The following is a 118551-nucleotide window of genomic DNA, read 5'->3' as shown; positions in this document are numbered from 1 at the left end:
AATTTATTTTTTTTAATGCAAAAAATAATTTTTTTAATTGAAATTTCGGAAGAAAATACCTTTGTTATTGTGATCAATTTATGTTAATTTCAATGCCATTTTGAAAGCTATGAAGGCGACCCGCGCTCTAAGCCATATAATGATAAATTACATAAAGGCCCTTGGCCCTGGGGGTTATCTGATGCGGCCTGCCCTCTTCAAACCTAATTTTGTAAAAATGAACTAAGCGGCACATTTACAGATCGATTAAGTGTCCCGTGGTGCAATTCCAGATCATTTAAACGGCCCGTGACACATTTTCAGATCACTTGGATCCGCGAAACATTTAGAGATCACCAAAGTGGCTCTGTAGGGCAATTATCAATAGGGGGGGGGGGATATTACTTCAAGTGCCCACAAACTATCGAAAGGTTTTTTTCTCGTTTTTGGCGCACCGAGTAAGATGCCATTAAAAATATTTCATATTTTCATCAAGGGTGGTTGATGACGTAAGCATTATCCAAACACCCCCCCCCCCCATCGATGATGACGTAATACTTGAACGGCCCCTTTTAGTGAAATGCTATAATATGCCGTAAACTTTCATGTAAATTCACATTTTCTGCCACTGTTGATTTTTTTTTCCTTCAAAGCTATTTGCTAGAGAGTTCCCTGCCCCACCCCATAGTTTTGTTGTTTTTTTCTGCCATGTATACTGAAGAATAAAGGTATGTACATTCACAAAGTTATTTTGTTTTAGTTGTTTCTAAATTAATATCGCTAGCACACCATTCAGTATATAATTTTTATGTTAAATATATTTTATTTAGAATTTTTTCTTGAATCATAATTTGAGAAACGGAAAAAAACACTCTAAACTCTCACGTGTATTCATCGAGAACACCATAGAACCAACGGAAGCAGTTTAGTGAGGTTTGACTACTTCTGATTTTTTATATTGTATCTTTTATATATATATATATATATATATCTCTGTTAGTGGCGTAGGCTTATACAACTCTTATAAACGGGCGTTTTTTAAAGACAATAAATATTCTCAACGAATTTCGTTTAGTGGACCAGTAGGTCTCGACATTCACTGGTCTATGGACCAGTGACATTAATTTTTGAAATCTAGCGTTGTACACTGCTCAAAACAATTAGGGGAGCACATGGTTTTAACAAAATTACAAGATGTATACCGATAAGTAACATAAAATGAATCATCCATAATTTAAAGCCTAGCAGGAAACGGAAGAGGAAAACTTCATATGCAAATCAAAGTTCATGACGTCAAAAACCAGAAAAAGGAGATAAGGGCAGAAATCGGGATGTTGCAGAAACGTCTATTTTACTGCCGTAACTGTGAAATTCGATTGCGCAGTATTTTTTTTTTGAGACAAGGTGACTTGAGGATGTCTCAACAACGTGATTTACCGGAATCCATGGCATGGCGTGTTATAGGCAGACTGGAATCCGGGCAAACATAACGTAGTGTCGCGGACGCTGTTGGAGTCGCCAGAAGTGTTGCAAGGCTGTGGAATCGATTCCAAGAAACAGGAAATGTTAGACGTCGACCAGGGCAAGGTCGGCCACGCGCCACTACAGCAACTGATGACCGGTATATACGGTTAACAGCCCGTCGAAACAGAACAGGGAATGCTATGCAGCTGCAAAGACGGTTGCTCTTGGCAACAGGGCGAAGGGTGTCCAGCCAAACAGTACGTAATCGGCTTCATGAGGGAGGGCTCTATGCACGTAGGCCAATGGTCTGCATTCTGTTGACCCCACGCCACCGTGCGGCCCGAAGAAGATGGGCTGCTGAACATCGAGATTGGGAGCAACATGATTGGAGCCAAATGCTGTTTACAGACGAGTCCCGATTCAGTCTGGAGTGCGACACCCGAAGTGTTCTGGTATGGAGGGACAGGGGCTCTCGAAATAACCCCGCATTCGTTCGTGAAAGGTCACAACACAGACGAGCTGGTTGGATGGTAGGGGGTGGAATCAGCATAGGCGGACGTACGGACCTGCATGTCATTCGGAATGGCACTTTGACGGCCCGAAGGTATGCGGACGAGATACTGCGACCTCATGTCATCCCTTACGCTGGAGCCATTGGAGATTCCTTTGTTTTCCAGGATGATAATGCCCGACCGCATAGAGCTCGTCTGGTGGAGAACATGCTTGAAGCTGAAACAACACAGCGTATGGAATGGCCAGCGTGCTCTCCTGACCTGAATCCAGGTCAGGACGACGCATTGCTGCGCGACCAAGGCCGCCTGTTACTGTCCGAGACTTGCAGATTGCACTTCTTGAGGAGTGGAACAGTATTCCCCAAAGTCTGATCGATAACCTCATCGCATCCATGGCAAACAGGTGTGCAGCAGTCTTAGCTGTTCGAGGAGACCACACGCCCTATTAAAACTCACGCATCATGTCTAAACAGTACTTTTTTTTTATCGTTTACATGTAACCAAATTGTTGCCCTAAATCATCTTTTCATGTTTTTTCCATATTTTCAAAGAATTAAAGCTTAATTCCAAATTTTTTTACGTCTTTTTTCTGTATTGCGCATTGATACGCGTGTACTATCCATTGTATGCCAATACGTGGCTGTCTCGCACGGTTTTCTTCACTTTTTTGCTTGCTCCCCTAATTGTTTTGAGCAGTGTAGATGTCACATATTTCTAAAATACAGAAACCCAATAAACAATGCAATTACAAAAACTAGAAACAATATATATACACGATAAAAATATTCATGGTTGCAGGGGTGGGAACTCTGTGCCAATTGCGCCAAAACTAATATCTTGCGCCATCCTGCTCCAATAGCGTATTTTCGCATTTTTCTGCGCCAAATAGCGAATTTTGCTTCAGTATGCCCGGAATTTCGGAAAGGACGCCAAAAAATTTTTATTCCTGCTAGCCACGAAACGTTTCTTTACGAGAAGAGCGTGTTTCATTCCACTATACTTAAACTATCGGGCGTTCCATCGCGAAACCCCAATATTGTCCGTGATCGTGGAACTGAAGATGGTTTGCAATGCCTTTCAGCTTGCAAATTCGAGTGTTTCCGTTTAAAAAGAAGGTCGTCACTGGAAGCAGCAGAAATTACTGTAGTCGATTGTCATTGTGTTAAATCCCGATGTTTCGTGAAAAAAATTTTCATTCCGGGAGTAAAAAGCGCATGTTCGCAGAATTACGAATGTTAGTTTAGAAACTTGGCCGAATAACGAGCGTTAAATCGTCAATCTCGCCAAATAGCGAGTATCAGATCGCCAACCTCGCCAGATAATGAATGCTGAATCGCCAAACATCGAGTTGATTCTTCCGAAATTCTCTCCCATTTTGCAACAATTTCTTTCCAAGTATAAAAAAATTAAAAACTTATAAAATTTTTTTAGCTCATTTGAAATGCTGCTGTTCAAGGCAGCAAATAGTGCCCTCAGTAAGCAAAAATCATCTTAAATAGACGGCTGCAAAAAATTTTACGACAGCCGCTCATTCAAACAAGGTGTCAAAAGCCTAAAACACCAAAAACAAAAATCAAGCTGACGAAAAGATGTTTGATAACAAAAGACAGTGCAGTTTTATTTTGAAAAGGGTTGAGGGTTAACGAAAATATTCTTGTTAATTTCACTGCTCCAATTTATAAATATCTGCTCCGAATCCCATATTTTGCTGCTCCAAATCCCGAATTTGCTGCTCCAAAATTGCTCCAAATCCTGAATTTTGCTGCTCTGAAATGGACTTCACTTCCCACCCCTGTGGTTGTCTTATCTAAGTATGGATAGCTTCTTGAGTCACCCCAATATGTTTATACTACAGGGTGGGCAGAAAGTCCGTAGAAACTTTAAAAATGAATAAAAACCAGAAAAATAACCGAAATAAACTGTTTGGAGGGTAAGCATCGCTAGGTCACGGGAATTTGTAAAAAAAAAATAGCCGATAGGTGGTGCTGGTACAAGCGACTTCGGTGGAATTAAGCAAATGAGACGGTTATAAGAACTTGCGCTCTTTTAATCCACAATCAGTTCACAGTTGCAAACCGTGTATGTGGACCTGCTGCACTCTGCCGTTGCTGGATTTGCGACTCGCCTGCAGTGTTATTCCCTGTGGTCGTAGTCATGTGGAACACATACTGCTGTAATAAACGATTTGGTGGCATTCTGTTCGTTATTCGCGTATCTTTTCTTTGACTTGTGTACGTCAGCACCACCCATCGGCTGTTTTTTGACGGGGGTTTTTTTCCCGTTTTTATTTTTTTATTGTTATTTTTCCGGTTTTTATGAATTTTTAGTTTCTACGAACTTTTTGCCCACCCTGTATTTCTTTTTAAACGTGTCAATTGTGTTAGAATTTGCTATCCCCGGGGGTAAGCTATTGCATTTATTAACAACCCTAAAATTCCCTGCGACACCACAACCTAGAATTGTCCCATACCAATCAATGGATACTGGTGTCCCCTTGTAAGAGCAATCGATTGACGGCGCATTAATTATTCATGGTCCATCCCGTTGCAAATTTTGAACACTTCCATCATACCTTTCGCCCACCCGACACCTGCGTTCGTCCAATGTAAACATATTCAAAAAATGAAGTCTGTCTTCATAACTCTGCCTGTGATGTCTTCTCACAATGAAAAACCTGGAGGAACAGCTCAAATATGCCGGATTCCAACATCTAGTTCGGCGTACTTCTCAATGCCCGAATGGTCTTTTTATAGATTGCTCCTCCTTGTATGGACAAGCAGCGATCAGGAGAGAGATCAATAACAATTTTAAACTCAAACTTCACCTACGCGTCATCTAATCCTCAGGCTTATCGTTGGATCAAAAGACTTTTCTTCTTTTCGTGGTTCTAAATTCTTGTGTAACATCCCTTAAGAGAACACCTTATTTGTCATTATATAGGATTATGTCTTCTCCTGATCATCAACGTTCAGTGTCTGTTCCAACATCTTCCACAAATGGCATCAAAATATTACAATTTAATGCCAACAAATGCAGAAATGCGACTGCGCTTCTTCCGTTGCAAGCCACCAAAAACTCTTGGGGTATATTGATGTTACAAGAACCTCTGATTGGTAAAGGTAAACTACTCGAACTTCCAGCGTCTTGGCCGAAATGGACCTCTCTAAATAAAAAAGCAGCGATAGTCCTTGCTAGTCAACATCTCTCCGGTGCCACTTTTTCCATCATGACAAATTGTGTGGCAATTAAAATTTGCACCATTTCTGGAGAAATAATTATAGTCTCGGCATATTCATCCCCATACCAGAAAATTGAAAATACCATTCAAGAACTGAACCTTATTTGTGGGAAAGCTGGTAACTCTCCAATTTTAATATCTGCAGATATGAACGCCCACCACCAAAGCTGGGGATATAAGGATAATAACAACAGAGGATGGTCGCTGCTGGATTTCGCTAATGCCAATCATCTGATATTTCACAATGATGGCTCGAACACATACGAATACTTCGGGGCCACAGGCGCTCCAGACGTTACATTGTCAAATTTTGTTCCACCGCTTGATAATGTAACTTGGAAGGTCAGGCATCTCGATGTTACACATAGCCCGCATTCACATATAGAAATTTCTATTTCTGTTCAACCATCAATCATTAAGACGGTCAAATTCTCCAACTCGAGACGCCGAATTGAGAAGTTCACGAGATCAATGGTTGATCAATTACCTCTCCATGTACAAAATATCAACTTAGCTACATCCACTGAACAATTGGAAGAATGCACGAATGATCTCTTCAATCTCTTGAAAACGCAGGGTAACAAGTATCTCCTAATATCAAAGCAAAAGACTCGATATTTCGACGGGTGGTGGACCAAAGATTTAGAGGTCGCTAGACGGAAATGCAGGACTAGTAAGAGAAGGTATCTAGCGGCAAACCTAGATAATAAGGAGGTATTGAGAATCATTTACCACCGTAACAGGGCCTTATATTCAAAATTAATCAGGAAGACAAAAAGAAGCTCCTGGAGGGAATTGTGTAACTCAGCTACAAATCCGTACGGTATATTTTACAAAGCAACGGTGAAACAATCTTCTCTGTCCCCACAACTTTTTTTCCAAACTGATACAGACGAGAATTTGACTGTCCTAGAACAAGCCCAAAAGCAACTTCAAGAATTTTTCCCTGAGGCTAACTATCCAACCAATCATCAAATAAACTTTTCAACGGCTAGCTTGGTGTCTCACGAGCCGGATAATAAGAAAATCTCACGCCAAGAACTGTGGTACATTGCAAGTCATTTAAATAAGAAAAAAGCTCCTGGCGAAGACGCAATTAATAATGTAACCCTTCAAGCTCTACTGCAAAGCTTTCCCGAGGTGTTCTCCGCATTATTTAATAAATGCTTTCAACTTGAACATTTTCCACGACATTTCAAGATTAGCAATGTCCCCTTCTTCCTCAAAAAAGACAAAGATCCAACATCAACTAAATCATATAGACCCATACATTTGTTATCAACACTGGGTAAATTGTTCGAAAAAGTCATTTGCCAGAGAGTTATCTTCTTCTTGGAAAAATCTAATGTCATCAGCCCCCTTCAATATGGATTTCGCCATGGGAGTTCGGCAGAACAAGCTCTCATGGACATTGTCACAGAGATCAAAAATCAAAGAATTAAAAAACATAACGTCATAATAATTACCCTGGACATCCAGGGGGCTTTCGATCACATCAATCATAATATTATCAGGGAAAAGTTGCTTAATCTGCCTATACCATCTAATCTAGCCAATATTCTGATAAGCATGCTCCAACACAGGGTGGTACAGATGCGGACACCATTAGGAACAGTTCGACATAGAATGGCAAGGGGATGTCCTCAAGGATCGTGTTCCGGGCCACTACTTTGGAACTTATTCCTTAATGATCTCCTCCTTAAGAGGTGGCCGAAGAATGTCAGGGTTCAGGCCTACGCAGATGACATTACGGTAATAGCCTCGGGCCCTACAGGCACAGGTAGGTACAGCACAGGTACTCAGGCACAGGTAGACTAGCCACATATGTGCTAAATGAAATCCATCATTGGTTAGACCAACACGGACTCAGCATCGCAATGGATAAAACCAACTTTTTATGGCTCTCTTCCAAAAGACCACCATCGGTAAAAATTGGCGACAATTTCATTAAGAAACGATCTAATATTAAGATTCTCGGGGTGACATTTGATGACCAACTGAATTGGTACAGCCATATCGCTACAATTTCGACCAAAATTAATGCCCTCATGCCAAGATTATGGTGCTCTACTGGAAAGGAATGGGGCATTACCACGTCAATGCGAAGAATCCTATATATGACAGTGGCTGAGAGGATCATCGCATATGGTGCCCCAGCCTGGGGTATCACATTAACGGAGGAACAGGGTAGACGTCTTGATTCTATCCAACGTGGTTGCTTATTGTACATCCTCAAAGCTTACTCGACATCACCAACAAACGCCCTGCAAATCTTGGCTGGTCTGCCTCCACTAAGATATATCGTGGAGTACGAAGCTAAAATGGGGGCACTTCGGAACAAACGCAATATCCAACTACAAGATGCAACTCACATCAGTCACACTCAAATCCAAAGAAAAATCACCGGATGGACGAGACACCCGGCAGAATATCCTGATGATAGACAAATGTCTGCAGATCCGACTGACACTGAACTGTTTAAAAAACCCTATTTCGACATCTATACCGATGGTTCAAAGACGGAAAATGGAGTTGCAGCAGCTTTTACTATCCTTCAGAAAGATGACATCTTCTACAGATGGTCTTGTAAATTGAATACCAATAACACAGTATTCCAAGCCGAACTTTTTGCTTTACTTATGGCTATTAAGAAAGCGGAAGAACTCCAGAAGAGAACATCTATCTTCACAGATTCACTTTCATCACTCCACTCAATCAGGGATCCCCTGTCTCAACACATCATCGCTAGGCAAATCAGAAAGGTTCTGTGTGCCAATCCTCAAATCAGTCTCAATTGGGTGAAAGCTCATGCAGGAACATATGGGAATGAACAGGCAGACCAACTTGCAAAAGCTGCGACTGCAAGAGTGACGTCTGACTTTTCGCTGCTCTTCCCTAATTCATGGGCAAAGAACATCTTATCTGAGGAAATGATGCAGAAGTGGCAAAATCGATGGCAGACAGAACGCAAAGTTGGCAGGAAAATATATGCTCTCCTCCCCACAGCAAGATACAGATATAGGAAATGGACCAGGGAAATGGTTATATTCTTTTCCGAACATGGTCCTTTCCCAGCATATCTGGCGAGATTTCATCGACAGACTGAGAAATGCAAATGTGGCGGGGAGGGCACGGTCATCCACTACTCTACAGCCTGCCCGTTCACCAAAGACTTCCACTTACAAATCCCTGTTGCTGATACACAGTCTTGGAAGTTGAAGGTCTTCCAAAATCCTGGCAGTTATAATAAGATTAAAAATCTTATCAACTTTATGGAAAATAATCAAGAGTTATACATCTTCCCGAGACCTATGGCATATCAAGACAGAGAAGATCCCTTGGACTCTGATTCGGACTCAGACTATGTACCATAATTGCGACGTCTTTCCTAACCCCATGTGCTATAAAATATGTATAGTGATATTTTAATGAAATTTATCATTGTCAGTGATGCCAATATGTATTCTTTCCATGTTCATATATATTTTTTGTATCCAAAGTATCTACTTCAGATTCAATGTTTAATAATATCCTGTTTGAATTTTTCTGCTCTGCTTTGATGGGCTGAGCGCAATTGTTGATTGAATTATTGATTGAATTTTTTTTGATTGAATTATTGATTGAATTTTTTTTTTTTGATTGAATTATTGATTGAATTTTATTTTTGATTGAATTATTGATTGTGATTGAATTTTATTATTACTTGCATTGTCGATTGAATTTTAATTTTTTTTTTTTTGATTGAATTGTTCACAAAATTTTTATTATTGAATCATGCGTAGTTTGCAGATGTTGTCCTGTAAGCATAATTAAATTTTATCTCATTTCATGTATATTTACTATGCATGTTATATACTATTTAATGCTTACATAATATCATCATGTACGCTATATATCTTACGTTTCGTGGCATCGCTGTTTGTCTAGATCATTCCCACAGCCCATCTGTTATAAAAACTCTGACGTTGTACCCGGACACCTGCTTATAAGCACATTTTATATACTTTCTCAACTGCTATGAAACGCCATAATTTTTGTTATTCATCAATATATTCATGTGTTCCAATGTATACCACCGGTGAATCCACTAGTGCGCAGCTGAACTTTGTATGTTCAAGTGAACTTTGTAATTTCTTCGGACTTGATCTCATCATTAGGACTATAATAACCAAATCTAAACATGTCTCTAACTGGCAATGAAAAGTCCCCCCCTGGCTCCTTCAGTCTTGTGATATTATTAACACCAGCAATTGATCAATATCGATAATTCCCACTTACATATTTATAGTTCATTGGACCTGAATTTGTACATGTATCCTGTTTTTCATGTTCTATTTGCAGATTCGGACCTATGAAAAAACCCTTCCAACAAAAGACAAGATGAGTGAAGTTGGTGTTGCAGATTGGCTGATGGTTGGGGACGGAGTACAGTGATGATGGCGGATGGCTCGAGATGTTTTTGTTGGCCTCTTGCGGGCGATTCGCCCGGGCTCCTTGGCGGGGGTTTCCGGGGACTTTGGGGGTGTAATTGCCAGGAGTCGGGGGCGATGGGGGGCCTCGGCGGGATTGGGTCCTGTGGCTTACGGGCCGGGGATGCCTGCCGGGCCCGAACATCAAGATAGTTTTTCCAGCATGTCCCAGCCGCTGGGTAATCTGCCTCAGAGCTGGGCCATGTTTGGTGTTGGTGTCTGTATTCCTTTCTTCATAACTCAAGCCGCGTGTGCCAACAAGTACACGTGTGGCTCTTCTCTGCGCCTCTTCAACCAAGTCTATGTCCCTCTGTCGATATAATCTCCAAACGTTACAGCATACTCCAAGTCCAGGACGAACTAAGCCTCGGAAAAGCGGAAGAATGGCTTTAGGCGAACACGCAGACACCTTGTTAAGAATGAAACCGTGTATACTTTTCGATATTTCGGCCACCGCTGAAGTGTTCCAAAAACCTAAGCCACTCATAAATGAGAATACCCCGGTCGGTGATCCTATTTGCACCCGGAATAATACCATCATTCAACTCATTCATTGCGCGCATGATTTCGCAAATCTGCTTTAACAAACCATCATAAAATTTTTCACACCTAACAATCCAACGTATAACTATAGAATTAAACTCAGTCTTCAAGATTGAATTAAAATTTAAGAAATTTCTTGAAGGAGCATTAAACAGGAAGAGAATGAAGACATTGAAAAATGTCTAAGAATTCAGTACTTGAAGTTTGTAATTTAAAAAATATATATACAATGAAGAGCCAAAAAAACTGGTCACCTGCCTAATATCGTGTAGGGCGCGAGCCCGCAGAAGTGACGTGGCATGGACTCGACTAATGTCTGAAGTAGTGCTGGAGGTAACTGACGTTACCCGGCGCCTCCACCAATGTTAATTAAACTTTATCCCTGGAGGGACAGAGCCTGGGCCGTGACTGGTCTGTCGGAGGTAACTGACACCATGAATCCTGCAGGGCTGTCCATAAATCCGTGGGTGTAAGAGGGGGTGGAGATCTCTTCTGAACAGCACGTTGCTAGGCATCCAAGATATGTTCAATAATGTTCATGTCTGGGGATTTAGGTGGCCAGCGGAAGTGTCTAAAGTTAGAAGAGTGTTCCTGGAGTCACTTTGTAGCAATTCTGGACGTGTGGGGTGTCGCATTGTCCTGCTGAAATTGTCCAAGTCCGTCGAATGCACAATGGACATGAATCAGTGCAGGTGATCAGACAGGATGCTTACGTACCTGTCACCTGTCAGAGCCGTATCTAGACGTATCAGGGGTCCCATATCAAGCCAACTGCACCATCACAGAGCCTCCACCAGCTTGAACAGTCATCTGTTGACATGTAGGGCCCATGGATTCATGAGGTCGTCTCCGTACACGTCCATCAGCTCGAAGCAATTGGAACCGAGACTCGTCAGACCAGGCAACGTGTTTCCAGTCCTCAACAGTCCAATGTCGGTGTTGTCGGGCCCAGGCGAGGCGTAAAGCTTTGTGTCGTGCAGTCATCAAGGATACACGAATGGGCCTTCGGCTCCGAAAGCCCATATCGATAATGTTTTGTTGAATGGTTCGCACGCTGACACTTGTTGATGACGCAGCATTGAAATCTGCAGCAATTTGCGGAAGGGTTGCACGTCTGTCACGTTTAATGATTCTCGTCAGTCGTCGTTGGTCCCGTTCTTGCATGGTCTTTTTCTGGCCGCAGCGATGTCGTAGATTTAATTTTTTACCGGATTCCCGATATTCACGGTACACTCGTGAAATGGTCGTACGTGAAAATCCAAATTTCATTGCTACCTCGGAGAAGCTATGTCCCATCTCTCGTGCGCCGACTATAACACCACGTTCAAACTCACTTAAATCTCGATAACCTGCCATTGTAGCAGCATTAACCGATCTAACAACTATGCCAGACACTTGTTGTGTTATATAGGCGTTGCCGACCGCAACGCCGTACTCTGATTGGTTCCATATCTCTTTATTTGCATACGCATGCCTGTACCGGTTTTTTTGGCTCTTTAGTTTATGTACAGGATGAACGTGGCCTGTTCTGCCAAACGAGGGGTGGGGGGGATGTGATAGACGAACCGAGGTGAAGCATGAAATACCCTAATAACCCGGTCCTATCTCGAACCGTTTTCGAGTTATGGTGGATTATGGAAAAAATGTGTTAAGTCTGAAAAACCAAAATTTGTGATAATTCTGCAAGACCTACATGTAAACCAAGAACGGATCTAGAGCTCGCTGTTGCAAGGGGTAATTTTACAAATCGCTAAAAAACTAGTCTTCTCCTTTGCAACTTTTTTGAAAATTGTCACGATTCTACCCGATTTTTAGTCAAAAGTTTTTGTGAATTTGTTGTTCCAATATTACATGAAATTTCGAAAATTTCATGAATTATCGCATTTTGCTCGATACCCCCCCCCCCCATAGATTTGCCACGGTGTAAACTAAGCACATATTTGGGAAGTGAATAAAAAATCGTATAAGGTGACATCATTTTCATCGAAATACCAAGATTTATTGGCGAGCTACAAGCACCGAAAGATTGGAGAAGTTCAAAATTAAATTGTCGCCAAAATTTTTAATCGCCAATACCACAAACACCCTTCTAGCTACAATCGGGCAAATTTACCTAACCAGCTTTCGAAAAGTGCCTACAACAAACCATATCGGTCTTCTGGTTCAGGGGAAATGTTGCCTTTTGTTTGCAATACATCACTGCAATCAGCGTTCGTCGAAGTAATTTCAGGTTTTGGCGACAATTCAATTTCCCACTTCGCTGATCTTTCAGCGCTTGCTGCTCGCCTTCATATACAAGTATCTCAGATAAAGGTGGTATTAACTGAAAGGTTTTTCATGCAAAATCAAATTGTCACCAAAATCTGTAACTACCAATTCAGAACGTTCTTCGAATTTCTGCTCAGACGAACGTTGATTTCAGGGATGCATCGCAGACAAAGTCTGAATTTCTCCTGAACCAGAACACCGACAAGGTTTGTTGTAGGCTCTTTCAAAAGCTGGGAATGGAAAGATTTTTTTGGTGAATTTGGCCGGATTGTATCTAAGAAGGGTGATTGCGGAATCGGTGATTAAAAATTTTGCTATTGCACATAGTTTATTTTTGAAGCGTTGTGCTGTGGGGAATGGAATATTTTGTTTTCTGCATACAACCTTTGAATTAAGTGCACCTTAAAGAAATATCTTCGCTGTGGTATTTTCTTATAAAAAAACGCGCATCGCTATTTGTTTCAATATTATTCATTCCTAATGTGAAGGAAATATCTTGAGTACAGCCAATCAAAGGGTAAAACACCAACACCATTAAAAGCTGAAAATATTAATTAAAAATGGTGATTATGACTTCGAAATATATACAATTGCGAGCAAATAGAAAGTGTGTTAATCGTATTAAAGTGATTTTAAAATACGGAATATTTATATCATTTGTAATATCGATAATACAGGGTGCATAGCTGACAGCACACACACACCGCAAATTGCTAGCAAACCGTTCATCCCAGAAGCAAGGGCGTAGCGAGGGTGGGGGGGGGGGGGAGGTGTGAGAAAATGACCGAAAAAAGGGGAAAAGCTGGCCAAATCCATTGTTCTGTCACTTTGGTACCCCCCCCCCCTTCCGCCCGAACGAAATTTCTGGCTACGCCCCTCCCCAGAAGCGTACTTTGAATTAGAAAAAGTTTCAAAATAACGTGGAACCCCTTCCCCTCCACGAGATAACTAACTCACTCATTCATATTACAAGGGGTTGTATAATTATTGAAATAGAAAAATAAATTTTTATATGGATAACTTGTGCCCAAAAGCACAATGAGAATGTTGTTACACTGTCTCTTTTGAGGCCAAAAAAAAAAAAAATTCCACGTTTTTAAATGCAATATTTGCTGAAGTATTTGAATTCAAAAATCGGAGATAAGTTGGGAAAGAATAGCATAAACTAACAAACAACGCTTCTTTCCCCAACTTTTCTCGGTTTTTTACATTTAAATACCTCAGCGAATATTGCTCTTAGTACCGTGGAAATTTTTTTTTGGCGCCTCCTGAGAGACAGTTAAACAACTTTCTAATTGGGTTTTTGAGCACAGGCTGGTCGCGTATAAAAAAGTTAATTTTTATATTTTCACAGCAGCGAAACTTCAATGACGTATCTGAAATCTGCACGTTATTTGGGTAGTTTTTCTAACTGGGAGTATGCCTCTAACGGTTAGGCAGTAATTTGCGGTGCGTGTTGCTACCTATGCACCCTGTATATTTCTTAGCGTGGGCCACAACTGACTCCCTGTTGCCAAATGGCGAACTATAAGAGTCTGAGTCCAGTTCTGGCCCACGAGCCGGATGAGGTGGTTTGGAGCACCCAAAGCTACTTATCTGAGGCTCTCGTCAAGCCTCGCGAGCGTGGGCTGATTCCAGTCCAGGCCCACAAGAGAGATGTAGTGGTTTTATTTACAAGAAATAGAGGACACCCAAGGCCCCACCTCACAGCTACAGACGCTACTGTTTTTAATCTCCGACCATCCTATTCCAATATTTTCCAGGGATATTTTGGAAATTCCGTTGAATTTATGTTCCAAAAATTTCCAGGAATAGTTTCTGCCAATTTATAGGGACGATGACCTTCACGGACTGCGAATGCGTTCCATTCCAAATGTTGCTTTCGCCGGGAGTTTTTATGTGGATCAAAAAAAAAAGGGGGGGGGGGGTTTGAAAAAAACTAATTTCCCTGCTAAATTCGCTCACGGAACTATTTCTGAGCACGTCCACACTTGTTCGTTATTGCAAATATTTCCCCCTTTCGAAGCGAAACATCAGTTTTTTGAGCGCATTATCCCTGAAACAGTTCCGTAGAGATTGAACTGTTGCGAAACATGCACGAACACGGTCTGGACGGGACTACTACTAAACAACTCATGCGTCTCGTCCATGTTCCTCTGCTGAACTTCAAACGAATTGGTACAGGTTGGAATACGCGCGTAACGTAATGTTTGTTATGCTGCCATCTATTTTTCAAACTGTCAGTGTAACGATTGAGTAATTGTATCGTTGTAGGCCTGTTGCTTTCTGTGGCGAGACTTTTTAACGTGGAGATCGGCTAGCAGCTGGGAACCACAGAAAACCAACTTCAGCCGACCATCACTGTGGTCTGGACGGGGCTAAATGTTGGTCGAATATTGTAATATATGCACTAACCAATACGCCAGAGACATACTTTTCAATTCCTTATAAAACACGCATTAATAGCGTGAAGCACTGAGTGGGCACATTGCAGCCTTCTTTAAATATAAAAACGGATATGTTACGGGAAATTACTCAGAAAAATTACTCTGAACAACTCGGTTTCTGTTCCCAATTTATTTTTCAGTTGGCTAACATGATAACGGACAATTCTTTTGTGAATATAGTCGAATCGCGTTTTAACGAATACCGTTATAGCAAAAATTTCGTTTTAACGAACACTTTTTTAATCTCCCAAGTAAGTTTACGTAGGAACAATGCTAGGTAACCTGGAATTTCTTTACAACGAAATTTCGTTTTAACGAAGTGGTTCCTCCGGTCTCTTAGCGTTCGTTATAAAGGGATTCGACTATATAATAGAGAAATATATATAGGCCTATATGTTTGTGCTTCTACAAAGTTTCGTTCCTATTCGCCCCGTTTTACGGTATGAAAGAAAAACCTCTACATAAAAAGAAGACTGAAATGATATGAAAACCTACAAAATGACGAGCACAATTTTTATTCACATAAGATGATCTGATGAAGGAATTGATACCGTAATGTTGAAGTAAACGTTAGGAGATGAAATTTGCGCCTTTTCTTGTCCGGGGCACCAGACCCGCCTGCTCCCCCCCCCCCCAGTTGTGGCACTGCTCGATACAATCCGGGTGCCAAAGTGCAGTGATATCTGGAATCACAATGCAATCAATGTCTCGCAATTTGAATAGTTTCGAATATAGTCCCCCCCCCCCAATGCCAAAAGCACGACTGTGCTAATTTTCACTTTTTCTTCATCAGCTGGTTGGATATCCTATTTTGCTATTTTGCCTGAAACTCGAATGTGTCCCTACTGAAACACGTGGCAATACATTTCAGGAAAATAACTTCCATAGAAAAGAAAGAGAATATAAACATTAAACCGTCATTTTTCCCACATTCTATTTTCCCCCAGGACATTGTACATTCGTGCTTCTAGCATCGGGGAGACGGTATGTGGTACAACAATGAGAAAACTTTCTCCGAAATAGTCATAATGAAGTGCAAGTTCTTTCAAAAGAAAAGTAATGAAAACGTTTTCTTATGCTAAACCTTTTGGCTACCGCTATCAATTTCATTTGAACTCCCTTCAGAATGAATCAATTTGTGCTTTTTCAAATAGGAACTCGAAGAAAATTTCCGGTAGCAAAAATTGCATTCGTATGATGGCTTCTCTGCTTCGTGAATTCTTTTGTGTATATTCAGAGAGCTTGTTCTGGAAAACGTTTTATCGCAGCCATCACACTCGTATGGCTTCTCTCCCGAGTGGATGCTCTTGTGTTGGTTCAAATTGCCTATTCGAGAGAATTTTTTACCACAGACGTCACACTCGTGTTGACTCTCTTTAGCGTGTACTGTTTTGTGCATGTTCAGAACACTGATTCTAGCAAACGTTCTACCACAGATATCACACTCGTAGGGTTTCTCTCCCGAGTGGATTCTTTTGTGCATGTTCAAAGTGCCGGCTTGAGAATACGATTTACCACAGATGTCACATTCATGTGGCTTTTCTCCCGTGTGGATTCTTTTGTGAATGTTCAAGGCGCTGCTTCTAGCAAACATTCTACCACAGATATCACACTGATATGGCTTCTCTCCTGTGTGAATTCTTTTGTGCACGTTCAAAGTGCCGGTTGTAGCAAACGTTCTACCACAGATATCACACTCGCGTGGTTTCTCTCCCGAGTGGATTCTTTTGTGCATGTCCAAAGTGCCGGCTTGAGAATACGATTTACCACAGATGTCACATTCATGTGGCTTCTCTCCCGTGTGGATTCTTTTGTGAAGGTTCAAAGCGCTGCTTCTAGCAAACATTCTACAACAGATATCGCACGCATATGGTTTCTCTCCCGTGTGAATTCTTTTATGCATGTTCAAAGTGCCAGTTGTAGTAAACGTTCTACCACAGATATCACACTCGCGTGGTTTCTTTCCCGCGTGGATTCTTTTATGCAGATTCAAACTGCTCATAAGTGAAAACGATTCGTCACAGATATCACACTCATATGGTTTCTCTCCCGTGTGGATTCTCCTGTGTATTTTTGAACTGATGTTTTGAGAACATGTTTCTCCACAGATATCATACTCGTCTGGTTTGTTTTCAGTGTGGACTCTAGTGTGTGCGTTTAATCCATCGATATAAGAAAACGTTTTGCCGCAAATGTCACACTCATAAGTCTTTTTCTCAGTGTGAAGCTTCACTGATTCGTCGCACTTCAACGTTGTCGATATCGGGACACAACTTGCATTTTCTCCATCCACATCATCCTCGCTATGCGATCTCGCAGATGATTCGTCCATAATATCAAAAATTTGTTAGCAGGGAGCCAAACTTGCTGTATTTCCGACGTCCTTACCGAATTCGATGCTGTTTTAAAAATTTTCTCCGCATAACCATAGCCTAGATAATTCCACCCTTAAGACTGACGAGAATCTTCAATTGCCTGCAAAAAAGAGGAATAAATTATAAAATCTGAATTTTTTTTTTTTTTTTTTTAAATTTTGTGTCACAAAGTTTGTATACATCTAATTTTAAATGTATATACTTAGTAATCAATATTCTAATATCCTGATAATTAAATTTTAATGCCAAACTAGTATTAGTGAGATTGAGCTTCTTTTAAAATGTTAAGTCTTAATTTCTTCAAAACCTTTCTTATCAGTAGTTTGCATGTATTATGATAACATTCTCTTCTCCCATGCAAAAAAAATCCTTGTATTTCAGCCAGTAATTTATTTACTAATTTCTTTAAAAAAATTGTTCTGTTAAAAAGACTGTGTGGGAGACTGGTTTGCAGACTAATAAATGATTTTAGCACAAAAACCCAGTGAGTTTCTGTAGGTGGGCCTGTACTTTATACGATGAATACCACTTATAACGTTTTTCGAAAAACCATTGTAATCAGGAAAATGCTATAAACTGGAAATGTTAATGAGAATAAGTTGGAGTCGTGGGAGTGTGGGACCATGAAAATACGTTGTATTAAGTGTATTCAGGTAGTTTATAAAATGAAGTGAAACTCCTGTATAATTATAGTAAAGGGGGCCGGTGGAGCTTACTGTTGCAGACGGAATATATTAACACTATGGAAAATGCACCATAGCCAGCCAGAGTAATATTCTTGTGTAGGTGATTATCGTTGTACAGGGTATCGTTACATCAGTTGTTATATCACATAGGCTTTTTATGTAACATGATATGTTCCTTCGTAAGCGAAAGGCTTGAGGGAAATACAAACCGTATCGAAGGTACCAGACATGGAAACTTCCTCAGACGCTCATTTCATTAATTTGAGGGGGGATCTGATGTACGAAATGTAGAATTGAACATTCCTGTATTTCTATGGTGTTTGGTCAAAACATGATATCTCCAAAAAATGGATTTTTGATCTAAAAGTAAGTCTTGCTAATTATAACTAATTAGAAGCGAGATAAATGCATAAATAAGTGCGTACGGCTAAACAACATGCTGGTGTATGATATTTTCATTTGTAGTTGTGTGTATGCTTTATTTTTGAATTTTAAATGGCAATGAGAGAGAAAGAAAGTGCTTGTATCTCAAAAATGTGATTTTGGAGTTATCATGTTCTGACCAAACGCCATTGTGTCACAATGGATATTGCGAAAGCTTTTTTAAATTCAAGGGTAGGATTGACCTCTATCTCCTACCCATCTCTGTTTTTGAGTCAAAAAATGCTTCAATTAAAGATGAAAAATTTCTTCAATGTAGTCTATAGGCTATTAGTCATGAATTTTTCTAAAATCTTAAACAATATTTGAATCGATAGTTAAATATTAAAAAATAATAAATCTTAATTTTTTTTTCATTTTCATACTTAGTAAAAGATGAAGTTGAGATCAATGTTATTGCATGGCTATCAAAACTCATAAGTAGGTCCAGCATATAATTTTATTTTCTCAGCTTATCTCCAAGTAAATTCAAGAATTTGAAACAAAGAATTCAGTTTTTAAAATTACTTGACCTCTATCTCCTACTGAATCGAAAATTCAGAAAATGAAATTCAGAGTAAATGCAAGAATTTCAACTGTATTGCAGCACCATAAATAATTCCAAAAATGAAGAAAAAGGAAGAATTTCAGCATTATTTCTTTCTACATAAATGAAAATGCAGAATTTCGGAATTCATGAAGGGAATTATTATCACTTCGAGTTCGGGGCCTCCCAAAACGCTACCGCAGAATATCGCACATAAGAGCGGCTGCGATAAGTAGAAAAGGTATTGCTCCTGTGTTATTATTGTTGCGGGGGGCGGGGTATGAGAATAAAATATAGTGCAAAGAGGGGCCATGGGCTCAAAAAGATGAATAAACATTGCTCGAATCACGATGGAATGTTTTATTTTGGGCAAAGAAAGGACAAAGCGTCAGTTTGGCTTTTCGATAGTTGAATGGACGAGATGAGTTGCGTAATTGCTGCCAAACGTCCCGTTAAATCTTTACCTTTTTTTTGTGGGGGGGGGGGGTGGCCTGATGGCGATGTCTTGTCCCAGGTCAGTGAGCAGAGGCGGCTTAAGCAAGGGTGCAAGGGATGATGTTGCTGAGACTTCAGCCATGTTCTGGTTTTGGTGTGGTGAGACTTGAGCGTCACCTAATTTAGAAAAATTTTCAATGGTAAAAATTCACATGAATTCACGCTTTTTGAGCCTTACTTTGACGTGGAAGATGTTGAAAAATTTGAGAGGTGGGGGGGGGGGGGCTTGTTCAGAAAACTGACCGGGTCTAGGGATGTAATTCCTGAAACAAGAATGTGCTCTATCACAAGGGGGAAAATGTAAATTTCGGTGCCCCCCCCCCCACCCGAATTGATTCAGAAATTAAAATTTCCGATATAAAACTAAAGACGAGCACCCACAGTTTAGAAACACTTCCGACGTCCTTGTATATGTTACCGCTAAAGCTCGAAAGCCGCTAATGTGCACATTACCTAGCTAATCTGCAGATTAGGGGCCGTTCAAGTATTTGCGTAAGCAAATTTTTAGCCATTTTTGAACCCCTCGCCCCCCCCCCTTGTCAGCAAAATTTCGTCATCAGCTCTGCCCCTCTGAATCCTAACTCATGTTTTCATAAAGGGTGGTTGATGACGCAAGCATTATCCAAAACCCCCTTCCCCCCCTTGTCATCAAAAGTCAGCGAATCGGAACCCCTCCCCCCCCATCGATGATGACGTAATACTTGAACGGCCCCTTAACTGATTTGATACCTAGATAATCTGTTAAGCTAATACCGCCATACCTACTAACGAAGATGGATGAGTTGCACTGGAAGGTAGGCGTGGCTACCGAATTGCAGAGGACACCCCCTCCCCACTTCCCAGCTGATACCTCTTATTGATAGATAACTTCAACCCTTGCGTTATTCTTCCGTCACATTTCATCTATGCTTAGGACAGGCAGTGTATAGTCACAGGCATATAGTCACTGACATGAAAATTTAGATTCTTGTAATTAATTATCCAATATTTAATTGCTATAAGAATTTAAAACTTAAAATATTCACCGTCTAAATTGAAAAAATAATGTAGCGACAAAAAATGCACGCGAGGTCAGGACCGCAATTAGATGTGGGTAGGGGGGTCTCGTGCCCCGGGTGCTGGACCAGAGGGAGCGCAAATTTTATTCTCAAACCTCTCCTTTAACATTACGGGGGGGGGGGCGTCAAAATGCGCACTTGCCCCGGGTGACCAAACATCTAGTTGCGGCCCTGCACGAGGTATCAATCAATGCAATAAAATTAAAATTACTGTCACGTCGACTTTTAAAGATTAACTCTTGATGTTTCGTTTTCTTAATAAATTGATATTCTTACTCTGAAAAGGCCAACCATCGTCTACATTCAAGCGATTTGTGGTTACTGTGTTTTCACAAGCAAAAGTGATGAAAACCACCATTTCGCCAAATGAGTAGCGACTAGTGGACGTGTTTTCAAATCTGTCTTGATTCCAACTGAGCACAAGGAAACAGTTCTAAAATAAATAAGAGCTTTGGGAATTCCATGTAAATTCCGCGCAATCTAAATACGTGCGCTGGTGTCGCATTTCAATAAAATATTTTTCATTAAATTACCATCATTTATTATAAGTTTAAAAAGAAATGTACTTGAATGCACTAAGTTTGGGATTACACTATAAAAGTTTGGTAAAAGTCTTTTTTTATAAAACTTGAAAAACGCAGCCAATAAGGTCACCGGTTGCATTTTCTAAAATGTAGCCTTATTGGTTAGATTATTCAAGTTTTATAAAATGCTTATAGTGTAATACCGGCCTAACAGAAAAAGAAACTTTGGAAAAAAACCCCATCTGAAACTGCCTGTAAACAGAGGCGTATTTAACGGCGGGTGCACTGGGCACACTAACGTCAGGACCCCGACTTTTGGAGGCGCCCCGTAAAATCTTAATCACTTTCTAATTTAGGGGTCCGATACAGCAGTGTTTCTCAACCACCACGCCGGCGGACTTAAGTATTTTGCGGCCCCTCTAAAACGAATTTTCGCAATTACCCCAGTAACAGGCCCGTCATTTAGGGGGGGGGGGGGCGTTGCCTCCCCCTGGCTTTTGAAAATACACTAAAAATGGTATACATATAAATATATATATACATACATTGAGTACATGTGCTTTGCCCCCCCCCCCCTCCCCGGAAAAAGTTGAAATGACGGTCCTGCCCAGTAACCATGACCTGGTGCACGCCAGGTTTACATTGGCATTCGATAACGAATATTAAATATTATTTCATGGTTCGACAATATCCAATTGTCGATAATATTAAATATCAATTCGACAATAAGTTTGGGTGCCCATAGGCATTTAAAGGTTGGGGGAGGGGGGCCTGTGGGGCTAGAGAGCCGATTATTTACCCAGGGCCACAAATGGATAGTCTTTCAGCCGGGCAAGCATAAATTATGCCTCCCGCGTATTATTTTGAATAATTTTAAATGAAGAATTTAGCGTCCCTATCTGGTACAACGGCCGGGGCACTAGATTCACCTGCATCCTTCTCTTGGCTTGGGGTGGGACTGTAAAACCTCTAGGACAGAGGGATAGGATCCTATGTTATACCCGTAGGCCCGTAGCTTCTACCGCCCCCGGAACTTTCTATCGGATGCCCACGTCGGGAATCACTGCTCTAGTGCAGTGGTTCTCAACCTGGGGCCATATGGCCCCCCTTGCGGTACTGGAATATCCTGGGGGGAGCCACGGGAGAAAATCAGAAGAAAGGTGATCCACGACAGGTGGTGAAGGGAGTCATACAGAGCTTTGAAGAGAAAAGCTTTAAAAGTGAAACATGGTTGAAAAATATTACTATTTTCAGAATCCATCAGATCCGTCCGTAAAACCAGGGACATTTTAACCCTTGGGTCTATGTGGGCATGACCCGGGTCTTCATGTATATAATGGAGGGAGGGGGACTGCACTATATGGGATCTGGTACTATTATTTTCGTTTGTAAGCTGAGTATGGAGGGCCGCCAGAGCAACGGTTGATGTGTTGGAGGGGTCGATTTATCGTGTAGGTTCGTTGGATCGTCCCGGGCCGTTTTTAACATATAATTTGACTCCTGAGAGATACTAATCCACCATTTGAATCCGTGCCTGGCCAGGATTCCAGAGATTGATTTGATTTATTACAATTTCATTTTCGTAATAAAAAATAAAGAGTATCTCAACTCTTGGATAGGACAGGGGGCCACGAGAAAAAAAATGTGATCCATAGGGGGCCATGAGCTGAAAAAGCTTAAGAAACACTGCTCCAGTGCATAGTTTCCCAATTTTTTTTGTCCCATCGCCCCCTTCTTCACAAATTTTTTTCTCCCCAACGCAATCAAACCCATAGAATCCTATGTTATACCCGTTGCTTCTACCGCTCCCCCAGAACATTCCATCGCCCCCCCCAGGGGAGCGTTAACGTCCACGTTGGGAATCATTGCCAAATCAAATAGTGCAACTAACCCATCTGATAAGAGGGGAGTCTAGCGCAATTCACTCTCGGATTTGACTGACAGGTTTTACGAGCAGTGCAACTGACCCCTCGTCCCTAATAACACTAAAAATTATATTATAGGGGGCTTTAAACTGAAAGCCTCCTTTCACAATCAACAATAGTTCAATGGGAAAGAAAATTAAATTTCAATCAAGAATTTCAAAAACATCTGCTGGGAAAGGAATATCGGCCCCTGAAATTTTGCGGCCCGGTGCGACCGCATCCCCCCCCCTTCCCCCTCCCCCAGCACGTTCGACCCTTCATATGGCTCCAAGTTGAGAAACACTGATTTAGAGCAATGATGACATTGCCACCCGCTCGTAGAGCAGGCAGAAATAATTTTTCCTAATTTCTTTTCAGCGGCGTCGGATCCCGGGGGGGGGGGGGGTGCTCAATTTGTAGAACGGGTCCGAGCACCCTAGAATTGACTGATTCAGAATTCAATATTTCCTACATGAAACTCAAGACCAGCACTCGCAGGTTTGAAACACTTCCGACATCCCTGTTTCTTTCGGTCTGTAATAAATAATAATCATTTTACCTTTCACCTATTATTCGCCCCCTTCCCCTTCTACAGCGGCCGCCCCCCGGGCTGATATTTCATATGGTAAAAATACGGGCTAACATCGCGCCAAGAAACATGCCAACATCAACGCCAGCTTCGATCGCTGTTTTCAAAATGAAGCCAAACTTCTTTTTTTATAAAGGATTCTCTGAAAGAAATGGCTTACCCGTAGTATACGTTGCTGGATGATCTTTCGACAATAATTACGGGAACGGATTACAATGATCAGGAATTCAATTAGAACCACGGACAGCCAATGAGATAAACCACATAATAACCACCAACTTATTCAAATGTGCCCTCGGCCACAGACGCCGGTTAATAATAATAAACATAATACACATCTGAAAAAGATAAACATTCCCTTTCTTTTTAATTTTTTTATTTTCTGTTTGCGAGCGCCATCTTTCGGCAAAACTGGCCTCTTCAACGTAGTTATCAGTAGCATGGGTGACCATACGTCCCGTATATTCCGCGACGGTCCTGCCTTTTCTTCTTTTTTTTCCCGGACCTGCCCGACTTCTTTTACAGAAATTGTAGGATTTTTCCCGTTTTTTAGTTGGAGTTTTCCTTAATTTGCTGTTTGAATCAGAAACATCGACGCAGGTAATTTTCTAACACTGAGTAACTATGAATTGACTAGTTTACATTGTTTGTTACCTCGGCTAACGGACACTTTCGTTGAGTGCACGTTCTGATATTAAACAGCCGCACCGTGAGCCGAATTTTCGCGAAAATCATCAGAATTGCGTTCACCCGAGCCTGTGTTTGTCGAGTGGTCATTGTGACGAATTCGCATCGCGAGGACCCGGGTTCGAACGCCACAGTGGTGGTCGGCTGAAGTTGGTTTTCTGTGGCTCCCGACTTCGAGGCGCGAATCTCGTAAACATCACTGAAGAAGTTATTTCACCTGTAGCCATTGGATATAGCAGACCGACGTATGCGATATCCTCCCCCCCCCCACTTTTTGCAGTATATCCAATGACCAGGGCCGCAACTGGAGGGGGGGGGGCAGTAGCACAACGATATAGTACAATATCTGGACCATATCGTTATATATCGAAATGTCAGAGGAATATCAGATGTCATAATTATGATATAGAACGATCTCGTCTTATATGGTGCAAATTATTTATGATGTTAATCGATCAAGTCTTTAATTTTTCAGTCGAATATGTATTTGATTCCATGTGAATAATCTCTACTTTTGAAGGACAACAACTTGGGACAATAAATTATTTTAATATAGTTTGAAAAACATAGATCTATATCGTGCACCTGACAAAGATCTATATCAGATTCTCGATATAGACCTGATATAGATCTATCAAAGAAGACATAGCTCTATATCCTGAACATGACATACATCTATATCGTGAACCTGACAAAGGTATATATCAGATACACAATATCCTGATATATCACCATATTGTGTGCCTTTAAATAGAAATATAGCCTTCAAATGAAAATTTGGAGAAAATTTAAAGTCGAGCGTACAATTTTTTTGTTTGAATGGAAATTAAAAACGTTTGAATGAATAATTTTTCATATGAAATTTTGATTTTAATAGGATTAATTATGTTGATATATCGAAATCATTTCGTCAGTTATAATTGAATCCTTACTGTGTATGTTTTACATCGTAGATGTTGGTATTTTAGGAGGAGCGAGAACTTATCCACCGTAACTTTAATTGCCACTTCATAATTGCACATATTTTTTTAATTTAGAAAAATTGCTCTTGTTTTTGTTGTATGTGTGTTTTTCTTAAAATTATTTATTTTTTCCCTTTGATGTTTTCATTTTCTACAATATTTTGAGAATTTTAACTCTTTAGTGTTGCATATTTTTTATTCTGTATTTTTTGTTTTATTAGCATATAAATTAATAATTTTAAATAAATAATATACTACACAATACATTAATTTGTTTCTTGTGTTATATATAATTTCCTTAATTTTAATATAATTTTTCAATTATCTGCCTCAAAATGATAAATATGTCTCACAATTTCTATTTTGTAATTTTTGTGCATACATGAAAATGAATAAATTTGATTGAAAATACAAGTAGAAAAAAGATTACTTGTAAATTAATGTTATAATAACAACCAATAACCAGTGTTGTAATGGTGGGTTGGTAAGATGCGGAGTTAGAGATGGGACGAGTTCAGGGTACATGGGTTCAAACTCACCCACCTCGAGATAGTTACACTTTTTTATTTTTATTTCTTCCGAAAGGGCGCTATCTATCGTCCAAAATTTGAAGTATTTGAATATATCACATTCACGATATAGATCTATTTATCTCCGACTATGCCATTTTTAGCCAGAACGATATCGTGGATCCGATATAGATCTATATTGGAAACTGAAATTTTACGATATAGATCTATATCTTTGTGCTACTTGGGGGGGGGGGGAGGGGGGAGAGCAGGTGGACCTGTCCTCCGGGCGCTGGATGGGATGAGAATGGGTGATGAAATCACGCTTTAACTGCTTCGTCTACATGCAAAGGGCGCCAAAATTCCGGCTTGACTCAGGTAACAAAGTATCTAGTTGCGGCCCAGCCAATGACTATAGGTGAAATAACTTCTTTCTGTCGAACCGATCACAACTCAGGTCTATCGTCATCTATGGGAAATACTATCTAGTGCAGGGTTTTCTAACATGAAAGCTCGTGCGGAACCCTTAAAAAAATTTAAAAGTTTCTTCAATATACAGGGTTTCCTAAAAGTCTGCATTCACTCTGCGGAACAAGAATCCTCACTTGTAGTAGATAAAAGTGTCAAAAAATATATTTGTGTGCTACACATAGTGTGACCATATGACCCATATTTTACGGAACAATAATTTTTTCATAATATTCGGCTGTTTCGTTTTAATAAAAATGTTTTTGTCAAGCTCGTTAAACAAAACCCACTTTGAAATTTTTAAATTGTGGATTCGTTATTTTAACATCAATGAAAATATCCGTTTTTTTTCCAGTTTTTTTTTCATTTGGTCATCCTGGTTATAGCTTCAGGATAACTAAAAACACGCTCATTTAATTATTTTTTCCCCCTCCACTAGCTTTATTTTCTGCACAACAGGACTAATTAGACCGTTACTTTTGCAGTTCACAGCTGATTCCGAACGGCTTTTTCTTGTATGTTTCTCACCGAGAGGTTCGTTTGGTGTGCAGACTTTCTTCATTAGCAATAGTGCTGATTGATCATCATGCGCTGTTTTTGCAATTGTTCCTTGTATCAGAAAAGGAACTGGCAAGAACAAAACAGGGTATTGAACATACGACGTCTCTGAGCATCTTGTGGCAGAGAATTCGCGAGTATCTTATCGGCCTGGGCTACCACATTCCACTGCTATGTAAGTACACTGAAGAGCCAAAAAAACTGGTATACCTGCCTAACATCGTGTAGGGCCCCTGCGAGCCCGCAGAAGTACCGCAACACGACGTGGCATGGACTCGACTAATGTCTGAAGTAGTGCTGGAGGTAATTGACACCATGAATCCTGCAGGGCTGTCCATAAATCCGCAAACTGGTACGCATGCCTGTACCAGTTTTTTTGGCTCTTCAGTTTAGTATTCCACAAATACTCCCACGGTTTTTTAATCATGACGACTGATACCCAAGTATCGCTGATTTTTCACTTAAGTACTCACATTGAAATTCACGAAATGCAAGAAGCTGTCCAAAGAACAAGAAAATATGACAATAATTTTAAAAAAATGATTGATGAAATCTGGGCCGGAACTAAAGGGTTGGGTGCGAAGGAGCAACTGCCCCAATTTTAGGGAGGTGGCAAATATCACGAAAGAACAAAAATACCGTTATAAAATCATCGGAATTTGGCGTATAGGGGGGGGGGGGAGGCAAAATTATGTTTGTCCCTCCTCACAAAAATCTTAGTTACGACCCTGGATGAAATGGTCTTTAACGGTATATAAATAATATTAATGACAAAATACAGAACAAGGGAAAAAATTACTACTCACTGGGGTACTTGGTCAGCCGCGTTGAGTGTGAATTTTGGCATACACCAAAATTACCCATGCGAAATGCAGAACGAGTGATCAAAAGGAAGAGAAAGAGTGAATTCTTCCCCCCCCCCCGGTCCAGTCTACCGGACCAGCTACAGTGAATATGAAGAAAAACTATTTATTCTTACGCTTCTGCAGAGTAAAACAAGACGAGGTGAGACACTTCATGCAAATAAGAACACAGCAAAAACTACACCAAAATCTCTAAATCATTTCTCCTCTGATGAAAGAAATCACAAATTCTGATATCGTGGTCTCAGGGGAGCGAAAAATTCCAACTTCAGCAAAAACATAAGTAAAAGGACGGTCAGTTTTGAGCGATTCGCTATGTAGGTTTTTTTTATTCCAGTATGATAAATGTTTGTTCGTCACGTGATGTTATATGACCAGCACTGATTGGACATTGAGAGCGATTATGTGTTAGGGGCCGTTCAAGTATTACGTAAGCAAATTTTTAGCCATTTTTGACCCCCCTTTGTCAGCAAAACTCTGACCTCCTCCCCCCCCCCCCCCCTTGTCAGCAAAATTTCGTCATCAGCTTAGCCCCTCTGAATCCTAACGCAAATTGGTGGGATCAGAGACGTACACAGGGTAGGGGCATAGGAAGGCTTGTGCTCCCCCCCCACCAACGGTCAAAATTTTTTTTTAATGCGAAAACTATTTTTTTAATTAAAATTTCGGAAGAAAATACCTTTATATGTGTTATTATAATCAATTTCTGTTAATTTCAATGTTATTTGGAGGCTATGAACTCAAAATTTATCTTGCGTGAGATGCATCCCCCTACGTCTCTTCTTCTTTTTCTGTTCCTCCGGGGCCCCCCAAAAAGAATTCACTCCCCCGCAGTCTTTTTTCTCGATCAGTTCTTTCCTGTAAGACCCCTAGGCCTGACACCTCCCCTCCAGATTACAATTACTGGACAATTGTCCATAATTCGTAAACTCATTCACCAAAATAACCAAGGTTCATTCATTATGTTACTCTGAGCCATGATCGGAATTTAAAAAAAACAAAAATGCACTATATGCAGATAATACATAATACGCAGATAGCATATAAATGCTTCAAATGCCAACATAAATACATGAAATGCAAATGACTCAGAAATACATGAAATGCAAATGACTCAGAAATACACGAAATGCAAATGACTCAGAAATACATGAAATGCAAATGACTCAGAAATACACGAAATGCCAATGACACAGAAATACATGAAATGCAAATGACACAGAAATACATGAAATGCAAATGATACAGAAATACACGAAATGCAAATGACACAGAAATACACGAAATGCAAATGATACAGAAATACACGAAATGCAAATGACACAGAAATACACGAAATGCAAATGACACAGAAATACACGAAATGCAAATGACACAGAAATACACGAAATGCAAATGATACAGAAATACACGAAATGCAAATGATACAGAAATACACGAAATGCAAATGATACAGAAATACACGAAATGCAAATGACACAGAAATACACGAAATGCAAATGACACAGAAATACACGAAATGCAAATGACACAGAAATACACGAAATGCAAATGACACAGAAATACACGAAATGCAAATGACACAGAAATACACGAAATGCAAATGACACAGAAATACACGAAATGCAAATGACACAGAAATACACGAAATGCAAATGACACAGAAATACACGAAATGCAAATGATACAGAAATACACGAAATGCAAATGACACAGAAATACACGAAATGCAAATGACACAGAAATACACGAAATGCAAATGACACAGAAATACACGAAATGCAAATGACACAGAAATACACGAAATGCAAATGACACAGAAATACACGAAATGCAAATGACACAGAAATACACGAAATGCAAATGACACAGAAATACATGAAATGCAAATGACACAGAAATACAGGAAATGCAAATGATACAGAAATACAGGAAATGCAAATGACACAGAAATACACGAAATGCAAATGACACAGAAATACACGAAATGCAAATGACACAGAAATACAGGAAATGCAAATGACACAGAAATACATGAAATGCAAATGACACAGAAATACACGAAATGCAAATGACACAGAAATACACGAAATGCAAATGACACAGAAATACACGAAATGCAAATGACACAGAAATACACGAAATGCAAATGACACAGAAATACATGAAATGCAAATGACACAGAAATACACGAAATGCAAATGACACAGAAATACACGAAATGCAAATGACACAGAAATACATGAAATGCAAATGACACAGAAATACACGAAATGCAAATGACACAGAAATACATGAAATGCAAATGACACAGAAATACATGAAATGCAAATGATACAGAAATACACGAAATGCAAATGACACAGAAATACACGAAATGCAAATGACACAGAAATACATGAAATGCAAATGATACAGAAATACACGAAATGCAAATGATACAGAAATACACGAAATGCAAATGACACAGAAATACACGAAATGCAAATGACACAGAAATACATGAAATGCAAATGACACAGAAATACATGAAATGCAAATGATACAGAAATACACGAAATGCAAATGACACAGAAATACATGAAATGCAAATGACACAGAAATACACGAAATGCAAATGACACAGAAATACATGAAATGCAAATGACACAGAAATACACGAAATGCAAATGACACAGAAATACATGAAATGCAAATGACACAGAAATACATGAAATGCAAATGATACAGAAATACACGAAATGCAAATGACACAGAAATACACGAAATGCAAATGACACAGAAATACATGAAATGCAAATGATACAGAAATACACGAAATGCAAATGACACAGAAATACACGAAATGCAAATGACACAGAAATACATGAAATGCAAATGACACAGAAATACATGAAATGCAAATGATACAGAAATACACGAAATGCAAATGACACAGAAATACACGAAATGCAAATGACACAGAAATACATGAAATGCAAATGATACAGAAATACACGAAATGCAAATGACACAGAAATACACGAAATGCAAATGACACAGAAATACATGAAATGCAAATGATACAGAAATACATGAAATGCAAATGATACAGAAATACACGAAATGCAAATGACACAGAAATACACGAAATGCAAATGACACAGAAATACACGAAATGCAAATGACACAGAAATACATGAAATGCAAATGACACAGAAATACACGAAATGCAAATGACACAGAAATACATGAAATGCAAATGACACAGAAATACATGAAATGCAAATGATACAGAAATACACGAAATGCAAATGACACAGAAATACACGAAATGCAAATGACACAGAAATACATGAAATGCAAATGATACAGAAATACACGAAATGCAAATGATACAGAAATACACGAAATGCAAATGACACAGAAATACACGAAATGCAAATGACACAGAAATACATGAAATGCAAATGACACAGAAATACATGAAATGCAAATGATACAGAAATACACGAAATGCAAATGACACAGAAATACATGAAATGCAAATGACACAGAAATACACGAAATGCAAATGACACAGAAATACATGAAATGCAAATGACACAGAAATACACGAAATGCAAATGACACAGAAATACATGAAATGCAAATGACACAGAAATACATGAAATGCAAATGATACAGAAATACACGAAATGCAAATGACACAGAAATACACGAAATGCAAATGACACAGAAATACATGAAATGCAAATGATACAGAAATACACGAAATGCAAATGACACAGAAATACACGAAATGCAAATGACACAGAAATACATGAAATGCAAATGACACAGAAATACATGAAATGCAAATGATACAGAAATACACGAAATGCAAATGACACAGAAATACACGAAATGCAAATGACACAGAAATACATGAAATGCAACTAACACACAGCACAACGTACATCTTTTTTTTTTCTTCGCTTGATATACAATTCAAATCTTTTTTTTTTTTCCACATCCACACTTATTCAATCACATATAAGGTGGATCATACTGGTAAATATTATTTGCTATGACATATTTCTCCTTTTCGTACAACATCATTAGTAGAGCCTGGATAGAGCATCCGCATCTGTATTTTGGCTTCCGGCTTTGTCACTTATAGATAGTTGAAACTTTGAAAGAGCCATAGCCCATCTCTGCAGCTTTGCATTTCTGGGCACCCCTTCGCATAGAAATTTGAGCGGATTGTGCTCCGTGTACAGGTGGGTCATCCTACCTAAAATCCAGTGCTCAAATTTTCCTAAAAGCCCAAACGACCGCATAAGCCTCTCGTTTTATTGTACTCCATTTGCTCTGAGTGGGAGTCAGTTTCTGGCTCACGAAGGTGATCGGTCTGACTTTGCCATCGACACCTCGCTGCGCTAAACAAGCACCAACTCCTGATGTGATTCTGATGCGTCGGTATGGATTTCGAATGGTTTCTCTAAGTCGGGCGTGAATAAAGAAACCACACTGCACAATGCTCCTTTTAGTTTCTGAAAAGCGGTGTCTGCCTCTTCCGTCCACGGAACATCATTCGGTATTGACTTCTTCGTTAGATCGGTCAATAGTTTAGCCACGATCGAGTAATATTTCATATATTCCCGGTAATAGTTAAACAGTCCTAACACTGACCTCAGCATCTTTTTCGTCTTGGGAACCTTCAGCATTTTTATAGTTTCCAACTTCGCCGGATCAGGACCATGTTTTCCTGAACCAATGACGTGTCCCAGGTACTTCACTTCCGATTTTCCAAATGTACATTTCTCCAGATTGGCCGAGAAGTTCAAAGATTTTAATGTGCTCAGCACTGCTTCCAAGTGAGTCATATGCTCTTCCCAACTACCTGAATAAATAACAATATCATCTATGAAACTCTCTGCTTACCCACTATGTATTCTCAAAGCCTGGTTCATCGTCCTTTGGAACGTTGCCACAGCCCTCGATAAACCAAATGGCATCACCTTCCACTGATACTGGCCTCTTGGTGATACGAAACTTGTCAACTCTCCACAACACTTATCAAAAGGAATTTCCCAATATCCTTTTAAAATATCTAGTGTAGTCAAATAACGTGCCGCTCCTGCTTTGTACCTCAATTCTTCGGAACTCTGCATTGGAAATGGGACCACCTTACTAGCTGCGTTAAGTGCCCGATAGTCACAACAAAGTCTTACCGTACCATCTTTCTTGGCCACACACACACACAATAGGGTACACGATCTCAGCTCTAGATGGTTCAATTAGACCCCTATCCAACAACTCTCCAATTTGGTGCTGTACTTGAGGTTTCAGTGCTTCCGGAACTCTGTAGATGTGGGGCTGTTTCCTTGTTATTCCCGGTTTCAGCTGGATTAAGTGAGGCCCGACTCTGGCACGTTTTATTTCCCCTTCAAACACTGTTTGAAACTTCCCGATAATTTGTTTCAGATCCCTGACCTGTTTTTCATCCAAATGGCTTAATTTTTCTTTTCCGTTAGATTTTTCTAACAAACCGTCTAATTTCCGATGCTCCACGGGGACATGCCGAATTTCGCCAAAGTCATCGTCTTCCTCATAGATTAATCCCACCGCCCGTATCGGCTGTATGTATTTGCGTAATTTGTTCTGGTGTAAATTCCGTACGTTTTCGTCGGGCAACCTAACAAAATATGAATGGGGACCCCTGATGTCTACGATCTCTCCTGGGTCACTTCATTTCGAACAAAGCTTGTTTGTTGAATCTGGGATAAGGACTACCACCTCATCACCCACTTCGAATCTTTCATCCTTAGATCGCAAATTATAATTATGTACATACTTTTCTTGTTGTTTATTAACTGTTGCAGACACAAATTTTTCTGCTTCTGCTATATTTTCCCGAAGAGATCGCAAATAATGTAACACTGAACCTCCAATACCCTGTGGTAAAACCTCATCATCTTCCCAACTAGACCTTAGTATGGCATATGACCATGCACAAGCAGAAATGGAGGTACTCCGGTCGTTGAATTGGGAACTTCTCGGTAAGCCCACAGTGAAAACGGTAATTGTTTATCCCATGCTCTACCATGACTATGAATTGCGTGATGTAGCATGTTTTTCATCGTTCCAACGAAACGCTCAACCAGCCCATTCGACTGTGGATATCCCGGAGTAGAGAACTTAGGGCAGCACCCCAGTCTACTAAAAAATTCCTGTGTGAGACTCGCCGAAAAATTTGTAGCATTATCCATCGCTATAATTCTCGGTATTCCAGTCCGCATGAAAACTTCGATAAAAGCGTCGCAAGTAGCCTTAGCAGTTAAAGCTTTAAGTGGTATAGCTTTCGGCCACCTACTGTGTTGGTCCATCATGCACAACACATAAGTATGCCCTCTTGATGACTTAGGCTCTATGGGCCCTAACACATCCGCGTTGACCACCTGAAATGGTAACTCTGGCCTTCCTACAGCTTCGATGGGTGTTCTATCTTTAATCCTCACTCTCCGACGCATCTGACAATCATGACATGACTCACACAATTTTTTAACATCAGCTAACAAGCCATCCCACCAAAACGACAAGGCAACCCTGTCTCTGGTCTTCCTATAACCCAGATGACCCCACCCCCCGAAATTTCATGAGCCAATTTGAGAATTTCCTTTCTCCGGGGTTTCGGAATCACCAACTGACTATATTTCTGGCCAGCTACGGACCCTGTATGATACAATATATCAATCTGCAAATAATATCCGTTTTTTCCCCCGCCTGGCTTCCTCAAACGCTCTCTTCAAGGATTCGTATTCTGGTTGTTCTTGCCTAAATTTCTGAGTCTGAGATAACGGGTTATTATTACCTCCTTCTCTCTCCCGGTGTACCTCAACACTTTCGCTTACCACTGGACACACAGGAACTACCAGCCCGTCATCAGCACCTTTCCTCGTAACCTCCGCTGATTCCGCCGTGACCTCACCTCCTTCCCGCTCCTCCAGTTCTCTAATTTCTTCAATTACCCCATGACCAATACTTGGTCTGAAGAAATCATTCTCTTCTCCAAGGTACTTTATTTTTTGATCCTTTAACAATCTATACACCTCTGGTGTTATCATTGCCATTTCATTCAGATTTTCAGCCACTGCTACGTGAACATTCACAAAGGGTCTTATTTCCCCCTCCTCCGTCCACAAACTTAAGGGCAATGTTACTAATTTAGATTCTACTTGTGGTCCAAAAGCAGGTCTCAACATAACCTTACCAGCTGATTCGAAATACTCCTTGGGAACCAAGCATTGTCGTAACACTGAGATTTCGGCACCACTATCCACAATGCCCTGAAACTTTACCGGACCGATTGCCAACTCAATCTTTGGTAAACCCTCATCCGTTCCTCTGTCTACTATCTCGTCCATCATTTCCATGGTGCTTTTCACTAGAGCGCATGCTTTGTCCCTCTCTTCATTGCTCTTGACTACAGATTTTGCGATTGTGTTTATTCTTGGGCAAAACTTCCGAATATTGCATTTGAAACATTTAACAACCCTACCCTGTAGCGTTTTAATGGATGAACCATGCAAATCAATCTTCCCAGACCTAGCGTCAGAACTTCCTAGTCTACCTTTCATATAATTCGAATATGAGGTTTTGCCTGCTAATACAAAATTGTCCAGTTCTTTAGCTAACTCATCGCTCGACAACCAAGTTTCGGTTTCTTTAAAATAGATATGAGACTTGACATCCCTTGGCAGATTATCCTTAACTCTATCTACTACCAACAGGTCCCTCAACATTTCTAAAGTATCCACTTGTCTAGATTCCAAATACAGTTCCCACGCATGTCCCAACCTATTCACATACTGGGTATACGACTCATTAACCCTTTTTTCACATTTTTCCAGGTTCTGTTTATGTTGTAGGGAGGTGATTTGGTGTTCCTTGAGCACACAGTCTTTAATTTTAGTATAGTTATCCAACTCATCACCAGTCAACATAGTGCTCAATCCCCTTTATCCTTCCCTTTAGAGTGTACAACATAATCTTACCCTGATAAGATTCCGGGACTTCATACAATTTGAACATGGTCTCTACTTGGTGAAAGAAAAATGGCCATTCCTCAGATCGCTCTGGTGGCTCCGGTAGGACTCCCTTGATAACCTTAAACAAATCCATAAAGTTATTGCCAGCCCTATTCACACCGTTACCAGACGCTGAAACCAAATTTTCTTCCCCTCTTTGAGCACCATTCTGATTTTCCAGTTGTCTTAATCTCATCGCATTTTCTTGCCTTTTCAACTCAAACTCTCGTTCTTCTCTTTTCAATTTTTCCTCACTTTCCCGCTTTTGCAACTCATACTCCCGTTTTTCTTTTCCTAGCCTTTCATCGACTATCGCCTTCGCTAACTCTCTCACCGCCTCTTCGTCAAATTTGTCAGACCTCAATATCATTTCTTTAATATCATACACCCATGGCTCCCACATCCTGTAGCGGGGCCCCTTGGTCAGGCTTTTAACGGGCCCCTTCTGTAGCTAATTTATAGCGTGAAAAAGCAAAAAAAAAATGATAATCGTTCCGGGCCCCAGGGCTAGAGCCCTGTCAGCCCCCCTATGTGGGGGCCATGCATACACCTTTGTATTTGGTGGTACCTCCACTCCTATCTCTTCCGCCAAAACAAGTAAATCTTCCTTCCTTGCCTTACCGAAACAAGCCATGATTTATTTTTTTCCCTTTTTATCTTCTTATAATTATGCAATAATAATAACTATGCATACATAATTCATACAAAAAAAAATTCACCTATATATAATATATACGCATACGTAAAACTTCTATTACTAATGAATACACTACAAATGGCTCAGAGAACACAAGTATAGGGATTCACTCACCCTGTGTATGAATGACCTTCGCTAGATATTGATCACAAGACCTTGTTCTTTTCCTCGAGATTCGACGTAGAGAGTTATATTGCCTCGTTGGCGGACGTTTAATCACTAATCACATCACCGACGATTGCTGATCCTCCACCATCCCGTTGATACAAGCACACTGGTCGGATATCACAATCGACAATCGCTGACTATCCATAGTTATTTCGCGATGTTGAATCACTGATCGCATCACCACAGACGATCGCTGACCATCCCGTTGACGAAACCGCACTCGTCGCGCATCAAACAACCATCAAGCCTAGCGCGTCTTTCTCCCTGGAAATGGAAGCCATGACACCGGAAATTCGCTACGAAAATACAGCGTTCTCACGGAAAGTTTATGCTAAATTGGTTCGAATCCATTGCGACTGCGACACTACGAGAACTCCTTTCTCCATCAACTATATCACTCAAGTTATCCGTGGCACATTCTCAGATTATTTAAGTGATCCACGGCATATAATTACGGATCACTTGAGTGAAGCGTGGCACAGTTCCAGAGCACTTAAGCGGCCCGGACACGTTTCCAGATCAATTGGATTCACGAAACATTTAGAGATCACAAAAGTGGCTCTGTAGGGCACTATCAATAGCGGGGGAATGTTACTTCAAGTGCCCGCAAACTATCGAAAGGTTTTTCTCGTTTTTGGCGCACCGAGTAAGATGCCATTAAGAATATTTCATATTTTTATAAAGGGTGGTTGATGACGGAAGCATCATCCAAACCCCTCTCCCCCTTGTCATCAAATCGGAAACCCCCTCCCATCGATGCTGATGTAATACTTGAATGTACTGAGGTGCAGAATCTTGAAATTCTCGGTGAACTCACCCACATACAATGACGGTTACTCGTGGGAAATTTCCCTTGCGCTTTTCGTTCAACATTAAACAAAGGAATGATTGGAAGAAAAAAATGTGGTTCAATGTCATGCCTTTTCCCGAGTTCTTCCAATGGGTGGCGGTTTTTCTCATGTGGTTCAAATGACCGGAGTCCCCTTACGAGGTCGGGAGCAAAAAAGGAGACAACAGTACTTACGTAAGTCTCAAAAACATCAATTACTCTACGTTTTCACTTCAACTCAAACTCCAAATACAAATTATCATTACTACACATTGAATCGATGTAATTGTAGATTACAAAAATGTGTGGCTATAATACTTATTCATTGCATATTGTCACCTCAAAAGCCCTAAACTTCAATGGTCAACTGATTGACTGATTGTTGACAGAGATACGATATCGGGGCAGCAACTAGAGGGTTTTAGTCAGCCGTGTCAAGCACGCATCTTGCCGCCCCCTTTTAATGTTAAAGGAGAGGTTAAAGTGTGAAATTTGCGCCCCTTCCCGCTCCCGGGGTCCAGGTCACCAGACCCCCCCCCCCTTCCTAGTTGGAACCCTCAGGTTTCTCCTTAGTTATGGCCCTGCCCAGAATAGTTTAAAAAAACACCTCTTCAGATCACCAAACAGGCAATCAGGCAATGTCGACAGCTTGCCGTGAACCCCCCCCCCCTCCTCCTTTGTCGCATCTCTCAGGGGGTACCACAAAGTACCCCCTGAGAGCTGCGACACGTGGTTTGGGAATAACTGATGTCCAGTATTTAGGTTCTTTTCTTTTAGACAACTTTTAAAGAGCTGGGCCCGATGCATTATCTGCTTTGCTTAGATATGGAAAACAAAAAAGGAAAACTTTTTTTTAAAAAGTTAAAAGTTACGTTTATTTCTTTCAAATCTTTAGGAGAACAATAAAAGGAGACTCAAAATTTAAGCAACGGTGATGTGAATTACGGTTATTTAAGTATAATTTGTAATATGAATTTTAAAAATTTAATGTTGTTTGTAATTTTCCTCAAAAAGGGTTATTATACACAACAAACGAAATGCAATTAAAGCCATTGCATTTTTGTGATATTATCTTTGAGGTCTATGGAGGAGAAGGCATTTTCAGAGAAGTTTCAGTTCTACGATTTCCGCCCATCATAAAATCCGCATGTAGATCTTGAGTTTCGGGAATACCGATTCCCATGAAGACTTCTCGACTCTGTTGTTGTCTGAGGAGCTTGTGCGTGAGAATAGGAAGAGAGAAAGAAAGGAGCCAACACGAATATTGTTTGTCTCCTACAGGTAAAATTATCCCAGATTTTTTTACAGTACACGTTCTGGACGAAAATCAATATCAAAAATTGAGTCAGGTGAAATAGTAACAAGGAAATTTTTGAAGCTATCGGGGTTCCGGGATTTTTGGGGTTCCGTCACTTTTGATTCCGCGGAACCCCAAAAATGCTCTAGGGTTCCGTGGAACACCAGTTGGACAGGTCAATGCTGTCTAGGTTTGAAAGTGTTTTGAAAATTCGCATACCTTCATGCACTCTAGGTCAATGTTTTGGTCATTCATGTGTCTACGCTCATTCTAGGTCAATGTTTTGGTCATTCACGTGTCTGCGCTCATTCTAGGTCAATGTTTTGGTCATTCGTATGCCTGCACGCACTCTAGGTCAATGTTTTTGCCATTCATGTGCCTGCGCGCATTCTAGGTCAATGTTTTGGTCATTCACGTGTCTGCGCTCATTCTAGGTCAATGTTTTGGTCATTCATGTGCCTGCGTGCATTCTAGGTCAATGTTTTGGTCATTCGTATGCCTGCACGCACTCTAGGTCAATGTTTTTGTCATTCATGTGCCTGCGTGCATTCTAGGTCAATGTTTTGGTCATTCACGTGTCTGCGCTCATTCTAGGTCAATGTTTTGGTCATTCACGTGTCTGCGCTCATTCTAGGTCAATGTTTTGGTCATTCGTATGCCTGCACGCACTCTAGGTCAATGTTTTTGCCATTCATGTGCCTGCGCGCATTCTAGGTCAATGTTTTGGTCATTCACGTGTCTGCGCTCATTCTAGGTCAATGTTTTGGTCATTCACGTGTCTGCGCTCATTCTAGGTCAATGTTTTGGTCATTCGTATGCCTGCACGCACTCTAGGTCAATGTTTTTGCCATTCATGTGCCTGCGCGCATTCTAGGTCAATGTTTTGGTCATTCACGTGTCTGCGCTCATTCTAGGTCAATGTTTTGGTCATTCATGTGCCTGCGTGCATTCTAGGTCAATGTTTTGGTCATTCGTATGCCTGCACGCACTCTAGGTCAATGTTTTTGTCATTCATGTGCCTGCGTGCATTCTAGGTCAATGTTTTGGTCATTCGCATGCCTGCACGCATTCTAGGTCAATGACGTGCTTTCAAACTCTCTAGGTCACTCATTTGCTTACTCACATACTTGCAAACTCTCTGCTGGGTCACTTTTTTTAGTCACTCACTGACCCAGCTGTCTTGGCAGAGGCGGATTTATTGAGAGTTATGCAAATTTTACCGCCCTTCTCTCATTCAACTAATTTTCTTGGCCACTTATTCCTCAAATTTTCTGTACCTCTGCTTGCCGCCCTAGGCTATAGCTCGTTAAGTCCCCCTCCCCCCCCCCCAAATACTCCATTGATGCTCACTCTAGGAGGAGCATCAAATCCGCTCATAAAATCTTTCTGTTCCTTCATCAATAGCACCAAAAATAGGTCCCGCACGGGCAGAGCCGTCTTAAGAGCATCATGGGCTCCCGGGCCAAATGGTTTTTCTGAGGCCCTACCTTGTAAATTCTAAAAGAATTAAACCGGATTTCATTTTTGTGAGGCCCCTCTTCTCTTGAGGCCCCCGGGCCGTGCCCGGGTGGGCCCATGCGTTGAGACGGCGCTGCGCACGGGTGGAGATTTTGTCTCGAGCCGCCCCGAGTATAACGTGTATGTGTGTGTGGACTGAAAAATTCTAAAATGCCTCACATACACAACTGAACACGTTTCCCGAGTTTCATGAACCTACGTTCTTGATGCCCAGAATGAAGCAGGTGCTTAAGGTCAAAGCCTCATAGATACTGCCTAGGAGACTCATAGTCTCTATCTAGGAGGCTTTGGTTAGGTGCGGCCAGGGCCGCAACTAGATGTTTGGTCACCCGGGGCAAGTGAGCATTTTGGCGCCGCCCCCTTATAATGTTGAAGGAGAGGTTTGAGAATAGAATTTGCGCGCCCTCTGGTCCAGCGCCCGGGGCACGAGACCTGCCTGCTCCCCCCCCCCCCTTGTTGCGGCTACACCAGCCCCCTACAAAGGAAATTAATTTTTACCTCCTTTTTTTTCGTTTCAAGAAACTAACTTCTTTTTCCCTTTAAAGTCAACTTGGAAGAAGGGCCGGATCAGACGTGGAACAGGAGGAGGGCGATGGGGACGACCACCCTCGGGCCCCCCCCCCCCGAGAGCCCGATAATATAGGAGAATCAATTTGTCCCGTTTTTTAAGATACACTAGTGACTAGAAATAAACAATAAATATCTCCCTTTCAACACATCACCCTGGATCCACGTCTTGGGGAGGTGCCGACTGCTGGTTTTGTATAGGGTGCCACGTGGTCTAAGACCGGTCCTGCGGCCCGGTGGTTGGCTGAAGTTTGTTTTCTGTGGTTCCCAACTTCGAGGCGGGAATGCGAGCCGATCTTCCCGTTAAAAAATCTCGCCACAGAGAGCAACAGGCCTATAACAATACAATTATTCAATCATTACACTTCACTCATAGTTAGAAAACCTGGTGGCAGATAGCAGCACTACACATAACAAGCATTACACAGAAACAAACTTCACGTCAGGTTTCACTACATGTACATGCTCATTCCAACATGTACCAATTCGTTAGAGGTTCCACAGAGGGATATGGACGAGGTGCATGTCTGGTTCCGCAGCGGCCCGGGGGGCCTAACAGAAATGAGATTTCGTTGAAATTTTCGCGACTAAGCACTTATATTGCCTAAGTACGGGCTAAGAAAAATCGCTGGCCCGGGGGCCCATGATGCTTTTAAGACGGCACTGCGGCCTTGTGCGGCTAGACCCTTTTCACCTGATTAAGTACGGCCCAGGGTATAGGCAGTGCTCGCGACTGCACTTGAGAAAGGTTGAAGACCCCAGTCGTTCTCAACCTTTAGCTCATGTAGCTCCTTGTGGCAATGGGATATTCTGGGAGGAGGGGGCACGGTCGAAGATCAGTTGAAAGGGGAGCCATGAGAGGTAGTTACTGGGCCACTTTCCATCTTCCTAAGTCCGGCACTGGGGCCACGAGAAGAAATTACGATGCAAAGTAGGGGAAGAGGCATAGGCTAAGAAAGGTCAAGAAACACTGATGTGGACCTCAAAGGAGGCCAACGCAGGTAAATGCACAAGAAATCCGTTAAATCTTGATTGAAGCATTTAATTCCGTCGACAGATGGCGTTCCATCCGGTTTAGAGGCAAAAAAAAAAACGTGAAAAATAAAAATAATAGAAAAAGAGGACTTTTATTATTTTTTAAAGAATCTGGTTGGTGGGGAAGAGGAGAAGAGCGATGACGTCACGAGTCACGTGACCAACCGAGGAGAGAGAAAGAAGCAGAAGACAAAAAAGAAAAGAAAGGAATAAAAAAACCTGCCGAGAGGCTTTCTTTGCTTTGTTGTTTACATTGTGAGATATCGGCGTCGTTGAATTCGGCCATTTCTGATTGAATTCATCACCTCCAATTCCGTTGCGAAAACTCCAGCGTATCGCGTAGGATCCAGGGGATCCGATTGAATTCATCATCGCCGCCGATTGATCGTCGTGTGCTTTGTTAGCCGCACGCAGGAACAAGATCCAACACTCACCACGGTACGGGTAAGCAAGCCATTTTTGTTAAGGGTCGTTATAAAACTACCGTCTTGTTTGGCTTCATCATCGTCATCGCAGGCCGGCTGTGTGCTGTATAAGCATCCGTGAACGCTGGCGTCGGTTTTTGGCGGTTTTTTTTTGTTGGCGTCTTATTGACGATCGATAAAAATATTTGTTGTTTATAAAACTGCTATTTCATAATTGTTATTGTCTTCGGCACCGTAAACACACACACACACATTAAGTTTGTTTCATAACGGCACCGTGCTTTGGACCGCATTTGTGGCAATTAACGCTTCTCTTCCCTTTTGTTGATTCCGGGATTCCTAATGATCCGATCCCAGGATTCTTTTTTTTTTTTTTCTAATAAACAATATAATAAACTTGTAATTATACAGCTGATTTTGCTAATCAGAGACATATTACTGTTTTCAATATAATTTCGCTGCATGGTGTCTCTCATGGCACCTTCGAACTATATCTCGCGGCACACCCCAAAGCCATTTTTCCTCAATGGGCAACATAAACATTTTAAAACAGAATAGCCTTTGAGACAACAAAGAGACACCTAGGGGGCCCCCTCACCACATCCTAGAGCTGTGGAGGAAAGGGGGAGGGGGCTTATTAAGTAATTTTTATGGTCCAAAGAGCACAATAAGAGGGACTCCTCCTGGGTTTCAATAGTGCTATTGATTCCCCCTTTATGGGAAGGTGGTGTGGGGTGGGGGCAGTTACTGATCCTGTTGGTTGTGTTGTGGGTGCATATTTTCATTGTAGCATATTTTGTGTCACCAGGACTATTTAAGGGCATCATGAGTCCCCAGCAGGCCTGTAGTGGGCCTTCTCCGGGGGGGGGGGGGGGGCTCTTGAAATAGTAATTATAATGCAATACATGTAAACTTTTGTGGGGGGGGGCCCCCGGGCTTAAGCTAGATAAAAAAATTTCTCCTTTAGCAAAAATGGGAGAAAAAAGCTTTAGCAAAATGCTAATGATTGATGGTTGGATGTCTACTCGTTTCGTACCTCCTGTACGCATTTCTGCGAAAGTGGCTAATATTGTTTTCGCGTTCTAAGATTTTCTTTCACATTTTGTGTAATAATGCTATACCATAGCTTCAACCCTGAGGTTGCCCCAGCCTAGTTATGCACTGGGCCAATTAATTTTTCTTAGGCTCTGCCTGGAAAACTCAAAAGTTTCATGGCTCTCATTTTTGTGAGGTCCTCGGGGACCTGGGTGGGGGCCCATGTGTTAAGACGGCACAGTGTATCGTACCATTTCATTCATTCGATGAGTACATTGAATTATAAAATTCCCACATGTGAATTTTATCACTTGGTTTATTAAATTTAGGCTATACTTGAAATAAATGAAAATACAGTCAATGTCGCTTATTAGAATGTTATCGCTAGAGCCTGTATTTTATGCACTAAAAAATCTGTGTGAGAATTTTGCATGATAGAAGCGAAACTTCTGGGTTCCACGTGACTAGATTTACAAATTTTCAAAATTTTTTAATTATTATAATTCCAGTATAACCCCCAAAGCAGAATGTGCCGAAATCTGCAACGTATGTCACAGAACAATTAGTGCTACTGCAGAACAATCTGGAAGAATTTTAAAAAAGTGCAGAAAATGCTGTTATGGGGGATTTTTACTGCTTCTGCTGAACCAGACATGCACTTCGTCCATATTCCTCTGCGGAACTTCTAACGAATTGGTACATGTTGGAATGTGTGTTGCGAACCTGACATGAAGTTTGTTTCTTTGTAGTGCTGTCATATCTGCTACCAATTTTTTTTTAACTATGAGTGAAGTGTAGTGATTGAATAATTGCATTGTGTGTACTGATACTCTCTACAACAATACAATCACTACACTTCACCCATAGTTAGAAAAAATTGGTGGCAGATGGCAGCACTACACATAACAAGCATTACACAGAAACAAACTTCACGTCAGGTTCACTACACATGGGGATTTTTACTGCAAAACATCTCCATTCAGCAGAGGACTCGTTGCAGAACAATGCAAAACATTCTGCTTTGGCAGTATTATATAAGTTACATCAAATAAAGTCTAAAAATGCGCTAAAACAGCTCACACGCATCATAAAATAAGCCGACCTCCAGGGCCGGATTAAAACGCTTGAAGGCCCTAAGCACTTGAACAATTTTGGTGCCCCCTTTCACACTTGTAAGTATATTTTACCAAATCTTGAATTTATCAGTTGAAAAAAAGCGTTCAATGAAATTTTATTCTTCAGAAGAGTAAATAATATCTATAAGGCAGAATATGATATGAATATTGCTAAGCGCACACTTCATTTATTTGAAAGGTTCTCCCAGACCCCGCTTTTCCTGGTTATACAAAGCCTTTGATGATATTTTCAAAACCAAATGTTATGTAATACACCTGCTTCTACTTTTAGTAGTGAAGAAGCATCGAGCCACCTCTCTGTCGTTCAACAAATTTTTTGTTTCAGTCACTGACATAATTCCAAAATTGCGTTTCTGTAGCTTTTCGATTAAAATTTTGCTTGATTCAATATTTTTCTTAATGAAGAATTCTACTAAATTTTACATCGTATTTGTTAGAATTGAGAAAGCCAAAGAAATGAAAGTCAATGTTATTATCACTGTTCTTGAATTTGTCAAATACGTGTATAATTACAAATACAACGCCACAACAGGCAAAATGCCGAACGAGGTGGCTGAGAAAAAAATGCCCATAAAAATATGGATGTCATATATTTAAAAAATATAGCAACCCAATTAACAAAAATTATAAACAATAATATGGAAATAATCGAATGGATAGAGCTTCTCGATTTATCCCAACATGTTTATCGTATTTCTTTTTAAACGTGTCAATTGTGTTACCAATTTACTACCTCTGGGGGTAAGCTGTTCCATTTATTGACAACCCTATTAGAGAAAAATTCCCTGCTACACCATAACCATGCATTGTCCCTCACCAATCGATACTGGTGTCCCCTTGTAAAAGCAGTCGATTGGCGGTGTACTAAAAGTTCATGGTCCATCCTATCCATCCCATTGAAAATTTTGAACACTTCGATCATATCTCCTCGACACCTGCGTTCATCCAATGTAAACATATTCAAAAAATGAAGTCTCTCTTCATAACTCACTCCCATGTGCCAATAAGGACACGCGTAGCTCTTCTCTGCACCCCTTCAACCAAGTCTATGTCCCTCTGTAGGTATGGTCTCCAAAACCTTACAACATACTCCAGTCCAGGACGAACTAATCCTCGAAAAAGCGGAAGAATGACTTTAGGAGAACGCGAAGAGACCTTTTTGAAAATGAGACTGAGCATTCTATTCGCCACCGCTGAACAATGTTCAGAAAACCTAAGCCGCTCGTCAATGAGAATTCCCAAATCGGTGACCCTAGTTGCATCATATTGCTATACCCTAGTTGTTGCATATTCCAAGATATTTTATTTTATGGTAAATATACAATACATAATTGTGTACTAAAAAATTAAGTAAACACAAGGTCCATCCAAGTTTCTGCAGACTTTTTGCTCACCCTGTATATATCCTTTTTAGTATAATTCTCAAACCACAGTTTCTGTGTTTCAAACAATGTTTTCATACTAATTTTTTTCTGAAATGATATTAGATATAAATAAATGTGGGAAATTATATTCATATTATAAATTTTTTATGCTTGGCAAAAAAATCGCAGACTCAAAAATTTATTAATTCTTATACTAAAGTTTGTGTTCAAAACTATCTTATTTGCATTTAGAAGCATCAAATGCAAAATAATGCCTCACGTTCATAAATGGGAGAAAAATAAATTTCTGCCACTTGGCACAAACTGTCAAAAATCTATTTTTCCCAGGACGATTTTTACTGCCTATGGCAAAAACTCTGCCTCAAAGTGATGCTGATGATGACGTCTATTCAAAAAGCCTCATTAGTGTATTAATCCCTTTCCAGTGTCACCCGAATCCAGTTCGGGCAACCCACTCACACTAAAATTGGAATACCCGAACTGAGTTAGTTTTCCTTTATCAAATGCTTAATGCAATGTAATTCACTGTTTTTTCAATAGATGGCGATACCTGTTCCACATTTTTTTTTTCTTTTGTAAGTTAGGTGGGATTAGCTATTAAGGCGCTAAAAATGCACAAAATTAAAGAATAAAAAAAATTCGAATTGACACATTTCCCTGAAATATATTTCACTGGTAAGGGGTTAATAGATGCCGCTTGAGAATTTTTCTATGGAATAAAATTTTGTGCAGATCAGAAAATTTAAAATATCAAAATAGATATTTTATACTCAGCAGTTCTATAATTCAGAATATAAAGCAGATTTTTAATTGGCAGATTAAACTTACTTTTATGCAGGCATAATTTTGAAGTCTGAAGTTTGTTTTGAGGTATTAAGTTGTAAAATTCTGGGTACTGTCGCGATTAAGAAATTTTGTAGTGATTATAAACGAGATGGGGTTGGGAGAAAAATTTCGGGGTTTCAGTAAGACAGATGAATGTACACATATTAGGATGGAGGTATATTTTAAAAGCCACTGGAGGGGGCCAATCTGTTATCTTACACAACATTTGCCTGCTAATGATTTTGTCTTCCCTGAACGTCTTATCAAGAATGCCTTGACCGGAGTAGCAGTGTGACTATAGTTGCTCTATCTTCCATGGCACGACCTTCTTGCGCAGAAGCGTTAAATAACGCTGTGCATTCACCATAGCTGTTTTCCATCCATTTACTGGGCACTGCGTTTCAAAGAAGAAGGATCCTATGATGAACAAACCTGTGAATCCACACCACACTGTCACTTTTGGGGAATGCAATGGTTTCTGCGTGTACTCACGTGGATTAGATGTCACCCAGATGTGACAGTTATGGGTATTAACGTTGCCATAAAGTGAAAAATAAGCTTCATCTGTCCACAAGATGTTAAAGACCCAGGTGAGATTCTGTTCGATTTTGTAGAAAGCCCGCAAATGCTTTCCTCTGTACGTTATCCGACTGCAATCTGTATGGGTACAGATCAAGGATTCCATGAAGAATATTGCTTACCGAGGATGGTGGTAAGCCCAAACATCTGGCAGCTTTATGAGCACTGCTGGTCCCTGCAGCTGATTCAGACGCTAACACTTTCATTGCAACACATGATGTGCCTTCCTTAAACATGATCGTCTGGCTGTTACATGATCCCATAGCATTCCAGTTTCCTCAAACCGCTAAACAAGCTTTATGAGGTCTGTCGCTGTTTAAAACCTTTTCCAGTCCTCACATTCTTCTTAACTCGGAATTTACACAAGGCAATGGTTACTGATTCCTGTGGTTCACTTAAAACAACTTCACTAACAAAGCTTTTTATCTTTGGCACTCAGTATCCTTGTTCACATACATGGTTTACAACGGTGAACTGGTTGTGGATTAGGAGCGCAAATTCTTATTACAGTCTCATTTGCATATTTCCACTGAAATCGCTGATACCAGTGCCATCTATTGGCTGGGTTTTTTTTTTTTGTCTTAAAAAAATTCCCATGACCTAGCAATGCTAACCCTGCAAACCGTTTTTTTGTTTCGGTTATTTTTCCGGTTTTTATTTATTTTGAAATTTTCTATGTGGATTTTTTGCCCATCCTGTATAAGTTTAGTTAGTTTTTTGTTATTTAACATATCTGGTTAAATAAAAAAGAAACAATTTGACAACATCGACAATAAGTTTTGACTATTTTAATACAGAGTTAGCTGCTGAGGTAAAAAATATCTCGCCCTGATCTCCTATCACACATATTTTGAATGAACAGGCTTGGTTTCGCTAAGTGAATTGAACACAGGTAATCGGTAGTTCAGAAAAAATGAATCATAAAATTCCATATTATATGTTCTTAACTCTTTTTGTGTCAGAAAAATTCAAAATTACAAATTATAATTGATATTCTGTTTTAATTGTAATGAATATATATATATATATACGCGCACACACACGCACACACACACAGTATGTTTTTCATCATATTAACTAGGGAGATAAGTCTATTTGCGAATGATTTTCGCCCAATCAGCTTGCATCCGGGATTGTCCAAGATTTTTGAATGAGTCTTTAAAGTGAGATAATCTTTGTGTACTCGAGGATAACAGCTTTATCTGAGATGAACAACATGCCTTTCGTAGCGGACATTCTTGTGTAACACAACTGGTCCATGTTGTGGAATACATACAAGTTGATTTCATCCACGAGGATGATGTAGCATGTTTTGATTCAGACATACAGACATACGATAAGCTTAAGCACTCAACACTGATTGCCATTATGATACTTAGAAGATTTCCCTCCCACTTTATGCATATGGTTCACAGCTACCTCAGGGATAGGGCATTTCAGGTCCGTATCAAAAACGCCCTCTCTACTCAACGCTCACTTAAGGCATCTATTTGTCAAAGGGTCAGTTATTGGCCCAATACTCTTCAATATTTTTATTAACGATTTTTCTGCTCCACAAAGAGGAATCTTAGCTATGCTGACGACTCAAATCCTTATGGCATCCAGGGACCTCAGCAAGCTCTGAGGAACTAGCAAGAAATGGTCCGAAGGGTCAAGATCTGGTGTCAGCTACATGCAGTGGTCTTAAACGAGAGCAAATGCAACTTTATATGGTTTGCAAGAAGGCAACTCCCTCCGGACACCACTATCACAGCGGGGCAGACCATATTACATCTCAAGTCTCAGACAAAATATCTTGGTGCCATTTTGGATAAAAAGCTCAGTTTTTTTCAAAGCTCACATTCATGAGGTGAAAGCTCGAGCTGCTAAGGCTGCAGGACTTCTAAACAAAGTCTGTTACACACACACACACTTAGCCTCCAAAACAAAACCATTATGTACAAGTCAGTCATTAGACCCATTATGTGCTATGCAGCACCATGCTTTTCCACAGCGAAACCTTCTGTCATCAAACAATTGCAAGTGCAGCAAAATAAAATACTTCAGCGATATACCGGGGTATATCAGAAATCTTGACATAATGAAGGATTTGAACATCGTAACCATACATGGCTATTTAGTCAAACTATGTAGAGAATATTTAACTAAGAGCTGAAACATCAGAATATCAGCACATAAGAGACATCTCGCTTTATCCTGCAGGAGAGGTGTTGACGTTTCTTCGACCTGAGAACATACTGGCCTGATATGGGCCAATGAATTGGTTTAGTTTTGTAAAAAGTGTTAAATAGTTCTAATTCTTTCTTCAATGATTGGAGGCATGGTGTTGCATATATACTGAACGCCTACCCATATTTATCGCATTCAATCTTGTATCAAAATGTAATCATATATATTGTATTTAATCACGCAATTTATTAGAATGAACATATATATATACTCTGTTGTAACCAGTGGGTGCAGAATTCTACACTTTTTGTCAGTTGTTTGCTGAGATAATTGACAGTGTGATTTTGTAATTGCTAATGAAATGCTTTCTTGAATTTTGATACTTCACCTCGTTCGGACATAGCTCTACAAATTCTAAATTTCTGATGTGTAAACCACAACTTATCGAATTCATTTTTTTCTTTTATGATCTCAATTAATTTGACATATACTGACTCTCTGAGTGCAGCATAGGCTGTAAATTTTATTATCTTTTATTGACACGCCTCTTAGACACGTACACTCACACACTCAACTATCACATACAAACAGTTTCTTAACTTCTTCAGCCAGCTCGTACGGAGCAGCATCAAACAGGGAAGCTTATGTGAGTCAAAGACTCTGTATGCCCTGAGAAAATGTATCTACCTCAATCAGTCAGTCATCATGTTATATACCTATTGTGTTCAAAACATCATCCAAAAGCATTCATTTAGGTTTTTGACAATTTTAACCAGTTTTTGACACTCGCATCGCCGTAACTAGAGATGTGAGGTGAGAATATTCTCCGGGATGTAAAAATTGGAGAATATTCGAGAATATTCATTTTTCTTTTAAAAAATTTTAATTTTTTTACAAATTTTGTTTATATTGTGAAATATAAATCAGTTTTCTTTGCTCGAAACATTTATAAGTACAACAAAACAATTTTTGGTATAATCACCCCCAATGACAACTTTTTAGTTCGAGAATATTCTCGAACTAAAAGTTGTGTAATATAATAAAGAATATTCTCAGAATAGTCTCCAGGTCATGATGAGAGGTTTTAAAAGTTTGGTTATAAAGATTTTAGAAACCGTTAGATATTAAAACCTTAAAAAATTATTTTAAAATTGGATGAATTTTCAGAAATAAGTTCACAACAAAAGAAATTCAATCAAAGTTGATTGATAAAGGAAGCTATTATTATACAATCACCTTCATTCTAAGACACAGAACTGTTGTTTTGTTCAATGTGTATACACTTAAATTCTGTATCTCATATTTCTTAAAAGTCGTGCAATTCAGCCCTGTTGGTTTAATTTTCTTGCTTTCAAACTTTAATATTGTTGTGTCTACAAACTTCAATATTCCCATCTTGACGGGAAGAGAGACGGGGGACACAGAATATTCTCTCGAAGGACTACTATTATAAATTACTAGAGAATATTCTTATCAGAAATAATAATTATTCTCAAGTTATTTATCGAGATTATTTATTATAATATATCTTATTATACATATATTCTTGATAACTCTCTGGAAAGATTTCGGTAACTGATGAATATTCTCTGGAAGGACTATTATTAATAACTTCAGAATAATTCTTATTTTCTATAAGAATATTCCTCAGTAATTTATGAAAGTAGTCCTTCCAGAGAATATTTTCAAGGATATTATATGTAACTATATCATAAATAACAGGAGAATACTTTCATCAAAAACTTATAATAATATTCTCAAGTTATTTATAATAGTAGTCCTACCAGAGAATATTCTCGAATATTCTCAAGAATTTTACATCTCTAGCTGTAACTATATGATTTTTGCCACCCCCACAACTTTATAATTTGATAATTTTATAAGTGTTCTTTGTTCCCACCTAAAACTGCCCCCCTCCCCAGGGTTTAAGCTACAGTCGCATTTTTTGGAAAATGTGAAAGAAAATCGTAGAATGCGAAAAAAGTAGCAACCACTTTCGCAAAAATGCGTACAGGAGGTATGCAACAAGTAGACGTCCAACCATCAATCATTACATTAGCATTGCAGCATTTTGTTAAAGCTTTCCCCCCCCCCAATTTTCGCTTTTTTTTTAAAGGAATTTTTTATCCATCTTATACCCTGCGCCCTCCTCTAGTTTTTGCCCTGGGCCATTGCCATGTGAAAAAAAGTTTTGAACATCAATAACTCTACTCTGGCGGAGTTTTAAGAAAATCAAGCTAAAACTTGTAGCTATTTGCAGATAATAATTGTAGATTTTTTTATCATCATTTTTTCAATCCACTGCTGGATGAAAGTCTCCTACATTTTTCTCATTTTACTCTGTCTGATGCTTTTGCCACCCAGTTGACTCCAGTCACTTTTCGGATGTCCTCGATCCATCTTGTTTGGGGATGCCTTCTCAGACATTTAACACCACAGGGTATGATTTTCGTACATAAGGGAATAGGATGTAATCAGGAAATAAGCTCTAATTCATCTTTTGGAACAAAAATTAATATGAAACTGGATGGTGTATTAATTTTTGGGGAAGCATGGTAGTATTCCAAAACTTGTAACATGAAGTTAATCTGTATTTTATCCAAGAAAATAATTGTGGTTGGTGTGAGGGAGATGACTGTGGAATGAAACATTAGACCTTCCATTATTCCGTGTGGGAAAGTTTGCTTCAATATAAGTACCAGTGTCAGCGTTTGAAATCAGTGTTTTTTAGAAAAAAATTGTAGTGGTCAGCGGGACCAGTAGCTGAAAATCCCCCACCCCATGATACATTGATCGTGGGAGAATCGCCGATCTTTAGTCGTTTTATGTTCTCTCAGCCATATAAGTGTCGAATGATAATCATTTATGTGATGTAAAAATATTTACAAAACCGCATCTGCTGAAATTCATAAAATTTTTGATTGAAACTGGTTTTGATATGCTGCGTGTGTACATACGGTAAATGCACCATCTGGTGCCTCAATCCTTTAGCATCCATTTGATGAATCGATGTTTTTCCAGCATTTGCATGACATCCTAATCTCTTGTGCTCTCAAAAATTAAATTAATATGTTGACAGCACATTCCAGAGTTCTTTTTTTGTCTCTTGGCAGTTCTGACCCCTGAAAATGTCTTATATTTTGCCGAATATGCCAAAAAATTAAAATAAAGACTTGTGCATTTAATGAAGACATTTTGTTTTAACTATTTCTTAATTAATGTTGCCATTTGAATCTTATCAAACCATTTAATTTAGTATATGGGTAATTCCCAAAAAAAGTGTACATTCCACATTTTTTGAAATGAAGTTAAATTTTCAAAATAATTTATCTGAAATTATAGCCATGACTTGAAGTTTAATATTTCATAAATATTTTTTACATTGTAATAATATTTTATTTTTGGGTTTTATGACAAAGTCATGGATTTTATCCACTGTTATGAAAACAAACATCACTGTAAAAAAAAAAAAGATTTCTGCTGTTTTTATCTCTTAAAAGAATTAAATCAGCTTATTTCTTACTTCATATCTGAAAAACGAGGCAGTTTAAATCTTTTTTTTATACTTTTTTGGTTGTTTTTCATGATTTTTTTTCGAAACAGCACATGGAAAAGTTTATTTTTTTAACATATATTTAGTTACTTAAAATCGAAACTTTTTATTTCTGACAGACAATGGGTTAGTAATTTATAATTTAACATCTTAGTTTGAAGTGTTCTTGTTTGAATTTTTCTGCCTGTAAACTGCAAAAATGCTTCCCGTAACAGTGAACACCATTGTAGCAGAGAAATGCACAGAAATCTTTAACTGAGAGAAAGATATCTCGAAAAAAGTCTTAACGAAGAGTTAGAAATTGAAAGATTGCGAGCTTAGTCAATGACAGTGATCTTTATTTTAGAATGCAATAAAGGCTGAATTACATTGGGCGAGTTTATTAGCTATTTCCCGGCGAGTAGTAGCTGGTAAACGAACTGGTTTCAACTAGTGCAGCGAATTTCAATTTCACAGGACTAGTAAAATCTGCACTAGATGAACGAGCGACTCTTTTTCTTTCCCTTCCTTTTTGTGTATTGTCGTCTTTCTCTTTTGTTGTAAGCCAAAGCGAGAGGGAAAAAAGTATCCACTCCCATATTGCACCCGAGAGATAACAAAAACGCAGGGGAGTAGCGGGAAAAGTAGCCTACCCTTCAACTTTTCTCGCACTAGCAAAGCGAGCAGTGATTTTACTTGCAAACATTATTACACAGAGCAAGTTTAGTAACAGCGAGTAAAGGTGCAAGTGAGTAGCTAGTAAACTTGCCCAATGTAATTGAGCTTTAAGCTTGAATTTCACGGACATGTATCAAAACTAATGAAACGATCAACACTCTGTGATACAACTCCAAAATTTAATTCTTTCTACATGCCCTATATTAGAGGTTTACTGTAAGATATAAGCGGTTGTGGCATAGAGGCTGGGTTTTTGGATAATTATATGTTTTACCAAGAGGGAGAGGGGGGTACTTAAATTAATGCTAGATAGAAAAAACTGCTCTATATTCATTGCACTCCTATGTTATGGGTTCATGTTGATGGGTTTCATTAAGAAAAGATGTGTTCTTTATTAAGAACTTGTTTGCGAGAAACCGACTTGACAGAAATGGGTTTTATTCATATTTATCTGCAACCCTTTTGTCTGATTGCAAGGGAAACAGCTGATTCCAGATGTTAGAAAACAACAACTAGTTTCAAGTGTTTCACCTTTGTAAAAGTAAGTTAAGATTCTCTGAACATGTTTCATGAAAATGACAGTTCAAATTAAAAAGTTGTTTTTTTTCAATTTTTTGCTGTTGGCAAAAATATGGTTGGTAAAAACTCTTTTTGCCGGGACGGTTTTCCTCATGATTTTTTTCCACTGTGGCAAAAACTTGCCAACCCTGGTGTCAAGTATATTTAGTGTAAAACTGCTGGGGACACAAGTTTGGCCAATTTCGCGAGAATCACCCATGTATGTCTTTTTGGATGCTTACCTGGCCAGGGAACCCGTGTTGCTATTGTTTCCACCTTGCTTATCGATGGTTCACCCTCATCTGCATGTGTGTTTGTTAATGACACATAAATGTTATTTATTTATATGACATATATGTATCTGTAGGTGTCACGCGCCTTTGTGTAGTCAGAATGAAAATACGTAGGCCTAATAAATGCATTTCAGTTGAGTTTTATGACTCACTTGTGGCCACACCTGTCACAAGTGCTGCGCAGGTGATGCAATAATGATTAGAAATCCATATGTATTTCTTCCGAAGCAAATGTAGACTACCATGAGGTACGCCATAAATTTTCAGTGATGTCATGTATAAGTAGAAAAACAGTAATTGTGTCATTGAAAATATGTCAAACTTAGCGTTTCAAGTTGAAAAAGAATAATGAAATAATGATACAAGTTTTTAATGAAGGATAATGATTTCTGAAAGAATCATTCTTCCAGAAATTAATACTTATAATTTTGAATGAACAAAAAGGTGTTTTTATCACCTTACTCAATGGCTAACAAGTCATTGCTCTTCCTTCTAACCAGATCATGGCCTGTCTCAACGAAGATATAAGCAGGTGGTCGAAGAAGACCTGGGCCATGCTGGAAGCTGTATGTGTTGTGAAGTGAATGTAACATAAAATTTGTTCAGGTTTAATACTTGTTATGCGTAGTGCTGCCATCTGCTGTCAATTTTTCTAACTATGAGTGAAGTGTATTGATTGAATAATTATACCATTGTAGGCTTGTCCTTCTTTAGCCATTGCTGATTATTTTTCGTGTGCCCTTGAATGGCTCTCGCTTAGCCCCAGAGGTACGCATAGAACAAGTCTAAAAGCCTTACATCAGTAGGTCTTAACTTTTTTGACCCTCAGAACTTAGAATATGTTTCTATGGTGGAGTTCCTTGGGGGTTTATTTCAATTTACAGTTGATGCTCAATGAAACGACCCCATTCGTTCCTTGAAAATGTAGGTTATATTGGAAGGGGTTGTGTGTTATATCGAAAAAGAAACATGTCATTAGATGGAAAATTGTTAAACTTAATCTATACTGGTTGTTGTAATGGAATGGTTGCTATAACACTGGGTCGTTATACTCCATGTGAGCATCGACTGTATTTACCAATATTACTTGTTTTCCTGGAGAGGCAGCAGAGCTCTTAGAAATGAACACAGAGCCCAGGGGCTCAACGAAGCACTGGTTGCAAACAAGATAATAACCTGAGATTGCACGACGCTGTACTTTCACCTACTCTGACACTTTCTTCTGAGCTTTACTGACAAAGGAGGACAGTTTACTGCTGCAAACTGGGGGTTGTGGGGAAGTTATGATTATGAAGAGTCAAAGTTCTTGCCAAACCAAAGATTAGGACAGCTGGACTACTAGCTAGTTGGCTTATGCTAGGTGTTTGCCCAGATCTCGTTTTTTGTAGGGTCTTGTGTGTTTTTTTGCCAAAATTTTCCTTATTTTTGTTTGATAATTTTTGTTGCACCATTGTCATTTTCTGCACGCGAGGGCTAATCAGACTGGGACCTACAATTTATTGCTGATTCCGAAGGGCAGGCTTGTTTTTATATTCATTCTATGAGAATAAAAACAAGCCTGCCATTGAGGTTGGTGCGCTAACCTCTCGATGGGGGTCTCCCTGCTGTAGTAATGTTTTTCTGCATTCGTGTCATCGTTTCTGGTGTACCCATGTGTCAGGACAGTTTTCTGACAAGGATGAACCGGGTATCGAACTCGCGACACCTCTAAACATCCTTTGGTACTTTGGGCGAATGTCTTATCAACTTGGGCTACATCGCTCTCCTTATTTTTGTGAAAAATTAGTAATTTTGTGGAAAGCGAAACAATTTAGCTAATCTATTATAAAAGAAATGCCAAATTTATGGTTTTGTTAATTTTTATTTTGTGAAGGATCCATTTTTCAGATCAGGAATTTTGAGAACGGCCCAGAAAATGGACCCAAATTTCGGCTGAACCAGTGTTATCCAAAAATATAATTTTGTAGAGTAGTTCCACTCCTCTATTGAGAAACAACTATTCAAAAAAAAAAACCCTGAAATTTAAAGGAGTAATTTTCACTCCTCAACAAAATTTGGAGGAGTGAGCTGAATTTTGATGCGTGAATCACACATCTAGATGTGTATTGGCAAACACTGGGACTGGACAAAACCCCTGCTTATGTATTTATTATCATTTAATACTGTTACATCCTATTTATACGACTTTCAGGTTTATTCTGGAATTCTGTGGATTCTCATTTGTACAATACATTTATTAAAATATTACTTCTATAGGCCTATGTCGCACATCTTCATTTCAACTCAAATCTGAAATTTACTATAAGAAGGGCATAAATTGGTCACTGAAATCATCTTTCGTGAATATTGTCAGTGAAAATGCTAATAAATTATGGATTAACATCAGAAATACACTGATGATCACTATAATGTGGGTCAGTATTGCCATGGATGTGGCCTCAAGAAACTGTCATTTGGAACTGCATGGTATTAACAATTATTAGTTTATTCATCTGACTCCATGGATTGCCACTAATCTGAATCTTGATAAAAATCAAGATTCATTTATTAAAAACCCCAGAACAACTGGTTAACATGTTAAAAATTATATAACTTAAAATTGATAATGGGGATACATAATATAAAAAGTTGAATATGAGATAAAGGCAGAGTGAGTTTTTAACTGAATTTTTGTGCAAAATACACTGGTGAAATAAATTAAAGGAATTTGCATATTTTATCGAATTTCATGAAAAGAACTGAACTGAATGTAAAACCACTGCTTGTAGACAAAAATGCAAATCTTGTACGTCAAATACGTAAGCGTAAACGTGTGTGTAGGCGGAGCCAGTAGAGAAACAGGCTTTATAAGCTAAGACACATTTTGTTTGCTAGCACACCTCGGTGAATTTCTTGGTGTTATTTTGCAGCAATCGGTTAATTTCGAATTGTAACAGTAGAAATGAGTAACCACCAACGTTTAGATGATGGAATGAGGTGGCGAATTGTGGGGAGGCTAGAAGCAGGCCAATCTCAAGTCCAGATTTGTAGAGAGTTCAATTTAACGCCCAGCGTCTTGTGTAACTTATGGAAACAGTTCCAGGATACCGGATCCATCGCGAGAAACCTGGGCAAGGTCGTCCAAGAGCCACGACAGTCAGAGAAGATCGCTATTTGTCGATTATAGCGAGGCGTAACAGGAGTGCTGCAGCTTCTCAGCTCTCTCGTGACTTGTATGCAGCCACAGGAACCCATGTATCAAGGGTGACTGTTTCCAAAAGACTTCATGAGAGAGAGGGTTGTTTGCAAGAAGACCTGCTGTTTGTGTCCCGCTCACTTCTACGGACAGGAGAATCCGTTTATCATGGTGCAGAGAGCATAGAGATTGGAGTATGGATCAATGGGCGACCGTTCTCTTCACTGATGAGTTCCGGTTCAGCCTAAGCACCGATTCTCACCGTATGTTTATATGGAGAGAACCAGGGACCTGCTACCTACCCTCCAATGTCCGCGAAATCGACCATTATGGTTTAATGGTCTGGACAGGCATCATGTTGGATGGCTGCACACCGGCACTGTGACTGGTGTGAGGTATAGGGATGAGGTCTTGGAGCCCTATGTTCGCCTTTTCAGGGGTGCAGTTGGCCCTGAGTTCATTTTAATGGACGATAACGCGAGGCCACATAGAGCTATTCTGCTCGACGATTTTCTAGAGAGTGAGGATATTTGCCGGGTGGATTGGCCAGCCAGATCTCCAGACCTTAACCTTGTAGAGCATGTCTGAGATGCTCGGAGAGGGCAATTGCAACTCACAACCGCCCTCCGGGAACCATCCAGGGAATGAAAACAGCGTTGCTGAATGAGTGGGACCAATTGCCACAGGAAATGATAAACTGCCTTATTTCAAGTATGAAATCACGCTGCGAGACCTGTATATCTGTAAGAGGGGACCATACCCCCTATTAACCCATTTTTTTGTTTATTCTGCAACCGCTGTTTCATACCTTCCGACTCCAACGAGTGTTACACACGATCATGCATGTGTATTACAATTATTGAATGGTTATTTGTTTTGTATTGTATCAATGTATGTACATATCAAATTTCATTAAAATCGGTACAGTAGTTCTAGAGATAATTGACCAAGTCTGCAAATTCTCTTAATTTCTTACACCAGTGTACTAGCGGTGACATCACATCGACATAACATAAGGTGCGATGATGTTATAGCAACATAGAATATTCACAGCAACACCTACAGGTCTAAGGTTGGGATTGCACTACAAAAGTTTAATAAAAGTTCTTGTATAAAACTTGAAAAATGCAACCAATAAGCTGATAGGTTACATTTGAGGAAATGTAAATGATCAGTTTATTGGTTGTATTTTTCAAGTTTTATAAAAACACTTTTACAAAACTTTTATAGCGTAATCCCGGCTTAATGCAGAGCTGGACAGATTGCAAAAAAAACCTCGGCACGAAAATTGTTTTCCCTGAAGAAAAAGATCCGAAATAATGCTTCTTTTGACTTTTTCAGGGCATAGTGACCCTCTTTCACGTTGGCAGATATACTGCTATAAATTCCAAACAATTTAGGAACTACACCAAGAAAAATTTAGGTACCAATGCCAATTTTTAGTTGACCTGGCGCCTGCTATTTATCCAGCCCTGGTCTAACGTGATACTTTCATTATATCTCTCTGAAAATTCAGGACATAAGGTGAGCCCTGAACGGAAAAAAAAATTGGTATTTTCTTCAAAAACTGAGCATACGTTACATATTTTGAGGTTTTTTCTACATGCTGTGCTTTGCTTCCAGCTCTATTTCTGAAGAGCTAAAAATGTAATCAGGTGTTTTAGAGCAGTGTTTCTCAACCGCTGGGCTACAGCCCGGTACCAGGTCCTGGCAAGTCAAACCGCGCTGTGAATGGATCATCATTTCATATATATCCCTGTTCGTTTTCCATTAGTTGTGTTTATGACCAGGCTTTCCACTTAGAAAAAGAATCCTACTGGGCAGCGGTCTTCCATAGGTTGAAAACCACTGTTTTAGAGGATGCAAAGTCTGATAATTCTATTTTTCAATCTTGAATTTCTTTGAAAATTCCATTTCATGATGCTGTATATTAAGTTGATTGTTGAATTAAATCGAAAAAATGCAACAATTAGTGCATCAAATTTTGATAGTGTTGGGGGGGGGGGGCTTGGATTTATCCTTAATTTTAATAAAACTCAGTAGTTTCAGTTGCATGAATGTTTCAACATGGCTTCCCAAAAGTTGTATAAGCAGGCTCCACCATAGTTTAGTTCATGCATGTCTGTATCTGGTAAATTGTAATTTCTGGTGTTCATGAGCCAATCAGTCACTAGAAATATTGTATGTACATACAGAGTGTGGAAACAAAGTCCTCATTCACTCTTTAACTTTTGAAACTGTTGATCATAGAAACATACCCGTGATTAGAAAGTGTACTCAAATAACATTAGGTCTCACATACGCCGAACGAGGTGTTGATAAATCGAAAAACAATGCAGGTGACATTGAGATTCCTTGGGAAGCCAAGCATGGCTTTCCAAAAAAAGAAGAAAAAAGTTATAAATAAGTGGGGTTTTTTTTTACTTTTACTTTTACTTTACATACGAAGGTTTTTAACAGCTGGCTGATGTGAACATGAATTTAGGAATGAGAGAAAATTCAACTGTCTACCATGTCCTCTCACTTGCCGGGTAAGCACACTAGGCTACAAAGGCGACGAATATCTCAATCTATCCTTTGAGCTCTTGTGCGCTGAACGGGACCGTGCATGGATGGTTAGACCTAACTTAAGCCAAATCTCAAAGTTACTGCCACCAGATGGTGACTTATCGAAGGATGATTATGCTCATCCTCCAATAAGGCACCATCTGGTGGCAGTATCAGCAACTTAGACCTGATGACCTGAATTAGGTTTGACAGTCCATGTATGGTCCGATTCAGTGCACAATAGCTCTAAGGGAAGATTGAGATATTCATTGCCTTTGCAGACTAGGGCAGCAGGGTTTAAGCTACGGTAGCATTTTTCGCAAAATGCAAAAGAAAATCCTAGAATGCAAAAGAAGTATTAGCCACTTTCGCAAAAATGTGTACCGGAGGTATCAAATGAGTAGACATCCAATCATCAATCATTAGCATTTTGCTAAAGCTCCCCCCACTCCATTTTCACTTTTTTGCTTAAGTTGGCCGCCAGGCCAACCACGAGTGTCTGGCTGTTTCCTTCTTTACCTATTTATTTTCCTTTATTCATGTGTTTGACTGTGCCTTCCAATTATAAAAATAAATGTAAACAGGCCACAGGCTTCCAAAGGTTGAGAACCACTGGTCTAGGGCACTCGCCCAGAAAGCAAGAGAATGTGGGTTTGATTCCCCGCAAGGACACTTCAGTTTTCTCTTTCCTAAAATTCATCTTTACATCAGCCAGCTGTTAAAAACTTTGTATGGATAGCGGAGAGTGACATCATTCGATTTCTCATGTTAAAAGAAGCAGGGGTGTACTCAGTGTCTTGTTGGGGGCAGCATAAGGAGTTTCCTTCCCTAGAAATTTTGCGTTACCAACCTTCAGAAAAAGCATTTAGATTAACAGGAATCAATTAAAATAGCTAAAAAAGGGTATTTAATTTTTCATGAAAATATTTAAAACCATTTCTGGTGGGCATGGAGGGGACACGAGCTCTCTATGCCTCTCCCTCCGCCACGTTTCTGGAAAGAAGCATTGCCCTAGAATTTGAGAATCTGTTGTCTTTCTCAGACAGGGAATTGACCTTTGGAGGGGATATGATTGAGATTTGGGGGGGGGGACAAGGAATTTCTTTTGGAGGAGTTTCAAGTTCAACCTACAGAAAGCATTTTAAACTGGTAAAAATTCGTTAAAATAGCTAATAAAAGTGTTTTCTTTTGATATTTTAATTCATATTAATGATTAATTTAATTCTTATTCTTTTATAATTTATGCAAAAATTTTTTATTGTCTTTTGGGGGTGGCATGGGTTCCTGTGCTCCTCCTTGCATGCGCCTCAGCATTTACGATTAACTTCAATTAAGTAAGCAAAAGCAGTAAAATTTAGGTGGTAATAACTGGTTATCTAGTCGCCATTGGTGACCTTGCACCTGAACGGTTTGTCTTAAATTTGGGGAGATACAAAAAGTTCTCTTCTCCCCCCCCCCTCCCTGAGATATTTGCTGAGGTATTTAAATTTAAAATCTGCTATTTTCCACAAATTCAAGCTCCACTATTTCAATGAAATAATTCAAGTCAGGACGTGAAGCTTCTATGTGTATAAGTTACAGGTAAGGGGGTCCATATTTTATTAAATTTTGTATTATAATATGCAGAGTAAACATGACCTGTTCTGCCAAACGAAAGTGGGTGGAGGGTGATAGACCTAACTCAAACCATTTTCAAGTTATGGGGGATAATTGGTTATAAAAAATTAATGTGTCGAGTCTGAAAAAAAAAAATCTGAATTTGCAAAGTTTCTGAGAGACCTAAGCACAGATTGGAGAAATAGCAGCAAAAATTCCATAAGTTGACACTATTTCCATGAACATATCTGGATTTATTGGCGAGCTGAAAGATTGGCGAAGTTCAAAATCAAATTGTCGCCAAAATTTTTAATCCCCAATTCCTCAAACACCCTTTTTAGCTGCAAATTTACCAAAAACGTGTCCATTGTGCCAGCTTTTGAAAGAGCCTACAATAAATCATATCAGTGTTCTGGTTCAGGAGAAATTAAGCCTTTTGTTTGCAATACATCACTCAAATTGGTTTACGGAAACTTTGCCCCAACATTTTGCCTCTGACATCTCGCCCCAACATGTTTCATTCCCAGAAATTTCACCTACCCAGACTATATGCAACTAATTATTAGCGTGAGTGAGATTATCAGTTATCAAGTGAGTTGGAATGTACCCCATATAATTGAACATATGAATGTTGGGTGTGAGTGACTGTATGAATGATCAAGTAAGTTTGACATTTACCCCCCCCCCCCCGGCTTTTCATCTGTCCTGAATGAATGAGTGGCCGTATGTACAGGACCACACTTAGAGGGAGCGGGGGGGGGGGGCAACAATTTTAGGTGGGAGCAAAGAACATTATAAAATTATTGCATTTTAAAGTTGTGGGGTAACCAAAATCCTAATTACGGCCCTGCATATAAATGACTGTAAGAGTGAACTATTGAATGATGGTATGATCCTAAGGGTGATCAAGTGAGCTGACCATTTGCCTCCTGACATTTCAACTGCTCTGACCAAATGAGTGACTGCATGAGTGAACATATGAATGATGGTATGAGTGACGAAGTGAGTTGGACATTTACCCTGTGACATTTTGCCTGCCCTGACCATATGAGCAACCGTATGAGTGAACATATGAATGATGGTATGATGTTCACTCATGTGCACACTCACACATTCAATCACTTGGTCACTTGTATGGTCAATCACTTGTTCACTCGTATGGTCAATCACTTGTTCACTCGTATGGTCAATCACTTGTTCACTCGTATGGTCAATCACTTGTTCACTCACTTGGTTGCTCATATGGTCCCTCAGGTAAACATTCATAAAGTCACTCATACGGTCACTCGTATGGTCACTCACTCATAGTTAAGTGCACACTCACACATATGGTCACTCATACAGTCAATTTTACACTCACTTGGTTACTCATATGGCCACTCACATAATCACTTGGTCACTCACGCAGTTAATCACTCATGGTTTCAGGGCAAGCAAAATTTTCCAGTGCAAAATGTACCAGGGCGAAATTTCCAGATCCCTAACTGAAATTAATGTTTGCCGAAATATACATTTTAGTCTTTTTTTACTTCTCCAATCTCTCAGCGCTTGCGGATGCCAAAACCTGTGACCATCAATTCCGAATTTTTTGTTGAATATCTACTTCAACATGCTCCGATTCAATGATGCATTGCTAATGAAAAGCTAAATTTTTCCTGAACCAGAACACTGATATGATTTATTGTCAGCTCTCAAAAGCTGGTGGAATGGGTAAGTTTTTGGCCAATTTGATAGATTTGTAGCTGGAAGGGCATCTGCAAAATTGTCAATTACAGAATTTGGCAGTAATTTGATTTGGAATTCTGCCAATGTTTCAGCACTTGTAGCTCACCCAATGAATCCAGATATTTAGATGAAAATGGTGTCGCTTTTTATAAAACTTTGTTTTTGCTCCTTTGAAATATGTGTTTGGTTTGCAGATTTCGTGGTTATCCCATAAACTCCACGAATTCAGGTTTTTTTAAGACGTGACACATTTTTCTTCCACAATCCATTTTCTACCATAACTTGAAAACTATTCAAGATAAGACAGTGTTGGTAAGATGTTCATGTTTCACTTTGGTTTGTCCATCTCCTCCTTTTGTTTGGCAGAACAAGTCACGTTCACCCTGTATATAGTCCCTTATAAAATGAATGAGATGTCTCGCGAATCAGTACATATTTGAAGACTTTCCATAATTAAAAAGTTCCTATGATCAACGTTTCAAAAGCTAAAGGGTGTGTAAGGACTTGAATTTATATTCTGTATATTCGTACAAAATTTACCATGATGTTGACATCATTATTTTTTCCATTACCAGGTACAAAAGAAGAAATTTTTTTGGACAGCAAACTGGAAAAGTGAGTCTGCAAATTTTTATAGAAGTGAATAACAAAGATTATCCGAGAAATATTCCGTTGATTGAAAATTGAGTTAAAGCTATGGATTCTGTCCTATTCCTTCAGAACATGCTCACAGTTTTATATTGCAAAATATCGATAAGGTTGACATATCTTCAATGGCAACACAAAGACAAGATGCAGCATTCGTCAGTGATCTGCCTTTCATGACAACGTGGATATCGCCCGGAGAAGAAGAAAAAGCTGAAGAAGTAGTAGTACTTGCCACGGGTAACACAAGTCATTGGATCCATATCGAAGACTTCCGAGATGAAAAATATGATCCACGCCGCGGAAGGATGCCACAGCAACCCCATTTGAAAAAGAACACTGTAGAAAAAAACATGAATGTGATGATTCCATCCAAAGTTTTCCATCGTGCTCCACGGCAGTTACAAAAACGATGAATAACTCATGGCCAAAGCAGCATTATGAACTTTCCGTTTGCGGTTTCGGTATGAGTTTCAATGATCAGATCCACAACAGTGAAAAGACACACAAACGTCACTTTTTCAGTTAAAAAAAATTTTAAACACACACACACATGTCTAAAGTGAGGAAAAAAACTCATGAATGTGACACATTTGCAATGAAAAAAGTTTTTATTGACATTTGAATTGAAGTAGCACGAGATCATTTATCCCAGACAGACGTTGTTTAGTGTTTGGCAAGAAATTCTTATTCCGAATTGATTTAAAGAAAAAAGAAATCCCTCCAGAGAAGAACCATATGAATGTAATGCTTGCAGTAAAATGTATTCGCAATGGAGTAGTTCAGTGACACATAAAAAGGTACACACTGGAGAAAAACCATACGGTTGTGATGCTTGTGGTAGAAGGTTTTCGCAGAAGGGTAGCCTAGAGACACACAAAAGTCTCCACACAGGAGAAAAACCATATGCGTGTGATGCCTGTGGCAAAAGGTTTGCACAGAAGGGTAGTTTGGACACTCACAAACGGGTCCACACTGGAGAAAAACCCTACGAGTGTGATGTTTGTGGTAAAAGGTTTTCACAATTAGGTAGCTTAGGGACACACAAGAGAATCCACACTGGGGAAAGACCTTATGAGTGTGATGCTTGTGGTAAAAGGTTTTCACAAAAGGGTAGTTTACAGACGCACAAAAGAATCCACTCTGGAGAAAAGCCATTTGAGTGTGACTCGTGTAGTAGAAGGTTTTCACAAAGGGGGAGTTTAGAGACACATAGAAGGGTTCACACTGGGGAAAAACCATTTGAGTGTAATGCTTGCGGGGATAAATTTTCACAAAGGGTTGGTTTAGAGACCCACAAAAGAATCCACACCGGAGAAAAACCATACTTGTGTAATGCTCGCGTTGAAAGGTTCTCACGAAGGGGTGGTTTACATGCACACAAAGGCGTTCACAGTGGAGTAGTAAAACCATTTGAGTGTAATGCTCGAAGTGATGGTTTCTCACAAACGGTTGGTCCACAGGCACACAAAAGTGTCCCCACGAGAGAAAAACAGTTTGATTGTAATTCTCGCACTGATGGGTTTTCACAAAGCATTGCTTTAGATGTGCATAAAAGTGTCCACGGTGAACACAAACCATTTGATTGCAGCACTTGCAGTAATGTGTTTCCACAAGGCATTGGTTTGGAGGCATTGAAAAACCTCCAAAGTGAAGAAAAAACATTTGAGTGTAATGCTCGCAGTGATGGGTTCCCCAGAAGTGTTGGTTTGGAAGCGCATAAAAGTTCCCACAGTGCAGAAAAACCTTTTGAATGTAATTCTCGTAGTGATGCATTTCCCCAAGGCAGTAGTTTGGAGACACTGAAAAGCCTCCACAGTGAAGACAAAGCTTTTGAGTGTAATGCTCCCAGTGATGGCTTTCCACGAAGCGTTAGTTTGGAAGCCCACAAAAGCGTTCACAGTGGAGAAAAACCTTTTGAGTGCAACACTCGTAGTGATGCATTTCCACAAGGCAGTAGTTTAGAAACACACAAAAGCGTGCACACTGGAGAAAAACCATACGAGTATGATGCTTTTGGTAAAAGGTTCCCAGAAAGAAGTGGTATAGTGACGCATCAAGGAGTCCACACTGGGGAAAATCCATATTAGTGTTACACTTACGGTGAAATGTTTTCAGGGAAGAATATATTGAGAGATGCCTAATAAAACCCACAGTGGAGATAGAAATAAATGATTGGAGTTGATTTGTGACATTATGAGTTGGAGTGTTCTTTGCAACATGGTTTCGAAAAGCACAAAATCATTCCCTCTTGAAAAGAAACACTTCAAATATAGTGTTTGCAGCAAGAGATTTTCACATCATTTCGATTTGGTTGCTAGCATGATACACGACGGTGGAAAATCATCTGAGTACATGTTTTGATGGTAGAACATTTCGTAACATATCAGCGATGAAAGAGAAAGAACCTGCACCAGAGAAAATCCGCGTGAATGTGGCTAAACATTAATACAATGGCTTCTCCTGTTTCTCGATGATAGGGTGCATTGTGAAAATAAATCATCTAAGTGTGTGTGGTGTTAGAAGTTGAAAGTTGATGTGACTTTCTCTGTTCAGAGGTTACTGGGTGGCTTTTATTTTTGGAGAAAAATGAGTGGCATTCATGTGGCATCTGCTCTAAAACAAACGATTCGTTCCATTACATAACTTTTTGCTGTGGTAGAATCTTGTGAAAATACTGCTGGCAGTGGAGGATTTTCTATTTCATTCGAGTTCCAAAACAAATGATTTTTGCTGTAAAAGATTCATATAACACTGTGGCACCAGATTCTGTCAGTCGCTGAACTAAACTGTACTTTTGTTTCTAGATTTTCGAGTGGAAGTTGCATGAACTTTCATGTGTCAGATGCAAAAACATTTTAGCCTATTCTCTGTGAGGGCTCTTTCTGTATGCATTTTCTTTTGAAAGATACGTAAAATCATGACATGAAATTAACATGTTACATAAATGAAAAATGAACCAACTTATTTTGAAGCCTTATGGGACATTTCATAGAAAGACGTTTTTTACAGATCTGTTCAGACATGATACTGTGAACTAAATGTCATTCATGTTAGCTCCTCTCTCATGCACATTACCAAGATTCATGAAGTGCTGGTGAAAAAATGGAAATGTTGTATGATGATGCATCATGATTTGTTGCTTCATCTACAGATTAAGTGCAGCTTCTCTTTTCCCCGAAGATCTCAAAATGCTGACAGAAGTGAACCGACATGATTCCTATAACATGAACGTGAAAGCTTTTAATAGAAATTCGTGATGACCAACCAACAGAGGACTACATTAGTCCCAAGTGGAACTCAGTTATTTATGTTATCAACAGTATGAAAACATTAGAAATAGGTTGATAATAATCATACTACAAACTTATTGTACTATGTGTCTGTTAAAGTGCTTTGTAACATCATAACAGCCTGAAATGTTCTGTGCCTACATATGATATGAATAAATAATATTGTACGAACTCTATATTTATGATTAAAGACAATGTATTCATATTAGAGGAGAATGGCAGCATTCGTTGTTCCTTTTTTCCCACTGTGGTTTATGGCACACTTCGTTAACCTTTACTACATACTTGTTGAAAATCGCTCATCTTTACTGGTTGTAGAGCACCCTAAAAAAAAGCCCCTAGTGCAGCGGTTTTCAAATGGTTAGCAGGGTGTTTTCCAGACCAAATAAGTAATTGTGGAATAACCACAGTATCGCTTGAGGGAGCTTTGATCTCCCACTTTTCGGATGCTTTGGTAAGTGTTAATTAATGTTATGTCATTGAAATGAATTGGGAAGATAATTCTTTGGTTAAATGATAGAAATTTTTGTACAAATTCTGAAAGTTTGACTGGAATAGTGAGTTTCCATATGGAAAAAAATCGTAAACTTCAAGAAATGTTCCATTTAAAGAGATAAGTACAATATAGCCTATATATATAAAACAAGCGACGGGTCCCAAGATGATGCCTTCAAAATGTTTTGAAAAAATTATCGCTGATTCTAGTCATTTAAATATGCACAGAAGAAGAAAAAAAATGGGTTATGGGTCAGTCAAATGAATAAATGTCAATAGAGGCCAAGAATGATTTTAGAAAGCCCGCAACCCTAGAGTGACATTCAAACAACACATGCTCAGGTAGATACAACACAGAAGAAGAAAAAAAAAGCGATTTAGTGTACATGGGCGGAGACACGGGGGGGGGGGGGGTAGGGAGCATTGCCCCCCCCCCCAGAGTCAAACGTGGAGTCGACTGATCTAATGTATATACGTGTTGACATCATCGTGGCCCCCCCCCCCAGACTTCCAAATCAATCCCGCCTATTTTAGTGTGTAAAGTGAAAAGAATTTGTTTATAGATGTCGCCAAGAAGCGCAAAAGGCAGTGAGTAGCTAACTGTTGTCATTTTTAATAATTTTTTGCTTCTAAATAATTCCACTTTGTCACTTTTTTTTAAAATTTTATATGCTTTTGGGGGAGATGAATGTACTTCAACATTTTCATAAGTTTTTGAGGACGACACCTTACGACCCTCTCCTTGTAAGTTGGACACCTGTGGTTCCATTAAAATCTGTCCAAGTTAAAGAGGCTTCAACCATTGAGCTTACATTACTGGAGAGTGAATGACGTCAGCGGTCTCCGCATTGGCAGTGCTGAGAACGGTGTCCCCCAACATCATTCGTCCGAAGATCATGTGACTCGGTGAAAACACACACAATCCCAGTTATTTACTTATGGCATCCGGAATGATGAAAGTGGTAATTCCAAAATTAATGAAATAAAAATTATAGAATTAATTTGAGATAATCTCAGCATTAATGAAAGATGATTTGAGCATTGATGAAAGGGGTAATTTCAGCATTAATGAAAGTGATGGTTCCAAAATTAATGAAAAATAATTTCAGAGCATTAATGAAAGAAACAAATCCAGTATTGATGAAAGAAATAATTCGAGAATTAATGAAGGAAAATTCAAGAATTGATGAAAGAGAAGTTTTTCAGCATTAAGAAAAGAATTATTCTAGCGGTAATGAAAAACAATTTAATCTTTAGGTGAGTTCTCTATCCTTTTTTTTAATCTTTAAAACGCAATATTTAGAGACCGAGCTGAACGTTTCTATGGGCAAATCTCCAGCCCCGAACTGTGTTTTCACCGAGTCACGTGATTTCCTTGCATTTGATGTCGTGGCGGCTGGATGCTCCCTCCAGTAATATAAGCTCGATGGCTTCAACTGATAGAATATGAAAAGAAAACTAACTATATACTCACAAGCACCAACCTTTTTAGTTGGTTTTAGAAATAAATATGGATAGATATAGCTCTCTTTAGTTTCATCACGTTAAACAACTCCATCGGTAATGGTGAGATAGCTTGCCTCATTTAAAACTTTCTCAGTTTGGTAATGACAAGCCGAAAGTTTTTGCAAGGCGCGCCTGTCTATCAAACATGTTTTTCATTTCCCCCCTCCTCACCTAGTTAGGTCAACTGGAAGTGGGCGGAGCCATGCACAGTTCATATTTTGATATTGAGGGAAATGATCGTGTTTCAAATTTATCTTTTTTCTGCCTTTGTTTAGATTTTCAATCATTGACACAGCATAGGAAGCTAAGCTATACTGCACATGTTACCAGAGAACTTGGCGGACTAAAAGTAGTCTGCAGTGTTGAACACCTCTGGTCTAATTCAACATCTTGTTTTCTTTTGCAGAAGCTGACCACTGAGGAGAATGTTCTTTCTTTGACAAAGAACGAAATAGTTCTAAAACTATCGTTTATCTCATCATTTGCAGTTTCATGTATTCTTTGTCCTCACACACTGTAGTTTCTTCCCTCTGCTTTTGTGGTTGGTATTCTGTTATTGGAGTTATTGTGGTGTCCTTATAAGAAATGACTAAAAGAACTAAAGTGATAAGAACATACAACGCCACCTAGTGTTGTGTAAGGGGAACTAGAGAGTTCCACCTTGGACATCAAGTAGACAAGATGTCTAAATGTTCTGCTCTTTCCGCTTTATAAATTCTTCCTATATATATGTATGTAATCTATCTAAGTCTAACGTAATAATAAATGCTCATCAAAATAAATACCCATGTGTTATCAACTCGGCTAACAAAGTGTTAAAGAAAACACAACAGTTATTATGTTTGACACGGTTAATTTTCAAACTCCAAATTTTTCTTACACTTGATAATCAATAGCATTTTTTTTCTTTTCTATGGTTAACTTCAAGAAGTGTATTCATTCATAATGATAAAGTTGAAACTTGCATTCACAATTGCGGGAAGACTAACACCACGCTCCACACAAACCTTAAGCGAATTATCAACAAATAATGAGCTGCACCTGTCCAAGATAAGAACCCAGAGGTTGCACGAGATATATCAAAGCATGTCTGCATTACTCTGTAGGATTAGAGCCTTTTCCATTCAAAACTGTATAATATGGAGCAGTGGTTCTCAACCTTTGGAAATCCGCGGCCCGGTAAATCTCTATTGCGTAAGTGAAATACTCGATAACATAGACCCAACTAAAGAGAAAATTAATGGGAAAAACGAAACCACGAATCACTCACGGCCCGGTATGACTAGGGTTCTCTGGAAAACACTGTGCAGTGCTAATTCTCGTATCGGAACAAAATATAAATTGTACGTGTTAAATAAACGTTTTAAAGACCTCTCCTGGACTTTTTCTAGTGCTTTAGTCCTCTATGCACTATACACCTAACTCCAGTAACATTCAGCTGCTTGATCGGATGGTATGCGAACATATTTATGGCACTCTATACACATTACTTAATGATGAGTGTACAGGCAATCAAGATGCAAATGCAAGGAACGTCTACAAGTCATGGATGAATTTCACTGATACCATTGCTGAAGCTGGAAAGATGGGAACAGTTATCTCGTGTTGGAAGAACATTTGACTACAATGTGTGACTGAGGACAACCATTTCTACGGAGCTAGTCGAAGAAATTACGATAGATGTCACGTCAGTGAAGCGGCTGGATGGAGAAGGGTTCAATGATGTGGGCATAGAAGAAAACTGGTCAACAGCAATTCAAAAATCCATAGGGGAGGAATTAATCGAGCTGACTGCTCCTGAAACAGAAGCGAAACTACGTAATGATTAAGAAGTGGAAGACAAGTTCATTGTGAGCAACATAATCGAAAGTTTAAATCGGCAGTGGATTGTTTCCATGATATAGACCAGTGATTCCCAACATGGGCGTTAACGCCCCCTTGGGGGCGATGGAAAGTTCCAGGGGTGCGGTAGAAGCTACGGGTATAACATAGGATCCTATGGGTTAGGTTACGTTGGGGGAGGGGGCGCTGATACAGACCCATCTAAGGTACGTTCTTCATACGTAGAAAATTTGAAAGAGGAAGCCTTGTTAACCATACTCTTCCTTTCAAACCGGACACGGTCAGTCCGCTATTGACTTGAGTCAGTTCTAGCGATTGCCCCGTCGGAAGTTACATACTTCTTAACAAATTAGCTGAAAAAGAAGAAACGGCTAACACAGACATTATAATATTCTTTCAGGAAACATCGCCGAAAATCACTGGACGCTCCCTTCTGCGTCTGCCGCACGATGAACATTGTATAGCCATTAAAAATTACAGCAGTTGGCTGCTCATCGCCTCTCGCGCGTCTTGGCGATATAAATAAAATTTTCTTTTCACTGTCTAGTCCAGTGGTTCTCAACCTTTTTTTGCCCATGCCCCCCCCCCCTTGCGACCATGATTAATTTCTTACGCATTTAACGTTGTTTTTTGTCTTCAAATAAATGTTACTGTCAATAACGTGACACTGTATGCATTTATACATTCATCTCGAAACCTTATTGATAACACAAGCTTATGACAAGGGCTATGATTTTTATGACCTAAAGAAGAAACGTTATCAGCAACGACGTTTCATCTTTAGTTCATAAAAATCGGAGACCTACTTATGAAAAATTGAATGAGAACACACAAAAATGTCATTGTGCTTGTTTTCGTGAAACTCTTAAAATATTTGATACTTGTACTATAAATTTCATCTTTCAACTACTCAGATACTTATGCTCGGTGTTGAAAAATCAACCAAATCTTTATGTTAATGTTACTTAAATAGGGGAAAAAATTGCGAAAAAAAATATTCTATGCATTTTGTTTGAAATTAAATTTTTTAAGTCACTCTTTTGATAAATTTCTTCATGGCCCCATTATCAGCAGCCCAGACTCCCCTATTGCGATATTTTCCTCCATGGCCCTCTGGAATATCCTGAGGGCCCCGGTTGAGAACCACTGCTCTAGCCCTCCTTTTTGTTTTCTGTTGAATACTATGCGAGGAGAAGAAAAATAACGGGAGAGAAGGGGAGGAGATATATAACAATAAAAGAGAGTGGGAGACAAAATAGCATAAGGCCAGGATTACACTATAAAAGTTTTGTAAAAGCTCTTTGACAAAACTTGAAAAATTCAACCGGTTGCATCACTGGTTGCATTTGCTCGAATGTAATCGATGCGGTTATTGGTTGAATTTTTCAAGCTTTGTAAAAGATCTGTTATCAAACTTTTATAGGGTAATCCCGGCCAATAAGCAAGCTATTATTTAAAATTTAGTGCGCGCGTTTCTTTCTTCCCCTTCCAGCTTCTCCCTTTTTGAAACCAATTATTTCTTTCTTTCCCCCTCTTTGTATATACTGCACCTGATCATGTGGTGTTTGAATGTCGTCACTAACACTATAGAGTTATGGGATATTTTTTGTCATTCTTGGCCTCTATTGGCGTTCAAGATATTAATTTTTGCAATTCTTTTTTTTTTTGAATGACCCGTAATAATTTCGCCGGATATTTTTATATTTTTGTGCGTGAATAGAATTAGTGGTAATTTTTTCGAAACCTTTTTTACCCTTTTCTTGTTGGTGTAATGTGGAGCCTCTAAATCCGTATCAACAGTGTATCTCTGCATTAGTTCATTTCATAATACGCAAAATGGTACTAAACACTTGTCAAGAGTTCGAATACTGTTTGCGCATCTGTAGACCCACTAATAGTGATGAAATTGAGCTTTATTGACTTGTAAATGTATTTGAGAGCATGGGTGCCAATGCTTCCGATTTTTCAGCCTTATTGAAATCTTTCGGTCGGAAATTTAATTCTTCCGATTTTTTGTATCTTTATAGAAAAATCCCTAAAACTCCTCAAATTGAGCGCTGTTTGAATGGAAAATCCCTAAAGAACTCTCTTCCAGTCCTTGCAATTTTAGGCTGACCCCGTTTTCTCAAAAAAATATGGGGGAATCAAGATTTCAAGTAAAAAAAAAATCGGTAATTGTCACCAAATATGATAATTAATTCAAGCAAAGTGGGTAATTATTGCTAAAAACATCAGGACATGGAAAAATGGGATTTATATATGGTCACCCGTTGAAATTTCAAAAAAATCCCCGGTTTTTCCCTTTTATGTGTTTGACATGTTTTCTTAGATGTGGAATGTATCATCACGGGATAAACTAATGATTTTTCAAGTCTGTGAATGGGCGCCTATGTGAGAGGTTGTCCTTCATAATGAAACTAAAATTTACGAACAAATCGTGGCTGGTTCTCTTGCTGTAAGCGGTAACTTCATAGGCGTACGCAAGATCCTTAAACCCCCCCCGAGTCGAGATTATGGTGTATTTTTGCAGTAAGAAACGAACCCCCACCCGAGAAAATTCTGCATACGATAGCTTTAGTTAAGATACCCAGTGTTTTCCCAATTATGCTTACGTCGTTCAAATTGAAAGCCAGGGGATCGCGACTGGGACGAAAATCGCTTTCAAGTTACGAACGCGTTGCTTTTATTTATCCAAAATTTTGAAGGATAAATTTGACTAGAAAAGTTTTCAACGCAATGAACTGTTACACGAGAATCATGATACTTATCATTTCGAATACATTTGGAGCATGAGGTACGCACGATTTAGAAATTGTATTCGTTTTTAAACTTGCTGAGAAACAGCAATTTTATATGAATATTCGTCAAATTATCCAGCCAAGACATTCATTGTCTTGCATATTTGAAATATTAAATTTACATTCAGTTAATATAGAAGTATCTGAGGTGAATATTTTTTTGATTCTCTGTTTCTCATCGCCATAATTTACCAGGATATTGACGTCGTGATTTTCTTCATTGTCAGGTGATTGAAGATTCCTCCTCGGGCATTTTGTGCGAGACAACACCGATTGGAAAGGCGTCAATCATTCTCGATAAAAAAGTGGAGACAGTACACTGCTATCCTTTCTCGAACAATATTCAACAGTTTTCAGGAACTCAAAGAAAATCAGTGACTTATTTTTTCCTTTCTCCGCATTTGTCCCACATGATTTCATGATGCGAACATATTGATGTGAACGACGTGTATTTTTGATGACAACTTCAGATCCGGATAAAAAGTTTGCTAGTTATTCTAGTGATGATCTCTTGCGTGAGAAACTAGGCGGAGGATGGATAACTTACGACTAAAACAGGAAATGGGACGTGACGCTCTTAGCTCTGACATGGTTACCGATGGCCAGATTGCCAATGATGAAGTGACATACAAGTGTGAATTTTGTGATACAAAGTTCTCGAACAACTCCTCTCTCAAAAAACACACCCAAGTCCATGGTAAAAAGAGAGAAACGGTTAAATGTGGCATTTGCAACAAAACTCTGTCGAAGGCTTCTATAAAAAACCACAGGAGGATTCATTTTGGCGAGAAACGCTTCAAATGTGCAGTTTGCGGCAAATTATTCTTACGTGGTTTCGAATTAGCTCTCCATGAAAGTGTTCACTCTGAAGTGAAGCCATATGAGTGTGAAGTGTGTGGTAAAACGTTCTCGCAGACGGGACATTTAAGAAGTCACAGAACGGTTCACGCTGGAGAAAAACCATTTGAGTGTGATGTTTGCGGTAAGAAATTTCCACGAAAGAATAGTTTGCAGTCACACAGAAGAATTCACTTCGAAGGAAAACCATATGATTGTGACATATGCGGTAAGAAGTTCTCGCAGATTGCCGGTTTGAAAGTTCACGGGAGAGCCCATACGGGAGATAAACCATATGAATGCGATATTTGCGGGAAAAGTTTTTCTCAGCACGGTAGTTTAAAGACACACCGGAAAGTCCACACTGGAGAAAAACCATACGAGTGCGATGTTTGCGGTAAAACGTTTTCTCAACAAAAAAATTCAGAGAGGCACAAAACAGTCCACACTGGAGAAAAAGCATATGAATGCGAGACTTGCGGTAGAAAGTTTTCACTTAAGCACGATTTAAGGAGGCACGAAAGAGTCCACACTGGAGAAAAACCGTTCGAATGCGAGGATTGCGGTAAAAAGTTCCCGTGGCTTGACGCCTTAAATAAACATAAAAAAGTCCACGCTCGAGAAACAAACACGTGATTGCAACTTGTTTAGAAATTTCTACCTCTGATGATGTTCTCATAAGAGGGGTGGCGAAGACACTACAAGTGATTCGATTTATTCCGATCTGAACGAGAAGAACTCGTGGTATTTCCTTTAACCTGTAGATCCTTCTTTCAATGAAACGCATTTTTTCCCTCTCTCCCTAGCGAAAATTCACCAATAGTAGAAGATAAGAGATTGTTCTAGTTCGAATTTTTTTCAAATGTATTCCTTGGTTTCAGAATATTGGTTTTCGAGACGGTTTGCTAAATGAAAATCGGATGATATATATATGAGTGGATATTCCTCGTTACAGTAGCTCGCTCCTCCCCACCTTGAAATCTGACTTTGTATCATTTTTGCTTGTTTTTATTGTTATTACCTGTGCAGTTTGTATTTTTATTCTTCCTGTATTATAGCGGTATCAGTTTTAACAGAGTTTTAGCAAGAAATGAAATAGTTCATTAGGAGTGATGAACATGTAAATTTATAAATAAAGTGATTTATAAAAAAAAAAATTAATATATACACGACTGTATATTTAAATGCAGTAAAACTCCCCTAGGCGGCCATCCCCCTCCTTCGCAGTCAGTTATTCTCGGAACGGACAATAGGCACCATAGACATAATACAAAAATCACCCCCATTCCGCGACCGCGGGGTTGGTTTTTTTTATAAGAGTTAAAAAAACGCAAGTTTTTGTGCGTTTTTTTATAATCTTTATACATAAGCATAAAAACCTTTTCGCGTCAATTGGATTTTCTGTTTATGTATGACGCTATCAGGTTGGAAACATTTGTAAATAGGATGACAAAGAGGCTAATGCTATACGGTTGCTGCTAGCTGGTGAGACAGTCTAAAAATTTGCTCCCGGGGTGACAGGGTGAACCAGACAAATATAATCTATGATCTTTACTGAATAGGTAAAGGATGTGGAACTTTCGGCTTTGAGGATACTTTCTTTAGAGATTCAGTAGAACAATACCAGGCCCGTCATTTAGGGAAGAGGGGGGGGGGCATCCCGGCTTTCGAAAATACACTAAAAATGGTAATATATATACAAATGTATATGTACATGCATTGAGTACATGTGCTTTGCCCCCCCCCCCCCGGGAAAAGTTGAAATGACGGCCCTGAACAATACCCCAGCAGCACAACGATATAGTACAATATCTGGACCACATTGTTTTATATAGAAGTGTCAGAGGAATATCAGATGTCATAACTATGATATAGAACGATATTGTCCTATATGGTACAAATTATTTATGATATTAATCATAGACGGAGATAGACTTGGAAGTCTGGGGGGGGGGGGCACGGTGATGATGATGATGATGTCAATTCATATATACATTAGATCAGTCGACTCCACCTTTGACGCTGGGGGGGGGGAGGGGCGTATCTCCGCCCATGATATTAATTGATCAAGTCTTTAATTTTTCAGACGAATATGTATTTGATTCCATATGAATAATCTTTACTTTGAAGGAGAACAACTTGGGACAATAAATTATTTTAATATAGTTTGAAAAACAGTTCTATATCGTGAACCTAACAAAGATCTATATCAGATACACAATATGCTGATATATCAACATATCGTGTGCCGTGCCTTTAAATAGAAATATAGCCTTCAAATGAAAATTTGGAGAAAATGTGAAGTCGAGCGTACAATTTTTTGTTTGAATTGAAATTAAAAACGTTTGAATGAATAATTTTTCATATGAAATTTTGATTTTAATAGGATTAATTACGTTGATATATCAAAATCATTTCGTCAGTTATAATTGAATCCTTACTGTGTATGTTTTACATCGTAGATGTTGGTATTTTAGGAGGAGCGAGCACTTATCGACCGTAACTTTAATTGCCACTTTATAATTGCACATATTTTTTAATTTAGAGAAATTTGCCTTTGTTTTTGTTGTATATGTGTGTGTGTTTATCTTCAAAATATTTATTATTCGTTTTTTTCCCTATTGATGTTTTCATTTTCTACCATATATGGTAAGAAAAGAAAACATCAAAAAAAGTTAAAATTTTCAAAGTATACTTTGAGAATTTTAACTTTTTTGTGTTGCATATTTTTTATTTTGTATTTTATTAGCATAAATTAATAATTTTAAATAAATAATTAGTATACTACACAATACATTAATTTGTTTCTTGTGCTTAATACAACGCCACAACAGGCAAAATGCCCAACGAGGTGGCTGAGAAAAAGATGCCCATAACAAATATGGATGTCATATATTTCAAAAATACAGCAACCCAATTAAAAATGTAATTAGAAACATTATAAACAATATATACACATGATAAAGTATTATACAATGCCCATAAAGAATACTTATGGTTGTCTTATTCTAAGAATGGATAGCTTCTCGATTTACCCCAAAATGTTTATCGTACTTCTTTTTAAACGTGTCAATTGTGTTACAATTTACTACCTCCGGGGGTAAGCTATTCCATTTATTGACAACCCTATTAGAGAAAAATTCCCCGTGCGACACCATAACCTTGCATTGTCCCTTACCAATCGATACTGGTGTCCCCTCAATTATATATAATATAATTTTTTCAATTATCTGCCTCAAAATGATAATATGTCTCACAATTTCTATTTTGTAATTTTTGTGCATACATGAAAGTGAGAATGATTGAAAATACAAGTAAAAAACCATTACTTGTAAATTAATGTTATAATGGGTTCAAACCCACCCACCTACAGAAACTTACTTTTTTTCCCCCTCTTCATTTCTTGTGAAAGGGCGCCATCTATTGTCGAAAATTTGAAGTATTTGAATATATCACACACATTCACGATATAGATTATTTTTCTGTGACTATGCCTTTTTTAGCAGAACAATATCGTGGCCCAATATAGATCTATATTGGAAACTGAAATTTTACGATATAGATCTACATCTTTGTGCTGCTTGCGTAGTGTGGTAATACTGCATAGTGATTGGATGTGGGGCATAGAAATCGCCAATTCTGAGCCCGATCATTTCTTTTCCTCACAACGATGGTACTACTACACCGCACACCAACTCCGGTCATATATCGCCATACGGCGATTTCCAACCAGTGGAGTCGGATGGGGAATGAAGGCTCCATCCATCGGTGGTCGCCGTAGGCTCGGTAAGTAAAGAACTGGCTTCGAATGTTCTATGCCCGCGCGGATTCGAACCCATGGACCTTGGTGGAAGACGAGCATCTTTACCACTGCGCCAATCGGGCACCACAACGATGATACTGGCACGAGCAGGGAATTTTTTCCCCCCTGAATATTCTGACGGAAAATGGACTACTTACTGACTTCACAAGCAGCGTGCTGAGGCCTTCTATCTCTAGGAAGTGCTGCTTTAGCCCCCTACCCACAATATTTCCAATAACTTCACGCATTTGCATATTGTACATGATATCATTTCCAATTTGATAGCACACTAGTAGGTTTTAAATCCTCTCTGCGAAATTTTTCTTATGTACGACCCCTCGAGCAAAGACAAAAGATCTCGAGTGAAAAACATGTTTTTATCTACTTATACAAAAAATTCTCAAGGTTACATTCTTATCTCAAATTGGCGCAAATACTTGGCAAGCAAAAGAAAATGGTGTTTGTATTTCTTCCGTAGAACTCCCGACGTAATATTACGTCAGTAACACTGGACGGGTTAAGAGACTTCGACATCGTTCGACTCATGCTTAGACTCAACCTGAAGAAAACCCATATGAGTATGTGCCTTGCGGTAGAATATTTTATATATATGTATATAACCAGGTGAAACGATATTAAAAAATCAATAGTGACGGTGACTTGAGTGGGACTAAGAATTCACACATCGGATCAGCACCTCCTAGAGATAGAAGGCCTCTGCAGTCTGCTTGTGACGTCAGTAAGTAAACCATTTCCCTCAGAATATTCAGGGGGGAAAAAATTCCCTGCTCGTGCCAGTATCATCGTTGTGAGGAAAAGAAATGATCGGGCCCAGAATTGGCAATTTCCATGCCCCCACATCCAATCACTATGCAGTATTTGTGAGCCAATCAGGAAGATTCTATGCCAAAATAAGAAGAAACGAAATAGGTTGCTGTGTGTTTCAAAACGTGGCAAACTCGCTAGGTAGTCTGAATGATGTTTATGGAAAACAGTGCAGAGGCCTTCTATCTCTAGGAGCTGCTGATCGGATCGACCTGGTTCTTCGTGGGAGGGTCCACTGTAGGAAAAACTGAATTGTGGTGTTAGACGTTCAAAATTTATATTGCTTCCTAGAATAAAAAATCCTTAATTACAAAAAACTGACAGTTTCGGGACATTTGTCCACCCAATATATATATAGATGACTTCTTGAAGTGGCAGAACTTTGTGAAAATGCTGTTGGTATCGAAGATTTTCATTGAATTCTCGCTCGAATCCTGGAAAGCACTGTTTGCATTGGAAGAGTCATATTATATCGCAAATCGGATTTATATCATCGGAACTACTCAATCGTTGTAGTCATTGACGATTGTTGGACTATAAAACGTACTTTTCTAATCTGTATTTACCGATATGTCGTTTGAACCACAAGCGAATTATTAAATTAACATGATGTCACGTTCATTGTATTGCTGTTTATAATCAAAATATTACTGTAATATGCGGGGTGGTAACTATCGACTGCCCAATAACTACGCACGTGATTCCTTGTGAAAAACTGATATGGAAAAGTGTTTTCACAGTTTTTGGACTCGACCCATTTATTAACGAGTTATAACGCTTTAAAAATTGATTACGTAACTTCCGAATCATGCAAATTCACCAAACTTGGTGGTTTTTGAAACTGGATAACAATGGTTATAACCGTGAGAAGAATTCGAGGAAAAAGTTTTTTTGCCATGGTCAAAATCATGCTCAACAATGTCTGTGTTCAATTGATTTGTCTCGTTTAAATGAATCATGTACCGCTATTAGTTTTGAGATGAGATATTTTTTTTTCCAACTTTACAAGAAACCCGTACAATTAGCATCAATTGGCGACTTTGCATTCTTGAAAATTAACGAAAACATCTAATACGCTTATACTATCAAAACGTGCTTTATGACAGTGGTTCTCAACCTTTGGAAGCCCGCGGCCCGGTTTCATTCATTTTTGTAAGTGGAAGGCCCGGTCAAATACATGATTAACGGAACATGAATGGGGGAAAAAGGAAACGGCAGATTAGTCGCTGCCCGGCGGTTGAGAAACACTGCTTTATGCTGTATATAGAGGAGTTAAAGATTTGAAAAATAGCTTCTTAAAAGTATCACTCGAAAACCATAATATGCGAATTAGGTGCATCAGTACTATCTTGCATAGTTTGCAATGGATATAATTGATTCAGGTCGAATGAAAGGTTAATTTATTTATAGATTGAAAGTGTTACAAATATGAGGCTCATTGAAGAAATGCATATAAAGCAGAAACGTATTTTGCACCAGCTACAGCGAGCGAATATTTTGGATGCACAGTTTTGTTTCCAGCAATCAAATGCGTTGTTTGCAATAAATATGAAATCAACAAGATTCTCGAAATACCCAGGATGCGTTTCTGTTCATTTTTGTCGCACCACGTTCATTTCCTGCACATGAGGGCTAATTAGACCGGGACCTACAATTTATTGTCGATTCCGAACGGTGGGCTTGTTTTTAATACTCATCGAGAGGTTGGCGCGCTAACCCCTCGGTGGGGGACTCCCTGCGGTCAAGTCGCCGTTTTTTATTGTACCCCTGTGTCAGGAAAGTTTTCTGACAAGGTCAAACCGGGTATCGAACTCGCGACACCTCTAAACATCATTTGGTACTTAAGGCGAGTATCTTATCGACCTGGGGTACCGCACCCGTTTCTGTGTATGAGCACGCATGCCATGAATATTTCCACATGTTGACGTAGCGTGGTGAGGAAAACTGATTGTGTGCAATGGATTGTACTTTAAAAAATATTGTCTCGATGAAACAAATCGATTTGCATTTGTTCAATCATAACCAAATCTGAAAATTTTCGAACGAAATTTCGCGGTTGTATTAGATGAGTGGTTTTAGGTGGCACCACAAACACATGAACGATTTTACCCGGTGGCGTAAGAAGCCGTTGATTCTCAAGAGTCAGTGATACGATTGGCTGGTGGTGATGCAACGAAAATGAATGGGTTGCCGGCTTGGCGCCAACATATAACCTAGCTACGTTTAACGATATATTACTCAATTTTACATAGGGCTCGCAATTGTAGTGGCTAACGTAAGAGGCTCTGTCATCGAAGGTTGTGGGTTCGAATCCCATTCAGATCAGCTGCTGCTTTTTTTTTTTTTTCATCTTCATTCCTTGATCTCTTAAATTAATTTTAATTGTTCTGATCTTTCAATTTGGAACTTCGGAACATTTACGGCCGCGGTATAGTTTTGCCATGTTTCTGGCGAAATATAGTTGATAATTTCAGCCTGGGGGAAGGGCCCCTTTAACGGCCGGAGGAACGAAGTGACGTAGCCGAGCCCGCCCGAAAGTTCGGGGTTGCTCGCCACTTTAGGCTCTCGTCGTTCTAGACCACAGGTCTTCAACCCTTTTGTAGTTGCGAGCACTGCCTGTACCCATAATCAAAACAAGAGCACCCTCAAGGCTAGTTTGGTATACGAATGCAGGAAATAAGGATGATTTTATTCCTTGTTTAATTAAAAAACGTGAATCAAGTGCTCGCGAGCACGAAATTGCACACGAGCACTCTGGGGACTTCAGGGAGCACCGTGGTGCTCGCGAGCAATGGATTGAAGATGCCTGTTCTAGACACTACTGAATACTCTCATGTGTTACGTTTCTTAATTTTTTTCCCTGAAAAATCATTCCACTTAGCTTTCAATTTCCAAAATGATGTCATTCCCATTGGGGTACGCAAAGGGGGAGGGTTTGGGGTTCTAACCCACAAGCTGAGATTATAGTGTTACTTTGCAGGAAAAAACGTAACCCCCCCTCTCCCCCCAGGAAGAGAAAAAAATTTAAAACCCCGAAATTCTGCGTACGCCTATAGCCATCCCCATACTGTTTGTTCTTCTAAACATGGTTTGCATGGGCGAGGATACGGGGGGAGGGCATTCCCTCCTCCCAGCGTCAAAGGTGGAGTCGACTGATCTAATGTATGTATATGAATTGACATCATCATCATCCATATCCTGCTGAGCTGTTCAGGATATGGATATCATGGACAGGAAAATATTGTTCAAAATTATCGGAGTTATTTAATGTGGATTACATACTGCCATGGCCTCCACATGGGAGGGCCTGCTGACAGGGCCCGGGACAATTCTAATTTTTTGCCTTTTTCACGCTATAAAGTAACTATAGAAGGGCCCGTGAAAAGTCTGGCCGGGGGGGGCCTAGCAAAAGATCCCAGCCTAGGGGCCAGGGGCGGTCTTAGGGCAGTGCGACCGGTGCAGTTGCACCGGGCGCGAAATGAGAAGGGGCGCCGAAAACTAGAAAAATAACTTTAAGATACTTATTTAAAAAAAGTAACTAAAATATACATAAAAAATGACCGAGATGAGAAAGAAATTGGAGGTTTGTGTGTGTATATAATATTATGGTTATTTTTCGAAAATAAAAGAATCGATGGGCAGTGCACCTATATACGTACAGTACATCGCGATTTTGGTCAGATAAAAATACACGCTCTCTCGAGCTCTTTCCCCCTGCAGGAGATTTTGGTTGAGACGCAATTTCTTTCTCTTTTGTTGTACAGTAAAAAAAAATAATAATGGAGGAATCACCCTTGGTCACTCAATTTTTCTACTAACGAGAGCCAAAGTGTTTTCCTTGTGAGGAGTGTTACAAGAACTGAAGGTGTCTTCTGATGTGGGAAAGATTTTTCAGCCATAGGCCTTTCATGCCTCTTTTTTTCCCGACTTGTATTAAAAACGCAGAATCGAATCGCCAATACAGTACAGGACAGACAGACATGACCGCCCAGAGACACCATCTTGGGATGGTTTGCGCTCTTTCCCAAAGGGATGGACGGTCTCGGAGAGCCAATACAGTACAGTATTTCGAAAATAAAAAAAACAAATGAATATGAATCAAAACCTATGATTAGCTGGCCATTTTAAATAGGGATCCTGCACCTGGACCTCGTTCCTACCTATAACACCAGGAGAAACAAAAATGTGCTCGCATGAGAAAACCCATGCACTTTGGCGTAAAAATGTGTGACGTTTTGCTTTTTTAATGTTTTTAAATCTCATAATTAAATCAAACAAGTTGGGGTTTTATGCTTGTTTACTAGTTAAATAGCAGTAATTCCATTCTAGAAGAAGCTTTTCTGACTTCTTCGTCCCTTAATGCCCAACCAAGAGGTGGGGACAATCACCACACCTAGAGCCTGATAATATGGTGGAATGAATGACTAGCAAAAATTGCCTCCTCTGACACATCACTCTGGATTCACACCTGGGGGGGGCGCTGACTACTGTTTTTGCACCGGGTGCCACAAAGTCTAAAGGGCCCTACACACGCTCAGTTATACCTGCGCAGTTATGCCTGTACAGGCCAACTGTGCAGGCATAACTGAGCGTGTGTAGGGGCCGTCAGTTGACCTGCACAGGCGACCTGAAGGGAATGGTTTTTCGATTCGGTATAACTGTACAGTTATGCCTGCGCAGGTATAACTGAGCGTGTGTATGGGCCATCAAACCGGCCCTGCTCTAACATGTGGGGGCCATGCATACTGCTGCAAATTATCTGCAGCATTCCCCCCCCCCCCCCAGAGTTTTAAATATCAATAAGTCGTTGACGTTCAAGCAAAAGTCACCAAGTCACACAGTAAACTTTTTGACGGACCACCGCAGTTAGTTATAATTTGCAATTAGTTATTTCATTATATGAATCACGAACCAGTCGTCTGAACATCAGTAAACCCGCTGTACGAGTTAGAAAGCTTCAAAATAAATTTCAATATTCTCCATTACGAATTAAAAGTTTAAAGCGGCAAAATCTCAAAACTGGACTTGGTGACATCTGTTTGAACGCCGGCAAAATACACGAGATGATTTTTTTATTAGTGGTAACAGTACTGTAGCGACACCGTGAAAGGAGCCGGGCCATGTCTTTTATACCATTAACACGGAGGTCTTCCACCATTTTCTACTCGCGAGCGCTGTTTGTACCCATCATCAAAAGAAGAGCACCCTGACGGCAAGTTTGGCATGCGAATTGCATGTGAAATCGGTGATTTCAGTCATTGAATGCAATTTGTACAAGGTGTTTAATTATAAAGTCGATCAAGTGCTCGCGAGCATGAAATTGGACGCGAGCACTGGGTTGAAAATGCCTGCATTGTAAGTTAAATGCCTACCCTGAAAGAGCTCGCTTTCCCACCTCCATGCTCGTGCGCGGTGATAACAGGAATAGAGCAGTTATGAACGATCCGGTCGGAATACTCTCGAAGCAATTGCAGAGGAGGTAATTAAAAATTGAATTTGCTAGAGCAGTGATATAGCAAACTTTCTTAGGAGCGGGCCAAAAAAGAAAACGTAGGCAGGCCGGACATTGATTTGGAATAATCTTTACGCTCTTCGAAAACGAAGGGGCAGGATAGGTTGCATTATTTAAAGACTGCCGCGGTTTCATTGCAAATGCGAAACAACAGTTTTGTGTTTATCCTTTACAACTGTAAAAAAGTACTTCCAGGTCCATTCATCTTTGAAAACATTGCTTTCCGAATCAACTTTGCGTAAACCTGTTTAAGGGTATTTTGATAACTTCATGCATATTTAGCACGTGTTTCCCCCTTTTCTTGCATATGCGAAAGTTTTTAAACCATTTTCTACTTAAATTCTCACAACTGCATTTTCTATTAACTGTAAAAATAGAGTGTGATGTGTGCGGTAAAACGTTTTCTCAAAATGGTTCGCACTAAAGGGGGAAACCATATGAGTGTGGTGTTTGTGGTAAGAAGTTGTTTGAGTTTGCTTTTTCTAATCAACACAGAAGAGTGCGTTCGGCAGATAAACCATATGCATGTGATATTTACGGGAAAAAGTTTTCCCTCAGATTGGTAATTTAAAGCAGAAAAGTTCACACCCATACGATTGCGAAATTTGCGGTGAGAAGTTCTCACAGAGATTGCTGGTTTAAAGGCTCACCGGAGAGCTCATACTGGAGTTAAACCATATGGTGGTGGTACTTGCGGGAAAAAGGATTCGTGACTCTTGTTAGCTTTACGGGCACGCATAAAAGACCACGCTAGAGTAAAACCATTCGATTGCGATGTTTGCGGTAAAAAGTTTTCTGGAAAAACACGTTTATAAATACATAAATTAATCCCCATTGAAAAGAAACCAAATGTATGTGATGCTTCTAGTATATCATTTTCGTACCTAGAGGACTTGAATAGACATAAGAGTGTCCACGGTGGAGGAGAAAGCGCGTAAATTGGATGCTTTGGGTGTGTTTTGCAGAAATCTGTCTTCAATGGAAGTAAAAGGGTAAATTGGAAGAATGTGTGTGTGTGGCAATTGTGAATGCGGCTTTTTCTTTTTATCGAAACATTGAAAACAGATCAAAACCTATTGAAAACCGACCGATTTTTTTTAAAACCCCATTATGTAGGTGGCGTTTAACAGTAAGAAATCGTTTCAACTTGGGCGCTTATAATTAGATTCACTCTGAAGATGAGCCATATGAATGTATGTTTTGCATAAAGTGTTTTATAATAAGAACAGAATGTTGACGACCAATTTCAAAAGTTAAGGAAGCCTCACCATTAGAAGCAAATGCTGCTGATACCACTACCGAAACTCCACCTTACTGTATGCTGAAAGCATCCGTCTCAAACATGCCGAGTTCCTTTTTTTTTGCACCACTCAATATGATTCCACGACATTTGTCTCCATAAAACATGATTTCGTGCCCATTTCAGTGTTTCTTCACCTCTCCTTGGTGCTTCGTTGTGACAGGCGATTTCCTAACCCTCTTTTATGAATCAAATACTAGCTTCTCTGATCTGTCTACGAACTGTATCTGTTTTCACTCCAGGACCTTTAATACTTTCACGCAAGGGCACTTTTTGCGTTGAAGCCAATCTTCCAACGGTTTTGTTTTCGCGTAAACTTGTGCTGCGTTGCCTACCAAAACCCGGGTGTTGGCTTTGTCACAAGTGTGACGTCAGTTTAATTACTATAGCCAATCGCTATTTCCTGTCCTGTTCTCTCTCTTTTTTTCCTTAATCCTTTAATTGGCAAGCGTATAAATATCCGTGAGAGTAAAATTTTGAGGAATAATATTTTTAGAGGAGATCTATCAATACCTATAGGTATATTACGCGAATGAGGTCATTTCATGACCAAAAAAAAGGGGGGGGGGTATTGCATTTTAAGCAACACCCTGTATTTATATACAATACAAATACAACGCCACAACAGGCAAAATGCCCAACGAGGTGGCTGAGGAAAAAGATGCCCATAATAAATATGGATGTGATATTTCAAAAATAGCAACCCAATTAAAAATGCAATTACAAACAATATATATACAGTCAAACCTCGTTAGTGCGTCACTCGGTTAACACGTCACTCCGCTTACCGTGTCGCTTTTTGGAAGTCCCAATTGTCCTCAGGCAGGAATTGGCACAGCTATGGCTTACTCCGTTTAACGAGTCACTCCGCTTACTAAGTCATATTTTCGCTCTCCCAAGAGTGACTCATTAACGAGGTTTTACTGTACACGATTAAATATTATACAATGCCCATAAGAATACTTATGGTTGTGTTATTCTAAGCATGGAATAACCTCGATTTACCCCCAAAAAAAGAAAAGGCGGCACGATTGAATTTTTAGCAACAAGTGACGTGGAAAAGAAAAACACGGTTATCCTGTTGGACTAAGGCCCAGTTCACACTGGACGATATGGTCTGCAATACACAGCGAATCCATCTAGATTGTTTAAAAACATGAAATCAATACCAGTTTTTTGTTTTTAACCAATCTGTGTCCATTTTGTTACTGGTCATGGATCATATCGCTTGTCCTATCGGCCATGTTTGAAAAACTGGACATATGGTCATTGAAAAACTGGACATATGGTCATCTACATGAGTTAGAGAATAATACAAAAATGTCATTTATTACTTGCCAACTTACTTTTCTATCATCGTTGAAGAATGCACAGCAATACGTCTCCTTCACACATGGTATTACACTCCATAATGACGGGAGTCAGATATCGTTCTTGCTTGGCTTGTCACGAAATGTAGGAAACGGGTACCTTCGAGTCATTCTGCTGGTAATTATAGGAAAATTCATGAACGGCTCACGAGTAAAAATCAAATGTTTACGAGCTGCTCAGAGGCATCAGTGCCGGAACGAGCTCAAAATGCTAAATGCCTTTACGTGAAAAATACCGGGTGGGCAAAAAGTCGAAAGAAACTTTGAAAATTCATAAAAACCGGAAAAATAACCGAAATAAAAAATGGTTTTGCAGGGTTAGCATCGCTAGGTCAAGGGATTGTTTTAAGACAGAAAAAAAACCTTCAAAAACAGCCGATAGGTGGCGCTGACGTACACAAGTCAAAGAAAAGATACGCAAATAACGAACAGAATGCCTCCAAATCGTTTATTACAGCAGTATGTGTCCCACATGATCACCACCACAGGTTCACGTAAAACAACTTCACCAACAAAGCTTTCTTCATTCGCACTCAGCATCCTTGTTCACATACACGGTTTACAACGGTGATATGATTGTGGATTAGGAGCGGCAGTTCTTATAACCGTATCATTTGCATACTTCCACCGAAGTCGCTCGTACCAGCGCCACCTATCGGCTGTTTTTGAGATTTTTTTTTTTGTCTTAAAAAATCCCTATGACCTAGCGATGCTAACCCTGCAAACCGTTTTTTATTTCGGTTATTTTTCCGGTTTTTATGAAGTTTTAAAGTTCCTACGGACTTTTTGCTTACCCTGTATAAGAAACCCATGTTGTGCTTGAGAGCTTCTCATCACCTATAGGCACCAGATAAATAAATAAAAACATGATTTATTCTCTCTCTGAGGGCCCGGTCCTAGAAATTCTGCCGCCTGACATCCTTAACGACTGCCTGAAAAGAGTTTTCGCCTCTATTACCTTGATACGGTGGTTCATCCGAAGTGTTGGTCACGACCAGTGCCGTCTTAACGCATGGGGCCCACGCGGGGACCTCAAGAGAAGGGAGGCCTCAGAAAAATCACTTGGCCCTGGGGCCCCGATGATGCTCTTAAGACGGCACTGGTCACGGCCCCCTTGGGGGGGGGGCGCGTATAAAGTTGATTATTTAAGATGTCACGAGAGAATTTCCTAAATAAAAACGTTCTGATGGAGTTGAGTTAAAGATCAAATCAATATATAATAATTCTTTGAAGTGGAAGGGTTGGGTCCCATAGTGGGCATTCTTTGCATCCTGTTTGCATTCTTTCCTGTGGGTTTTGGAAAAGTGTCTGCCCTTCAAAGGATTAGTTGAGCTATTTAGCACAAATATATGTTATAAGACATAAAAATTCTACTAAAATTTACTAAAAATAATTTGAAAATTCCATTCAATCAAGTATCACAAATGTGTTTTTGCGCATTTTTGGGAGAAAACATCAAAAATTGATAAATTAGTATATTCATTCTGAATACAAAGACAAAACGCACACACATTTATTGAAAATCCAAGAAACGCTCTCCTCATTCCTTAAGCCGGGTTTACCTAGGAGTCGAATTTCTGCGCCGTGTGCAGCGTGAAAACGCCTATTGGTTAAAAACCTGAGTTTCAAGTTTTCTGACCAATCAGCGTTTTCACGTTGCTCACGGCGCAGAAACTACTCCTAGGGGGGAAAAAAACCCGGCATTATTTTTTAAAATCGTGATTCTCCCTTCCGCGTTATATTGCTTACATGTTGTTATGTTGCGTAGCATAAAGATACGTTTTTCCTTCCTTTTTATTCATACGTTGCAGCGAAACATTCTAGCGAAGTAACAGCCCCGAGTTCATATGTTTGGGACATAGGCGGAGATAGATTTGGAAGTCTGGGGGGGGGGCACGATGATGATGATGATGTCAATTCATATATACATTTATACATTAGATCAGTCGACTCCGCCTTTGACGCTGGGGAGGGAGGGGCAATGCCCCCCCCCCCCGTATCTCCGCCCATGGTTTGGAACCAGAGAAGTAGTGTGCAGGAGAGAACAAAGGGAGCCCGTGCCCTCATGATTAAAAATTAAAAATATATTTTCAAATATTTCAGTAAAAAATTAAAATAACCAAAAAAAACCGTATGGTATCTTTAACAATATCTGTTGGTTTAAAATGCTTTTTTGAAGGTTAGTAGCTCAAAATTTCTCTAGGAGAGATTCCTTGTGCTCCCCGAAACATAATATGCGCCGCCCAAAACGTTGACCTTGCGTACGCCAATGCTCGAGACCAGGGCGCAGGGTACTGTAATGTGGTAGGCCTTCTCATGGTGCAACCTGGTAACGCAAATTCTACCACAAGTCCATTATATCGCTTGATCATTGTTTGGAGCAGCATAACCTTGATGGTGCTTGCACCTATAAAAAAACAAACTTCAATCCGAAGGTGCATATGCACCCTCGAAGGAATGATAGCACACGTCGCAGCAAATTCGTCGGAGGAAAATCAACAAATCGTTCTCCAAAAACACCCTCCACCGCTCTTGCGATTCGACAGCCTATTCTATGATCAAAAATGCTTGTTTAAGTGTCTCATATCACCTATCAAATTTTGCCCCATGAATTTAGAATCACCCAGTATTTTGCATGTGAAAAAGACATCAATGAACTAAAACCACTCACGCCACCTATCAAATAAAATTGTTACAATTCTTCGAGTGAAATTAGTAATCGGATTTCGATTAACGTGTCATATAAAAAAGCGATATGATATGAAGTAATATTATATAAGAGCAATAATATATTAGTTTAATTATGAAGTTTGCCTCGAAATGTTAATAGTTGTTATTTGTGCGTGGTAAAACATTGTTAGTAAAACACGCAAAGTGTAGCTGTCGCAGGCTTTCTGTGATAACATTCAAAAATAATACATACGTGCGGTTGCAGTTTGCGAGTTTTACTAACGTTGTTTTACCGCTGACAAATAACAACTGTTAAAATTTCGAGGCAAATTTGATAATTCAACTAATATTATTACTTATAATATATTAACTATACATAATATCATGTCATATTGTTTTTTTTCACGCGGCACATTAATCAAAATGCGGTTACTAATTTCAATCGAAAAATTGTAACAGTTTCATTTGATAGGTGGCGGGAGGTGTTCTAGTTCATTGATACGTTTCTCATGGAAATATAATACTAAACTGTATAATTGTTTTCAACATTTTCTGGAAGGCATATTTTTGCTGATGAAGTTTTATTTTTACCCGTTATAGACAAAAGTGCCTCAGAAACGCACCATTTTTTCATGGTGGATAAATTTACAAATTATGGTCGCTTAGAGTCTCAGAATGCTTCCATGTGCGCAGTGTTTTTTTGCTATGCAGAAAAAAAAAAATTTCCTATATTGTATAAGGCAGCATATTATTTTACTATTCCGCACAGTTTTGTAGAAGGAATGTGGCGGTTGAAGACAAACACTTTATTATTAATTTGACAATACGCAAATATACGTATGAAATTGAGCGCGCACACAAACAATAAAGACATCTGTGTGGCCCCAAGGGACAATTGTCCTTCCAGGAAGCCTATAAGATTTATATCTTCTCTGTTTACACAAGCAAAATAAGAGAGAGAAAAAGAAATAATTATCGTATATACTCGTGTATAAGCCGACTTTCCCCCCCCCCCGCACTTCAGGACCACCAAAATCGCAATAAATTGAAAACCCGTGTATAAGATGACCCCAAAAAATCTATACATTTCAGAGAAAAAAAAATTCTTATATTTTCATGAAAAATTAATAGTTTACGGAAATTTACAATAGAAAACGATTAAAACCTTTCAATCCGTTTCTTCTGAGTCTCCAAGCTCATCGTAATCCGTCAGATCATCATAGGGGATGCGGCAGCTTTGCTTTCATCTTCATCTGGGCTGTCATCGCCATTGTCACTTTCAAAGAGCATATCATCTTCAGTTCCGTCCATCGCATTGCTGATGCAACACGTTTTGAAGGGTCGGATGATAATTTCGGTGGAAACAGAATTCCACGCCTCATGTACCCATTGGCACACTAGGCCAATCTCTGGTTTCTTTCAAGGCAACCACTTTTTTTTGTAGTTTCTTTATCATCTATAAGCCGACCCCCCCTATTTGAGGAACGAATTTTTCCACAAAAAACTCGGCTTATACACGAGTATATACTGGTAAATAAGAAATAAAAAGGAAAAATAATAGTAAAAGTAATATAATGAGTGATACATATATATACATACATATTTTTCTTTTCCTTTAAATATTTCTATTTGTTTAGCCGCCAATTTGAACCAAAGTACATTACAAGGCATAAAGCAATGAGATAAAATTTATCACAGAAAAAATATAGAATAGACGATTGTAATTTCACAATTATGAAGGTTTCGCAAAAAGTTCAAGAATTATATATATATATATTGTAGGTGAGATTCAGTGTGCAAGACATAATTTATGTGATAGTGTCTAGATATGCTATTAGCGGGACATGTGAAAATGAAATAGAGCGAGCAAAACATTTCATAATGTGCTAGGAAAACATCATTTTCATTATTTCAGACGTTTTTACTTATTGATATATTTCATTTTTTTTTTGTTAGTGTTGTTCGTTGTTTGGTACTCCGATTAGGAAAAAATTCATTATTTTAGGTGCATTGAAAGAGAAACTTTTCTGGAAGAGATGTTTTTTAGTTTTTGGCATTTGATATTCGTTTTTAAGTTTTACCGAGGTTCTATTTGTTTTTCTCTGTAACCATTCGTTGTGTGTGTGTGTGTTTCTTGTAAGAAGTTAATCATTCGGTAAATATATAGCTATTTATGTTATTATTGTTTTCACGATGTGTGTCCATTATCATACTTCTTATTTTATTATATATGTTGCTTAGTTTTTCAATGTTAGTTTGATATGCACCTCCCCAAGCACATAAGCCATAGGCATTTATCGAGAAAACCCAAGCATAGAAAATATCTTTTAGAAAGTCTGCATCTATTAGGTACTTCAATCTATATATCAGGACTGTGTGTAATCTTAAGTTTTTTCACAAGTTTGTTGCAATGAGCACTCCATTTTAGGTCCTCTTGAATGATTATTCCTAGATGTTCATACTCGTAAACTCTTTCTATGAGTTCACAATTACAGTTATGTTGTTCCTGTGGGTGACAGCTATGGATTTTAACGTGAATTTCAGTATCATGATGGATGCTTCATGTTTTTATGCAGTGATATTTTGTTTTGCTAATGTTTAGTTTAAGCTTATTTTTTGTCATCCACTGATTGATATTTCTACAGTAATTTTCAGTTTTTATTAAAAGATTAGTTATATCGTCATCTTCTATACATAATGCTGTATCGTCTGCAAATGAGATTAGCTGTCCGTTCAGGTGCATTTTGCAAAAGTCATGTATGTAAATTAAGAATAATGTGGGACCCAACACTGATCCCTGGGGAACACTTTTTTTGGTTTCGTGGTAATCACTAATTTTCTTATTTATAGTAACAGCTTGGTGTCTGTGTAAATAATGAGTTTTGAACCATTCAAGTACTTGTCCCAGCCTTATGTAATTTTCTTGTTAATATATTTAAGTCTACGTTATCAAATGAATGCTTTAAATCAAGATAGACTATTATGCAATATTTGTTATTATTATAACCATTATTTAGATAATTACAGAATATAGCCATTTCAGTATTTTTGTTTTGCTGGAATCCATACTGGTTGCATGCAATAAAGTTGTTATGGTTCAAGAAGCTAATTAGTTGCCCATTCACATGTTTCTCAATAACTTTTGAAAATATTGGAAGAACTGAGATTGGTCAAACTTCCTTCTACAATTCAAAGACATAATTAAACATTTATTACATAACTAACCTACCGAAGTATACAAAACCTACAAGAACGAGCGGACCGCGTGACTGTCTGGTCTGAGCCGCCAAACGCCAGTCCAGTTTCTCCATCGCGCAGGCGCGCTCTTTTCCCCATTACGCGGACAGCGCCATCCAGTGGTGGACGCTGTCGCCACAGTACCCCTGTTAATCATATCTTTGAATTGTAGAAAGAAGTGTTTGTCTTCAACCGCCACATTCCTTCTACAGCAGATATCGAAATTCTGTGAGCAAAGAATTTCGCTCACAGAAGTCTGCACAGGTGTGGTAAAAGGCAATGTGCCCCCATCTGGGAAAAAAAAACTAAAGGGCACATTTCATGCAATAACATTTTTCCTTTTTATTGCGAGCATCTCGGTGGTCACCATTCCCTCCCCCCCCCCCACCATAACATAAGACAGATATTTGGTGGAGCCTCCGCTATAGTGAATTTATAGTGTAAAAAAAGAAAAACAATGAGGTTTGTCCCGGGCCCCCGTGCTAGAGCCCTGCTAGCTCTACCCTTGTAGGGATCATAGTGCTCACTAAACCATTGAGGATAGGTGCTTGATTTCCCACTCAGGAGATATTAACCGACGACTCATATGAACACCTTGTGATTCAATGATCAGCACATCATGATTTCAGTTAAAGCCATATAGTGATAATTTTAATCAAAGCTCTCGATCCGTGAATAGGCCTCCCAATAAGCTGACAGGGCTCCAACTTCGTGAATCCCAACCATGAGTTCAACCGGTCATGGCACGGAGACCCTTGACCCCACATACCGTAGTAAGACCCGAGGCTGCAAGAAACACAGCCAAATATCAACAATACAACGATTAAAATTTGTTTTCAGAGCCAAATTTTTCAAATTTAAACTACACTGCTCAAAACAATGAGGGGAGCACATGGTTTTAACAAAATTACGCAAAGATGTATACCGATAAGTAACATAAAATGAATCATCCATAATTTAAAGCCTAGCAGGAAACGGAAGAAGAAAACTTCATATCAAAGTTGATGACGTCAAAAACCAGAAAAAGGAGATAAATTCAGAAACGGGATGTTGCAGAAACGTCTATTTTACTGCCGTAACTGTGAAATTCGATTGCGCAGTATTTTTTTTTGAGACAAGGTGACTTGAGGATGTCTCAACAACGTGATTTACCGGAATCCATGGCATGGCGTGTTATAGGCAGACTGGAATCCGGGCAAACACAACGTAGTGTCGCGGACGCTGTTGGAGTCGCCAGAAGTGTTGTTGCAAAGCTGTGGAATCGATTCCAAGAAACAGGAAATGTTAGACGTCGACCAGGGCAAGGTCGGCCACGCGCCACTACAGCAACTGATGACCGGTATTTACGGTTAACAGCCCGTCGAAACAGAACAGAGAATGCTACGCAGCTGCAAAGACGCTTGCTCTTGGCAACAGGACGAAGGGTGTCCAGCCAAACAGTACGTAATCGGCTTCATGAGGGAGGGCTCTATGCACGTAGGCCAATGGTCCCCACGCCACCGTGCGGCCCGAAGAAGATGGGCTGCTGAACATCGAGATTGGGAGCAACATGATTGGAGCCAAGTGCCGTTTACAGACGAGTCCCGATTCAGTCTGGAGTGTGACACCCGACGTGTTCTGGTATGGAGGGACAGGGGCACTCGAAATAACCCCGCATTCGTTCGTGAAAGGTCACAATACAGACGAGCTGGTTGGATGGTATGGGGTGGAATCAGCATAGGCGGACGTACGGACCTGTATATCATTCGGAATGACACTTTGACGGCCCGAAGGTATGCAGACGAGATACTGCGACCTCATGTCATCCCTTACGCTGGAGCTAGCGTGCTCCCCTGACCTGAGTCTAATCGATTCAGGTCATCCTGACGACGCATTGCTGCGCGACCAAGGCCGCCTGTTACTGTCCGAGACTTGCAGATTGCACTTCTTGAGGAGTGGAACAGTATTCCCCAAAGTCTGATCGATAACCTCATCGCATCCATAGCAAACAGGTGTGCAGCAGTCTTAGCTGTTCGAGGAGACCACACGCCCTATTAAAACTCATGCATCATGTCTAAACAGTACTTTTTTTTATCGTTTACATGTAACCAAATTGTTGCCCTAAATCATCTTTTCATGTTTTTTCCATATTTTCAAAGAATTAAAGCTTAATTCCAAATTTTTATACGTCTTTTTTCTGTATTGCGCATTGATACGCGTGTACTATCCATTGTATGCCAATACGTGGCTGTCTGGCACGGTTTTCTTCACTTTTTTGCTTGCTCCCCTAATTGTTTTGAGCAGTGTATATACGTAGGTAGGCCTACAGTGTTATTAAGGTACTCCTCAGCTGGCCTTTGCTAAAAACGTCTCCGATCTGATTGAGGTACGTTGACTCTTCCAACTCTCCCATCCGCACTTGTATACTTGTATATCTTCTTGTATACTTGTTTCGTCTATCTCCTTTCGTTCATCCTCTCTCTATATATATCCAAACCATCTCAACATAACTTTTTCAATCTTCGACACTACATCTTCTTTCACTCCACAACGCTTCCTAAAATTAACTTTATAAACTTTATTTAAAGTTTATTAAGTTATTATTTTACTTGTGTTGTCTTACGGATATCTGGCTCCCTTCTCTGGGAAATGTGTGGAAGACGGGTTCACTGTAAGCTCGGCCGACGAGTTGTTAGTCGGAGGACGTCGTCGATGAAAGACCAAGGCGGTCCGTCGTGTGGGTCAGAGGCCCCAAAAGCATCGTCTTCGGATGGTCGCTCCTGGTGGATTGCTTCAGCAGCGATGACCGATGTTGGATGCAGATGAAGAGAGAAGGCCTCGGAAGAGCCGTCATGAGAGGTGGTGGCCCAGGAGCATCGTCTTCTATGATCTGCCAGGGTAGAGGTTGACGTTCTTTAGTATGGAAAACATTGCATGTCCCCCCCCCCCTCACCCCTATGTTCTGAGAGGAGACTCGTCTTTTGCGTCTATCTTAGGAAAGAAGCCTCATTTTCGACAACTTTTTTCCGAACTTCACAGTTTCGACCAAAATCCAGTTGGGATTGGTCGCGGAAGTGTCACGTGACATCATCGTCAGGCTTTCACTCTTTTTTTTTTTTTCGACAAAAAACCGTGAAAAAGATGACTCGCTTGGAAGGGGAGGGAGCGAGAACAAAATGGCCAAAATGCATGTCTAAAACATGATTTTGTAAAAATCTGGAATTTTTGTGCACCTGCACGTAGTATGTTGGGGAAGAGCCGCACTCAAGGGGCCAAAAAGCCGCGGTTTGCCGTCCACTGGACTAAAGAAAGGAAAGTCGTTCGGAAAAATGTTGATAAAGAGTGTAAAGATCTTTAACAAGAAAGAGGAAGAACCTGATTTCTTTTTCAGTGACCAGCTTCTCTAGAAATAGGTGACACTTTTTGGAAGTTCTGGAAAGGAAGTTCAAGTATGCTATTCGACGCTTAATTCATCTCAACAAAGAGTTGAATAGAGCATTTCAACACTGAAAAAGTATTATATTTACTTGCGTCACACGACTTTCCATTAAAAATTATTTCGATGTGTAAAAATTTCCGAGAGTGATATTTCCATTGTCATAATAAATCTGCCATAAAAAATTCCGCCCCCTGTAATCATGCCGCCTTAGGTGACCGCCTGGCGCCGGCCCTGATTAGGTGCTGACACAGAGAAATTTAGGACCTTTCGAACACATGGTTTCTTGTCCATCCACACAGAAAAAAAATTCTATATTTTCGCAACTTGCGTTGCTAGGTAACGATCCTTATTTTTCTAGGATTGTTAGAATCTTCGCAATTTTCTTCGGAAAATGCGAAGCGTGACGTCATAATTTTGCCACCGCGGGTAAATGTTCAACTAGAGGTCACTGCATTACCAAATAAAGGGTTAACGATTAAACGTCACGTGTAGACACTAAACCAGTTTTTTATTCAGAGGAGAAGGACGACGAGGCCGCCGTCTTTTCTAAACGCCTTGAAACTTTCACTACCAATTTTAGAACCTGTATGGGACATATTTGTCGATATATAGAGCGATTTTGTGGTAACTCACAGTGTATATTTATATATTATATCGTATGTATACGATCTACCAGGATATTGATATATTTTTGTTTTCCATTACTAGGTATTTAAAGAATAAGAGAAAACAATACTTTCAGGAGAACGAGGCTAGAAAAATTCCGTCTCCAATTTAAAGAGTGATCTCTCGCTATCGTCAGCTCATTGAGAGAGAACAAGCCATGCATTCTGGAGGAAACAAATTCGAATGCGAGATTTGCGGCGAGGAATTCTCAAGACGTTTCAATCTACTCCTTCATAATCGGACTCATTTCGAGGAAAGCTCGTATGAGTGCGATATCTGCGGTAAAAAGTTGTCTCGAATGCGTGATTTGCAGTCACACAGAAGAACCCACACCGGGCACCGACCTCACGAGTGCGGCGTTTGCGGTAACAAATTTTTGAGAGCACATCATTTGAAAGAGCACGAGGTCACTCATTCTGGAGAAAATGGGATTGAGTGCGAGCTTTGCCACAAGAAATTTTCATGTCCTTCGAAACTGATTCGGCATTGTGACACTCACTTTGAAGAGAATGCATACGGATTCGACGTTCGCAGCGACAGTTTTCCTTCATCGTCTTGTTTGAAAGACCACAAAATCATTAATTTTCGGAAAAAAAAGGTTGAATGTGAAATCTGTGGTAAGAAATTGTCGCGTATTCCTAACTTGACTCGTCATTACCGGATTCACACTGGAGGGAAATCACATCTCTTTGATGTTTCCGGTAAATGGTTCACAAAAAGTAATCATCTGAACTTTCCCGAAAAAAGCGTTGAATGCGAAACCTGCGGTAAGACATTCTCACGTCGTTTCAACTTGATTCGTCATAGCAGGATTCATTCTGGAGAGGAACCACGTGAGAGTGATGTTTCAGGCGAACAATTCACCGGAAGTAATTATCTGAAGTCGCAGAGCCAAGTCTGCATCCCAATCAGACCATACGATCGTGGAGTTTGCAGTGAAAATGTTCCAACAGCGTCTCATTTAAAAGAGCCCAAGATCGAAAAAAACGTTGAAAACGAAATCTGCGGTGAGAAACTCTCAAGCCGTTCTCTTCCGATTCGTCATAGTCGGATTCATACTGGAGAGAAATCACATGAGCCTGATGTTTCCAGTGAAGAGTTCACCCAAAGTAATCATCAAAAGTCGCACAGAAGAGTCTACATCCCAATAGCCCCATACGAGCGTGAAGTTCGCGGTGAAAATGTTCCAACAGCGTCTTATTTAAAAGAGCCCAAGATCGAAAAAAGCGTTGAAAACGAAATCTGCGGTGAGAAACTCTCAGGCCGTTCTCTTCCGATTCGTCATAGTCGGATTCACACTGGAGAGAAATCACATGAGCCTGATGTTTCCAGTGAAGGGTTCTCCCAAAGTAATCATCAAAAGTCGCACAGAAGAGTCTACATCCCAATAGCCCCATACGAGCGTGAAGTTCGCGGTGAAAATTTCCCATCGATGCTTCATTTAGAGGAGCACAAAATCGAAAAACCCAAAAAAAACGTTGAATGTAAAATCTGCGGTAGAAAATACTCACGCCCGTCTAACTTGAATCGTCATAGTCGTACCGTACATATTCATACCGTGGAGAAATCGCATGAGCGTGTTGTTTCCGGTCAACGGTTCACCGATAGTAGTCAATTAAAGTCGCAGAGCCAAGGCTACATCCCAATTAGCCCAAATGAGCGTGGGGTTTGCAGTGAAGATATTCCATCAGCGTCTCATTTAAAAGAGCCCAAGATCGAAAAAAACGTTGAAAGTGAAATCAGCGGTGAGAAACTCTCAAGTCATTCTCTTTTGATTCCCCACAGTCGGGTTCACACTGGAGAGAAATCAAATGACCGTGATATTATCGGTAAACAGTTTACCGAAAGTGATCATCTCAAGTCGCAGAGCCAAGGCTACATCTCAATTAGCCCAAATGAACGTGGGGTTTGCAGTGAAGATATTCCATCAGCGTCTCATTTAAAAGAGCCCAAGATCGAAAAAAACGTTGAAAGTGAAATCAGCGGTGAGAAACTCTCAAGTCATTCTCTTTTGATTCCCCACAGTCGGGTTCACACTGGAGAGAAATCAAATGACCGTGATATTATCGGTAAACAGTTTACCGAAAGTGATCATCTCAAGTCGCAGAGCCAAGGCTACATCTCAATTAGCCCAAATGAGCATGGGGTTTGCAGTGAAGATATTCCATCAGCGTCTCATTTAAAAGAGCCCAAGATCGAAAAAAACGTTGAAAGTGAAATCAGCGGTGAGAAACTCTCAAGTCATTCTCTTTTGATTCCCCACAGTCGGGTTCACACTGGAGAGAAATCAAATGACCGTGATATTATCGGTAAACAGTTTACCGAAAGTGATCATCTCAAGTCGCAGAGCCAAGGCTACATCTCAATTAGCCCAAATGAACGTGGGGTTTGCAGTGAAGATATTCCATCAGCGTCTCATTTAAAAGAGCCCAAGATCGAAAAAAACGTTGAAAGTGAAATCAGCGGTGAGAAACTCTCAAGTCATTCTCTTTTGATTCCCCACAGTCGGGTTCACACTGGAGAGAAATCAAATGACCGTGATATTATCGGTAAACAGTTTACCGAAAGTGATCATCTCAAGTCGCAGAGCCAAGGCTACATCTCAATTAGCCCAAATGAGCATGGGGTTTGCAGTGAAGATATTCCATCAATGTCTCATTTAAAAGAGCCCAAGATCGAAAAAAGCGTTGAAAGTGAAATCAGCGGGGAGAAACTCTCAAGTCGTTCTCTTTTGATTCCCCACAGTCGGATTCACACCGGAGAGAAATCACATGAACGTGATGTTTCCGGTAAACAGATCCGCGAAAGTAATCGTTTAAAGTCGTTCGGAAGTTTGTACATCCCGATAGCCCCATACGAGCCTGAAGTTTGCAGTGGAAATTCTCCATCGGCGTCTCATTCACAAAAGCACAAGATCAAGAAAAAGCGTGGAAAAAGCGGTGAATGTGAAGTCTGCGGTAAGACATTCTCACGTCTCTTCAATTTGATTCGTCATAGTCAGATTCACACCGTGAAGAAATCACGTGAGCGTGATGTTTCCCGTAAACGGATCCGCGAAAGTAATCGTTTAAAGTCGCTCAGAAGTTTCTACATCCCGATAGCCCCATACGAGCCTGAAGTTTGCAGTGGAAATTCTCCACCGGCGTCTCATTCACAAGAGCACAACATCAAGAAAAAGCGTGGAAAAAGCGGTGAATGTGAAGTCTGCGGTAAGACATTCTCACGTCTTTTCAATTTGATTCGTCATAGTCAGATTCATACTAGCAAGAAATAACACGAGCGCGTGATGTTTCCGATGTAAAGTTCACCGAAAGTAATCATCTGAAGTTGCAAAGGTTTGCCAACATTCTAATACTCCCATACGAGCGTGAAATTTTCCATCGGTGTCTCATTTAAAAGAGCCCAAGATCGAAAAAAAAGCGTCTAAAATTGAATCTGCAGTGTGAGAACCTAAGCGTGTTGTGTTTGCGGTAGAAGCTTCACGTAAAAGAATAATTTAAAGGTACTCGCATACGCTTGCAGTCAAAAATCCCCGTCAGCGCCTTATTTGAAGAAGCACACGTTCAATCAACGTCCAATTACAAGATTCGAATGTGAGATTTGCAGCAATAAATTCAATCTGATTCGTTCTAGAGAGAAACTGCGTACAAGTGTGATATTTGCGGTGATGATTTCAGAAACAATGAGTAATTTCAAAGAGCACAGTCTTCCACAATAGAGAAAAACAATGGAATGTTGTTCTGTTTGCGATGAAATATATTCACGAATACAGAATTTTCAGAGGCACTTTGTGAAGTGTCCTCACAAAGTTGTGACAACTTTCTGGAAGCTGCTTCAGCTCAAAGTATTCCATTGAGATGTTCACAAAATCTTTCTTCAGTCCAGGACCTATTGTGTAGATATTCTATAGTTTTGGAGATCGTTTTGAATAAAATTCAGTTTGAATCCTTTTTTCTTGGAGTCATATTCTATGAATATACTGAAGAGCAAATAAGAGACACCTATCTAAGTATCGTGTAGCACCACCTTCGATCCTGATGACGTCGGCGATTCCTTTGGTCATGAATTCGACATGTCACCTTCTCCACTCCCCCCCATTTAGGCCGTTCACCGCCCAGGCTCTGTCGGCAATTGTAAACTTTAGCTATTGCCCCGATTAAGGGGCTGGGCGTGTCGGGTGCTTGTTATCCATGTAGACAAATTATACACATGACAATAAAACAGGTATTATTAAAACACAAACATTTGACAAACAATGATGAAAACATTTCACCCTCAACATGAAGTTATAAGAGGGGAAAAAAACACAACACACACAAGTTCTGTTAGCCAAGTCCCTTGTTTCCTTAACCGTGTGAGTCTGATTGCTGTTTCAGCCGCCATCTCCCGGATCGCCTTGGTTCAACTGGTTGAACATTGTTTCTCCTTCAATCGCTTCGTATTTTTTGTGCAGATTTTGCGAATTTGTCTCCTCGAATGCAACAAGGATGTGTAATCTCCATGTTGAGTCAGCATTTAAAGCAGGTGTTTCTTTCACAGCACCAGGCTTCGATCAGTGTAGCGTCCAAAGTGCATGGAATGGAAGCAGTTTTCGCGCAATGCACTGCATCTCCCACTACACTGCAAGTTCATTTGTTGTTTTTACTAATTAAACAACAATCTCAAAGCGATGGAGATATACTGGGAGTGGGAACGGCCCGTGGTGTGACATGAACATCAGTGTTGCTCAACGCCAATTTTTGCTTCTAATGCCAGCTGTTGGTATGAGGCCGTGTAATGCTCGCACTGGTTTCCTGTCGTCGTCCCATCTGCGTTGCCACTTAACAATCATATAACTTTCCAATGTACATTTTGCAGCCGAGATGGGGGGGGGGGGAGCTAGCTGTATCGGTGGTTCAAGTGGTCCCCCTTCCATTGCTGCGTTTTTCGCCTCCCTGTTCTGTAGTTAGTTTCCCCACTTACCCAAATGTGTTTTGACCCACATCAGTCGCACTTGCGGGTTCTTTTGGAGAAGACTTCTAGTTTGTCTCACCATCTGGTCAGGGCCGCAACTAGATGCTTGGTCACCCGGGGCAAGTGCGCATTTTGGCGCTCCCTTGTAATGTTAAAGGTAAGGTTTTTAGAATTAAATTTGCGCCTCCCTCTGGTCCAACGCCCGGGGCACGAGAGCCGCCTGCTCCCCCCCCCCCCCCTAGTTGCGGCCCTGCATTTGGTGACAGAATATTGCATCTTTTAGGGTTTGAAGACTGGTCAGGCGATCGAAGCAAATTAGGGGTGGTTTGTTACTTTGTGTCGCTGCTTCCATCATTTTCATTATCGCGAAGAGTTCGGCTTGAAATACGCAGTTGTTGTTTAGTTTGGCGGATCATATTTGCTGATTACATTGTGCCCTTGGACATCTACATATGCAGCTGCTGCATCATCGGTTGTGCCAGTATAAACTCTATGGTGTTTAGGGTCTTCTGTTTAGTCTCGATTTGTTTTTCTGTCAGATGCTTTGGTGGATGACATGTCCATCTCGTCTCTTTGGTCTGGTAATCACCTGGTTGTATTGTGTTTTCACCAGTTCTATTAATTTATGGCGATATTGCCAAATGATGTGGGAAAAAGAGATGAGCGACTCGCGAACGTATTAAGCATTTTAATCCATAATTAAATACGACATCACAAGTATTAAGGAAAAGAAGCATACACGGAGAAAATTGAGAACTAACTATACATGTCGACAATCCAGAGCGAACCAGTGATGGCTACCTCTTCCAGCCAAATTTCCCTCAAAAATTTCCCTTTTGACTAAATTTTTCCCAGTCATTATGAAAAGTGTGCTACCATCTAGCGGGGAGAATATGTAATCAAGTATTTTACAATAGAAAAGTATTGCACCGCATTAATTTCTTTATTTTTTTCAAAAAATTATTTTGTTTGACGAACTCTCAAAATTTCCCACAAAGGCTAAGAAATTTCCCATTTGGACAAATTTTGGCCAATTTTTCCCACGAATATGGGAAATTTCCCACAAGTTAACATCACTGGAGCGAACTGACTGGGGACGCCTCAGTATCGTGGCTGTAACAAGAAGAAACTACTCGCTCGATTATACAGGCTAAATTGGCTCATTGGCCCAAAACATGCTTTTTACAAAAATTATGTTAATAATCCCCACAGTTGCGTGTTCAAATCACGTCCGGGTCACCAATATGGCGATATTGCCAAATGATGTGGGAAAAAGAGATGTGCGACTCGCGGACGTATTAAACATTTTAATCCATAATTAAATACGACATCACAAGTGTTAAGGAAAAGAAACATACACGGAGAAAATTGAGAACTAACTATACGTGTCGACAATCCAGAGCGAACTGACTGGGGACGCCTCAGAGTCGTGGCTGTAACAAGAAGAAACTACTCGCTCGATTACACAGGCTAAATTGGCTCATTGGCCCAAAACATGCTTTTTACAAAAATTATATTAATAATCCCCACAAATTGTCGCATTCTTGTTAGCAATGTTGATTTTGCCCGTACTTCCAGTCGTAGTGATGGTAGTGGCAATCCTGTCACAATCTGAAGAGTATTTGTCGGCGTGGTTCCGTATACGCCGTGATATAGATCAACATCTCGGTTTGAGCTGAATCCACCTTTTCCCAATTGTTGAGTGATTCGTTGCAGGGGCGTCGGAACTGTTTCGAACCTGTGGGTGCCCGTCTTGAGATTCATATAGGAAATTTCGATTTTTGAATCAATTCTGTGGGTGCTCGAACCCGCTCTACAAACTTCCGTGGGTGCTCGAGCACCCCCGGCTCCGACGCCACTGATTCGTTGTACTGTCGCCCACATCTGCCCGCTGTTACCATGCGAACTACCCTACGTCAACCCATATGCTGTTGTCCACGGCAGTTGGCATTTGCAGGAATTCTTTTACTGGAATCGATATGTTACGGTAAAAGCCCGAAGACGTAAAACCTAGGTTTTACTGAGGCGAGGTGGTAGAAGCCCGAAATTACGCTCATAAACGTTTTCATTTCGGACTTCTACCAAGTCAAAATACGTTTTAATGGATAAATTGACCATCATGAACTTATTAGCTCCCTCTCATTAATTAATTAATTAACAGTTGTAATTATTTAATAATTACAATAATTTAATAATTATAATAATCCAATATTTATAATGACTTAATTATTAACTATCGAATTAATCAACTACCTAGACCTCAATACTTCCTGACGCTAACGAAATAATGACCGATTATCATTAATTAATTCATTCATTCATTCATTTAAACTTCATACGTTTAGACGAAAATTAATTAATTTGAAACCCGTTGAAATCCGTTTCCAATGAAACAATTGACCATCGATGGTCTGAGTAGATTAATTAGGCAATTAATAATAAGTAATTATTGCTTAATCAATGTCATGACGTGAAGATTCACTGAAGTTTCAGACAATTTCTTTCATTAGGTCCTAATTACAATGGACCTAATGAACAATTATTTCTTAATTCATCCGTTCAAAATTTCCATTAATTTTTTTTAAATTTACATTCAAGAGAGAGAGAGAGAGAGAGAGTGTGTGTGTGTGTGCGCAGGGTCGTAGCCAGAAATTTCGTTCGAGGGGGGACCATTTCGGGGGGGGGGGGTTACCAAAGTGACAGAACAAGGATTTGACCATCTTTTTCCCTTTTTTCGGTCATTTTCTCACATTTCGGGAGGGGACCAGACCCCCAAGTCGTCCCCCCCCCCGCTACGCCCTTGTGTGTGCGCGTGCGTGCGTCGATATTTTTCAGCATTTCTTGTATATTTTGTGATAATGTGTGCATTTTTGGATGCTGAATCCCCTCTCCCACAGAATAGGCCTAAATAAAATCGGTTCTAAGGAGGCTTCGAAACTACTAAGGGGTCATTCAAGTATTAGGTCAGCATCGAGGGGGGGGGGGGGGAAGGGGGTTCCGAATATGCTGACTTTTGATGACAAGGGGGGGGGGGAGTTTGGAGGTTGTTACGTCATCAACCACCGTTTTTGCAGATATGAAATATTCTAAGCTGCTGACGAAATTTTGCTGACAAGGGGGGCGAGAGGGGGTCAAAAATTGCTGAAAATCTGCTTACGTAATACTTGAATGGCCCCTAAGACGCTTCTCGCCCTGCAATTATTTTCGCACCGGGTCTCGCTTCTTAAAAAAGCAACACTGGCCCAGGGCCCCAAAGATGAGATCTTTGGAAGTATCCAGGCTAGACTTTTCACAGGCTTCTCATAGTGTGAAAAAGCAAAACCAGATGAAAATCATCTTATACCTCAGGGCTGAATCAGGCCCGTCACCCCCCCCCCCCCCGGTTTAGAAATGACGGCCCTGGGCTGAATTCTCGTCAGTCCCACTCGGTTTACGGAAAATTCACCGACAACAGTACGACACGAGTCAGTAAGCGAGAAATGATACACAGTAGTGAGTGACGCGTGGTGTCAGCCCCGGCATATATATAATTTCATTTTTCTCCTTGTGGCACGACCACAGGAATCACCAAGTCAAAGCCGTCGGGCTCTATGCTGTTGTTGTTGTTTACATTTGTCCGTCTGCTCTCCTCTAAATCTTGTTTCATTTTACTTTGTTAATATTGTAAGTAAATAATTGTTATGTTATATTCAATAAATGTTTCTTATATTACCGTTATATCTCAAAGTCAGCTCCATTAACTATATTGGTGACCCTTATTTTTTTGAACGCGCACGATATGGCAGCAATGTCTCCATCACTCAGAACTTTCAAGCAGACGGCGTGGCGATCACCGCTTTCTGGTGCGAGATGCCAGCGTTGTGGTTCGTGCACTTGGAGGCCCAGTTCAAAACGGCAAGAGTTACCAGCGAAGAAACCAAGTACAACATCGTGGTAGGCGCCATGGACCAACGACTGCTCAAAATTAGCCGACAAGGCCGATAAAATTTTCGAAAGTTGTGATTACGCAAATCTAAATATCATGCTATCGCGTAACCAGAAAATGACGCTTTTCAGCCATCATCGCATGAAATGTGACTTGCCTCTCGGATCGAAAAATTAACTAATTAACTAATGAGGTGCAAGAACTGAAACGAGCTAGAAATCGACAACACTTGACCAGCCGATCGCGATTCCAACGAAGTAGTAACAGAGATTCGACTCATCGCGGCAAGGACATTTGCTGGTACCACAGGTGTTACAGAGATGTACAAAGCCCTGTGCCTATGTCAGTTCATCTAACCAGGAAAACGAGCCGGCACATCATTGATAACGACGTGTGATACCAGCCAAGTCTGAAGTCATCTTTTTATATTCGATCGCTCTTGTAATAGACATTTCATGGTCGACACCGGAGCGAGCGTTTCTGTGATACCGGCTGGTAACTGCAAATCAACGACCCTTTTCAGACAAGAATTTTTCCTTGTACGCCGCAAACTCGACTAAAGTTGTCACTTTCGGCGCCGAACGTCTATACCTCGATCTTGGTTTAAGACGAAGGTTTCTCTGAACTTTCATCGTGGCAGACGTGTCTAAGCCAATACTCGGCGCAGGTTTCCTCAAGGCATTCGGCTTACTCGTAGACATCAAACGCCGACTCCTCGTCGATCCTGTCACTTCACTTAGCTCATGGGACAGGGTCGTTGCTGGTCCTTCTTGTGCACTGACGACTGTTTCTTGGACGAACGCGTCAGAATTCTGCTCGCCGAATTTTAATGTTTGACTCACGAATCATCCGTCCTGAGAACTGTGGCTCATCGTGTAGCATCACATTACCATAAAAGGCCCACCCGTTGTTGCCAAAACACATCGCTTGGCTTCAGATAAGTTGCAAATTACCAAAGGGCCAGTCCTTTACACCTGGTGCCAAAGAAGATTGGTGGGTGTAGACCATGTGGTTACAGAGGTCTCAACGCCATCACTCAACCTGGTCGATACCCGATTCCAAACCTGCAAGACTTTTCATGAAACCTGCACCGTTCACGATCTTTTCCACTATCGACTTGGTTCGTGCATAATCGTAATTGACTAGGGACAAATAAATTATGTTATGTTATGTCTTATGATCAACCTCGAAAAATGCTCGTTCGCTCATCCTGAAATCACCTAGCTTGGTCATCACATCACTGCTGAAGGTATCCGTCCAACATCCGAGTGAATCAATGTCATCCAAGAGTACAAGAAACAGTGAAAAATCTAAGAAAATATCTCGGAATAATCAATTTCTACCGCCGATTTATTCCCAGTACTGCGAAAAATCAAGCTATTCTCAACGACTACCTCAAAGGCGGCAAGAAAAACGACAAATATCCAATCGAGTGGTCTGAAGAAGCTATTTCAGCATTCGAGTCAACCAAGCATAAGCTCATCGACGTCACATTTCTTGCTCATCCTTCCCCTGATGCAGAGCTTGCTGTCATGGTCGACGCATCCAATATGGCTGTAGGAGTTGTTCAGCAAAAAGTCAACGATGATGGGGCAACCGCTAAGCTTCTTCTCTCAACGACTGACTCCAACTCAGACTCGTTACAGCTTTTACGACCGAGAACTTCTCGCTGCGTATTCAACAATAAAGCATTTCCGTTAGTTCCTTGAAGGCAGAAAATTCACACTCTACACCAGGCATCTTCAACCCGTTGCTCGCGAGCACCACGGTGCTCCCTGAGTCACCCAGAGTGCTCAATGCTTGTGTTTGATTTAGTGCTCGCGAGCACTTGATCAACAATTCCAATTAAATACTTTGCATCCAAGGATTGAAATAATCATGATTTCATGCATTCGCATATCAAACTTGCTGTAAGAGTGCTCTTCTTTTGATGATGAGTATAGGCAGTGAATATAGCTCACGACTAGAAAAGGGTTGAAGAGCTCTGCTCTATACTGACCATCGTCCTCTAATTTTCGCTATTCAGCAGGAAAGGCTTCTCCTCGTCAAATACGCCATTTTGATTTCATATTTCAGTTCGCAACATGCATACAACATATCTCGGGTAGAGACAACGTGATAGCTGATACCTTGTCCATACTCGACGAAATTCATTTGCCTCGAACTGTGAACCACACGGAAATGGCTAAAGCACAGGAAGAGGTGATGCAGTGATCAAGATACTTTCTTCAGACACAGGTGTCAAACCTCAAAGATTTTCAGTTTTTGATTCCAGCATGCAAATCTACTGTGATGTTTCCACTGGACAAAGCAGATCGTATATTCGAGAGTCCTTCCGGAAAACTGCTGTCAACTCTGTTCATGGACTTTCACATACTGGCATTGAAGTTACTGCTATACAACTATTGCAAAAAAAATGTGTTTGTCCATCAATCAAATAAGGTGGCAAAACATTGGCAAAATCCTGTCTGACATGCCAGAAGTCCAAGATACACAAGCATACCAAAGCACCTGTGGGACATTATCTACCAGTTTCCAAGCGCTTCGACGAAGTACATTTGGATATCATCGGTCCATTACCCTCTTCAGAAGGACATCGGTATTGCGTAACCTTGATTGACAGGTTCACAAGATGGCCTGAAGCCTTACCGGTTACAGATATCCGAGCCCACACTGTGGCAGCAGCAATATACTGCTATATTGCTATTCTTAGTGTCATTATTATCGACCAAGGTTCCCAATTCGAATCCCACCTCTTCATAGAACTGTCACACATCATCAATTCACAAAACATCGCACCACTGATTATAATCCCAAATGCAATGGTTTCATCGAAAGATGGAATCGAACCTTGAAAGCAGCTAGCAGATGTCACAGCAATAAGCAATGGGCTTGAGTATGCCTACAGTCCTCCTGGGCTTTAGGTCCACATTCCGGGAAGAGTTCAACTCAACCCCAGCAGAAGTGGTTTACGGCACGAACATACACGACTGCCAGGGGATTTACTTTGATACATCCGCTTCATCTCCTTCTACGTCCGATTTCATTAACTTCGTGACCATTTCAGTGACTTGAGACCTTCTTCACCGACAAGGCATTCAACGCCACATGTTTTCGTGTCTTCAACTTAAAACAAAAACTAAAGAACAGAGTGGAGTAGTGTTAAGATGGTTCGTCACCGTGAAGGTTGTCGTCACGGTCCCGGGTCATCATAGGCGGAGATACGGGGGCATTGTCCCCCCCCCCAGTGTCAAAGGTGGAGTCGACTGATCTAATATATATGTGAATTGACATCATCATCATCGGGCCCCCAAACTTCCAAGTCTGTCTCTGCCTATGTCCCAGATTCAAACACGGGAAGCTCTAGAGCGAACTCGAAACGGCCACAAGGCCATACGACAAAATCTGATGATCGGACGCCGCAAGGGCAATCCAGCCTAGCACGAGAGGAGGACCTTGATTTGAGGCCCAACTCAAATCGGGCTATTGTTCAAAACCTTACGTGTTAGTAAAACCTCCCGGCCCGCCCCCCTTGCAAGCAAAAGTGGGAGAGTCGTCCTCTATCAAGAAGATCCGATTACAAATTTACTGAAACAAGGCATTATACATGTTACATCGCCTTTTAAACGTTAGTGACACAAATACAAAGAAAAAAACAACAACAATATACAACATGTACGATGTGATGACTGTCCTGCCCGACAGCCGCTCACATCTCTCCGTAATCGATGTTTGCCCTCAGTCTCCTCACCTCTCGCTCAAGGATCTTGCAGGCGGTTGCGTTAAATCGATGCGCCGTTGGCAAGTTCTTGTTCCTCTTGGCGTTAAACTCTCCGCAGTTGCAACAGCTGGGTTCGCTCCTGCGGTCCTTTTCCTTGAGTCCCTCTTGTACATTCCTCTTGCGGGTCTCTGCTTGACTGCAATTCCTTGCAGGTGATCATATTGACCACACCGGGAACATTGCAAGGGTCGGACATACTCCCTCACAGTGCTCCGGCGCCAAACGACATGCACCGCTCCTCTTGTCGTGAGCATCTTGAATGTTTCAGGATCCGTTTCGATGATCCAGTCCCTAGTGTTTCGTATTCGTGAGGCGAATTTGCCTGAGTGATGGCGTTCCACCCGTGGCCACCTCTCCCAGATGATCAAGGATTTCGCCTTCTTCGATCTCCTTGGCCACAACGTGTATGATAACCCTTGAGTTATTCCTCCTCGGCTGTCCAATCGTGAACTTTGAGTTCAGCTCGGGATCCTCCTCCAAGTCTGCCTTTAGTTTGGCAGCATCCAGACTGCTCCCCACTTCCGCCAGTGCGTTTCCTCTTCTGGTTGGAGTCCACAACACGGACACCTGCTCCCGTTTGGGTTGTAGGACTTCTTTATCTCGCTGGTGATTCCGGCTGTAGAATCACATTTCAGACTGAAGGTCACGATGTTTCGTGCTCGCCCCTTTTTTTTCTTATCCTGTCCTTGACAGAGGCCCTTTTTTTCCATCAAGGCTTTCACGTAGGGAGCCGGAGAGCTTCCTTCTCTTTTGTTTGTTCTGCAATTTCCTGTCCTCTGTCCCTGGCAGGCATAAGTCTGCTGCACGCTGTAAGTCAAACTCGGGAAGGATATGGGTAAGATATTTTCCCCAACGAGCTTGAGGCCAGGGCCCGATCATGACAAATCGGGGCCCTGGGCAAGGATACTTTTGGGCCCCCCCACTAATCTAAAATAGATTTCTCGAGTGTAAAACGATATAAATTGCATATTTTTAGAATTTTTTGTCTGATCAAAAACTTTTGAACATAAAACTGAAAATTTAAACCATTTTGTTTCACGTGTACCCTTTAGTTATCAAGAAATAATAAAGTATGAGACAAATACTAACCACATCAATAAAATCACCAGTTGCATGGCTAATGCATCACAAAAATGTTTTACTGCGAAGTAATTCACTTTTTTTTCTGCTTTTCATTTTCGCAAAATCAACAATTACATTACTGAAATCCAATTTTTTTGTTACTTCTCCTTCAATGCAGAGTAATGCTAAAGAGCTTAGTTTTTCCTGCAGAATACTAGAGCGTATGGTAGACTTTAGCCGCTTTAACAAAGAAAAGGATCTTTCACCAGAACAATTTGTTACTGGCAATGTTAAAAACATTCTTACGGCACTATCAACATTGGAAAATGTCTCTTCCAGCTCTAAACATTTCAGTTTTTTAAACATATCTGCAATATTATATCCATCTTCCACAAGTGAAGAAAATTGCTGTCGCTCTTCAGGAAAAGAATCATCTAAATCCTGAGGGTAGGATTTTTTGCAAAGAAATCGCTTTATCCATAAGTTTTGATTTCAACTTCATTTCACTCAGGCAAGCAAACTTTTTCGCTGTGCTATTATACGGCTCTTTACGAAAAGAAAGGTGTGAAATTAAAGCATCACAAACAGCATAATAAATACTTGATTTATAAGCTTCACGGGGTGTCAGGTCAACTTCACAGCTATGTACTGCATGAGGATCTTTGCTTCTTGGCTTTAATTTTTTTTCTTGCTACATCGTAATCAACATCCGGCTCACACATATCTCTTGCTAATTTTTCATACTCCTCAAAATTGTCTCTCACATATTGAGTAAATTCAATTAAAGATTGGTACAAAAGTGTGACACGCGTTAAATTCATAGATGATTTTTGAAGTTCCACACTGGTTTGATTAAGCCTTTGTAAAAGGGTATCCCATACAACGATGTTCAGTACAGTTTCCAACTTTTTCAAAAGGGCTTGTGCCTCCAATTTTGTGTATGCAGTTTCATTTTCTTCTGTACCTAATCTGTTAAGAGTAAGTACAATGGCATTATAGTTCTTCCTTAATGATTTAACGGCATGAGCATCAGCACACCGCCTAGTAGTACTGCGGTTCTTCAATGTTGAAAAATCGCCACGTTTTTTCAGTTCTTCATTTAGTATCTGCCACCTGTGTGTTGATGAAGAAAAGAAAGTATATATTTGTTGCGCAAGACAAAAGAAACTGCATTGCACCACTGCATGACTCAACAGCATTGACACCAACAAAGTTAAGAGAATGAGCTGCACAAGGAACAAAATCAGCGGCAGGATTTATGCTTTTTATTCGGGCTTGTAACCCAGAATATTTGCTGGCCATATTTGACGCATTGTCATAGCTTTGGCCACGACAATTTAATACATTGATTTCAGCATCTTTTAGAGTTGTTAAAACAATTTCTGCTAGGGTTTCTGATTTATGGCTGTACATTGGAACAAATTTTAGAAATCTTTCCACAGGTTCAGCTCCGGCAACATATCGAATCACAAAACACAACTGATCAAGATGAGTAATATCTGGGGTAGAATCAATAATAATTGAGTAGTATTTGGCAAGCGGAATTTCATCAATGATTTGTTTTTCCACTTGTTTAGCCATTATATGAATAAACTGATCTGTACATGTTGAGTGAGGACAAATAGCTTACATTTTCTTTGCCAGGATTCCCATATCTCTCCAAATGTTTTGAAAGAAATGAATCAAATTCGGCTATCACTTCTAAACAGCCTAAAAAATTTCCATTGTGCCTAGATCCAACAGTTTCATTATCACCCAAAAAAAGGCAGACCCCGTATAGCCAAAAATTTCACAACAGCAACAACTCGTTTAAGCACAGACATCCAATACTTCGTCTCCTCTTCATATTGCTGTGCTGTACCAAAGATGAATCAACTCTTTGTGAGACATTTGCCCGGGTGTGACAGATCCATCATGGCTTGCTTATGTGAAGAAGAGTTTTCAGTGTGGGCGGGTGCATGTGTGGTGTAGCAGTAGTAGGTAGGGCCTCCAAAAAATGGCTGGGGGATCCATGATGTTCTTAAGTCAGCCACCTCGTTGGGCAGTTTGCCTGTTGTGGCGTTGTATTTGTATTACATGGCGCATTGATTTTTGCGTCTGCTGCAAAATAATTTTTTAATGAACTAGCAATTTCCCTCCCCCCCCCCTCCCCCTCATCTTTCTGTTTTTTCAACTTTCTCTTTGCAGAGCCAGATAAATAAGTTCGAGAGGACATCATTGAACTTAAAATATTGAAGTTACCATTGAGCTATAAAATGCTAAACACGTTGAAAACAAGCATTGTTTGATTTTCTCTGTTATGGATTGTGATGCCTTTGCAACGGCTAGCATCGCAGCACCGGTGCTTCTTCTCATCTGAGATTTAACTTTTTTTTGGTATCAACAGAAAATTCCGCGAACCGAACCAATCGGAACTCATTTTTCCTTTATTAGAAAAAGTAGTATTACAGTTGAAGAATAGAAGTTCAATTTCTCTCCCAATAACTGTAAGAATATTTTATTAATGTAAAAAAAAATATATATTTATATTTTCTATTTAAGTTTTCAAGTTTTACTTAAAAAAAACAACTTTTCAGATTTTATTATTATAGATTTGGGGGCCCCCTTCAAACTGGGGGCCCTGGGCAAAGTCCCGATTTGCCCATGCGATAATATGGCCCTGCTTGAGGCGACCACCAATAGATGGCCCCTTCATTTACAACCCAACTCATTAATGGCAGTAAATTTCAATATAGCGATATGGCCAGAGTTGTTGTTTGGTGAAGTATAGCAGTTGGTGAGAACGTGAGCGAGAAACCAGGTGATTGAGCATATAACAGAGTGAGCAACACTAGTGAGTTGATGATAAAATGTGTGATCTAGAGATCAAGTGACCGGTCTACTCAGAGCATGGCTCCCCACGGGGGGGGGGGGGGGTTAGAGAGGGCTCTAGCCCGAGGTCCGCGAGAGTTCTCATCATTTTTTGCTTTTTCACGCTGTAAATTAACTACAGAAGGGACCCGCAAAAGATAGCAGCGTAGGGGCCCCGCTCAAGGATGTGGAGGCTATAACTCATAGAGTGGCATAGTGAGCGGCATTGGGTAAGTGGCCTATGTAAGTGGCCTAAGTAAGTGAGTGATAGAATGAGATACCTATATATATATATATAGTGATTTACTGAGTGGCCTCTTGAGAGTGAAGCTAGCTCTAGTGACAGGCCGGCTCACTCATTCACTTGTTCACTCAATCATTCGTTCATTCACTCATGTCGAATTCATGTCGATGAATTTTACATTCGGTGAATTTTCCGGCGGTGATTGTTCGAAATAACTACAACTGAAATATTATTAGAATTTTATTTAGGATTAAATAAGAATCTTATCTGCGATTGTTTATTAGACTGAAAATAATCTATCTCTGATTATTGAAAAAAAATTTATAATTTCAGCATTATGTCAACTCTCGCTAATTATGTATTTAAAAATTTGAAATTTAATCTAATCGACGTTTAATTTTTAATACTCAGCATTCCTTATCCTATCCTGAGATTGAATTTGTTTCCTCCGCGTTCCTCATTGGACGGGCAAGTGAATCTTCCTCCCCCTTAAGGCGGAGTTTGTTTCATATCTATAAATTAAGGGCGTGGTCGCATGAAAAAATTAATAAGAGGCGGAGTCAAAGGAGGAAGCGGCTGCATTTCATTTGCCTCTTACTTTGTTTTGTTTTTTCCTCCACATCCTATAGGCTGATCGGCGCTATTCATTTCTTTTGGGACAGAAATTTCATAACTCTTTACGTATTCATTGCATTGCACACGTAGGATTAGTGTCCTAACTTGGAGCCGTCCGTTGGAAATGCCGAATTTTCATCTATTATGGAATTCTGCATTTTCATCTATTCTGGAATTATGAATTTTCATCTATTCTGGAATTGTGAATTTTCATCTATTCTAGAATTATGAATTTTCATCTATTCTGGAATTATGAATTTTCATCTATTCTGGGAATTTTCATTTATTCTGGAATTATGAATTTTAATCTATTCTGGAATTCTGCATTTTAATCTATTCTGGAATTATGAATTTTCATCTATTCTGGAATTACGAATTTTCATCTATTCTGGAATTATGAATTTTCATCTATTCTGGAATTACGAATTTTCATCTATTCTGGAATTATGAATTTTCATCTATTCTGGAATTATGAATTTTCATCTATTCTGGAATTATGAATTTTCATCTATTCTGGAATTCTGCATTTTCATCTATTCTGGAATTCTGCATTTTCATCTATTCTAGAATTATGAATTTTCATCTATTCTGGAATTCTGCATTTTCATCTATTCTGGAATTATGAATTTTCATCTATTCTGGGAATTTTCATTTATTCTGGAATTATGAATTTTAATCTATTCTGGAATTCTGCATTTTAATCTATTCTGGAATTATGAATTTTCATCTATTCTGGAATTACGAATTTTCATCTATTCTGGAATTATGAATTTTCATCTATTCTGGAATTACGAATTTTCATCTATTCTGGAATTATGAATTTTCATCTATTCTGGAATTACGAATTTTCATCTATTCTGGAATTTTGCATTTTCATCTATTCTGGAATTCTGCATTTTCATCTATTCTGGAATTATGAATTTTCATCTATTCTGGAATTCTGCATTTTAATCTATTCTGGAATTATGAATTTTCATCTATTCTGGAATTCTGCATTTTCATCTATTCTGGAATTCTGCATTTTCATCTATTCTGGAATTCTGCATTTTCATCTATTCTGGAATTCTGCATTTTCATCTATTCTTTAATTTCGAATCTTCATCAGTTGAGAAAATCTGCAATTTCATCATTTCTGGAATAATTTCTTTCATTTATTCTGCATTTTCATGGATGCTGGAATTATCGCTGCCATTTTTATTTTTCTTATTTTCAATCTATAGATTCTCAATTTCCTAAAAGTTCTGAGACAATTTCTTTCATTAGGAGCTAATTTTAATTGGTTTTTGAATTATTTTCCTCATTAATTTGAAGAAAAAAATTCAGTTCGAATTTTCATTAATTTTTTTGTTAATTTACATTTAATTGTGTCTATATATATACATATTTTTTTTTTTTTGTACGGATATTTTACGTGTATTATTCCTGTATATTTTGTAATAATGTATATGTTGCTGTCGAAGCTCGTAATTGGCCAGTTCGCGGAGTGGCCGGTGATCTCTGGTCAAAGTGAGATAACAAAAGACGTGATTCGGGTCAATCGTTAAGTTGGCGAATTTTTTTCTTCGTAATTATGTCCGCGTTAGTTATGGCAACCCATCCAACCGCTATCGAGATGCGGTAATCATTCCCCCCGAAATTTGGCAGAAAAAAAAACAATTTGTGTCGCCTATGGGCCACACGAATTTTACGGCCCTTCTCCCATTCCGGTCTGAATTTTTTGACGACTGCTTACTCGAATTTGTCAACCCTGTGCTTTAACCCGCTTGGCTTCCCCCTCCCCCCACACACACTCCTACAAGTAACACTCGTTCAGTCCTTCACATGTTTCCACACTGTTTTTTTGTCGCTCACATACTTTCACACGTTCTAGGTCACTCATTGACCTACTTTACTGCACAACAACTCCGGCCATATATCGCCATAAGGCAATTTTCAACCAGTGGAGTTGGTTTGGATATGAAGGCGCCATCTGGTGGTTGCCCCAGGCCCGGTAAGTGAAGTTCTTGCCTGGATTCGAGCCCGTGGAACTTGACGGTAACCTTCATAGTGGATGGCGAGCATCTTACCACTGCGCAACTCACTGACCTGGTCCCTCGCACTGTAGGTCACTCCCTTGCTCACTCACGTGATTGCAAACACATGCTCAACCCATGTCCCTCGCGGGCCAATTGTGGCCCTCGGAGTTAGCTGATGTGCCCCGCGAGCTCTAATCTAATTTTATAAAAATGAACTAAGCGGCGCATATATTACTAGATCACTTAAATGACCCTCGGTGCAGTTGCCCATCACTTAAGTTTTCGTTGCACATTCTCAGATCACTTAAGTGACCTGGGTCACATTTAGATATCACTTAAATGACCTGGGGCACTGTAACAGACCACTCATGTGGCCTGCGACACAGTTTCAAATCACTTAAGCAGACACGCGACATGTTTTCCAACCAATGCAGTGGTCCGCACTCTCCAAAAGGTCTAGCACCTTTGCTCTACTGCTCACTGACCTGGCCCCTTGCTGTCTGGGCAGAGGTGTATTATACAAATGTCGTTGCCAGTTCTCTCATTCCTCAAATTTTCCGCCCTGGCCCACCCCATACAAGGGTGGGGCTGACAGAGTTTCAGTCCTGTGGTCCTGAACGATTCTCATTATTTTGTGTTTTTTCACGCTATAAATTCACTATGAAGGGGCTCGTGAAAAGTCTGGTCTATAGGGACCAACCAAAGATCCTATCCTAAGGACCTTGGTTCAGGATATGGGGGGGGGGGGCATGGGCTATAACCCGCTAAGGCCCTCTGTAAATACGCCAATGCCTGCACCATCACAAATAGAAGAGCACCCTCCCGAGAAAGTTGGCATACGAATGCATGAAATATCAGGATGATTTCAATCCTTGAATGCAATTTGAATAAAAGGTGTTCACGAGCACTCCGGATACTTCAGGGAGCACCGCGGTGCTCGCGAGCAATGGAATGAAAAGATTCCTGCTTTAAAGCAAAGAGAATTAAATTAATTCGAAATTTTTTGGATGATAATAAAACTGCACGATTGACTTTTGAGTTGCCTACACAATTTATTTTATAAATTAATTGCTTATACACAGTTCGATTTTATTCCCAAATATTTTAGATCAATGTTTCTCATTCTGGGGCCATATGGGCCCCTTGCGGTACTGGGATGTTCTAAGAAGGGGGGGGGGGTCACGGGTGAAAATCAGAAGAAAGGAAAACCACAAAGAACTTTGAAGAAATAAATCTTCCATATGAAATATGGTGGGCAGACTACTATGTGACTACTTTCAGAATCTAGCAGAGCTGTCTCTGGTACCAGGACAACCACAACCCATGTTTCCATAGCTCGGGGCTTCATGTTCATGGGGGTCTACATGATGAGATTTGACTCTATGAGTTTCGAGCGAAGTATGCAAATATTTAAGCTTTTACTTAGCTAAGTATGGGCGCCCCCCCCCCGGAATACCACTCTCCCTGATACCTGGTACCCATGATATTGAGACTGCTATGCATAG

General features: G+C 39.8%; 5 protein-coding genes across 5 annotated transcripts; 4 read left to right on the top strand and 1 right to left on the bottom strand.

Annotated features, from left to right (window-relative positions):
* Positions 1-7070: 7070 nt before the first annotated feature.
* Positions 7071-8567, top strand: LOC149068318 (uncharacterized). Its single transcript, XM_089251924.1, has one exon. It carries the CDS (start codon positions 7071-7073, stop codon positions 8565-8567), a length of 1497 nt encoding a protein of 498 aa, XP_089108050.1.
* A 6712-nt stretch (positions 8568-15279) lies between these two features.
* Positions 15280-23881, bottom strand: LOC149068317 (uncharacterized). The gene is made up of 2 exons (XM_089251731.1): positions 23679-23881; positions 15280-17395 (listed from the first exon to the last, which is right to left on the bottom strand). The coding sequence occupies exon 2, from the start codon at positions 17250-17252 to the stop codon at positions 15999-16001; it is 1254 nt and encodes a 417-aa protein (XP_089107857.1). The 5' UTR covers positions 17253-17395; positions 23679-23881; the 3' UTR covers positions 15280-15998.
* An 18159-nt stretch (positions 23882-42040) lies between these two features.
* LOC149068314 (uncharacterized) lies at positions 42041-101540 on the top strand. Its single transcript, XM_089251715.1, has 2 exons — positions 42041-42171; positions 97644-101540. The coding sequence occupies exon 2, from the start codon at positions 97759-97761 to the stop codon at positions 100873-100875; it is 3117 nt and encodes a 1038-aa protein (XP_089107841.1). The 5' UTR covers positions 42041-42171; positions 97644-97758; the 3' UTR covers positions 100876-101540.
* LOC149068316 (uncharacterized) lies at positions 42046-67533 on the top strand. Its single transcript, XM_089251728.1, has 2 exons — positions 42046-42165; positions 63961-67533. The coding sequence occupies exon 2, from the start codon at positions 64792-64794 to the stop codon at positions 66118-66120; it is 1329 nt and encodes a 442-aa protein (XP_089107854.1). The 5' UTR covers positions 42046-42165; positions 63961-64791; the 3' UTR covers positions 66121-67533.
* Positions 74201-76078, top strand: LOC149068315 (uncharacterized). The gene has a single exon (XM_089251751.1). It carries the CDS (start codon positions 74499-74501, stop codon positions 75435-75437), a length of 939 nt encoding a protein of 312 aa, XP_089107877.1. The 5' UTR covers positions 74201-74498; the 3' UTR covers positions 75438-76078.
* Positions 101541-118551: the final 17011 nt, after the last annotated feature.

Source organism: Pholcus phalangioides, unplaced genomic scaffold (genome assembly GCF_987345545.1).
Source record: "Pholcus phalangioides strain wild (caught in Gottingen) unplaced genomic scaffold, Ppha-v1.0 ptg000027l_1, whole genome shotgun sequence".
Lineage (NCBI taxonomy): Eukaryota > Metazoa > Arthropoda > Arachnida > Araneae > Pholcidae > Pholcus > Pholcus phalangioides.
The sequence above is the reverse complement of the archived record's forward strand: the minus strand, read 5'-3'. Positions and strand labels throughout refer to the sequence as shown.

Coding starts and splice junctions, on each gene's coding strand:
- LOC149068316 (XM_089251728.1), top strand. CDS start 64,792: ATGTATTCGCAATGGAGTAGTTCAGTGACACATAAAAAGGTACACACT.
- LOC149068315 (XM_089251751.1), top strand. CDS start 74,499: ATGGATAACTTACGACTAAAACAGGAAATGGGACGTGACGCTCTTAGC.
- LOC149068318 (XM_089251924.1), top strand. CDS start 7,071: ATGGATAAAACCAACTTTTTATGGCTCTCTTCCAAAAGACCACCATCG.
- LOC149068314 (XM_089251715.1), top strand. CDS start 97,759: ATGCATTCTGGAGGAAACAAATTCGAATGCGAGATTTGCGGCGAGGAA.
- LOC149068317 (XM_089251731.1), bottom strand. CDS start 17,252: ATGGACGAATCATCTGCGAGATCGCATAGCGAGGATGATGTGGATGGA.